At 47.4% G+C, this 144,179-nt stretch overlaps 3 protein-coding genes across 6 annotated transcripts; 2 read left to right on the top strand and 1 right to left on the bottom strand.

The window, feature by feature from the left end:
• Window positions 1-33,599: 33,599 nt before the first annotated feature.
• On the bottom strand, window positions 33,600-97,601 carry Lnx2 (ligand of numb-protein X 2). Of its 4 annotated transcripts, none has more exons than XM_032886402.1 (10): window positions 97,520-97,601; window positions 61,612-62,079; window positions 52,377-52,618; window positions 51,302-51,501; window positions 45,861-46,229; window positions 44,309-44,443; window positions 43,358-43,535; window positions 39,400-39,631; window positions 35,787-35,945; window positions 33,600-34,816 (listed from the first exon to the last, which is right to left on the bottom strand). In XM_032886402.1, the coding sequence occupies exons 2-10, from the start codon at window positions 62,019-62,021 to the stop codon at window positions 34,681-34,683; spliced, it is 2,061 nt and encodes a 686-aa protein (XP_032742293.1). In that variant the 5' UTR covers window positions 62,022-62,079; window positions 97,520-97,601; the 3' UTR covers window positions 33,600-34,680. The 4 variants fall into 4 exon arrangements, with proteins under 4 accessions (XP_032742293.1, XP_032742291.1, XP_032742292.1 ...); XM_032886400.1 differs by lacking the exon at window positions 97,520-97,601 and adding an exon at window positions 97,318-97,497; XM_032886401.1 differs by lacking the exon at window positions 97,520-97,601 and adding an exon at window positions 97,318-97,497 and having other exon boundaries at window positions 61,612-62,075.
• Window positions 97,602-98,462: 861 nt separating this feature from the next.
• LOC116885186 (DNA-directed RNA polymerases I and III subunit RPAC2) lies at window positions 98,463-99,999 on the top strand. The gene is made up of 2 exons (XM_032886403.1): window positions 98,463-98,605; window positions 99,443-99,999. The coding sequence occupies exons 1-2, from the start codon at window positions 98,580-98,582 to the stop codon at window positions 99,816-99,818; spliced, it is 402 nt and encodes a 133-aa protein (XP_032742294.1). The 5' UTR covers window positions 98,463-98,579; the 3' UTR covers window positions 99,819-99,999.
• On the top strand, window positions 98,505-131,269 carry LOC116885187 (protein POLR1D-like). Its single transcript, XM_032886405.1, has 3 exons — window positions 98,505-98,605; window positions 120,983-121,057; window positions 130,582-131,269. The coding sequence occupies exons 1-3, from the start codon at window positions 98,580-98,582 to the stop codon at window positions 130,850-130,852; spliced, it is 372 nt and encodes a 123-aa protein (XP_032742296.1). The 5' UTR covers window positions 98,505-98,579; the 3' UTR covers window positions 130,853-131,269.
• Window positions 131,270-144,179: the final 12,910 nt, after the last annotated feature.

Genomic DNA, 144,179 nt, shown 5'->3' with positions numbered 1-144,179 from the left:
ACAGTTTTCTGTTTCCTGCAGAGGACTTAAGTGGGCTCCAGAGTTTCTGTTGCTGGATCCACTTTTGGCTTAATCATGCTCTGTCATGCTTTCCTGTGGACTTTCGAGCGACTGTCAAGGCCTCTTGGGTAATTTGGGATCCCATTCCGATCTCCAATCCTTACCTTGTCACCTCTGCAGTCCTTGTGGCGATATGAGCTAACGTTTGAAGCTGCAGGGATCGGAACCTCGATGGTGGGTGGGGATTTAATTACTTGTCTCACTACCCCGACTTCCCAAGGATCCAGTGTGGGAGAGGACAGGGCAACATGCCACGTGAGCTTGGAAAGAGCATGCCAGTGTGCTTGGAAACATGAACCTCAGACACCATCGTGATGTGTAAAAGATTAAACTCATCTCCATCCTGCCTGATCAACAAGTATCTGTAGTTGTGGGTGTTGTTGGTGCCGGGGCTTGAACATAGGGTCTCGGGCCGCTGGAGTAAATAAATATTTTCTTTGAAACACCAAGGACTGAGGCTAGCAGGGAGGCACAGGGCGGGTCCATATCCAGTTCTCAGGCCGGACTCCGGAACTCCCTGGATTCCCTTCCTCCCCCACTGACAGAAACACACCTAAGCCCTTTGATCTGTTTGAGTCCCTTTTGTCATCCGCTTATTGAAAGGGATGTGAGAACCAAAGGGTTCTGGGAAAGAGAAGAGGAGACACAGTGTACAGCAGAGCACCCCGAAGGGATCTCAGGGTCCCTTCCAAATCTATCTCCTAACCGTCCAAGCCCAACATCCGGGACACTGGCGCTGCAGAGCTGGCTGTACACCGGGGCCCCTCTCATGCTTGAAGGATCCCTTGTCGCAGGGCCCAGCTGTCTGTACCTCACACAGAAGGAAAGCGACTCTGCAAGTTGTCTCAGTTCCTGCTGCGAAAGCTTATTCTCAGACCGTCATATCTCTTTGCAAATCACACAAAGGGCAAAGCTGGAGCGAATCTTACTGCAATAGGGTGGGGGGAGAAAAAAAGCACAAAAAAAAAAAAAAAATCCCGCCACCAACCCTTGGGCCTGGCGGTTTCAGCAATTAGCTCAATGTGCTAATGAGAGTCTTCAGGGGGAACGGCATTAATTAATGGGTGAATTTCACTTTAATAAATGTATAGGCAATTTTCTGAATGCAGATGGCGGAGTCCGCCCTGATGGCCGTACCTAGAGCCACTCAATACGGTAAGTGTTGGAGGAAAGTGGTTAATTTGTAAAACGCCTCATGATACTGATTAGAAAGGCAGCAAGTAATGCCTGCTTTCCCTCGTGCCAGAAAGCTCTAACATTCTCCACTTCCACAGCGGCCTGAGGCGTTCTGACCTTCCCCAGAACTGGGGACACCTCCCTTTTGGTAGGCTTCCTCTCTGAGTTTCTCATCCCAGGCCAGACCTTGACGCTCATCCGTCTCGTCTCACTGAAAAAGCAGAAATGGCTGCCACACAGGCCCCCACAAGCTCAAGGGTGCCCTCTGAAAGAAAATACTTCCAGAAAATGTAACACCCCAAAGTCATTGTTCACTCCAGGTAGGATTAGCTGAACCTTGGTAACAGATATTTCACAGGAGGAGCTAAGGGACAAAGGGAGTCTTCCCTGGGTCAGGCTTTCATTCCCAGCCCACAGGCAAGAGAGTAGACAGCTAAGTGAGCCCAGGGGCAGTGCCAGTTCCCAGGGTCTCCCACATTCTCCCTCGAGATCCATGAAGTGCCTGAGCAGACTCCCACTGTAAGTTGTAATTGTGACAGAATTCAACTGCTCTGGATCACAGCCTTTAAATATTACGGTAAGTCACAAATTGTTGCGACGATTAGCTTGGTAGTAAGATCCCGATTTATCACACTAGCTGGACCCAAAACAATCGGAAAACCCGAGCAAATAGGAATGGCCTGTCCTATGACTTGACGTTGTTCAAAGAGTCGCAACGGGGATGTCTCCGTGAGAGATGAGGACAAGATGGCCCGCATTCTGCTTCCTTCCCTGGGTATCTGCCACATGTGCGGCCCACCAGCGCGTGCATTGTAAATTAGTGTTGCCATTCCGAGGAATTGAGGGATTACAAACAGACCCACCCTCCTCTTCTGTGGGTGGCATCTCTAGAGGAGAGGAAGCCCCTCTCCCACAGCAACCTGTGAGGAGTAGAATCAAAGCGAATCAGATTTTGTGTATGGCAAATAGATTTGGGACCCAACACAAAAACCCAGTACGGCCATTTTAAGACTTAGAATGGAATTGTGAAATATTACATATCTTAGTCCCATTGAGAAAAGCCAGGCCTAGAGGGAGTAGGGGACTTGTTCAGTCAGGTGGGTGCCGGCAGAATGCAGCCCACACACAGCTCCTAACCTGCATGGGGAAGCACCAGCTTCAGTGTTCAGTCTGAATACCTGCTTTGGGTGCTGTTATCCCGCTGATGTGCTTTCGTGTGGGCCGTGAGCACTGATTCCCTGGGATCAGGCCTGGGAGAATTCTGCTGACGTAGCCTGTTTTCTGTCACTGTGGCAAAACGCCACTGCATGGCTCATATAGGAAAAGAAGCATGAGTATTACAGGAATGTGATTTGCTTGCGGTGCTGGAGACTCGGAAGTCCAACAGCCGGAGACCCGGAAATCCAACAGCTGGAGACCCGGAAGTCCAACAGCCTGGGGTACGCTTGCTCCCAGCATCTCTGAAAAGTGGGAGGGCCAAAGCATGTCCACAGAAGACAAAGAACACAAGGTCCACCTCTATCAAAAAGAGTGGAGAGGTAGCTAAGCTAAGCCCCAAAGAGCAAGAACTGCTCCCGTGATCCACACCTCCCACATTCCACAAGTTTTGATGAGGACAAACCACAGTGAAATCTCTGGCCTTTGGGGTGACTAGTGGGCTAAATGTAGATGATGGGCCAGACATCGATCACCATGTTAGGACCTGGGCAGCTCTCCCGGCTGCCACCGGCATGTCTTCCAGAGAAGCTCTTCCAACTCATGGTTCTCAACTCATGGCAAGGCAGGAAAATGCCAATCTACACGTTCTTTAACTTTGTAGATTTGTTCGTTTTTATTTTATGTCTATATTGTTAACTGTGTGGGTGTAGGTGCACCATGCATGTGCCGTGCCCACTGAGGGTAGAATAGGGCGTCGGCTCCCCTGGAACTGGAGTTATAGGTGGTTATAAGCCGCCACGTGGGTGATGGTATTGACCACAGCTACCTCTGCAAGGACACCCAGTGTTCTTAACCTCTGAGCCGTCCTTCCAGCCCCAAACTGGACACTCTTTAATAAATGAGCTAAGAAATGTGTGCTTCATCTCATTCCAAGAGTTGGTTGGGTGTAACCAGGGTTGGGAAAGGCTCTCTCAGAGCCCCATGAGCTAAAGGCTAGGACCAACCCATGGCGACTTGGGGCTGGGGATGGGACCTCTAAGAGTAGATTGTAGTTTGGGAAAGTTAGGTTTCTGTTTGCATGTCCATGAAGGGTATATCTGGATATAACCATTCCTGTGTGCAGCGTCCCAGAAATCAGAGGAGGCAGTGGATCCCCTGGAACTGAACTTACTAATGGCTGCGAGCCACCATGTGGGTGCTGGGAACCAAACTCGGATCCCCTGTGAGAGCAACGAGTGCTCTTAACCGCCGAGCCATCTCGCCAGTCCTTCTGTCTTCCTCTCTTTTCCACTTCCTGGCTCTTATATGAATATTTTTCCTTCTCCGGGCTCTACACCGCAATGTGCCTCTTTCCAAAGGCCCCAAACAAAAGGACCTACCAACCACGAATTGTTCACCTTTGAAACTGTGAGCCAGAATACAGATTCCCTCCTTATAAGACTCGGGCCTTTGTTACAATAGCAGAAACCCCACGAGCACAGGAATTTAGAAACTTCTGGCTAAGATTTACAGGAGGCCTTTGAAAGGCCAGGGCTCCATCTGGGGTCTGTCCAGAGGCGCCCACGGGAACCAAATGTGCTCCTTTTACCCTGATAGGAGACAGTAAATCTCATAGAGAACTGGTCTCAAATGCAGCAAGACCTATTCTGGAAAGTTCTGCTGACCACAGGAGAACTGGGGGATCATCTGTGGACCCATCATCAGGACGACACTCAAGAATACCAGGGAAGGGGAGGGATGGCTCTGGTCAAGGCAATGGTTCTCAACCTTCCTGATGCCGTGACCCTTTAATGATGGTTCCTCGTGTCATGGGGACCCCCCAACCATAAAATGATTTTCATTGATACTTCATAACTGTAATTTTGCTACTGTTATGAATCATAATGTAAATATCTATGTTTTCTTTCTTTTTTTTTTTTTTTTCTATTCTTTTTTTCGGAGCTGGGGACCGAATCCAGGGCCTTGTGCTTGCTAGGCAAGTGCTCTACCACTGAGCTAAATCCCCAACCCCAATATCTATGTTTTCTGATGGTCTTAGGAACCCCCTGTGGAAGGATCAGTAATCTCTAAAGGAGCTGTGAGTCATAGGACCACTGGGTTAAGGGAACTTGCTGCTCTTGCAGAGGACCTGGGTTCAATTCCTATTACCTGCATAGCAACTGGCAACCATCTGTGACTCCAGTTCCAGGGGACCTGACCCCCTCTTCTGACTATGCACACACGTGCAGACAAAACACTCATACATAAAAACTTAACCTTTTTAAAAAATACCTGGGAAGAGCCAGGCAGTGGTGACACACCCTTAATCCCAGCACTCAGGAGGCAGAGGCAAGTGGATCTCTGAGTTCGAGGCCAGCCTGGTCTACACAGTGAGTTCCAGGACAGCCAGGGCTATGCAGAGAAAACACGTCTAGAAAAAAATAAACAAACAAAAAATCAGGAAAGTTGTCCAAACCCCATTGGTGGCTCTAGGTGAGGTCTGTCAGGGATTTTTACCCTTTCGGTAATCCATTAATCGGTAATCCATTAATCTATTCTGTACACTTATAACTGAATACTCTTTTGTACCAGGAACTCACATTGTGAAGAAAGTAATAAAGAAGTTGATGTTTTTCCTGTCCCCTTGGTGTAGACTACACTCCAGTGTCAGAAGCCATCTTCCCATTACTGGAATAAAACACCTGCAACAATCAATTTACAAAGAGGAAAGTTTGGGGGCTGGAGAGATAGCTCATCAATTAAGAGAGCTTGCCGCTCAGTCATAAGGACCAGAGTTGGGATCCCAGCGCCCACACTGGGCAGCTCAAAACCTAGCATAAAGAGGTTCCCATGATGGTTGGGGATTTAGCTCAGCGGTAGAGCACTTGCCTATCGAGCGCAAGGCCCTGGGTTCGGTCCTCAGCTCCGGAAAAAAAAAAAAAAAAAAAAAAAAGAGGGTCCCATGATGACGCTCGCGCATGCATCCCCCCCCACACACACACTGAAAAATAATTGTTTTTAAGAGCAAAGTCTTATTTTAGCCTGTCAAGGACCTTTATCTCCATGGTGAATCTCTTACTCAGTCACAGGATCGCTCTTGCTGGGTCTACCAGCATAACAGTGCTCTGTCATGGCGGATCCTCGGCACTCACAGGGCAGCGCAGGGCAGGACAGGGCAGGGCAGGGCAGTCTAGCTAAAGGAAGGATCAGAAGTGATCTAGCTGCTGTCTTGTCCTGTCAGCCAAGTATGCGGGTGTGGCAAGCAGGTGACTAAACCCAAGTCTAGTTCCCTCAGTTCCAGTCTGAAACCATGTCTGTTCTACAGGACTCTACACGTCTCCAGGGAATCGATGCCCATGCACAGTGCCCGGCCATGCACGGTGTGTTAATTGCTAGCTTACCAGTTCGTGACTGGAAAGTATTTATTAAAGGCAAAATTGATTCATAAGACTCTAAGCCACAGAGGGCCCGGGTGGAAAGAGGGTAGCAGCAGTATTCCAAAGGTGAGGTCAGCTTAGGGATGAAGGTGATGCAGGTCAGTGGCTTGCGGCCACCAGAGTTGTGGCTCTTGAGCCGTGGCCCTGACAGCCGGGTAGACTCGGGTAGACTCTAAGGACTTGTCTTGCCCTTCTCAAGGCAGGAAGATTACAGAGGGCCAGCATCACAAAGAGATCAATCCCTGCTTGAAGCTATAACCCATTCTTCACCTTTAGGAGGAGCTCGGTGGAGGTCATCATCAACCTGACAGCCCCACTTTAAAGCCTGCGATTCAGAGGCAGGGGAAGGCCAGGTCTCTCTCTCTCTCTCTCTCTCTCTCTCTCTCTCTCTCTCTCTCTCTCTCTCTCAGCTTTCATTTCTCTGGAAACATAAGAAGTGAGGACATCGTCCCTGCGCATGCCCGTGGGAAGGTTTAAGTTCATGGTTAGGTTTTAAAACTGCAATTTGAGCCCATTAGAGAAAGACCGGGCGCCGGCACACTCAGGGAAAACAGTGCATTAGCCCGTTTCCTTCCCGTAAAGATCTGTAAAAGCCCGTGTGATTTTTGCAGAATGAGGTTGTCACAGTCGGTAATCGGCTAGCGCGGCCCTAGAAGCTTCGAAATCAACCAGAGAGGGTCAAAGAGTCTCTGGGAGTGGAAATAGTTTGTTTTGATGGTCTTAATGATCGGATGGGGATAACGCTCAACCCCATTTCATGGATGGGGAAGCTGAGGCTCGAGATTTGTAAAACTGGGTCAAGGCGAGGGGCAGGAGGTGATGGGGTCAGGATTCTGCCATCTTCAACTTGCTGGTGAAGAAATGTCCCCTGGGGAGCACAACACTGAGCCTTTCAGGCAGGTGCCCTGAATTCTAACACATCTCTGTGCCTGTTAGCGCCAGTGCCAGGCATGGGCTTGGTTATGGACTTAGGCTTCATTTTCTCTTGTAAGGAAACCTGCCTCACAGGGGAAGTGTGAAACACAAAATCCCCTTGTCCCAGTGCCTGCTGTCTGGTCTAACTCAAGACAGCCAAGAGTCTCTCAGCACAGCACACAGCTAGGCAACCATAAGGTTTGCGGAATAGCCTGGGAGACCCAGGCAGGCCTCTGACTCTGCAGGACACAATGGCAGTCGAGTGACTGCGGGATGTTTTTGCACAGTGTGGTGAGCTGAATCTTCCACACTGTCCCCTGCACTTTTCACCTGTGGGTCACTTGGCTTCCTCGTGGGGAGGCTGAGACAATAAAGTGGCCCACTCCTTGGGGAAGCTGAGGATAATTGGTTTCATCACTGGGAGAGCTTTGAGCTTTGAGACTAATGATGATCATGAATGTCTTCATTCAGCTGGCACGAGCGTCATCACTGTCCTGTCTCGTTGGCTCAGAAACCATGTGTTCAGGAACCACCAGCAACGAGTACAGTTACTAACTGGATGACACCCGTCAAAAAGGCACATGGCCAAGAAACTTAGAAACAGGATGGAGCCTGGGTTCTGAGTCTCCAAGTCCCCAAGCATCCTACTTGGGGAAGCAAAAGCATTATGTCTTCTGTGGGGACTTTGGCTCCAAGCAGGAAGGAACACAGTGGCTGAGACCTCAGAGTCAAGCAGGATCCCTTTGTGAATAGCTCAGGAGCCCTCCCCTTGGCTTCCCTCTCCTACGCCCTGGCCCCTGATTATGTGTCATTTACTCTTCAAATCAGGGAGATAGCACCCTAAACCAGTATGGGGGTTCCCCCAGAAAACTAAAACTAGAACCAGCATATGACCCCAATAGACTACTCATAGATCTACACCTGAAGAAATCCAAGTCCAACTATCAGAGACACCCGAGTACCCATATTTATTCACACCAGCCAAGATACGGAGCCAGCCTCGGAACCCATCAACAGGTCACTGTACAAAGAAAATGTACCATACACATGCAGTGAAGTCTTATTTTGACCATAAAGAAGAATGAAATGTCATTTGCAGGAAAATGGCTGAAACTGGGGGTTGGGGGTGTTAAGCCAGTTAAACTAACAGAAAGACAAAGATGGTTTCTCTTGTACGTAAAATATAGATCAAATACAATAAAGACATTCCCCAAGTTAGCTTCAGCTGTCACCTGGACTGGACACAGACCCTAGTTATCTGGGGGAGTTCAACTGGGGGACTCCCTCAGTCAGATTGCCCTGTGGGCATACCTGTGGGGGCATTTTCTTAATTGCTAATTGATTTAGGAGGGCCCAGTCCACTGTGGGCGGTGCCATCCCTAGGCAGGAGGGTCTGCGATAGGTAAGAAAGCAGGCAGAGAAAGCCAATAAGCAGAGTTCCTCCCTGGTTACTGTTTCAGTTCCTGCTTGAGTTCCTGGCCTGCCTTCCCTGGAGGATGGACTGTGACCTGAGAGTGGAATTAAATAAATCTTTTACTCCCCCTGTGGTTTTTATTTATTTATTTATTTATTTATTTATTTATTTATTTATTTATTTATTTATTTATTTATTTATGTCAGAGTCACAGAAAGCAAAGTAAAGTAGGACAGTCATGAAAGTATCCTTGGGAAGAAGAAAGAGATCAGCTAGCGGGAACAATGGCAAGAGTACTGGGAGTTGGAATATCATCAAAGAATAACGAAAAAAAAAAACCATCGTTTTGTACAGTAAGCTTATGTTAATAGAAGACAAGGAAGAGAAAGCCTATATCCCTGACTCTTGAAAGATACTTAGTTACCTTGCCCCAGTAGGAATGGCTGGAGTTATTCAGGGGCTAGTGTTTAGTGGCTGGCCCTTTAGGGCAGGGGAAAGATCCTGGGGACTGTGATGTGGGCATAAGCAACCGCCTCTTCAGGGTGCCTGTGAGGCAGGGGCATGCTTCTTCTTAGAAGAGCTCTGGTCTTGTAATTCCCGTTGTGAATGGACCTATTCTGAATGAGAATCAGCAGGTTTTTGAGCTGGAGTGGTACATAACACCCACGCACGCACGCAGGCACGCACGCATGCACGTATGCTGCGCACGCATGCGCCCCTCTACCTCTGTGGAGGAGTCTGGTAAAGGGATTCCTTGGTTCTTGGCTTCTCAGCCATCTACAGATGTGACTTTAGAGCTCATCTCTAAGGTCCCCTCGGCTGATGTATTTTAAGCCCCGGGAGATGATGTGATACAGTGGCTGCCACTCCAGGGTCTCACCTGATTCGGCTTTCAAGAGTCTCCCATGCATGCTATGCCCGTTTTTGTTCGCTTGTTTTTCCTCTTATTGGTAGCTCTGTCACGCTAACTCCTTGATCCTCTGGGATCTTTGGGGTTCTTATCTGTATGTTTCCTATGTCCTGAGAGTCACAGACTGAGAGCAAAGGTAGGTGAGATGAGCTCACATAGCCCAGACTGGAGGGCACTGTGGCCCTGGCAGCTGCACACCCCTGTGAGAGCGCTCGTGAGTCCCATCCCTTATATCAGAATGGCATCCGCAGCTCCAGGGTGGACTGTGTCGCTACACACATCGGCCACGCGTGCCAAAGAACTGTGATCCTGTGACCATCTTTGGTCACCAACCTCTCACCTGATAGCCAGGGACAATTCTTTCCCACTGATCTCTGATTTAGTAAAGTCGTGCTGTTGACAGTCCCTGAATGACCTCACAGTAATTTGGCCCCAAGGCAATGATTAGAGACTACAGACTGGCACAGCCCTGCTGCAGACCTGGGCTCTCCCTTAGCCAAACCCTAAGTGACTCAGCCTTGTCCCAGCTGGTCCCAGTCAGTCCTACCAGGTCTAACTCTCTTGGTAGGAATTCTTGGCATCTCTGGATGGCCCTGTTCCAGCCCACACTGCTGGTGCTAGGTCATCCTGATGTGACAGCTCCCTCCCTGGACGTAGGGTAAAGCAGGAGAGCTCACTGTGGAGTTTGTGAGCATCCCCAGATCCCGGGGAGAGGGGAGCGGGGGAGGGGGGATGCTGCGCAGGGCCCTTCACCTGTCTGGCTGATTATTCTGTTTGTATCTTTTTAAATGAAGACGACCCCCACCATTGTTCCCCCGCTCTGTTTACTCCCAGCCCCCTTTAGGAGAAGAAAGGTTGGAAACTACATCCTAATGGCCCAATTAGTCCTAATGCTTCTTGGTGTTGACTGTTTAGTCACCGCCATATTGTGTACAGAACTAATTGTGGGGAAAGCAAATGAACGGGCAGGAAACAAACAGACTACTAGAATATAATTACGTGGAGTGTCTGTCTTTAGTACCTGTGCGGTGGGTTTCATTATCGTCAACAGTCCCTAAGTTGCTCCAGAGAGTGGCATTTGTCATTTTCATAGAAACTTGATAATGACATTAATTTATCTTAATGGCCTGTTCTATTGTTATAAATAGTAAAATTAGCTTAAATTGTCTTGCTTTTGCTGGTTTTGGATGGTTGTAGAGGGCCCCACAGCAGCCGACGAGTAGATAATTTGGTGTGCTTGACAGATTTCCAATAATCCGCTATGTGGGAACACGAGTAATGCCAGGACCATTAATGTTCATTTTCCTCTAAATTCATTACTGCCCTTTTCGCTTTTATCTTTTTTAATGTCTGGGCCATTTTTCTATATTTCAAGTGGAGCCACAGAGCTATTCATTTTCAGCCAGCCTATTAACATTCTGCACATAGCGAGCGTCCCGGAGAAAAACAGGTCTTTATGGGGTGAGGAGCCTGCCGCTTCCATCCACCGGAGAAAAGCAGGCAAAATGGGGGCCTCGGAGTATCGGGGCCCGGGTGTAATTAAGTCAAATGTAATTTTAAAGAAATTTAAATGTTTTCATTTGCGGCAAAGGTAAAACACTCATGGGAGAGCCTAAGACCGTGCAGACGTGCTGCTGACAGTCTCGCCTCACGGCAGACTCCTGTCTCCTCGTCCATGGTGTTTGGTCGGGTTATTCAGTGTTCTCCATAAATCCAGGTCTAGTTAGTCTCTAAAGGCATGACGGTTAATTTTATTTCTGTAAGTGAACATGCTAGCATAGCGTCTCCAACTGGCAGGGTTAGTTCTCATTTAAAACAACAACAGCCCTTAGAAAATTAATATTTTCGCTTGGGGCTGCAAGCCTTTAGTTTTGCCACAGGTTCTGTTAGTCCACAAAAACCTTCAGCCTTCCAACGTTGTGTAAGGACATCTGCCCCAGATAAAAGGGCTACCAAGTAATAACGGGGGTGACAAGAGGCTTTTGCTTGGATAACGCACACACCCTTTGGCTTACGACCGTGAAAAAGCACAATATCTGTCACATGTGGACCGATGCCACACACAGCGAGTTTTTTTTGGCAGTTAGAGCAGGGTGACGTCGGAAGTTCAGGGGCTCAAACGTGCTGGATGCCCCCATCTTTCCCACGCCCACCCCTCCAACTCCCATCCCTGCCTACTCCCACCTCCAGTCTCCCCACCACCCCATTCCCACCCACCCCCACCCGAGTTAAAACATCCATAGAATGAAGGGGAATTGAGACACAGATATTTGGTTTTTAAAAAATAAGGCTTGCATAGCACAAGCTACATCCTATTTAAAAAAAATATGAACTCAGAAAGAAAGATAGAGCTGTGTCTGGTACATGCCTAGGATCTCAACACTGGAGAGGCTGAGGCAGGAGGATTATAAACTCGAGGCCACCCTTGGCTACATAAAGAGACCCTGTCAGGGGAGATAGAGAATCTTTTAGAAAAATAATGCTCGTTTCTGACAGCGAGCAAGATTCTCCCTCATGGTTCGCAAGCCTCTACTGTGCGCCTTGCTGGGTGGCCCTGCGAGCCGATGTCTTTTTTAAAAAGTAGACCGTAAACGCTGGCCAGACAAAAAAGTCTCTGGAGACCGATTCCACAGCGAAATAACCAAACAGTGTTTAAAGAACTTTTCCTTTGGATGAAACGAAATTATTTTCCCCCAGATTTTAAAAGCAGCGTGTTCAGTAATATCACCCAAATGTCCTCCCGAGTGTGTGAGCGCCGCTCTTCACGGCTCAGGAGGAAAGGATAATGTACTGATAATGTAATGTATCGGAGGGGCAATTCATAAAATATTTATCTTAAAGCAGAAAATGTGCCTGCCTCGTTCATTTATAAAATTATAGTGGAGGAGAATTAGGTGCCAGCCAAGTCCCTCTGTCTATGTGGCTGTTGTCACCCAGAGTGCATTAGTGTAGGCTGTGTACCTGCCGAGGAAGACGCAGCCTGTTGGGGGCACATAATGGACCGCAAAAGATAAATGGAATCAGGCCATGGAATAATTAGAGTGGTGCCCACTGGAGAGGCTCTAAGTAAAAGGCTCAGGGTCTCCATTAGAAACCTCCGCTTCTGTGGCTGGGGCTGGAAAGTTAGTACCAGCTGGGCAGCCGAGCAGGGGAAATCTCTTTGAGGTACCTTGGGAAGCAAGGTGGGTCGTGAAACAGAGGGACTTGAGCCCACCCGAGTCTCCACCAGTCAGGACAGACTCTGAGCACCTCCGGGTAGGAGAGATGCCATCTGACTGGAGTTCCGTCTTCAGGGTTGGGGATTCGGAGATGTCTTGGGAGAGGCTGTGCTGTGTCCCAGAGGCCCACGGCGCTATTTATGAAAGCGCTGTCAGCTGTCACGCCCTCAATATTCAGATGCCAGTCTCCTCTAAAAAGATCCTCAAAGACTCTCAGCTCTACCAATTCATTAGCATTCCTTAATGTAGACAATCTGACTAAAAAAAAAAAAAAATCAGTCTTGTCACGTGTCTGGTAATTTACACCCCACCCCCATCACCAGACCTCACCCTCTCTACCCTCCGTGGATGACTGTTCTTCTTTTTAAGATTTTATTTATTTTGTGTATATGAGTACACTGTCACTTCAGACACACCAGCAGAGGGCAGCAGATCCCATTACAGATGGTTGTGGGCCACCATGTGGTTGCTGGGAATTGAACTCATGACCTCTGGGAGAGCAGTCAGTGCTCTTAACCACTGAGCCATCTCTCCAGCCCAGATGCTTGTTCTTGTTGCCTCCCCTGTTGTACTAAACTTACTTCTGACTAGCCTGCCATGGATATTATGTCTTTCTGTTAGCTTCAGGATACACTAAGTTGGGGGCTGTGGCAATGGGAAGACCGGAGAGATGGCTTAGCTCTTAAGAGCACTTCTCGTTCCTGCAGAGAACAGGGACCAGTTCCCAGTACCCACACTGAGCTGCACAACCGCCTGTTACTCCAGCTTCAGAGGTTCTGACGCCCTCTTCTGGCCTCTGTGGGTACTGCACGCATGTGCTGCACATACATACCTGTCGGCAAAACACTCATTCGCATAAGACGAATACATGCTTAGTTGGACTGTGTGATGGTTCAGCATATAAAATACTTGCCACTGAGTCTGACGGGTTCAAGCCCCAGCCCGTGTGGCTGGGAGGAGAGAACAGATTCCCACAGTTTGTCCGGTAGCAACATTTCCTCAAATAAATGCAAAACAATATTGTAATGATATGCTCAGTTCTAACGGCTTAAAAATGATCTTTCAACCATTCTGTTGACATGAACTTCCTACTTTGACTTGGTGATTTCCAAAGATAACTGATTTTTTTCTTTTTCTTTTTGAGTGGCCAAAATTCTGCCCACATTCACCAGGGCAGGGATGCACTGTGGCTAGACTGTCATGGCCTCCCAGCCTGTCCCCTGCCTGTCTCCAGGGCCTCCATTAAATTCTGAGCTGTTCCTCCTCCTCCTTGCTTCCCTCTCAATGTTCCCACAGCATCTCTGTCCACCTCCCTTTACCCATTCCTCCTCTCTCCCCAGCATGTAGAATACATCCGCATCCCAGATACTCTCTGTGGCTTCACGCACAGCGTCACGCCTGCCACCACAGCCTACATACTGACTCTGAAGTTGACAGCGTTGGGCACACAGCTGTACCCTCACTGAGACCCTGCAAGTCTCTCACAGTCCTTGTCCCACGGACACCTAGGTTGTTGCTAGTTTCTGTTGTTTGGCTACTGTGAATAAAGATGACAGAAATTCTTCCTTTGCGAAGGATATGCACTTACTGTCTTGGGTATATACCTCAGATATACCTGGATCATACCACGCGTCTACAGCTTTACCTATCGCCATGTCTAAGTCGCTGCATGCGCTCGGTTGGTTTTTTTATTTTTATTTATTTATTTTTTTTTTATGTCTGTCCTTGTGCTGCTGGGACTAGCCTTTTATTTTTTTTAAATAATATTTTAAATTTATTCTTTGACAATTTCACATATGTGTACAATGTGTCCTGGTCATACCCACCCTCAAATCTCCTTGCCACTCCCTCCCCCAGACCCCTCAAACAACTCCTTTTGCTTTCATGACCTCTCTTTAAATAACCCGCTGAATTAGTGCTGTCAAGTGCACATGCGCATGGGAAGCCACTCTCCGGAGCACGAGAAGCACCCCCCAGCAGCCACACCCCTCCAGAAAACTTACTCCCCGGCCCCGCCCCGGTATCCATCAGTTGCCAATGGCTCCTCAGCTCTGGAGCTCCTCCCCCATCCATGCGACAGTGTTGACTGGCTCGATCTGGTGTAGGTCTTGTGCACCATAGGTGCAGTGAGCTCACGGGTGTCACAGTCATGTCATGTCCAGGAGACTTCATTCTTTCCGGTCTTCAAGCCCTTGTATTCCTTCTGCCTCCTGATCCTCAGTGTTCCTGGGGCCTTGAGGGGGGTTGAAATACGTGCATCATTTATGGCTCAGTGCAAAATTTTCAACACTTTGAGCACTTGTAAGTCTCCGCATTAACGTCTCTGATCAAAGCTGAGAGCAGCAGGAATCTGTAAATATTTAGAAGGCAGTTTGACAACTCCATTTAGCAAACCGACAGTGGTAAATTTCTCCTCTAGAACCTTTGACCTCTCCAGCTCTGGGCCTTTGATCGCATTACAGTACCTGGGATGAATTCCTTCCTGTGGGGCAGACCTCAAATCCAAACAGAGTGTCTGGTTACTCCACCATCCATCATCTTACCATTGCCCCCAGGAAGTAGGCAGAGCTTGCCTGCTAAGCCGGTACTGTAACATGCGGGGCTCACCACTGGGTAAATCCACTGGTGTCTCTCCACGGTCTGCACAGCCTCTTCCAGCACTGTGGAAACGAGGCAGAAGGGAGGGAAATTTCGGGTCACTTCTGGCTTGATTTCTTTAAGTCCTTCAACCGGAGTGTGTCTGACCATCTACCTACAGCGGCAGTCAAAGAACCCAGTGCTCCTGAATTATTATTTCTAGCAAAATTTAAAACTGTTAACAGCTTTTCAAATATCCCTTGTAATGCTGGATGTGGTGGTACACACCCCATAGTTCTAGTCACTCAGGAGGCTGAAGGCAGGAAAATCACGTGAGCTCAGGAGTTTGAGCATAGAGACTGTTCCCGAAAATTAGTTTTTTTTTTTTTTTTAAATTCTTTTTTTCGGAGCTGGGGACCGAACCCAGGGCCTTGCGCTTCCTAGGCAAGCACTCTACCACTGAGCCAAATCCCCAACCCCCGAAAATTAGTTTTAATGAATCGTTTGTCACTGATAATTTCTTACTATTATAAAAGCATTTGTATTTAAACAACTAAGCCAGGTTCTCTCTCTCTTTTTTACTTTTAGAAAGTTATTATTTTATGTATATGATGTTTTGCTTGCATGCACACGCACGCACACGTGCACACATACACTCACGCACCCATGCACACACACAAGCATGCACACACGCATGCAGTGCCTCTAGCGGTCAGTAGAGGGCGCTGGATCCCCTGGAACTGAAGTTACCTCAGGTTGTGAGTTGCCCTGTGGATGCTAGGAATGGAACCCAGGATCCTTCCCGGGAGCAGCATGTGCTCTCAACCACTGAGCCATCACCCGAGCCCACAAATTCTCTTCGTATAGAGTAAGAGGATCTTAGGAAGCAGAGGTGTGGCCTGGGGATGGTTACCCTGCCTTGTGTGGCTTTTGGCAGGTTCGAACAGGCTTCTGGTGCCTCCTTTTTTTCATGTATAAAACTGGAATGGCAATAGAACAGGCCTCAAAGAGTTGTTATTAGGATGAGATCATTGCTCATAAATAACTCTGTACAGAGTCAACGCTCACTAAACACCAGCACCACTGTCATCCAGGCTCTTCAAAGATATCTCACGGGACGTTAATTCTCCCTGGTGTCTTTTGTTGCTGTTACTAGCAGCACTCACACAATTTAGGAATCTGTGTTTTATCCCATTGGTTATTTTTTGCTGTCTTGAGCCATTAGCATACATTTTACTTTACTGCGTGTATGGGTGTTTTGCCTTCCTTTGTCTGTGCACCGTGGTGTGCGGTGGCCACAGAGGCCATAATAGGGCATCAGATCCCCTGGAGCTGGAGTTGCAGGTGGTTGTGAGCCGATGTAGGTGCTGGGAATCGAACCCAGGTCCTCGGCAAGAGCAGCTGGTGCTCTCGCTGCTGAGCCGTCTCTCCAGTCTGTTGTTCTATAATTGACTGGGAAGTTGAAGTCTTTGGTTCTGTTTTTCCTTTTCTTGACAGAATCTCATCCCAGCTTTGTCATTGCTGTCTTTAGATGGATTTTAAATATACTTCCTGTGGAGATTTTGGGTCTCGATGTCTATGTTACCATTTCAAATCTTCTTGCTCCCCCAAAGAGAGCCTCAAGCTCAGCTTTGAAATAACTCATTTCTCTCATTCCCAGTGGTGATGGTGCACGCCTTTAATCCCAACACTCGGAAGGCAGAGGCAGGCGGATCTCTGTGAGTTTGAGGCCAGCCTGGTCGACAGAGTGAGTTACAGGAAGCCAGGGCCACAGAGACAAACCCTGTCTAGGAAAACCAAAAAATAAATAAAACAAAAAAATAAATAAATAAAGAGGTAACTCATTTCTCTTATTATAACTTTATTATTTTCTGTGAGCAGATCTCGACGTTAATATACCACGTTAATTTCTAAATACCTTCCTTTGTGTCCTTGTGAGCAAAAATTTTCTCGTTTGCTGAAAGCGACGGCGTTCAGGTGTGTATGTCATAGCATGGAGCTTGAGAACCCACAGATTGTCTCCAGTGACTTTCTGTTTGTAACCTGGTGGGATGGCTCAGTGGGTTGAGGCAGACACTCGTGCCAAGCCCCACTGACCTGCGTGTGATCTCCTGGTCTCACGGGACGAACAGGAAGAACTGATTCCTGCACGTGGTACTCTGACTTCACATGTGCTGTGCCGTTGTGCTGCACATGCCCGCATACACACACCCCGAAACAAAAATACCTCAAAATGAGAGAGAGAGAGAGAGAGAGAGAGAGAGAGAGAGAGAGAGAGAGAGAGAGAGAGAGTTTATTCTATCTCACAGTTATGAAATCATTTCTGGTACTTATGGAAAAGGCATTTATCTTGTGCCAGAAAAAGAAGACAAGGCTAGAGTCTTACGTCCTCTTTGAAGATACAACCACCATTGTCTGAAGACACCCTGCAAAGGTCCTACCACCTCCCAATAACGCCATGTTGGGAATCAAGCTTCAGATCATCTATGGGACATCCAGAGCCAGACTGGAGCAATGGGAGACATGGACTCACCCAGCACAGAGAGGGGAAGGAAGCAGCAGCGTGGAGGTCATAGGAGGAAGGGAAATGAAGACTCATTCTTAGCAAGTATAGAGTGTCTTTTAGGAGAAATACGGTAACAGTGGTTGCACAGCTTGAGACCGGGGCCAGTATTCCTGAACTGTACCTTCCAAATGGTCAAGGAAGTAATTTAATGTTTTATATTTTTATCAGAATTAAACAGAACTGCAATAAAAAAAAAAAACATATAAGCTGGAATCGGTGTTCTGGCTGCCCTTACAGAGGACCCGGGTTCAAGTCCCAGTCCCCACAGCACGGCTTACAGGCTTACGATCACCAGCAACTGCAGTTCCAGGGGGATCTGACTCTCCCTTCCTGTCTCTTTGCATAGTGCACACATGTTGTGTTTATACATACATGCAGGCAAACACATGAAGGGTTGGGGGAGTGTGTTTCATTTACATGTCCTACAAGATGGGGCCCAGTCCAGTCAGTGATCAAGAGCCTGCTTATCAGTTGTATTCAGAATGGGCCTCTGGATGTGTGTATGCCAGGGGAAGCAAACGGATTCCACCCATGAGGACCTCCCTCCTCCACACCCTCACCACAGTACCACACGCCATGGGCAAACTGGTTCCATCCATGAGTTCAAAATAGACGAGGAGGATGACGTGATGAGGCCACACCTGGGTTTATTGTTTGACAGGCTGTGATCACGGCCGGTTCCCTGGTGTGTCTTCCGTGAGAAGACAGGAGACACAGTGTCACAGGAACTGTTTGGCTAATGGAGCCTGCACAGACTGCCCCCTCCCAACCCCCCAGAGCCAAAGGCTAAGGAAGAAGACAACATTTTTTGTTTTTTGTTTTTTGTTTTTTTTAGACACACAGCCAGGGCAGACACAGCCAGCTCCCTGAGGTGACCTGGCAACCCTGGTAGCCTGGAGGTGTCTAGAGCTAAGCAACTGGCCCCATCCACCTACTCACAGGGACTCCTGTATGTCTGGTAGTGGCTTTGGTGTCTGTTCCTTACAGAATCCATATGGTATTCAATCACCATCGTAACAATTTGCAAGGTGGGATGTTTAGCCATGAGATGGCATGGGCGGATGTGACTCCTGAAAGTCAAGTTTGACCCCTTTTGTTCTCTGGCCATTCTGCTCCGTCCGGAAGGGGACTGAGTACCCCCGCCCTTTGGGAGACAGCATATTCAGTGAGCCACCGTGAATGGAGAATGTCAGGCCTGAGGTCCTTGGTTTTGGACTCTCCGGCTTTCAGAACTGTTAGCTGATGCTTTGCCCTCTGCATTACAGCTTGTAGCACTTATCACAGGGCCACAGAGCCAATGGACACCCCCTTGTTCTCTCTTGACTCATGGAGACTTGACAAAAGATCCCATTTGTGGCCAGGGAAACTGAGGCCCAGAGTGTAGGGCTGGATCTGGCCCCACTATCTTTCTCAGCTCTGCCTGGTCCCTCCGGACAGTCTCCTCCCCACTCCCCTCAGAGGAGGTGTGACTACTTCCAGGACAAGACAGGGGCAGAGACAAGGTGTCTGGGAAAGGGGTGGCCACTCTCAGCGAGCATATAACAGTGCAGTATGGACACACACACACACACACACACACACACACACCACACACACACACACATACACACACACACACATACACACACACACACACACACACACACACACACACACACACACACACACACACACACACACACACACACACACACACACACACCACACACACACACACACACACACACACACACACACACCACACACACACACACACACACACACACACACACACACACCACACACACCACACACACACACACACACACACACACACACACACACACACACACACACACACACACACACACACACACACACACACACACACACACACACACACACACACACACACACACACACACACACACACACACACACACACCACACACACACACACACACACACCACACACACACACACCCCACACACACACCCCCACACACACCACACACAACCCACCCACACACACACACACACACACACACACACACACACACACACACACACACACACACACACACCCACACACACACACACACATACACACACACCACACACACACACATTACACACACACCACACACACACACACACATACACACACACATACACACACCTAGGAAAGAGCTACTTAGTGATTCTCAAGCTGAGAGAAACGGCCTGCCTAACCTCATAAAGTATGTTATCTGGTCTTTCAGCTTTTCCACCCAACTTTGAGCCGGTTTGAAATCAGAATTCACTCAGGATAACCCAAGAACACAGCTCTGCCCCAGGCCATCAAGGTCAGCTGACTGTTGGTTTTTAACCACCCTTTGACATCTGTGAATCTAATAATTCCATTCCATACTTTACAAAGTAATTTTTTGAGACAGGTGTTCACTGTGTATCCCTGGCTGTCCCAAAACATGCTAGTCAGACCAGGCTGGCCTTGAACTCAGAGATCTGCCTGCTTCTGCCTGCTTCTGCCTGCTGAGCGCTGGGATTAAGGTGTGTGACACCACAACCACCCTCCCTCCAACCCCGTTTTTACTTTATGTGCTTGTATATAAGCAAGTCACATGCATGCAGTGCCCACAGAGACCAGAAGAGGGCATCAGACTCCCTGAAACTGAAGTGACAGGTGGTTGTAAGCCGCCCCATGGGCACTGAGAACAGAACCCAGGCCCTATGAAAGAGCAGCCAGTGCTCTTGACCACCGAGCTGTCTCTCTAGTCCCCGGTTCATCCTTTTCAATCCCCGAAGGATGAGTTTTCAGGTAATTTCATGTCCAGCTCAGACAAGCCAAGGTCATCTGTACTGACAGGTCTGTGTTGTATCAAAGGCCACCTGCCCTGTGTTTACCACCTGTCACGAGTTCCTTCCGCCTTTATTGTTGTCTGTGGGACATTCCCCTCCCCCCTCTCAGCTCCTTCCTTTTATTTTGTCTTTCTTTTGAGACAGTGTCTTAGTTTGGGTTTCCATTGCTGTGAAGAGATACCATGACCAAAGCAACTCTTATAAAGGACAGCATTCAATTACAGGTTCAGAGGTTCAGTCTATTATCATCAAGGCGGGAGCATGGCAGCATCCAGGCAGACGCGGGGCTAAAAGTTCTCCATCTTGACCCAAGGGCAGCCAAGAGAAGACTGTCTTCCAGGCAGCCAGGAAGAGGCTCTCTTCCTCAATAGGTGGAGTCTAAGCCTAGGAGGAGACCTCTAAAGCCCACCCCCCAACAGTGACACATTTCCTCCAACCAGGCCACACTTCCTAACAGGACCCCTTCCTATGGGCCAAGCATGTTCAAACCACCATAGACAGCTTCTCACTCTGTAGCTCAGGATGGCTGTACCCGCAGAAGCCAGAAGAGTGTACCAGATCCCCCGGGGGACTGGAGTTACAGAGGTTGCCATGTGGATGTTGGGAACCCAGTGTGAGTCTTTGGAAGGGCAGTGAATCCCCTTAACCTGTAAGCCATCTCTCTAGACGCCCCCTCCCTGTCTAGTTTTGCAGGTAAAAGAACTTGGGGGTTTTGATGTGGAACACGCTGACGCTGTAGATCGCTTTTGATGGGGGCACTTAGCCTCATGGTAGAAGTAAGTTTCCGGGCTGGAGAGATGGCTCAGCGGTTAAGAGCACTGACTGCTCTTCCAGAGATCCTGAGTTCAATTCCCAGCAACCACATGGTGGCTCACAACCATCTGTAATGGGATCTGATGCCCTCTTCTGGTGTGTCTGAAGACAGCTACAGTTACTCACATATAATAAATAAATAAATCCTTAAAAAAAAAGGGGGGGGGGTTGGGGATTTAGCTCAGCGGTAGAGCGCTTGCCTAGAAAGCGCAAGGCCCTGGGTTAGGTCCCCAGCTCTGAAAAAAAAAAAGAAAAAAAGAAAAAAAAAAAGTAGGTTTCCAGTCGATGAACACGGCTGTTTGTTGATGTCTTCTCCTCGGCCGTTGGTACCCTTTGTAAGTTTCTGCAATCCACCTTTTGCTTCCTTTGGCCTCCGTGGTATTAAACAGCTGTGTTCGTCGTTTATGGTACGCACTGACTGAGGTGTGGTTATTCCTCTGTTAACTAGCTCCTTGTCGGCAGTGGAGGGACACACAGTCCACACGGACACATGGTGCAAGTTTGCACGAATTATTTTCCCATTCGAAACCCAGACTTTCACTCAGGTGGCTTTTCCAACCCATATTGTGCTGAAGTATCCCATTTGTCCCATTAGCTATTCACAGAGTCAACCGGGGAGACGTTTTATTCATTTCCACAGAGGGCTAAAACGTAATTCTTTCTCCGTAATTGCAGGCCCGTGGTCTAAAGAGCCCGTGAAAGCTTTTAATCTGGGGCTTTATTTAGAGGAGAATGATCAGAATTACATTGGGCATCTTTTGAAGGTGCATAATTATCAGAACCTCAATGACAAAGGCATTCAGGGAGGCCTCTACCATGGATGCTAAACTCACACACAAGCATCAGGCAAATTGCAGCCGTAGCTACTCAGAGAAGGAGAAATGGCAGGAGGAAAGGCCAGCGGTGTCTGTGCACCTTGATTCTCTGTTTGATTGCAGATCGGAGGTTCCTTGAACCGCACGGGACACAGCCCATGTCTTGGGGTTTGTATCACTGTGCTAAAGATCACAACCAAAAGCAACTGGGAGAGGAAAGGGTTTATTTGTTTTACTTGTCTCAGACACAGTCATTGCTGGGGGAAGTCAGGGCAGGAACTCAAGCAGGAAGCTGGAGGCAGGAATGGATGCAGAGGCCACAGAGGGGTGCTGCTTACTGACTTGTTCCTCCTGGTTTGCTTGCTCAGTCTGCTTTCTTTTTTTTTTTTTTTTTTTTTTTTTTTTTTTTTTTTTTTTTTTTTCGAGCTGGGGACCAACTCAGGGCCTTGCGCTTCCTAGGCAAGTGCTCTACCACTGAGCTAAATCCCCAACCCCCCCCCAGTCTGCTTTCTTATACCACTTATACTCCTGCCTGGGGGTGGTACCACCCCCAGTAGGGTGGCCCGTCCCACACCAGTCAAGAATCAAGCAAACATCCTATAGACTTGCCTACAGCTCAATCCAATGGGGTCATTTTCTCAGCTGAGATGTTTTTCTTCCCGGGTGACTCCAGCTGTGTCAGGTTGACAAAAGAAACAACCCGGACAGCCCATTCCCCTCTACGTGAATGCCTTTGTGCCCCCAGAGCTCTCACCTCTGACTCTTCACCTGGATCCTAGGGCTACAGATTAGAGGTAGAGTTAGGGGTGGTCGTTTGCTCTCCCAGAGGGTGCTGGAATGTGGTGGCAGTTAGTGAAGGTGTCCCCAGGTTAGATCTTGGCCACTGGCAATCCCCAGTGAACTCCTGGCTTCTGATCTCAGGGGAGAGGTGTGGGAGGGGAGAAACCAACCAGCTGCCCTTCTTGCTGTCGGCTCACAGGCTTGAAGCAGACAGCCAAGGCTGTTCCCTTAATTGTCAATTGGGGCCATAGCGGGCATGGGACGTGACTGCTCTGAGACCTGGAACTGGAGGTCCAGGGTCTGTCTTCTCTGTCAGACAGCAGAGGGCCAGAGGTGTTCAGACAGCAAAGCCAGTGCCCGTCTGAAGGAATATAGTCCTTCACTTATTCAGAAGGGGCACGGCAATTATGGGCGATGCAGCCGGTGTCCCCAGCTTCTCTTATACTCTGTGACAGATGGGGGCTAGTGTCAGGACTCAGAGTCCGCCAGCTTGGGTCTGGGGGACAGACAGGGCCTGGACAAGTATCCTGGTGTAGGTTTCCCTGGGGAGAGCCTGCTCTGAGGCACTGGAAATCCAGGTTGAAGCAACGTGAAAACCTCACCAATTCCAGAGAAGCTGTGGCAAAGAGACAATTCTGGAAGGCGGTGTTTAAAAACAACATGTTTCCTAGTCTGAGAGTAAAATACAGACCAAGCAGAAGGAAAGGGGCAGGTGAAGAGATGGAGGACAGACAGAAGGAAGATGGAGTCAGAGAGGAACCTGTGCTGCAGGTCGGTGAGGCAGCCTGGGCGAGCCTTGCTGTGGCCTTGTCATGGCTGTTTCGTGCATACACTGAGGCGGCGTGTGTGTGTGTGGTGTGTGTGTGTGTGTGGTCTCTGTGTGTGTGGTCTGTGTGTGTGTGGTCTGCGTGTGTGGTCTGTGTGTGTGTGGTCTGTGTGTGTGTGGTCTGTGTGTGTGGTCTGTGTGTGTGTGGTCTGTGTGTGTGGTCTCTGTGTGTGTGGTCTCTGTGTGTGTGTGGTCTGTGTGTGTGTGGTCTGTGTGTGTGTGTGGTCTGTGTGTGTGTGTGTGGTCTGTGTGTGTGTGTGTGTATGTGGTCTCTGTGTGTGTGTGTGTGTGTTGTATGTGAGGTGTGTGTGTGTATATCTGTGTGTGTGTTGTTTGTGTGTGTTGTTTGTGTGTGTTGTTTGTGTGTGTTGTGTGTATGTATGTGTGTTGTGTGTGTATATGTATATGTGTGTGTTGTGTATGTGTGTGTTGTATGTGTATGTGTGTGTACGTATATGTGTGTATGTGTTGTGTGTGTATGTATATGTGTGTATGTGTATGTGTGGTGTATGTGTGGTGTTTGTATGTGTGTGTATGTGTTGTGTGTATGTGTATGCATATGTATGTGTATGTGTGTGTGTTGTGTGTGTATGTATATGTGTATATGCATATGTGTTTATATGTGTGCTGTGTGTGTATGTATATGTGTGTATGTGTGGTGTGTGTATGTGTGTGTTTTGTATGTATATGTATGTGTGTGTATGTGTGTGTATGTGTGTATGTGTCTGGTGTGTGTGTATGTGTGTGTGTGTGTATAATCAGATGGCTCAGTTAATCAGTTAGGGCTGCTCTTCCAGCGGACCTGGGTTCAATTCCCAGCACCCACATGGCAGCTCACAACTGTCTGTAACTCCCGTTCCAGGGCATCTGCCATCTTCAAACATACATGCAGGCAACATACCAATGCAAATAACATAGAAAAGGAAGAAACAGGAAGGAGCTCCATCTGTAGATCAGGTGGAGAGGAAGGGACATCGAGCCTGTCATCAAGAAGCAGATTACAGCCTGGCACACCAGTTACTCTTTCCAGGGAGGGGCTGCTTCAGCTGCAGGGCCCTCTCTCCAGGGCACCATTTCAACCCTCCCGTAGCTGCCTAGGCAAGTCTAACGGTAACAAGATCGTGACAGATAGGAAGGCTGATTGGCAATCGGAAGGTTGGTACTGTGGCAGACTGTGACCAACCGGTTGACGGCAGACTCTCTGGCTGGGCCTCCCACAAAGTTGAATAAACGAGGATGCCCTGGAGTGGGGGCTGCAGAAAACCTTGGGTTGGATGCAGCAAAGGGCACAGGGTTTCACAGCGCTGGACGTTGCTGGGGCCCAAGCTCTGTAGCACTGCGCTAACTGCTCACTGGCACTTTGGGAGAGCGCAGTGAGGGGTGAGGGGCGAGGGGCACCGGCATGCCTGCATGTGATAATGCTTGGCACACACTCAGCTCTCATGCTAAAGAAGCCAAAGAAACCTTGCCCACATCGAACTTAAGCACTCAAAGCACGCTGATGTATGCTCAGGGAGTGCCCATGGATTTTAAAAATTTATATATATATATATATATATATATATATATATATATATATATATATTTATTTTCATTGTCTTCAAACCCACCAGGCGAGGACATCAGATCTCATTACAAATGGTTGTGAGTCACCACATGGTTGCTGGGAATTGAACTCAGGACCTCCGGAAGAGCAGTCAGTGCTCTTAACCACTGAGCCACCTCTTTAGTCCCCATTTAGATTTTAAAATGGGTGCTGGAGAGATGGCTCAGTGGTTAGGCACATCAGCTGCTCTTGCAGAGGACCACAGTTCAGTTTCCCAGCACACATGTGGGAGCTCACAGCTCCTGTAACTCCAGTTCCAAGGGACTTGGACACCCTTCCTCAGACCTACTCAGGCAACACGCATGCGTGAGCAGACATACATGCTGGTAAAACACTCATATATAAAAAACAAAATACATCTTTAAAATTAGATAGTAAAATGGAAAAATTTAAATTAAATAACCTGGGTAAAACAAATGGGTGAGGGTAGAGAGTGGTGATCAAGTCTCTAATCTCAGTACTTGAGAGGCAGGTGAAGCTCTATGAGTTCAAGGGTAACCTGGTCTACATAAGTGAGTCACAGGCCCATGATAGGCAGGACACAGTGAAACACTGAAGAAAAGAATAACAGCAAAAGGGGTTGGTTTAACACTATGAATCAAGAATGCTAAATTTGTTCAAAGATAGAGATGGAATATATCAAAAAGAGCCACGCATAAACACTATATTATATTCAAAACACTCAGTAGGAAAACTGAGTAGCTCAAGGCCAGCCTAGGCTACACATGTGGCATAGTCTCAAAAACAACAACAACAACAGCCACAACAACAACAACCCCCGCCCCCCCCAAACCCCAAGCCCACAAATCAGAACACAGATTAGATTCAGCACAGCTTACCAACTAGGGAAGTTTACTCGAAGTAACTCCCACCGAGATCAATAACATGACTTCCTGTGTCTAGGAGTACCACATCCCAGGATTCAACTAACCACGGACAGATAAAGAAAGTGAGTGTTTGGAACACACACAGACTCGTTCTTGGCCATGAGTTCCTAAACCGTCCAGCACAGCGACTGTCCCCACAGCACCTGTACCGTGTTGGTTGGTTCTAAGCAGCATGTAGACAGTCCAAGTCTTGTGAGGATGTGTGTAGGTCTAAGGCACATGTTCTGTCACCTCCTGTAAGGGACATATGCATCATGGGTTTCCGTATGCAGGAACGGGGGATTGAAGACAACCCCCTGAAGACACCAACTGACAATGATAAGCACTTTGCTCTCACTTCCCTTAGGGTAGTGTGGATCAGCAGGGCTCGTCTCCCACCATCTCTCTTGAAGGAAGTTGAAGGCAGCAATGTCCTCCTCACGGGGAGGGGGACAGAAGAGATGAGGGTAACTACTGCCCCTATTTAGGGTGTGCAATGTGAATGAAAGCAGCGGGAAGGGCAGAGTGGGAGTTCCCCTTGCCGTTCTTTCGTAGGCTGGTTTCGTGCAAGCGAGTCACGTGACTGAAATCCCCACGCTCCTTATAGATCAGGTGACAACAATCTCTATATGTACCTTTGTCAGGCTACTTTGAGATCAGGTGAGGCATCTGTGGAGAATATCATGCTTGTGGGCATGAAAGTCTTCAGGGTAGTGGCTATCGGTAGCCAAAATCTTGGCATCTCCGGGTTGGTCACCGGCTAACTGCACAAATTTATTTTGAGACAAGGCCTCAGCATGAAGCCTTGGCTGGTCTGAAACTCGCTATCTAGGGTGGTCTTGAATTCAGAGGTCTGCCTCTGCCTCCCTCCCCAGGGCTGAAAATAAAGTCACTACTCACTAGGACACCAGCTGCATTTCCAGAATGCGGTAGAAACGTCCTATTTGCCTGGGGATTAGGTGGGGGAATCAGAACTAAGAGCAGTCCTGTGTCTCCCGAGGAATGAATGCTGTCTCTCTCTGTGCATTCGACACCACCCCCTTTTTTACCTCACCCGAAAATACTTCTGTTACGATGCCACTGTTGTTTGTCACAGGAAAACGGCAAACCTGTCCCGACCTGTTCCTTTCCTCTCACTTTTCATTCTTTGTTGGAGAGTTTGAAGGCAGGTTCCACACATCACAAGGCTTTTCCCATTAAGGATTACCCCGGTCTGAGTGAGCGGCCTAAACATTTACCCTTTTAACACTTTGTCTCCTTGAGTGGCCCTGCTGTGGACGGAAACCAGAATTGTGTTCCTCAATTCTCATCCCAACTTCCCAGTTCATGGCACTCTTAAAGTGGGCATCAGGAGTCTCTCTCTCTCTCTCTCTCTCTCTCTCTCTCTCTCTCTCTCTCTCTCTCCTCCTTCTCTCCTCCCTCCTCTCTCTCTCTGTGTGTGTGTGTGTGTGTGTGTGTGTGTGTGTGTGTGTGTGTGTGTGTGTGTGTTACCAGCCATGGACAGCTCTCAGTAGTGCTGCTGACTGTCCAGGGACAGGTGTATACTTCCGGTGTCTCAGCTACTTGGGAGGCTGAGGCAGGAGAGCTTCAAGTTTGAGGTCTGCCTTGGTGTAGCCAGCACCTGAACTGCTTTTAGGCTCAACAGGATTGGACAGGTTAGGGTCAGATGAAGGAATTGGGACAAGGTGCCCCTGGAAGCCCGAGACAGTGTAAGTAGGAACCTGGTGATGGGAAAGTCCAGGGCGGGGTCTGGGGAATGTGAATCACTTGTGTGATTAAGGCTCATGAGAATCCTGACAATCAGGGTTCTGCTTAGGAACACAGACACACACTATAGAGAGTGAACAAAACATCAAGGCCAGAGGGATCCTGAAAGTGGTTTGAAGATGGGTGTGGTGGCTCAGACCCATAATCCCAGTTTGGAAGTGCTGAAGTTTGAAGACTGTTCTGCCAGCATGGGTACAGTGAACACATCTATTTCACACATAGACAAAAACAGACCGGGTACGATGGATGGCGTGCACCTTTAATACCAGCACTGTAGAGGCAGAGGCAGCAGAGGTCTGAGTTCAAGACCAGCATGTTCTGGGCCAGCCAGAAACAAAACTATTTTTTTCTCTTTTTTCTTTCTTTCTTTCCTGATCAGATAGGAAAGAAACAATTATACCTGGAAATTGATGGATTTAAAGGTCCCAGGACAGTGCCCAGTATATAAAGTAGATGGTATTAAGTTATTGAGGGGTTGGAGAGATGGCTCACATATTCTTGTAGAGGATCGAGGTTCAGTTCTCAGTACCACCTCAGGCAATTCACAGTTTGTAGCTCCAGGCCCAGGAGATCCAGGCTCTGTGGGCACTTGTATTCATATGCATATATATGTATATATATACATACATATATGTATGTATATATACATATATATATATAAATTTTTTTCTTTTTTTTCTTTTTTTCGGAGCTGGGGACCGAACCCAGGGCCTTGTGCTTGCTAGGTAAGCGCTCTACCACTGAGCTAAATCCCCAACCCCTATATATAAAATTTTAACAAAAAGAAAATAGTTTAAAAAAAGATGTTTTGGGGCTGGGGATTTAGCTCAGTGGTAGAGCACTTACCTAGGAAGCGCAAGGCCCTGGGTTCGGTCCCCAGCTCAAAAAAAAAGAACCAAAAAAAAAAAAAAAAAAAGATGTTTTGTGTCTTATCTTTGCCTAAATGAGACAGTGATCTCCCTACAATTTTATACTCTACCCAGAAAGAGGGGGATGGGGCAGATCATTATGGTAAAGCAATTACTTACAATTAGATATGTCCACCAGTGGGAAAGCCTAGGATAAAAGAGCGAGGTCACAGTCATGAAACACATTCGCTCGGAAGTTAATGAGATTCATGAAGCTCGGTGACCTGAGATTTTGACTAAATAGAGGATTGGATGTCACATCCTTCAGTATGACTTACCCAGTTTTCCTCAAGTCCCACCCACAGGGTCAGTGTGGCTGCCGTGAGCATGCCCACCGGCCACGGTGCCTACTTACCTCCATGTGGACGTCGTTTAGCTCGCAGCCACCACAAAGTCAGTACAGGACCCTGAGCTCTTGGACTGAAGGTCCTGAAGCCACTCAGGACTGCCTATCGGGGGCACAAGCCTATTGGGGGCACAAGCCTATCCAGCAACTCTGGTGTCATTTCTCTGGGAAATTAGCTCACAGCAAGCACACATTTTCATGGCCTTACATCACAATAAAAATTTGATGAGATGAGAACTTTTTATTTTAGCCAGGCATGGAGGCATAAGCTCAGAAGCTCAGGTAGTCAGGAGTCTGTGACGGGAGTCTGAGAAGTTTAAAGCCTGCCTGGACTATCGAAGTTCAAGACCAGCTTGGACAATTTGAGAAATGAAGAGTAAGCCTCCTTCCAGGGCTCAGGGATCACGACACAGGAGTGGTCAGTGAGCGTGGAGGGGCTGGTGTGAACTGCTGTAAAATCCATCTTCCAGGTAGGACGGGCGGGTTGAATCCATGAACTCACAGTGTTGGGGGCTATCTGTACGACATGGCGCCCACTAATATTCCATCACAAATAGGGGATGGGGCAGCCCCGCACCTCCCTGAGAAGTGACACTTGGGTTGCTGGGGTGGGAGTGGGGAGTCATTACTGCTCAGTGTGTGGCCGGCTGCAGGTAAGGTGAGCCTGCTCATGTAGACAATTTGCATACCGTCAACCCTAATTAAACACAATAGGGGACATTCACCCCTAAAACCACGAAAGAGGAGGAAGAGAGTTAAGGAATAATGGGGGCGGGTAATATAAAGACTAAGAATCGAGTTGGCAGTGTAGTTCGGTAGTAGGGCACTTGCTAACATGTGGGGTCCCAGTTTAATATTTACAGTAATGTAAAAAAAAAAAAAAGAACTATTCATAGCCACACCCATTCTCCCAATTTTGCCTTTGGACAATTGTCACTTCTGGTGGCCAGAGCCGAAGCCATCGATGCTTCTAACTTAAGCACTCTTGGTCAGTCTGAGTAGCAGAAAAGAAATGGGTTGTGGTTTGATTCTCTGAGTTAAGTGGCAATGTCTTGACCCAAGTCTGCAAACAAAACAAAACAAAAAAACAAAAAACAAACAAACAACAAACAAACAAACAAAAACAAACCAGCCTGTGGGAAACCTTGAGGAGGAGCTTTGAGCCGCAGCAGCTTCAGGCCGGAGGGAGCTAGGCTCTGCCACCACAGTGTTAGGTCTCCTGGCGCGGACCCTCCCTGCACGTGACTGACAGTTTTGCTTCTCTTTCGCCGGCACTTTGCAGCTATTAGGCAGTGCACAGAGACACACAACTTTACTTCTAAAGAGCTTCTCTGTTGCCATAGAAATTAATTGGTGGTGTAGTTAAATGGAACAGATTTACGCTACAAAGTGACAGAAGAGCTTTTAGGTAAGAACTCCCAAGGGCTGAAACCTTTCCTGCAGGCGGGCGGGGTGGGGCGTGGGGGAGGGAAACAGACTCAAGAGACAAGTTCGGTTATTGAATTCCCAAGTTCCCCACGCTGCTGTGGTCTGTACTGCCTGATCACCAAATCTGATCAAATGCAGGAAAAAAAGCTGATGTATAAAAATCACTCCCTGTGCAGGTCATACAGGGCAGGCTGACACAAGGCATTGACTGTAGGGGAAGGTACCATGTACCTTAAATATTCCACCTTTCATTTTTTTTTTTTTTTTTTTGAGACAGGGTTTCCCTGTCTATCCCTGGCTGTCCTAGAACTTGCCATGTAGACCAGTTTGGCATCAAACTCAGAGACAGCCTCCTGCATCTGCCTCCCATGTGCTGGGATTAAACACGTGTGCCACCACACATGGACACCTGCAATGTTTTAATATGGATATTGTGGGCTGGAGAGGTGGTTCTATGGTTAAGAGCATTTGTTGATCTTGCAGAGGAGTGAGTTCAATTCCCAGTACCCACGCTGGGCAGTTCGCAGGTGCCTGGGACTCTAACAGAGTCAGACAGCCTCTTCTTGACCCTTTGGGCGTCAGCATGCATTGCATATACACATATAGACACATACACAAAAACAGGGGGGTAAAAAAGCCCTTAAAAAACAAAATATCCGGGCTGGAGAGATGGCTCAGCGGCTAGGAGCACTGACTGCTCTTCCAGAGGTCCCGAGTTCAAATCCCAGCAACCACATGGTGGCTCACAGCCATCTGTAATGGGATCTGATGCCCTCTTCTGGTGTGTCTGAAGACAGCTACAGTGTACTTATTATATAATAAATAAATCTTTAAAAAAATCCATATTGCTTCAACTCTGAGATTTTCAAACCACAACCCAGATAAATCTAAACGGGACATTACTGACTGTAATGTAGGTACATGGCTTGAGGAAAGGGGACACTCTTGGAGGCTGAGATCCAGGGGTGCGAGCTTTCAAGTTTAACCACCCGTTTATCTGAGGAATTGTAGGGCAGCCTGCTGTAAAATGCAAAGGACTAGAAATCAGGTTCTGAAGTTTCCAGAAGTGGAAAGTAAAGGGTTAACAGCTGGAGCAGAGGGAGGATTTGGTCATTCATAAGCCAAGTCACACTGCACAGTACTCTAAGAAAACTAAACCCTCTAAATCAACTACTGTAGCTTGGGTAAGTGTCCTCCGAGGCTCATGCGCCCCTAGCTGCTTGGCGCCCTGCTTCTCCTGCTACTGTGAGGTAGCACATTGAGGAGTGGGGCATTGGGGGACCCTGATGCTGGGACTTTGGTCCTGTCTTTTTCCTGCTATCATCCTGATGTGAGGCAAGCAGCACCATGCCAGCATAATATATGCCACCTTAACACAGGCGGCAAAGTGACAGCCCAACATACCGCAGCCTGAAATCTGGGACTATGGGCCCAGATCACCCATTCCTCTTTGAAGGTGGGTGTCTTGTTTTATGATAACGAAAGGAAGCTGACGGACACCTGCCAATCCCTCCATCTGGTTCTCGGGGTAGCTAACGAATGTGCGTAGCCTGTCAAACTACTTGTTCCTCTGCTGGAGAAGGAAAACTTACATCAGTGACCCTCTACTCTCAGAACCTGGGCAACGTGGACGGTCACATTGTGGATCTGTCGCTGCAGGAGCTGTAAGAGTCCAGTGGCTTCCAGTGTGACTGAACATTTCAGAGTATGCATGGCTTCACCAGAAATGGGGAAAGCACAGAATGAAGACGCAGCAAAGTTCACTGTGACAGAACAAATGGAGGACAGACAGCACAACACCGTCAGTGTGAGGATGCCTGGCAGTCAGTCACCTTCCCCAGAGCACATGGCTAACCAGGAGAGGAAACAGAAGCCATGGGTCAGGACTGACTGACACGGAGAAGGCAGTGCCAAGGAAACACGAGGCGGGCTCCTGATATAATTACAATTCAATTCTCTGGAATGGTTCTAGGAAGCCACATTGGAAAAGGTAAGAGGGAAACGTGATAATATATCCTATGGAACCCAGTATAACCCAGTGCATCCCAGACACTGTCAGTGCAGCACACCGCGTGGCCGAGCTTCAGGGATTCAACAGCTGCACACTGGACAGCAAAGGGCCAGAGGCCCTGTGGATGGGGAACACGTAGGACAGCGTAGGCTCTATGGTGTACTCTGTCTGCAGGAGCAGGAGCACCACGGGGGCGTGTGGGTGGGGCTCGGGCACAGCAGGCAGTGGCTGTCAGTGCTTCTGGGAATAGGAGCACAGCTCTCAGATGAACGCCTGCATGGCTTCGCATAGGATGGCATTTCCCTCCCTCCCGAAAGGCCATCACAACACTAGTTAAACATATCCGAAAAATTCCGGAACAACGTAAACTGAGGGCTCAGAACAAATCAAAATATTCAACTGCAAGCCCTTCACTGAGTAGGGTGCAAATATCAGATGCAGGGAGAAATTCTATTATGGAGACCCTGAGATGGCTTGCCTGTCCTCTCAGAGATTTTCATGAGAAAATTAATATTGAAAGGAACCCTTTTTTTTTCCCAAAAAACATTCAGCAGACCACCAGGTTGGACATATTTTTATGTATAACAAAGTGGCAGTTAAGATATCCATTGGATGGCCACTCCCCAAAGAAAAGACAGGTTTTACAAAGTCTTTAAAAAAAGTAGCAAGGTTGGTTACAAAATTGTATCTGGGGGACAAGAGACACTGTTTCACGTCAATTGCACTTCAGGATCAAATTGCTTCATAGGCGATTGTCCCCTAGCAGCGCTACAGCTGGGGGCGTCCCTCCCTTGGTGGGCTGGCTGCATGGTGACTGTGGGGAGCCTGGGGCTGAACAAGCCGGCAGCAACCACCGTTGCCGTCTCTCACCTATCACACAGAGCTGTCTTAACATGAGTTTAACTGGAACAACCAGTGGCGTGGATACGAAGCCCAGCCACACTGGCTAAGGAAGTGGGCTCACCCAGTGCCGGTGCGGCGTACGATTATCAATGCGGTTCGTCTCCGAGCTCTGATTTTGAACGAGGTTTCTAACTGAAACTTTTCAAGTATAAATATTAACCAGGTAAAGATTCTCTCCCTCTTATTTTTTTTTTTTCTTTTTTTCGGGGCTGGGGACCGAACCCAGGACCTTGCGCTTCCTAGGCAAGCGCTTTACCACTGAGCCAAATCCCCAACCCCTCCCTCTTATTAACTCTTACTTTATGCCGTCTAAGGGTCAACTGTGTTGAATAAAGGACAAACATAGCTTTCAAAACATTAAAAAAGAAAAAGAAAGAAAAAGAAAGTTTAGTGGGCAACAGCTAAAATGACTAACATTTAATATCTACTATTTCAGATTAAAAACAAAACAAAAAAACCCCAAACAAACAGCTGTTTGGTCTCTTGTGGGAAACTAAGGGTTTCTAAAATACACAGGAACAAGAATCAAAGACTCCCTTTTAACTTAGCTGTGGTGCGTGCGTGTGTGTGTGTGTGTGTGTGTGTGTGTGTGTGTGTGTGTTGTGTTTTATGAAGTAATGCTTTTTAAATCACCTAGTTCAATTGCATAAATCACAAAAACATCTCCAGGCAAGATGGCTGATAGCTATAAACTCCAGAAATGACTTTTAGAAAAACATCTTGGAACTTGCCCTAAGTAACAGAACTGTCCTTTTGAACAGAATCTTCGTGCCTCTGGGCTGTCCGAGGCAACGCTGCTTTGCCACTTCCAGAAGTTACCTCCCAGGCCGCTCTGCCCCGTGAAAAGCATTATCCTTGACTCTCTACTATTTCAACCACAGTACATTATTTAAAAAGAAGTCTCGTTAGTGGTGTCAGACTTGTGTCTTCATTTGAGTAGTGAAGATTGCAGTAGAAACAAACCGAAAAGTCACTTTATAAACGGTATAAAAAATCTTGAAATGTTGGCACCAATGGGAAATGAGGAAAACCTAAGATGCCCCTTCGCAGCCCCTGTTGCCAGGGCGGGAAGCGCTGCAGGGAGCTGCTGACAGAGGAGCTGCAAATGTAACTCGGTTCATGACGGAGCCTCTGTAGGCGCAGGAGCCACTTTCATCCTGGGGACAGCCTTGCCAGCCACCGAGAGCATCTGAACTGAGTCCCTGGAGCTGGCGGGAGCTGATTTCCAGGCCAAGAGGAAACACAGGGTGATGTCGGTGCTTTGGCCCCGTGGCTGCAGCCCAGCAGAAGCGCCACACCGGAGGGGCTTCCTTCTAGAGCCTGCAGGAGGGATGGAGACTGGAGACCGACCGCTGTCTAGGTTCTACACTAGGCTGCCGGGCCAGCAGACGACCGTCAGAGTGACCTTGTTCCTCTGTTCTTTCAACATGGGGACCAGAGCAGAGTGACTCATGCCCACAGTCGACAGGCCATTTACAGCTACGATCATGTCTCCACACCTGAACGAAACACACGCAGGAGCAGAATTAGCGCCATTATCACGACGGCGTCACACAGTCCTGGGGGTTTAGCATCAAGCTCAGTCTGCTCTGGCTCACTGTCACCGGGCAGGGGTATTATCAACTGACAAATGTCTGGAGTCTCTTCTTTACCAATCAAAACTCACCTGAGTCAACCTTACCATAACTGGTGGGGACTTAAGGCCATGAAGAATAAGTTTGCTTGTGGGTACCAAGTCAAGGCTGGGGAGATGGCGCCACCACATGAGCGCTCGCTCTTTCAAGGGACCTGGGCCTGGTTCCCCCCGGTTCACAACTGTCTATAATTCCAGCTCCAGGGGGATCTGCCGCCTCCATGGGCACCTGCGCTCGTGTGCACCCCCCTCCCCCATTATAAACGCATACACAGCTCCCAGTGTGGTGCCTCTCGGCTCCAGGGTGAGGCACATCCACCCATTTGTTGAAACCTCACCACACGTGGGGCACTGCTATGGTTGCCCATTCATGGATCTCACATGAACACAAAGTGGGGCAGACATCGAGCTTTGGGAAAAACAAACTGGGTTCGTCTGGTGGCAGGGTCAGACCCGCACGAGCAGTACGGGGAATGCTCAGAGGTCACTGTCATTCTGAGCACACTCCTTTAGATGACTCAGGTTCAGAGCTGGTCTAGACAAACGCACTATAGCTCTAAGGGGTAGCAATGGTAAAAGAAATCGCTTCAGGGTCACTCAGGGATTAGCGGTTTTTCCTGTGATTAGGCTCTGTGGTCCACCCGTACATTTTCCAGTGCAGAAGAACTTAGCTTTGGAGTGTAGGTGGACACGTACAGTGAGCGCGGGAACGAGCATGGCCGTGTCGGCATAACAGTGTCTACACATCAGAGAGTAGGCACGAGAGCTGAACCCGCAGCTAGGTCACGCCTAGTATGACACACACGATCTACATCGTCAGTGAGAGCGAGACTTACTTTAATCTTCCATCGTAGTAAGCAGGCGTTCCTAAGACGATGGTTTTGATGAAGAAAGGCTGATTGGTGTGGTTCTCTTCATATCCGCCCACGATACTGAAGCCCCAGCTTCCCAAGTAGCTTCTTCGTAAGACTATATCATGACAGCTATGAAGGGCACTGTAGAAACAGCAGAGAGACCCAACATGGAGGAGGCTTCCCGCTCCGTTCATCTTTGTCACACACTCATGAAAAACAGGTTAGCTTACCTCCCTCTGACCACACGATTAGTGTGTGTGTGTGTGTGTGTGTCTATATTTGCATATGTATAGGGATCGGACCCGGGGTCCCACATGTGCTAGGCAGGCTGCCCTGTCTGTATTAGTCTGACAAGAAGTCTCCAGCACGGATGTACCTGAGACAGGCCAGCTTTCCTCGGCTTCCCCTAGGCTTCTCTTGCCAAGTGGAAATGAGGAGGAAAAGGGAGGGGACAGAAAGAGACCTGGATAGCAGCCCTTTCTGGAAGCACGCTATAGGGCGGTGCTTTAATTTATAAAAGGGGCTGATGCTGTCCCTCCCCCTGCACGCACAAGGACACGGCTTTACGGGAGACTCTAACAGAAGCTCGTCCTGGAGACACCAACAAAGGCATTGTTGTTCTCCAAGAGCACAGAGATGCTACAGGTAAAGCAATGTTTATGGTTTGGAGGATGCTAACCAGGGGGGTGGGGAACAAAATACACTTATATGTGCAGAGGTCTATGAATCTGGGAGTAGGCAGCAAGTAAGAGCTTAAAAATACACAATAATAAGGACTTTATTGCGAAGTGGAATCAGATATGCAGTGATTTTTCATCATCAGCCTGGGGGACAGGCCTCGGGGAAGACCCACCCCGAGTGTGGATACCACCATCCCAGGGTCCCACACTGAATAGAAAGCGACAAAGAGAAGGTGTGCTCAGTACCAGCAGACATCTCTGTGGCCTCGGGGTGCCAGTGAGCAGCGGCCTGGAGCTCCTCCATCAGAGCCCAGCGCTACCCTCTCTGTCACAATGGCCACAGCTTCAACGTGAAACAAACCTTCCTACCCCCCTCCTCCTCCCCACCTCCTCTTCTTCCTCCTCTTCCTCTTCCTCACGTTGCTTTGGTCAGATGCTTGTCACAACTGGGACTAATACAAAGGAGGCAAGGCTTTCTGGCTTCTAATCCGCTCCACATGCCCTCCTGACGGAGCTGGGCTTGTAAGGCAGCACGGTGCCAGAGCTCTTAGCTCATGGGCAGGAGCCTCAGGCAAGCGCTGAAGCCCCACCACCGGTCCAGGTTCTTAGGAACAGTACGGTCACCACCCTCATAGTTCCGTCCACTTTAGAGCAAGCAGGCCAGCATCTGCTGGAGCAGGGCAGTGCGGGGGAACTCACAACCCACACAACAGCCTTGGGTAAGCTACGACCGGAGTTTGGTTCTCAGAACCCACATTATAAAAGGTGGACGTGGGGCAACCTCCATCTATAATCACAGTGCTGGAGCACGGGGGAGGGGCAGCGGAGCTAGGCAGACCCCAAAAGGCCACTGGCTACCAGCCTAGCCAGATGGTTACACACATGCCCACACCCAAACACACAGATACATACACACACACACACACACACACACACACACACACACACACAGATACATACACACATACACAGAGATACATATAGACACACACACAGATACACACACACAAACACACACACACACACAGATACATATACACACACACAGATACATACAGACACATACACACAGAGACACATACACACACACAGATACACACACACAGACACACACATACACACACACATAAACAGACACACACAGAGACACACACACACAGATACATATAGACACACGCACACAGATACACACACACACACACACACACACACACACACACAGATACATACACACATACGACACACATCCTTTCTTGCTATGCCTGGTGTGCCATACAATGCTATGAACAACAGTGAGAACGTGCAGCCCCCAAACCAGGCTGGCACAAGGACAGCTGATGGCAGCAGCAGGACCCTGGGATTTTCCCAGCTCACTCCTCTGACTTATCCGCTGTCGGAAGCAGTGCACCGAGCCCCCATAGTTCAAGCAAATAGCTTCTACCCTCTTTTCTGTTGTTTGTTTTCTGAGACAGGGTCTCACTTGTAGCCCTGGCTATCCTGGAACTCATTATGTGGAGCAGGCTGGCCTCAAATTAACAGAGATCCATCTGCCTCTGCCTCTGGCTTCCATCCTCTACCAACCACCCTGGAATGAATCTGAGTACCCAGGGTCAGCTGAACAAGAGCCCAGACAGTAGCTCTGCAGCAGACAGTGACCATTTACATCTGTTTAAAAGAACCCACGTTTATTCTATGTGCATGGCTGTTTCCTACATGTGTGTGTATGTGCACCATCTATGTACAGTGCCAGTGCAGACCACAAGAGAGTGTTGGATCCTCTGAAACTGCAGACCATTGTGAGCGGCCACTGGGGTGCTGGGAACCACACCAGGGACCCTTGCAAGAGCAGCAAGCGTTCTGACCCACCGAGCCGGCTCTCCAGCCTGAGTTCCAGGTCTGATGCACACCGATAAACATGTCCCACAGGATAAGATCACCTTGCTGCCCTCAATCCCACTCCACAAGGTCCTGCCATGTCTGTGAGGCATCACTGCTAGGCGAAACCAACAACAGCTCACGGGAGGAAGGCAGAGAGCCGGGCTAGGCGCAAACAGACACGGTTCCCATGACCTTTGCTGTTCTTCATTGGTAGCTCCTCAGGCAGCGTACAGTATGCGAATGCTGCCCGAGAACGCTGCCCCACATGGGCAGATGACTCAGAAACTGCTGCATTTTTCTGGTTTATTTTTATTTAAGAACCAGCAGCTTCATACTTGGCTAATAGTCAAACATGCTTCACAAAGCTTTTTATAGATAATGAGAATCTAAATTACTTCAGACACAAATAAACACAGTAACACACTCTCCCTAGCTCAGCACCAGCACCAACCATCTGGAGAAAGGCAAGCACCCTGGGGTGCCAAGGGACGTTCCAATGCTTTCCTGGTCCCCAGCCGCCAGCCAGAGAGCATCTTGCTGGTCACTTCTCCTTTGTTCAATACACACTGAGTTCTAACGGCCTTTTTACAAAATGATGCTAAGTTCTTGGCTAGTCTGGACTACAGAATGAGACCCTGCCCCAGAAACCCCAAATCCTGCCTTTCTGAGGAAAGTTGGCTCAGTGGGTAAATGCCTCCTGCACAAGCCTGAGGGTCTGGGTCTGGATCCCCAGAGCCCAAACAGAAAAGCCAGGTGTGGTGTTGTGTGTCTACAATCTCAGCCTGAACAGTGTAATCTCTGCCCCCCTCAAAAAACAAAACAAAAACAACGAACAAAAACCCCCCTCCTTGATAGGAACTGTTCTTTTTACAAGATAACAAATGTTTTTAGTTTAGTTTTATCAAATCTACCTATTTTATAATTTGGTGCAGTTAATCTAATTAACGCCCTTTCTATGCACTGGGTGAGTTAACTGTGTAACTGATAAAGGTTCAAACAGGATCACTCTGTGAGACAACAAACGGAGCTCTCGGTACCTTGGCAGCCCGAGCCACATGACCCAGGACGGGGACCAGCTGGCGTCATACTCATTCTCACTGAAAGCACCTGGCTGCTCCTCGGTGGCCTGGGCTGCTTCCTCAGCAATCTGGACTTCCAGGGCTTTGAGGATGACGGCCGGAGACGCAGCGCTGGCTTTGAGCATGGCCACAGCCTCGCTGTGACTTAGATTGGTCAGGTCAATGCCGTTGATGTTCAGCAACACGTCACCTGTGCCGTTGGAAAGGCCAAAGAGTGAGTGACCGAGGTCCATGCACCACGTGACTCCCCGAGGCTCTTGCTTACTGATCGACGGGGCAGCTCAAGGGCTTGGATGGGATGGAAATGGGTTTTTACTTGTTTGTACTTTTCTGTACTACCAAGAACAGTTTATGGAAAACATTCTAAAACAGCTCAAAACTCACAATGTCACACTACAGAGGAACAAACTGGCTTAAAGCACCTTGGGAGGTCCCTAAGCCTAAATCAGTACCCGTGTACAGGGTGAGGATGACCGCGTCTCTCTTGAGCTTCAGAGAGCTCTACAGTTCTTTCTGAACACTGTTTGATCCTTTGCTCTTATAAACCACTTTTTAACAGATTCTATCTAATACTACACAATTTTATACATAGAAGCAGCCCGACTCAGGGCACACATGCCAGAACATGAGAGCAGTCACCCTCAGGCCACTTAGTGAAATGAAACACGATTTGGACATCTTCCCATGGTGGAAGGGGAAGAACATGTTTGTTGATCTCTCAAGTTAAATGAAATAAGATAAAATAAAACAATAAAAGAGACGCAGGCATTATTAAAGATACAAGAACAGTGGGTTGGTCTGACACTGCTACACATTCAGACATTAATAAATACTGGTTCCCAGGACATGGTGGCCCCCAGTGAGCAGATCCTCACCTACACCAAGTGACGCTATGTGAACCTCGCTCCCCGATTTGACTGGTCAATAAAAGGCTGTGATTGGGCAGTGGAGCGACGAGAAAGGTGGGACTTGAGGATGAGGGAGGGGTCTGAGGAGAGACCAAAGGGAGGAGGAGAAAGAGCACAAAGGTAGAAGAGGCCACCATGAGAGGAGATAGATGTGAGCACGTGGTCAGGAAAAACAGCAAGTAATGAGGGACATTATGGCTGGGAAACAGAACCACCAAACCTGCCCAGTCTACGCTATGGCTTCTAAGTCAACTGGCCAGACTGTGTCTTTGGTGCAGGCTAGCTGCCATGTTTCCGCCTCTTCCTTAGAGGGGCTAAGACAGACTAGAGACCTTCTGGCAGTGGCACTAGTGCTCCGACGGCTACGGAAAGCCTCCCCTTTATTCACCATTTAGCTTCCAGACTTCGTTTTGTTTCGGTTTTTCAAGACGGGGTTTCTCTGTGTAACCTTAGATGTCCTAGAACTCACTCTGTAGACCAGGCTAGCCTCGAACTCAAGGATCTGCCTGCCTCTGCCTCCTGAGTGCTGAGACTAAAGGCTGTGCACACCATCCCCTGGCTGACCTTTCAAATGGTTAAAGCAACAGGTTTTCATTTCTGAAAACTTGGGAGAGGCTACTCTAGCTGCTAAACTCCAGATGGGTGCCTCGCCCAGTTGTCATCACAGAGGCCTCCTCCAGCAGAGAAGGAACAGGGATAGAGACCCACAGCCAAACATTAGGTGGAGAGATAGCCCAAATTGGAGATGTCCATCAAGTCTCTCTCTCTTGGAGCTCAGGGAACCCTGAGGGAGAGGAAGAGTTGTACGAGCAGAGGGGTCGAGGACACCAGGAGAGCAAGGCTCACAGAATCAAGTAAGCGGGGCCCATATGGTAGAGGACGGTAGGTCCTCTGCACATATGTTATGGTTGTGAAGCTTGGTGTTGTGGGGCTCCTGACAGTGGGAGATGGGGTGTCTCTACTCTTTTACCTGCTCTTGGGACCCTTTTCCTCTGACTGGGTTGCCTCGCCCAGCCCTGATTTGGGGGTTTGTGTCTAGTCTTATTGTATCTTCTTATGTTGTGTTTGATTGATTTCCCTGGGAGTCCTGCTCTTTTCTGAAGGGAAATGGAGGCGTGGATCTGAGTGAGGTGGGGAGAGGGACTGGGAAGGATGGAAGAAGGGTTGGGATGCGCTGTATGAGAGAAGAGTAAAAAAAAAAAAAAAAAAATAAATAAATACCTCACATGTCATTTAAGTTACACATACATTACTATGTCAAGGGGGAAATAGTTACTTTTTTTTTATAGGCTCAGCAAAAAACAAATTCATCATTTTTATGATGCTCAGACAGCTGGACTTCTTCATGGATACAGAGAACACAGAACTTGGAGCTTGTCAAGCCGTGAATCTGGGTTTTTTGCGTCCTTGCACTTGTGACGTGAGTTAGGGATCAGGCATTTGGCTTACTTTTGCTGTTCTGTAGGTTTTGCTCAGTGACCACTGCAGTTTTGGGCACCGATGTGGGTCCCTGTTAGGCTTCATGGTTTACTCCAGCAGGGAGTTGGGGCAGGGCACCTGGGTGGGGGCGAGGGGGAGGCAGAGCGCACAGCTTGACGGTAGAGCGCAGCCAGCGAGAATGTATTGACCACATTAGCCTGATGCATGAACCACTGTTTATGAAGGAGTGGCTGTCACAAAAACAATTCTTTTGTGTGTAATCCTTGGGGAAAGGTGGGGTTTGGATTTTTTTGTGTAGCTCAATTTTTGAGAGCATTGCAAAAATAAACAAATGGCTGTGTATTAAAAAAAAAAACACAAAAAAACACTTGGAAGGCACCTCCCACATGCATGCACAACAACAAAACCCACGAAGAAACTGAACTGTCACCAAAGTCTATTACTGGTGAAGTAATTTAAGAAAAAATAGTAGCCTTGTCGAAATACACGCCCGGCTCTGTGGGTTTTAGTCTGCTGGCCACAGAGTCCCACCACTGTGCCCTAGAACATTTTAGAGAAGTCTGAGGGCATCCGAGCCCTGCCTCTGGTAACCAGTCACGGCGAGCCCTTTTCCATGCAACTTCCTTCTTGGGAGAAATGTCTATTTCTGTCCCTAAATTGAGTAACTTATGATTTTAACTGATTTGGAAAAGTCCTTTACAATTCCTTGGTATGCTGTGTACATGTACATAACTGAATGACTTGTAAACTTTTCCCTACTCTGTGGGTTCCCTAAGACAGTGCTGTCTAATTACAGCTCACGAGACTGCATGTGGGCTAAACTCATAGTGAGTTAGCTTTTGTGAGGCTCCTGGGAAAACACCTTTTCGGCTTCAACATTCCTCCATTTGACCTCATCAGCAGAGACTGCTACTCTAACATGGCAACAGTGCTCAGTTACTTCCTTTGTGCACATTAACAGGCGTGAGAGGGAATGGGAAATGTGAAGGAGTTAAGTCTCTGAAACCGGCTCTTCCTCTGACCTCCTCTCGAGTCCTCACACACTCTCCATGATATCTGCATGAGGTCCGAGGACAACTTTCAGAATCCTTGTCTTCGTCGTCGAGTTCTGGGGACAGAACTCGGGTCCGGCTCGGACGCTTTTACCTGCACAGCTGTCACACAGGCCCGGGACACTTTATAACCAATGCTGAACTTTAGTGACGCGGCCTTCAGCAGTGCCTGCATGGCTGGAGGCACAAGAGCCTCAGAGGCTCTTCTCCAAGACAAGAATAAGCCAACAGTCTGAGTAACTGCAGTCAGGGTTAATTCCTAACCTTACAGAAAAACACGGTTTTCTCTACAAGGACACGTTAAAAGATTTTTTTTTTTCTTTTTTTTCGGAGCTGGGGACCGAACCCAGGGCCTTGCGCTTGCTAGGCAAGCGCTCTACCACTGAGCTAAATCCCCAACCCCACGTTAAAAGATTTTTAAAAGTCATGTTTAACATGAAACACGGTAATTGCTCCTTAAAATTGTGACTGCACGTCTGAGATGGGACCTGGCAGAACTTCCAGACCCCATCTTACCTCTCTTGATCCTGCCGTCTCGAGCAAGGCAGCCGTGGGGTGGCACGCTGGTCACAAAGATGGGCAGCTCGCCACTCTTGCTCCCTCTGCCCCCAGCAACAGTCATCCCAAGGGACTCGTGCGGCTCCTTCTTTACAGTGATATGCTTCTCCTGACATGTGACACACCGGGTGAGGTCCTAGGTGAGAGGGAAGGGCTGGGGTAATTAATAACACGCGGCTGAGGAAGACAGGCAGACGAGGCGACCGTTCTGGGTGGTTATAAAGGGACTTCACGGCTTACCCCTAAGTGAGGACTGAAGCTCTTTGTTTTTGAGATAGAGTCTCACTGTGTGGTCCTGATTTACCTGGAACTCACTCTGGCTGGCCTTGAACTCACAGAGATCCGCCTACCTCTGTCTCCTGAGTGCTGGGATTGAAGGCGTGTGCCACCACTGCCCAGCCAATAGATGGGGATTTTAATACCATAAAAACACACACCATCCACGTGTCTGTCAGTGTTCACATAGCTAATTCTGTCACTGTGGGCACCATGCCTAACTACTAACCACGGACTTCATCCTGTTTTCATGGCGCATTTTAATCGTAAAACTCATGGTCACATTTGAACAGGCAACCCGGGAGAACTTGCTTACAAATAGCTCTAAGCACATGGATTACCCTGGAGGGTCACTTCTTGTCGATTACGGGACAGATGAAGCCTCCTTGACAAGAAACTACAGTGGCTGCTGAGGACCCCAAACACCCATGCTCAGCTTTCCAACAGAAGGACAGCGTGCATTTCAGGCTTAAAACAAAAAAACAGGTGAAACCCAAACAAACAAACAAAACCAAAAGCCCAACTTTACACTGTGTTATGATTGGCAGGCATACAAAAAGGCCCACGCTTACACCTGTCAGTGCAACAGTGGTCCTTGGAGGGCAGTAGGATTAGAGGAGAGAACCCCCTCACCTTGTGTGAGCTTGGTCGGCTGTGAGAGGGCGGCTGAGCATGGTTGCTGCTGTGTGCTCCGGTCTCACGGCTGCCGTTGCTGGGCTGGGCCTTCCCTGGTCTGGCAATTGTTAAGTTCACCCTCTCTCCGCTGGCCTGGAGAAGACAACTCATTACTACGGGCCACAGTGATGCTGTGGCTTACGGATCACTAGTGGAACCTATCTCCTTCCCTCTCACCAAGGCGGCTCTCTCTGAGGAACCCAAGGCTTGAGGCTCCTGCCTCAGGCCTGAGGATGTGTCATTGGGCAATGCCCGAGGACACTGATTTTCTGTGTACTTGTTACCTCCTGTGGCAGGAGGGCCACAGACAGTATTTTCAAACCTTTTACACTGAAACACACGTAACTTTAAGTGTTAAATTCTTTTGTATCAGTTTCTAGCAGCAGTCAGACTTAAATTATTTGAAGGCTGGTGGCTATTGTAGAAGCCTGGTGTCTGAGTGAAGGTTCATACATGTATTACACCTATGGTCACGCTGTCCTTGCTTTTGAAAGTACACGTGACCTATCCAATGCTTCCTTTCAGTCATCACCACAACCCCCAACTTTACTATTATTCCTATGGAAGATTTGACAGCCTGCTTTAAGGAGCTGTGAGAGGAAGTAGAACCCTTGCCTGTGACTAAAATTAACAACGTCAAGAAATTCTTTTAAGAGCTGGAAAGGGGGCTCAGCAGGTCAGAGTACTTGCAGCAATGCCTCATGACCTGAGTTCAATCTCTGGGGCCTCCATGGTGGAAGAAGAAAAGCAGCTGTCCTCTGATCTCCATGTGCACCACAGAAGGCACATACAGGCACAGGCGCACGCGCACACACACACAGACACACACATACATACACACACATACATACATACACACATACACACACGCGCGCGCGTGCACCCACGCATGCATGCACATACATGCAAAATTAAATTTAATATAAAAATTGTTTAATTTTCTGTTCCTCAATTGGAAAATAAAAGTGATAAGCAGCTTTGATACTGTACCATAAGTCACTCGTCGCGTCAGCAGCATCGCCAGGGTCTAAGAGGCAAATGTTGAGGTGACAGAACCCTGCTGTTTACAACCCAGAGCTTCGATTACTAGTCACGCTGTGGGGAGTGTCAAGTGGGTTCTGTCTGGGCTTCCTCACAATACACACTCATTGTGTTAATACCCAGAGCACCGAACTCCCCTTGGAAACTGCTTTGACGAGCTCATTGGCTGAAGTAAACCCTGGCTCTCTTGAAATGAGGTAAACCTGAGGTATTTACACTGCACAAACTGATGCTCTGACGTACATGGGAGCACAGGTTCCAGGAAAACAGTCAACAGCACCCTAAACAAACAGGAACGAACACCCACAGCTCTGTTTAGGGACGATATATATGACAGTATGGGGTTTGCAGACGACTTTTTTAGGTAACCACGTCTGACTTTTCCAGAGAAACATGGCTGGCCCTGGGTATGTGCCACTGAGGACAGACGTGGCTGTGTGACAACCCTGGCTCTGTACTGGGCACTTACCTGAATAATGTGGGCAGCGAGCTCTGGGGTCCCCTGCTTCAAGTCATGTCCATTGATGGCTAGCACCCGGTCATTGCTGCTGAGCCTGCCATCCTGTGCAGCCAACCCCCCTTCCAGGAGGTCAAGAATGAAAACGCCCGGCTCATCTGTCCTTCGGACCAGTTTAATGCCGAGCTGCTCTGCGGAGTCACGTTTGTGGAGCAGCACTTGGAAGACCTCGTCCCGCGTCGCACTGCCGTCGGCGTGGTTGTTTGCACGGCTGCCGAAGCGCCGCTCCCGAAGCACTGTCAGGTGCAGTGTGCTGCAGGGCTGGGAAAGGACAGCCCGGGCGTAATTATGGGACACGTTGCTGATATCACAGTTGTTGACCTGCAGTAAAAGGACCAACAAAACTCCTGTGACCAATGCATTGCAAAATTTTCTTTTCTTAACTTGTAGAAATGTCTAGATGGCATCTCCAAAGGAAACCGATATGGACGAAATGCTACAGAACCTGCAAGGAAAAGGCCTCTAAAGACTTTTACAGCAGAGAATTTAAAATGAACTACAGCAGTTAGGGACACAGACGTAGATGACCTTGGGGTGGGGTGTATGGAACGAGGCTCCTCAGGGTCCACTCTCCTTCCCAGGAGCAGCATGAGAGGGAGCAGGTGACAGCCCGGTGGCAGGGCAAGCCCATGTGGAGCACAGCTCTTGTGGCTCGAAGGCTCAAGGTCCTGGATTTCAAAGCTGCTTTGCCTAATGAAACACACTTACTTTAGACAAAATAAATCGTTTTATTTCTTTAAAAGTTGCACATTCGGAGTGACTTTTAAAGTATCTAATTACAATTCCACTCTAATTACCAGCATACACATATAACGCATATTTAATATGCTGGCTGAGATTCAGTATTCATGCACTCATTAGAATGTAAACCTTGATACAATCCCAGTGACTGATCTTTGAACGTGTAACATATCACTTAGGAAAATAGTCCTGCTTCAATTATCCACCTAGGAGAGGAGGATAATTTTCCTATTCATCACAATTAGAGTTCTCTGAATCCATCAGAGATAAAAACCAATGTTGTCAGAACACCGCTAATGGGAGAGCTCTGGGTTAGGAATGTGATCATCAGGAAGGCTCCACGCAAAAGGCCTCCCCCTTCTTACCTACCTCGGATGGACGGTGAGAGAGAGCTCTTTGAATCTGGGCTGTTTGCTTATTTTCTGAGTTTGACAGTTTTGAACAGTACTGCCTTGAATTTTGTTGATTTTGGTGTACAGATACCGTTTAAAATCCAGTCATCAAATCTGCAAGCATCGTACACGAGCTCACTACTCTCCCATGTTTATAATATGTGTGCAAGCAGCAGCCCAGACTCCGTAACACTGGACTGAGACCAGGACTCAAAGCCATGTTCCGGAAACCCGGGCCGACAGGACTCGTGGGCCCATCGTCAGTTTAGCCTGACAGTGCTGTGATCACATGGTCCGTCTTCTGATAGTCACAAGGGATCAAATTGCTGGGCCGAAACCCCACTCTGCTCTGTAGCCATGTGCAAGCGGGCCGCCTGCTTTCCCTGTGGGACAGGCCGGGGATACCCAACTATAAAAGACTCGTCCTCCAAGGACGCACGCATGGCTGTCAGTGAGGTTCAGGGAAGACAGGATGAAACAGACTGTTTCTTGATTTTGCACAAAGAGCAGAAACAGTGAGCGCTATTGTGCATTCTGACTAAATATGGTCTTTCTTTGTTAACCAACATGATGTAAGTCACCAATGTTTTCAAACCAAAAATACTTACCTTTAATGTGCTAAAGGCTGTATCTCTTTCAAGAATGTTGACATGATTTATAAAGAGTAGCATTTTCCCTCTAAATTGCTCAAAAGGCCGCATATGAATCTCTGGAGAGGGGCATTAAGCTGTGAGAGCACAGGTTCCCTTTGTAAAGATGCTACTGCACTGAATGTGTGTGTGTGCATGTGTGTGCATGCATGTGCACATGCCATGTGCGCATGCATGTGCGTATGCCGTGTGTGCATGCGTGTGGGCGCTTAATATGGAATCTCTAGTTACTCCCATTAACTGCATGCTTGCTAAGATAGAACCGCAGTGCTGCCACTAGTCTGTAATGAACCACCTTACTGCACAGAGATTTGCAAATTGGCACACTTTGTTAAGAGACAAAAGTATACACTTAAAAGTATTGCTTAAAAAAAAAAAGTATTGCTAGAAAGGTCAGATTTTGGGGGAGGGGCTGCAGTAAAGACCAAGGTGTCACGCTGTGTGGGAGGTGTGTACCTGGGAAACAAGGTTTAAGACTGTCTGTAAATACAGGGCAGGAGTTAGGGACCAGGAACACAGGCCAAGTGTCCTCAATGTGGGGCCAGCCTTGTGCAGCCAGAGAACACACTTAACATGACAGAAAAGACACAGGATGTGGAAACGGTAGATCAGAAGCCGAACTCCAAAAGTAATCTGAAGTTCAGTCTGTGTCAGCCACACTAGTGGCTCTGGAAGGGCGTGGAGACTAAAGAGAAAGACTAAAGAGAAAACAACATGTGGTCAAGCGGACAGACACCCCAGTGCTGCGGATCCCCAGTGAAAACCCCATCCCTGCTGCCCCGAAGCCTGGCCCCATCTGTTCCAGGTCTACAAATCCCCCCAGAGATAGCCAAATTCCTAGAGGCTGTGGATTTGTTTTGCTACGGGAGACGACTATTCTGAACAGGATGTCACAGCCAAGTTCACACTTCTGTTGCTCTCTGGACCAACAGAATCTCTTCTCTGTCATACTGTGACAAATCTGAGCCACAATCCAGACCACTGGGCACTGCTGCAGCCACTGGAGAAAGACTGCACACAGCTAAACTTCAGGAGAACTTCAGGTTGGTGGATGATGCACAGGAGTGTGGTCGAGAAACCAAGGGAATGGGATCAGGTGGGAAGATCGGCTGTACAATTTGCAGAGGAGAACATACCTACTGAAGCACAGCGTGAGAGCGTACAGATGTGAGCATACAGATGAGAGCATACAGATGTGAGTGTACAGATGTGAGCATACAGATGAGATCACACAGCATGAGAGCATACAGATGTGAGTGTACAGATGTGAGCATACAGATGAGATCACACAGCATGAGAGCATACAGATGAGAGCATACAGATGAGAGCATACAGATGAGAGCATACAGATGAGAGTGTACAGATGAGAGTACACAGCATGAGAGCATACAGATGAGAGCATACAGATGAGAGCATACAGATGAGAGTACACAGCATGAGAGCATACAGATGAGAGCATACAGATGTGAGTGTACAGATGTGAGCATACAGATGAGATCACACAGCATGAGAGCATACAGATGAGAGCATACAGATGAGAGCATACACAGCATGAGAGCATACAGATGAGAGCATACAGATGAGAGCATACAGATGTGAGTGTACAGATGAGATCACACAGCATGAGAGCATACAGATGAGAGCATACAGATGAGAGCATACAGATGAGAGCATACAGATGTGAGTGTACAGATGAGAGCATACAGATGAGATCACACAGCATGAGAGCATACAGATGAGAGCATACAGATGAGAGCATACAGATGAGAGCATACAGATGTGAGTGTACAGATGTGAGCATACAGATGAGATCACACAGCATGAGAGCATACAGATGAGAGCATACAGATGAGAGCATACAGATGAGAGTGTACAGATGAGAGTACACAGCATGAGAGCATACAGATGAGAGCATACAGATGAGAGCATACAGATGAGAGTACACAGCATGAGAGTACACAGCATGAGAGCATACAGATGAGAGCATACAGATGAGAGTGTACAGATGAGAGTACACAGCATGAGAGCATACAGATGAGAGCATACAGATGTGAGTGTACAGATGTGAGCATACAGATGAGAGCATACAGATGAGAGCATACAGATGAGAGTGTACAGATGAGAGTGTACAGATGAGAGCATACAGATGAGAGCATACAGATGAGAGTGTACAGATGAGAGTACACAGCATGAGAGCATACAGATGAGAGCACACAGATGTGAGCACACAGCGTGAGAGCGTAAGATGTGAGCACACAGATGAGATCACACAGACCAGAGCACAGCCTGAGAGCAGGCTGAGGAGAGAGGGCTGAGAGAGAGAAGGCAGGAAGGCTGGTTTGCTCAGCCTTCCATGGGAAGAGAAGTTCTGTGAGGGCAGGACAGACTTTCACTTTTAAAATGTATCCCTAGCAGCTAGGACGGTGCCTGGAGCACTGTAGGGAAGAACTCTGATTAGGAAGCGAGGCTGCAGTCGGGAGGTGGTGCATGCCTTTAATCCCAGAACTATGGAGGCGGAGGCAGGCTAATCTCTGAGCTTGAGTCCAGCCTGGTCTACTGAGTGAGTTCCAGGACAGCCAGGGCTACAGGGTTGTCATGAAAAACCAGGGTGAGGCTGTATGAGGTGCTTGGACCGTGGCTGCCATTGGCAATGAGGGTCACAGCAGCACCCCCTGGAAGTGAACGACCTGGAGTCCAGGGAGGAGTGTGCACTGAGTTAGGAAGGCAGTGGCGAAGGCCTAGACTGGAGAGATAGCAGGGAAAGGGAAAGGGGGAGGTGGGCGGGAGGCCTCGGAGGATCCCAGCAAAGGACAGAATGGGGTCAAGGGAGACGGTTCTTGTGCTTGAGCTTTGAGAAGTCAGTCTTCCTTTTGTTCGTGAATATTTTTCTCTTAGAAATTATCCCCCCCCCCTTTTTTTTTATAAATCACAGGGACTTGAATGGCCTGGGCAGTTTCCTATGAAACAGGACACTCACTGTCCCCATCCTTTCAGTAATGTCTTGTAATAATAGGAAAATATCTGGTCCTATGCTAGTGCTTTGGGGGACAGCTGTGTCTTCCTAAGGGAAGTAAGTGCTCTGGGGACCACGGAGAGCAGTGACTGAACACCCAGAGCTGGCTGCTGGCAGGGCATCAGAGAAGGAATGTATCCTCCGAGCTTGTTTATCTAGTCATCAAGGAACGGAGGGACCAGTCGGACGTGCAGGGAGGAGATGGACAAAACACTGGGTATGAAATAAAACCAATGGGAAAGAAGAGTCTGGCCTGGTCAACGGTAGCCCTGGACCAAGCCAGAAGTGTCCAGTGTCCAACACACCAGGGATCCCCCTCCAAGCGCCCAGTCATACGTAAGACTGGAATTAAAGTGAGAGAAGAAAATAACTGGGTATGGTGGCTCTCACCACTAACCCAGCCTTAGGAGGCAGAGGCAGGTTAACTGAGTTTCAGGATCTCTCTCTCTCTCTCTCTCTCTCTCTCTCTCTCTCTCTCTCTCTCTCTCTCTCTCTCTCTCATACACACACACACACACTTAAAAACAGTAAAACCAACTTTTCTATAATCCAGTTTCTACACCACCACACTTGTCTAGGTGGTAGTGGAGCTCTTACCTGAAGAATCTGGTCTCCGGCAAGGAGCCTTCCATCTCTGGCGATGGCCCCGTCCCGATAGACTTCCTGAATGACGATGTTGATCAGTGGCGTCTCGTTGCCACCCACGATGCTGATTCCTAACTGGATGTACGGGTTAGTGCGGTGGATCTCGATGGTGGTGATCTCTCCTTCTGGTAAACTAAGTGGCTGTTGTACGGCTGCCAAGTCAAGCGAGAGAGCAGTGTTTACCTCAGATTCCCCACACAGGGTCTCAGAGGTTAACAGTGACTGTGCTAATAAACAGGGTGAAAATTAGCCAAGGTTTCCTCTTCCACAGGCGATCAGGAACCATCAGTAGATAACCGCTATGTACTAAGCCAGTAGGGACCACAGACTAACAGACAGCCACCGTGCTCAAGCACAGGTTGTGCAAGGCTGTAGGAAAAAACCAAACCAAAACGCCGTGGTCTGGTGGATAACCCCAGAGGGCAGAGAAAAGGCCACAGCTGCACCGACTGGTAAGGGGTGAAAAGTGTCACAGATGTGTCAAGAAACATGAACACAGAGGGCGACTTACGGTCTCTTAGAGAAAACGAGTTCTAGAAGGAGGAGCAGCTGAGGCTCTGTGTGCTCCTAGTGGGTGTGCAGGTAGCAGGGGTGTGCGCTCGGATGCTGTATCCCCAGGCACACAGTAGCCAGCTGTCTGAGCCTTCACCTTTCAGGCTCAGGGCTTTTAACCTGGCTTCGTTTGCTTGTTTACTTCTCAATGCTACACGATTTACTGAACTAACACAGTGCTTAGTGTAGTGACTTTTGAGTTGTTCGTGTTGCATCTGTGGTTTTGCAACCATGGTTCTGATCACGCACTGAGAGTAGCGGGTCCCAGTGGTAAGGATGGGAGGACCGGCTTCCTCCAGTAAGACTCTCGCTTTATTTCTGGACTGCAGCCAGCTAGAGCTGCAGGGTGCAGCGGGAGTGGTGTGGTATGCAAACCGTACTCCAGTGCAACTGTCTTGGCAGGACACGAGTGCATGCTGGATGGGCAGGGGAGGAAAGGCCAGGGATAAACCAGGAAGAGGTGTGCGGCACGTACAGTCAGCTGCAGCGCTCTCCTCAAAGGCGGGGTTGTCCAGGCCGGGATCCTCGGTCCACACAGGAAGAGGTGCAGGTGTCGAGTTTCTCTCGCCAGGCACAGTGCCCAAGCAGTCCGTTTCTGGGGGTGAGGGGCCTGGAGGATCTATTACAGTGGATCCAGTTTCACCCTCAATCTGTGTATGAGCTTGACTAGTTTTCCTTCTCTCTAGATCAACTCTCCGGTGAGAGGCTCCAGGACACCTAGAAAGAGCGGCAGGTGGGTTTCAGACGAAGAGGCAAAGTTGAGTAGGGATGAGAGGGTGGGGGGTTAATCAGCAGCGTGTACCTGAACAAACACGAAGCAACCGCTTATGCACAAGGGAGCCCAAAGTACCCACAGTTCAGCACACGGTTCTGATCCTAATCTCTGTCCAAGCCAAGTTCTCCCTACCCTACCTGGCAGGCAATTCAGGAAAGACATGAAGACAACGACAGCCAAAAGCCACTACTCAGGTAGACACTAGTTGCCTGGAAGCATCCCAAGAGCCCTGTCTGCCGGTACTGAGAGAATGGGTGTGAAATCCAGACCGAACAGTGCTTTTCCCAGGCCAGGTGTCTCAGCCAGGGGGCAATCTGCAGGCTTCTTCATGGAATGTGCCACTGGGCCTCGCCACACTTGTGGGCAAGTACACGCTGGGAGCTTTACAACTCGCTGCAAGGCTCAGCCAGTCTGCCTTACGCTCAACACACGAGGCAAAATGTGCTTCCTTAGTCTGTCAAACGTGAATCTCGAGATGGACTACTGAGCTGAGTTGGAACTGCTGCCTCGCTGGTTAAGCAAATGGCAGGTTCGCTTACCTCAATGGCACGCTCAGACCAAAGCTCCCCTTGCTAGAGTAAACCAACGCTCTTCTTACCTATCACTGGCTGGACACAGCAACCAGGAACGTGCAGTGCAGTGTGAAGGAAGGGCCAGAGCCACGGCAGGCTACACGCTCAAGGTCACAGACTTGCATTCAACGACAGTAGTGAAAACTTCCAAAATTCTCACCGTCGCAAAGTACAGGACAGATCCAGTCTAGCTTGGGCCATAAAGCAGCACAGCTCCCCACAGAAACCAAGCTTACACACACACCCTCTGCTCCCCAGTTCCGAGAAGGATGACCAAGGGAGTGCCTCCCCCTCCTCTTCTCTCATCATTGCTTCCTGTGAGCTGCGATGGAGGGACACAGCTGAGTCTCCATTTTGCACCGCTGTGCGACACTCCAGAAACTGTTCCCATGAGTGTCTGGCAAATATTTTGGAAAATGTGATCAAGGAACACAAGGCCTTTAGGAGGAACATTTGAAAGTCACCTTGCGAAAAGGGAAGGAAGTGGAGGCCATGGAGTGATGCGACTGAAGACGGTTCAGATGCGAGTTCCACAAACCCAGCAACCCCCAGGGGACGGAATGTCAAGTCTACAGAATGGGGAAAAATTGTCACCAAAAACACAGCAGCCATATTTAGCATACATGAGTAACCACCAAGCTCTCAAATGAAGAGGAAAGACAGTTCTCACAGAGTGAACAGGCGGCCACTATTACTCAAAGTGTTGAGCAGCGTCCTTAGCCGTCCGGGACTCCTCCTCGCCCCAGCAGGCATGGCTGCCTTCCACCGAGAAAGCACACAAGTGGCAACAGGCATTGTAAGGGCGTAGGGAAAGGGAAATGTGTGCAGCCTCAGTCGGGGTCAGTGTTGGGGCTCCTCAAAAATCCAAAACAAGCCCGCAGAAACAAGTGACAGTCAGAACCTGGCCACGCCTCTCTAGGAACACACCTCTGGCAGACGAGACCATGTTTACTGCTGCATTATTTACAGTGGCTCTGAGGGGTTGGGGATTTAGCTCAGTGGTAGAGCGCTTGCCTAACAAGCACAAGGCCCTGGGTTCGGTCCCCAGCTCCGAAAAAAAGAAAAAGAAAAAAAAAAAAAAATACAGTGGCTCTGAGAGAACCACCCAGACATCCATCAACCACGAATAAAGAAAATGTATGTACACGTAATGAAACTTTCTTCAGCCAAGAAAACTGAAAACCATGGCACATGCAGGAGAAAAAATGGGTGGAGCTGATATCACACTGCAGAAAGACGACTACTGCACACTCTCATCCAATCCTGCCTGAGGACCAGGTCAGGAGAGGAAACAGAGGTACGAGAGGGCGGCCATCTTACGGGAGGGCAGGGAGGGAGGGCATGTATGGAATACGTGTGGTATGAAAGTATGGCTATTGGGTGGGAAGGCGTCCAACAAGATCAGGGTAGGGAGTCGGGGGAGGACAGTCCTACAGGAACATAAATGAGAACAAAATATTATAACACGCCAGTTACTTTGTTGTTTATGTACGCACATGTATGAAAATGCCATGGGAAACCCCTCACTATGCTCACTTAAAACAGTTTTCTATTCTATAAGCCAGGCGTGGCGGTGTGTACTGCCACACACCGTTAGTCACAGCACACAGAGGCAGAGGCAGGAGGACTCTGTCAGTTCAAGGCCAGCCCAGTTTACACAATGAGACCCTAATCTCAGAGAAAACATTTTTTAAAGGTTTAATTTCCGGAATACGCATCCATATTACACATAAGCATCCATGGAACATGGGTAACAGCTAGTTTCAATGCAGTACACACCTTAAATCCCAGTTCTCAGGAGGCAGAGGCCAGCCTGAGCTACATGAATAGAGTTAGCCGAACTAAGAGCCCTACAAGGTATACGACACCTATCCTTCTGCTACCGAATACATACAAGAATGAATTTAAAAATGGAAACTCTCAGCTTGGTAGAAAGGAAGAAGCAAGCTTGCTCACATTCCGGATGGGACATGCAAATCCTTAACAACAGGAAACCACCCACAGAACAGGAAAAGACTAAAATGGCGTCTCAGAAAAAACATGGGGGAAACAGCTTCAGGGGAGGAAGTCTATAGATAGAATGTTTGGGAACACCCGCACTTCAACAGGATGGCCATAGCGCAGTACACGGCAGGGCCACTGTGCATGTGAGTGGAAGACAGCAAAGTAATCAAGGCAGAGCAGAGGCCACACAGAAACAGCCAAGAGAGGCAACTGCTACAAGGGACAACAGTGAGACCTAGGGCTGCGGGTGTGGCCTGCAGCAGAGCTTGCACCTAGCATGCTGAGGTCCTAGTTCACTCCCAGGGACACAATCTTGCAAGATACAAGGACCATAAAGTGTCAGTCTACACTGAGTGATACCTGGTGTGCTCGCCTACGCTCCAAGCTCTCAGAGGACAGGGTTAAGGTAGAGAGGTAGGGGCTGAGGCCCAGGCCAGGGCACTAGTATTTCTGTCAACACTTGTGTCCCAGTGGGCTTTCTACTGCTGTGATAAACACTACAGCCAAAGCAGCCCGGGGAGGAGAGGTTTGTCTTAATTTTACACTCCCAGTCCACCACTAAGGAAGTCAGGGCAAGTACTTGAGATAGGCAGGAAACTAGATTTCAGGCAGGAACTGAAGCACAGGCTGCAGACGTCCTCTTCATGGCCTGCTCAGCCTGCCTTTTATACAATCCAGGACCCACCCACCCAGGGGTAACAATGCCCACATCAATCGCTGATCAAGAAAAGGCCCCCAAAGATTGCCTCCAGGGCAACCTGATTGGGGTGTTTCCTCAGCTGAGGATCCCTCTCTCCACAGCATCTTAGCTGTGTCAACTGATGAAAAGCCAACCGAATACAGAGTTTAAGTGGAAAACCTGGGTGTGTGAGGAGGAGGAGGAGGTGCTGCTAACGGGTTTCAGGCTCCATCTGGTTGTTGGAATGTTCTAGAATCTAGATGATACACAGCATTGAGACCCTGACTTTAAAGAGGTGAATTTCACAGGTGAAATGCAGAGCAAAGCTGATGAAAGGCCAAGGATGGAGTAGCTCAGTGTGGGCGCGAACAGGGGAAACTCATGACCACGGCCTATCCAGAGCCATCTCCTTTGCTTGGTACTCTGCTAGTCCCCGTGTGACAACCTTGGTGTGCACAAAGCTCCTGCATCCCCACAACTGTTCTATTAATACACGAGGGACACTTGAAACCGAGCTAAGCCAACATCACAAAGCAATGGAATTACAGGGGAAGAGTCCAAACACTCTCTGATCAGATTTCAAAGGCTCTTGGCATTTTCCTCAACAGCAGGACTGAGTTTATTTGTGTGGAATTCTTTTTAAGTCCTAAAAAAACAAATTGAATTTGTTCTACCAACAAGTACTTCAAAACACCACTATGGAGTATCAGGGCTCACCAGACCTAGGTGAGCATTAAAACAAAGGCTGAGGTGGGTGCGGTGCCCGCAGTCCCAGCTTAAGAGGTCCAGGCAGGAGCGTCAGTTCAACGCTAACCTAGCTGTACAGAGCTCAAGGCCAGCATGGTTATGGGAGACCTTCTTAACACACACACACACACACACACACACACACACACACACACACATACACACACACACATACATGCAACAACAAAACCAAACTGGGAATGGTGACGACACCTTTAGGAAGAGGCAAGTGAGTCTCTGAGTCTGGGGCCAGCCTGTCCTACAAAGGGAATTCCAGGCCAGTCAGGGCCATCCGTGTTCTCTGGAGACTGTCTACAAACAAGCAAGCAAGCAAATAAACAAACAAGCAAGCCAAACCAATGCTGGAGGAGCTAGCTTTAGAAGATGCTTGCCTTACAAGCAGGAAGCCCTGAGTTAAAACCTAGAACCCATGCTAAAACAAAGCCAGGCAGATCCCAGGCCCTGGCTGGCCAGTGAGAAGCCCTGCCTCAGACAAAGCAAACAAAGACCAGGTGGACAGAGCTTCAGCAACACCACACATGTCCTCTGGCTTTACATGCATGTGTGCACACAGACCAAAACACAGGGACCCCCAACCCTCCAAGATCCAGGCGTGGGAGAGGGTTATCCCCAGAGAACCACGCACAGCCCAGCTACTCAGAAGCGGAGGCAAGAGGATCGTTTGAGTTAGGGGTCTGAATCTGGCTCAGGTAACACAAACAACAGCAGACCCCCACGGACCTTTGGAAATGAAGCACTCAACAGTAACACAGACTCCAGCTTGTACTGCAGGGGCGTCCTGGTGCGCACAGGAAGCCAGCACAGAGGATTCAGAGCAGTAAGTAAAGCCGACAGACTACAAGTGCACGCACGGCCGAGACCACACTGGTCCAAGTGAAGCTCCGAGGCAGCAGAGGTCGGAACAATGCAGCCAGCCACAGGCTGGGAGCTGCAGGGGTCCACACCAACCCCTGATTACAAAGGAACTGAAGGGCTCTGGGAGCAGCAAAGAGCAAAAACACAAGTTTTCTTTTCCTGCTGGCTCTGCACCTGCTCCATGATCTCGGCTCTCTGAAGGAAATCGCGTGTAAAGTAACCTGTTTTATGCTTCGGGGACATTATTCCCTGCTGCTGGGCGCACAGGAGCCCTAGGAGACATGGTGCAGCAGAAGGCACTGTGCATTAGCAGCAGTACTGGTCATGCTGGTGGGAGGGCAAAGGGATGCTTGCTAAGCCCCGTGCTAGGAAACTGGAGCAGTAGGAGTGGCTTAGGAGCAAGGAAAATGATAAGGACATACAGCACAAACAGAAATGGATCTGACAGAGAGCAAGGCTACCTGAAGTCTCCCCTCCATAAAAGCGCCGAGAAGACTGGAGAAATCATCAGAACCAACTACTTCGGAATCCTGGAAACCAGCAAAAGGTGCCAGCAGTCTAGAAAGAGTGATTCATGGAAGGTGGGCTGGGGAGCTGGCTCCACGAGTAAAGCACTTAAGTCCTGCAAACCTGAGCTCGGACCCCAGAACCCACTTAGAAGCCTAGCGCTCACGGAGTACCTGTAATCCTAGACTGGGGGGCGGGGTTCACCGGAAGTGTGCAAACCAGCCAGCCAGCTGGGCCTCCACAGCAGGGGCAAAGAGACAGACACGAGCGAATAATCATTCTTGTTCTCAAAATTAAAACCAAACCAAACCAAACCCAGCCGGGGATATATAGCTCACTGGTAGAGTGCTAGCGTAGCAGATCAGGCCCTGGATTTAATTCACAGGATTTATAAACATAAAATAAAGCTAGACTGGGTGGTCCATGCCTGTAATTCCTACACTGAGGCAGGACTGGGGGTTCCACACCAGGCTGAGGCATACACACAGGAACCTGCCTCAGAAAGACTGACGTGATGCTCTAATAGACAGAAGGCATCATACATACCAATGTTGCTCTCAAGCAACATTTGCAAAACATGCAAACTTCTGTATCTGGAAAAATAAAACCAGGTTCTTGTTTAAAAAAAAAAAAAAAGACTGATGCTCAATGAGCTGACATACTGCAGCTCATAAACTGCCCAGGGCTGGACATGAAATAGTGTCAGGGGGAGGGCTGGAGAGGTGGCTCAGTGGTTAAGAGCACTGACTGCTCTTCCAGAGGTCCTGAGTTCAATTCCCAGCAACCACATGGTGGCTCACAACCATCCGTAATGAGATCTGGTGCCCTCTTCTGGTGTGTCTGAAGATAGCTATGTGTACTTACAGAAATAAAAATTAATAAAAAAACATTAAAAAAAAAAAAAAAGAGTCAGGGGGAGTGAGGCCCAGGCGCAGGACAAGAAGCTGCAACAGAAACTGACAGAAGGCAGCCCGATACTCGACAATCAGACAGTGGCAAACTTGTAAATTCAACAACTATGGAAAACCACTTCTCCGTGACTGAAGGCCAATCGGAGAGCACAGTCACAGGGAACCCCAGCGCCGAGGAGCACGGTGAGATGGGAAACTCACTGAGCGCCACAGCACAGAGAGGAGTCGGCAGGCTTAAGACGCAGGCGGCTCGAGATTATGGAGGCTGGGAGCTTCTTAGCTCAGCACTTGTTATCGCTTGGCTTGAAAGTTAGCTGAGGACACAGGCTGGAGAGACGAGCAAGGAGAAGGCAAATACCCAGCACAACTGCTTGGTCAGACATGTTTGGTAAGACACAAAAGAATCCTAACCTAATAATGGTTTTGAGGCACACAAGAAGCCTGGTATGGAGATGTCATGGTCGCACTTTGTGTGCTAATTCAAAAAGAAAATAAAAGATGCATTACAGAGAAAAAAGACAGGAAGGGAGGGAAGGAGGGAGGGAGGGAGTGAGGGTGGGAGGGAGGAAGGGAAGAAAGGAAGGGGCCCAAGCTATTACTCACACACAATTAGGCTGACTAAGGCTAGTACACTCAAGTCTCCGGAGGGTCCTTGGACTCTGCCCGCTGGTGACAGAGACACGGAATGTAAAGCCACGATCCCTGCTTTTGCAAAGGCACACACCCTACTTTCTCTTAGTCTCTGCTTTAGGCAACATAGCTTGGGTTCAAGCAGCTTCTCTGTGAATCTCCACATTTCAAGTCTTTTCCCTTTCCGTGTAAGGAGCCAAGCCCATGACCTTGTACATGCTAAGCAGGGCCTTACCCTCAGCTCTGTGTCAACAGAGGATGAGGTTCTCTCTCAGTCCCCAGCTGGGAGCCTCAGTTTCTCAGTTCTCAATTATTTCTAATGAATAAAGTGAGTCCTTTTATAACACTGTGACCTTAGCACTGAACACCCCCACACAGTCACTTGCATATGAGAGGCTGACTGCTCCCTACAGCAGAGCAGTGCACAGACTCCATGGCGGAGTAACCTGAGGTACACCACAAAGTGCAACATACGGTGACTTGCTCTAAATCCTCATGCACTGTGAGATGACAGGATTGGATTAGTCTGCGATAGCTCTGGGAGTTCATGCGCTGGTCTACGTTAGCCTATGCTGTATCTGAATCCAGTATGATGTGCAATGTTCTGTTGGCCAGAGGCATCACGACCACACAAGGTGCTTCAACTGATGCTTGGAAAGAAATACGTGTATTTCTGTCACTTTCTGTGAGTCTAAAGACATGAGTGTTCTGTGAGTGAGTGTTCTGTGAGTGAGTGTTCTGTGAGTGAGTGTTCTGTGAGGGAGTGTTCTGTGAGGGAGTGTTCTGTGAGGGAGTGTTCTGTGAGGGAGTGTTCTGTGAGGGAGTGTTCTGTGAGGGAGTGTTCTGTGAGGGAGTGTTCTGTGAGGGAGTGTTCTGTGAGGGAGTGTTCTGTGAGGGGAGTGTTCTGTGAGGGTGAGTGTTCTGTGAGGGAGTGTTCTGTGAGGGAGTGTTCTGTGAGGGGAGTGTTCTGTGAGGGAGTGTTCTGTGAGGGAGTGTTCTGTGAGGGAGTGTTCTGTGAGGGAGTGTTCTGTGAGGGAGTGTTCTGTGAGGGAGTGTTCTGTGAGGGAGTGTTCTGTGAGGGAGTGTTCTGTGAGGGAGTGTTCTGTGAGGGAGTGTATCTGTGTGCGCAAACACAGGTCGGAAGACAAGCTCCAGGAGTCAGTTCTCTCCTTCCACCCTGTGGTTTCTAGGGATCGAACTCAGGTTGTCTGACTCAGTGGTAAGTGTCTTTAGTCAATGAGCCCTGGGGCCAGTACAAATCACCCCTAAACATTTATGCCTCTAATTCCTAGTTCTTCTTCAGTCAGAATCTACAAGAGCCGAGAGTAACTGAAATGAGCCAACTCATTTCCACCCCTCCTGGCTAACAGAACCGCTGGTCTCCCGACTGTGAACTAGAGTTCTGGGGTATGTTTAACCCTTCACCACTCTTTGTGTTGTTTGTTTTGTTTGAAACTGGTTTTTACTATGAAGACCAGGGTGGCCTGGAACTCACAGATGTCTGCCTCCCAAAGGCCAGTGTAGCCCTGAGTGGTTTTCGCCATCCTTAGGTAATTGGACTGACTCCAGTGTAATTGGACTTCCTCATGAAAATAAACTAGACAAAAGAATATTTGCATTTAGTTTCCTCCCTCCCTCCCTCCTTCCCTCCTTCCTTCTTTCCTTCCTTCCTTCCTCTTTCCTTTGATGCCAAGCCCCCTTGCAGAAGGAATCTAATGTTATCACCTGTCACCCACCCGAGTTTAGGCTGCATGGTGAGGAGAATATTACTAAGCGGTCCTTGCTTATCGGGGCTCCTGTATTCATGCCTTGGAGGTATACCTTTATATATGAGCCAATCCGCCTTATTTATCGCACTCCTTAATTGATAGGTTCATGTATTTATTGTGCTCATCCCCTGCCTTAGCTATCTGTGCTGGGACGACAGGTACGAGGCACCATTCCTGGCCCAGGTGTCACAGCTGCTCTGTGATACGCTTCCTCGGTGCCTCTGTCACCCTTGTGCTTACCTGTTTTTAAGATGCGCCTCCAGGTCACAGCGCTGCATTACATCTTGGCACACGGAAGAAAATGGACACAGAACCAGTAATTTGTCCAGAAGCTTATGGACCAAGATGCTAGATTTCTTACACAACTTGAAATGAAGCCTCTTGCGGTCCAGCGGACAGAAGTCTTTCTCCTGCAGGAAGTTTCTGAGGCACTTGTGGCAGAACGTGTGTCCACAGGGCGTGTCGAGCGGCTGAAGCAGGGGCTGGAGGCAAATGTGGCAGACGAGGTCGTCGTCCACCTCCCCCTGGTAGTTGTACAAGTGGTTTTCTCTCGCCCAGTGCTGCTGGCCACACTCGAAGCACAGGGGATCTAGGGAGGAGGCCGAGGAGGCCTGCTCCACGGGCACCATCTCATCACTGGTTGTTCCCATGGTCAATCGGCCGTTCCCAGAGGCTCATGGGTCCAACACTTGCAGGGTGTGTGTCTGCCTAAAACCAAGTGCAAACAAAAGTAATCAAGATAGATAAAAAGCCAGACAAGTTTTCAATAAAAAAGTATATTAGAAACAAAATAGTAATAAAAATAATAAAAGAAACTTCCCAGTTGAGTGAGAAAGGTTCACTCTGCTGAGGTCCGGACGAAGACTTTGCGAGCCAAAGCAAAGGCACATTTATGACCAGAGGAACCGCCACACCAGGAAGGGCAGCCGACGTGCTCTACTGACTGCTGCGCCCTGCACCTCACTGCCCACAGGGACTCTCAAGGCTAATTAATCAATCATGTTGCCTTGCTCCACTGACTGGTATCCCTCTGCACATCCATGTCCACTGGGACTCTCAAGGCTAATCAATCCCCCAGGGCACCGACAGTGTGGCGCTCCTTATCGGCTCGCTTACAGCTCCTCACTCTGCTTGAGCTGAGCCCTCAATAAAGGCGGTGTCTCTTAATGCTGTCAAGGATAATTCTGTTTGTCAATTAAAAGAAGACTTTGGTCCACATTATGGGGAAAATACATTTCAAAACATGTATGGTTTGAAGTCTTTCCCTATACAAAATAAATGGAAAGACATATTCTACTGCACCTTAAAATAACGTCGCTGCAAACTCTGGAAACACTTCTTATGCCGAAGGAAAAAATGCTACAATTCAATTAAACATATGAAAGAGGCTATAAATAGGTTTGGCCCGTTAGCCCCACTTCTACTTGGTCTTACTACTTAGAGCAGCTAGTCGTGCGTGCCTTCACTAACGTGACCTGCAGGTGAGGCCCAGGGGATGCTCGCCTCCTGAAGGCCTTTGTCCTCGCTGCTAAGGCACTAAGGGTTAAGAACTGAACTCCAAAGGCAACAGCTTTCTGCCTCCCTTCTGCAGATACTGGCAGAGCCTCTGACGTTTGCTGGAGAGTGACGGGGCAGGAGAGGCAGAGAGGACAATTAGAGAGCCCATCATAAAAACTGCATGTGCTGGGCACTCTAAGACGTGAAGCCAAGATATAGGAATGCAGGAGAGAGAGAGAGAGAGAGAGAGAGAGAGAGAGAGAGAGAGAGAGAGAGAGAGAGAGAGAGAGAAACTGGCATGTGGCTGTGTTTGGCTTTGTGGTTGGGAATATTTTTTAAAAGGGGGGAGGGGGGAGCAATGCAAAACAAAAACTATAAAAACTGTACTGCTGAGTTGTGACAGGAAGCATCGGCCAGAGCAGGGATGCGGGTGTGGGATAAGGGCATCTCAGGAGAGAAGCACACCACACAGTCACACAGGCAGAGTGGCCACAGGGCAGAGCCAGGATACGGCAAACAGGCAAAACATCTCAGGTATGAAACGCACTTGGGAAATCTAAACTGAAAGCCCCTTCTCCAGAACAGAAAGGGCAGTGCCACATGGAGTCCCCGCTTCAACAGTAGGGGTTTCTCCAAACCACATGCCAGCATTTGCTATTAATTTATCTAGTGTGTGCATGAGTGTGTGTCTGTGTGTACATAAAAATCACAGGAGCTTGTGAGAGACTGTGTTCGTTAAGCAAGTAGACTCTGGGGATTGAAGTCGGATTTCCACGCTTGAAGACAGGCACCCTCACCTGCTGAACTATCTTGCTTGCCCCGTGACTGATATTTTATGTCGAGTATTCATTTTAAAAACATAAGAATTGGGCAGAGTGGCGCACACTCATAATCTCACCACTTGGGAGACTGAGTGAGGCAAGTTCAAGGCCAGCCTGGACTACAGAGGAAGACCATGTCCAAATACACCTACTTCAGCAAATACAAACAGATATCAATCCTAAGGGATTTGAAGAGAATGGCCATGATTGGGTGCAGGATTCCGGCAGGCCAGCTTGACCCAATGTCAGATAAACTGACAACAGTAGTAAAACAGTAGCACCTGTGACTGCCTCCCCTTAGTACGGACAGCAAATCCTCCCTGTGGTAGCTCCTGGGTCCTGGTCTTCTTCCTTTGAACATGGCAGTTGTTCTGTCAGTGTAGGATGCCCAAGACGAAGCAAAGCGCTAATTCAGAATTCATGCAGCCTCTTGTTTCCCGCCTCGTTTGCAAGAACTCTCATATCCTTTGCTCTCCTTTGATGTGACAGTGTTTATTCTAATTTTTCTTCTCCTCAGGAAAATATCTGGTAATGCTGGCCTCCCACATAATGACTAAGAAAACACTTATCTTAAGGCTATTATGTTTTAGCTGTTCCCCAAGTCTCTATCTTTAGTTCTTTATTTTCATTTTATGACAATCTTTTCATAAGGAAAATTAGCATAATAACAACTACATTATCTCCACCCACAAACATGTCTTTGCTGCCATAAAATAAATGCTCATTTGAACTTGCAGCACTAAACTAGGAGCACAGACCCAGAGTGGGCCTGGGGCGGTCAAGTCCTTGCTGGCCACTGACCAGACACAAGCCCTTCTGTGTCTGTCGGCTGGTGACAGTGGGCCTGTAGAAAGAACGGTGAGCATCATACATGCTCCAAAAGCATTAGCTATTAATACAACCAAACTACAGAGCCAGCCTGCCATTGGCTCAACGCTAACAACTTACAATTAGTGAGAGAAGAAAACCCGAGTTCTTCCCCACTTCCAAACGGTGAATGGTGAACTAAGTGGTTTGAGCAAGAGAAGGATTTCGTGGTGAGTTCTGTGCAGGAAGGCAGGCCAGGCCCCACTTCCCAATCCCCATTGCTTTCCCATCGGCCAGCCTACCAAGGTCTTTCCCTCCTCTTCTGCCAGAGTCCACACACTATGAGCTTTACACACGTCTCAGGGTTAAGCCATGTGTCTGAGTGGCCCCTAATGGCCCTAGCACCAGGAGCTTGGTCCCAGCATGATGGTGTTGGGGAGGTGCTTAACAGAAGTTTTTAGGTCACTGAGGATATACCTGGCAAGAACTGAATGCAAGCAGCTAAGAGCCTTTCTGCTCTTGTCGAGGACCCAGGTTCCATTCCCACCACCCACATGGCTCACAACCATCTGGAACCCCAAGGGCTCAGGCTGCCTCTTTTGGCCTCCGCAGGCACACATGGTGCACGTACTGAGCACTGGCAATGCCTGGTGCTACCAATTATGTCAAGTGGGAAACATCTGCCATCCCTTTGACTCACCAAGGCCAGATCTGGGCGTGCCCTCCCCTCTCATCTTCCTCAGCACACCGTCCTCTGTGGAGTCCCGTCTCTGGAACCCTGCTAACTCTCGGGTGACTCCTTCCCCATCAGCTCTTAAACCTCTTTACACACCCTCACTTTAACTACTTTTTTTTTTTTTTTTTTTTTTTTTTTTTTTTTTTTTTTGGAGTTTGGGGCCGACCCCAGGGCCTTGTGGTTCCTTGGTACTACTCTACCACTGAGCTAAAGCCCCAACCCCTAACTAATTCTATATGGTTCATTTGCTTATGTATCTCCCACCCTTTTTGTCTCCCTCTCACCTTGTTCCCATTTCTATTAGTCCCCTTCCCACATTCCTGTCTTTTGGCTTCATTTTGTGACCCACTGAGTTTAACCGGGGTCACCTGTGTTTGGATCTAGTCACTGGAGTCCGGGTGGTTCATCAGTGGGCACCAAAGACACTGGCTCCCCCAGAATCGCTCAGTAGCCAACAGGCAGTATGACCGACTGCGGACAGGCCCAGTCCTGTGCAGGCTCACTGCAGGAAGTCACGGCTGTCCTGGCTGTGTCCTGCAGGAGACAGCGTTTCACAGCCTCCTCCCCGCTCTTCTGTAATGTCCCTTGGGACTGCCACTCAACCATCACTTATTCTCGGCATCTTGAGCAGCCATGTTTTCTGTGTCCACTGGCTGTCCTTGCCAAGAGAAGCTTCTCCGATTAAGGGTGGGAGCAGCAGTTGTCTATGGCAGTAAACAGAACCATCTAGAAGGAGCCTGGTTTTGCTAAACAACAGCAGTGAGCTCCCCCATTTCCACTTCTTGGCACACACTATGCGCTAATAGCAATTTTCCAAGAGCTTCAAGTATGCGGCTATGTGTAAGCGCACAGGAGGAAACTATGCTTGTGCCTCCACAGAGCAATGAGCGCTGGAGCTGACCCTGCAATTTACAAACAAAGAACAAATGCTGCTCCTTTATCTCAAAGGCTAAGAAAAAGGCTCTTCCTGATGCCAACACCAAGCTCTCCTTACAGTTCACATGGCCGTCAGCTGGTTGTGAAACTGACCTCAAAATCCCTTCACCCACTCTAGAAGTTCAGCAGTATATGAGAAAACAATGAAAGACAAAAACTTCCCAACTACCACAGGACACAACGCCTACAGCCTGTGCGTCATCGCGGAGAGGCCAAACATTCTCGCTTTCCACAAATATCTACATGAGAATGTTGAAATGGCTCCGTGCGTGAGGACGGCAGCTGAAGGGACGGACCCCCAGACCCTGCAACAGCTAACCAGCCACGCAAGCTGACGCAGCTGCACCATGGAATACTGCTCGGCCACCGAAAGGAGTAGACACGGCCCACTGACTCTCAGAAGGGCCCATCTCTTTTGAAAAGAATAAAAACAGAACAGAGCACCATGTGGGATGAGCCCTGGCTGCTACAGGTCAGATCTTAGGTGTCTCGACAGGCCCATGTGGTGAAGTTCTGGCCTTCAGCGAGGAACTAATGGAAGATGGCAGGCAGGTCCTTCACAGGGTATGACCCGGAGGTGCCCTGCCCGCCTTCACCACAGAGGGAGCATTCTGCTCGCTCTGCCCTGGAGCTTCCACACCTCACCCAGAGTAACAGGCGGATAGAAGTGGAGCTCCAAAACTGAGTCAAAGTCATGAAGCAATTGTCTCCGGGATTGGGCAGCAACGATGAATTAAGCAATGACGGGGAGGCCTTGCTGGAACACGGTGCTACCCAGGGCCTCCTTCTGCCTGAGGAAGCACATGGATCCTTGGCTGTGTAAAAGCAGTTAACATGTTATATGGGAGCCTCACATAAATTCTACTCTTAATCAACCCCTCTTTCCTACCATACAATACCGAGAGCTAGGAAAGCATCAAGGCTAAGACTCCATGGTCCCACGTTTACGGTTTCTCACCTCTGTACTATTTCACTGCATCCAGCTCATCTACTGTCCCCTCTCAGCAATAGCACTTCAAGTACCTAAAAAGTAACTTTAGACTTATTTTTTTTTTTTTTTTTGGTTCTTTTTTTCGGAGCTGGGGACCGAACCCAGGGCCTTGCGCTTCCTAGGTAAGGGCTCTACCACTGAGCTAAATCCCCAGCCCCTTTAGACTTATTTTTAAGTGGCTTCTTGTCATTAGATGTATCCCGATTTAATAATCTACAAAATCAGTAAGATAGACAAACAAAATGCTAGACACTGTGAAATTACAACCCAGAACTGTATGGCAGCTGGGCCACGAGGTCACTCTGTAATGCACTCCTTCATTCGAGACACTCAAACATCCACTGTGTGATACTCTAGATAGCCTACCCTGGTGCCTTGGCTTCCTGTCTTTAACCAGCAGCTGTGCTTTAACTAGTATTGGTCATATATACATACGTACATACACACACACACACACACACACACACACACACACACACATACTCACTCCACAGCAACTCAAACAATTTTAATTTTATTTACTACCATCATTACTGTGTGTGTGCACAAGCACGTGTGGAAACACACACGCATGCATGCACTGTTCCACAGCACACGTGTGGAGGTCAGGAGCGTTCTGTTCTGGAACCAGTCTTTCCTTCCAGCTTTGGATAGGCACTGAACTCAAGTCATCAGGTTGACATCTGGGAGCCCCTGAGCCATCTTACCTGTCCACTCCACAGCAATTTCATTCAGAAGGGCTTATCGTATTATTTCTTTTAATAAAAGGATTGCATTTATTATTTTATGAATCTGAGTTTTTTGCCTGCATGTATACATGTGGAGCACACATATGCCTGGTGCTCAGAGGCTTTGGATCCCCCTGGAACTGGAGTTATGGATGGCTGTCAGCCACAATGAGTGTGCTGGGAACTGGATCTGCAGAAGTAGCAAGCGCTCTTAGTCACAGGACTATCTTTCCAGCTCAAATTTGAGATTGAAGTTCAAACTCTATAGTCTTCTGTACATTAGAGCCTGTCTTTAAAAAGCAGAAAACACACACACACACACAAATACACAGATACACACACACAAATACACAGATACACACACAGATATATATACAGATACACACACACATACACACAGATACACACACACATACACAGATACAGATACACACACACACACTGATACACACACATACATCCACAGACATACACAAATACAGATACACACATACACACAGACATACACACACACAGATACACACATACACACAGAAATACACAGATACACACACAGACACACAGACATACACATACACAGATACAGATACACACACAGACACACACAGATAAACACAAACACATATACACACACAGATACACACATTCACAGATACACACACACAGATACACACACAGATACACACACACACAAATACACACATACACACACAGACATATACAGATAACACACACATATACACACAGACATACACAGATATACACACACACAGATACGCACATACACACACAGAGACATACACAGATACACACACACACAGACATACACAGAGATATATACACATACACACACACAGACACACACACAGGTACACACACAGACATACACACAGATTACACACACACACACGCACGCACACACACACACACACACACACGCACACACACACACACACACGCACACACACACACACACACAGTCTCTGTGGTGGAAAGAATGCTACTGAGGAGAAGCCCACAGTACATGGCTCCTTCCCAGGGCATGCCTCACAGCCTGCTGAACAGTGGCATTCCTAACGTCTCAGACAAAGCCACAGACTCCCCAGTATCCCATTATATACAGTGGGGTGGGGGAAGGAATGGTGGTGTCCACTGCCTTGGTTTTACTGCTGTTGTCTGCTGAGGTGATATTCAGGTATTTAAATGCTGCTTTATGAGACACACAAAGGTAAGGGCGCAGATAAAAGAAATCCTTTAAAATTATCTTCAGATAACTGATAAATTATTTAAGGCTTTTCTTAATTTTTACTTCATATAATTTTGACTCAAAATCCCACAAGGTAGAAAAGGTCATCAAAAAAGTGCTGATTTGAGTTAGGGCCCTAGGTTTCAAAACTCAGCCCTGCCATACACCAGTCATCGATCCAAAGAGCCACTCAAACACCAGCAAATCTCGGCCCCTGCCTGTGACGCAGACATGGCGGCGTGGCGTGGGATCACCGTGGAGCGATGTTTCACTGCCATAGAGCCTCTCGGGGCTAAGGCAGCACTGGTGGCAGAGGGTGACCGAGTTCTGGGCAGCCGTGCTGTCCCACCAGACTGGTGACCAGGAGGCTCACACAGGCCTCTCCAGCCCCATCACACGTCACCTGTAAAGCAGCTGCCAATCTCGAGCTCTGAGTCACTCAGACACAACTCCATGGGTCTAGAAACATGCTTTCGGCACACACTCCTTTCGTTTTGGCCCAAAAAAGAGCACACATTTTTCTTTCCTGTTATCCACTGTCATGTCACTATAGAACTGATCTAAGTCCCGTCAGTATGACGGATGTCCTTTCTCTCTTGTGCCTTTTCTATGGTCACTAAACATCTGACCTCAAAATTCCCATTTCACAGCTAAGAGCCACATACTAAGGAGTGGCGGGGTACACAGCTGGACACTTCAGTATTTCCATCATGGCAGTAAGATGCTACCATGTAAACAAAAATAATTTTCTCGGCCATGCAGGAAAGCCAAGTGGTGAGTGCCTTTATACCAGTACTCGGGAGGCAGAGGCTGCTGGATCTCTTTTGAGGTCAAGGCCAGCCTGGTCCACAAAATGAGTTCCAGGGCAGCCAAACCTGCATAGTTAGACTCTATCTTGAAGACAAATTATCACTTAAATAACAGTATTATTATTTCTCCCCTACTTCCCACTTCGGGTGCTTTGTAGGAACCGCAGGCGGCTGCAACTATTTCAAAGGTGTCACAGGTGATAAGTAGCGGCATAAACAGATGGGCTTCCGTGACAGAATTCACCAGAGTCAACCTCCCATTTTCCACATTTTCTGTACCAAAGCTACAGAAGAGCCCACTCGCCCTCAGCACACACACAGTGGGATCGGCAGGACGCTGCCTCTCTGCTGCAGAGCCACACGAGGCAACACGTGAGGCGGAAGCAGCCTGTCAGATGGGCTCACGGGAGAGGGGCAGTATCTGTTATTAGAGTTGGGTTAAGACTTCATTACCCCCACTATAGACAGCACAGCGACTTGATGACACTGATACTAAAAGGACAGACGTATCTATTCAGTTTGTCCCCATTACAGCTTACTGTAGATGAGACTCTGAACAAACAGCTTTGGGCCAGACTTCAAAGGCATGATCGCCATGATCCTCAGGTCAGGGACCCTGCAGGCCTAGTGCTTACTCTGAATGACTTGCTTGTGTCACCAGAGGGCCTTCTGGTAAGTAAATGGAGCAGTTAGAGTCGCAGCTCTACAGCTGGGGAAGAGAATTCTCACTCTGTCACAGTTCGGCATCCATGCAGACATGCCACAGACACAACATCCTCCATGATTGGAAATAGAATGTTTGCTGTCGGACCAGAAATACAAAGTGGCTGGAAGCACCCAATCACATTAATTTCCCAATTTTCAGAACCCATTCAAATCTCCAGGTTTTATGTTAGCATTTCACAAATCACCACACCAATTTACTTTTTTGACAGCTCTACTAGGTAACTTTCATAAACAAAATATCTTCAAAGCAAAAATATTTGTCTGCACTCCCTCTCTCCTCTCTTCTTCCCACTCAGTTATGAGTCCCACAGATTTATTTGGTCTGTTTGTTGTGGCGGTGCACAGCAGCAGTGCCAGCATGGGAAGGCGCAGGGGAAGGATTGTAAGTTCAAGGCCAGTTAAAGCTGGAAAAGTAAGACCTGCTTCAAATGCCCCCTCTCCCAGCAAACCAGCCCAGCCTCTCCTGAGGCTTCTGGCTTAGTAGTGACAAAGGTTTAAGAAGGCATTTACATTTGGGTGAAGCACTGGTGCTAACATGTGTGGTGTCACTTTCTCAATGCCTCATGGCGCTCGCTTCACATATGTTCTTACCTCGGAACTGTATCCTCCAGCTTTGTGTTTTAGATGCTGTAAACTCGAGCCACACACGTCACACAAAAAGCAAGGGAGTCGGAATCCTAAAGGGCAAGCAGTTGTGGACATGGCAGTCAGGAAGGCACTGGGTTAAAATTCTTTCAACTTTAAAAACAAAACAAACAAACAAACAAACAAAAAAAAACAAGAAAACTGAGCACCTAGACAGTCGCCTGGGATTATTTTATGTGTGTGGGTGTTTTCCCCATGTGTCTATGCACTACATGCATTTGCTGTGTTGGCTCAGGCCAGGACATGGTAGTGGGTTCCCTGTCACGGATGTTGGAATGTCTGTGAGCTGCCATGGGAGTGCTGGCATGACCCTGGGTCCTTTGCAAAGGCAGCCAGTGCTTTGAGCTGTCTTTCCAGCTCACATATTTTTTTGAAAGGTAAAATTCACAGGTATGCATGCAAAAGTAACAGGAATTGGAACATTTTGGAAAAAACGTATTGCTCACAGGAACCGGAATTGTGCTTACAGTCTAGAGCAGTGGCCCTCAACTTTCTCGATGCTGGGATCCTTTAATATAGTGTTTCATGTGGTGGCGGCCCTCAACCGTAAATGTCTGCTGTTGCTTCATAACTGTAATTTTGTTACTGCTGTGAACAGTAATGTAAATATCCCAAAGGAGTTACAGGCACAGGCTGAGAGCTGCTGCTCTAGAGGGTATTTGTGTCACAGAAATTCTGGTTATTTGAGGTGGTTTGTTGTTTGGTTGGTTTTAGTTTTGCCTGTTTTGTTTTTAGTTTGTCCACAGGAAGTAACTGCACGGTGCTCACGAAAGAGTAGTAGGTAACTCAAGAACCAAAACAGTATGGTCTAAGTCAGCGGAGCTGAGGAGGAAAAGCAGGGGAAGGCGGATGTGGGAGACTCTTACATGCAGGCCTAACAGAATAGTGGGGGTGAAATGAAGATGGGGAGGGTAACCCTTAAGGAAGAATACTTTCACTTTCAGACTTGTCGAGACATAAACTTTCTTTACATGACCAGTAGAAGAAGCTGAAGAAAGTTGGCTGGGGGATGGGGCATTAACCAGGAGCTGTGCTAGGAGGCCCCTAAGACTATACAGAGACATATGCAATGAGGCTTTATATGAGGGGACAAGTACAGTTTGCTGCTGTGCCACCACAGGGCGGCAAAGGAGGTTAGAGGTTGTCACCTCTTATCTCTCATTTCCTCCCAGAGTCTGTGATTTCTACCTACCCCATACGGTGCAGTTTCTCACAGAACTGGCTCCTCTCCTGAGCCTCTCTTGAACTTACTCCAGGAGCTGTTGCTTTCACCATTAAAACTCTGTGTCAAGGTCACCAGTGAGTTCCATGTTGCTAAATCCATTGCTTAATTCCCAGTCCGAATCTTATTTGACTGGCCTTGTCTGCAAGATTTGACACAACTGATTACCTCCTTCTGCATGAAACCCAATGCTCCCACTTTCTCTCCAGTCGCTCTTCCTTGGCTTTCTCGTCACCTCTAAGGACTGCTCACTGGGAAACATCCCAACATGGGACGAAACGTCCTTACCTACTCTCCTGTCATGGACGTTGCCAGTCTGAATCGGATCCACTTGTTGATAAGCTGTCTGGCCAGCGTCTCACAGTGGTTGTGGGAACTTTAGCTTCCAACCCTGAGCACTGCCCTTAAACCTGCTCTTTCAAACTTCTCTGTTCTCTGCCACTCAATTTCTACCTTTCCAGCTGTGTAGGCCAAAAATCCTGGAGTCGCCCTCGACTCTTCTCCTGCCGTTGGCAACCCCATCATTCTCATCAGCAAACCGTGATGAAGTTGCCTTCGACGTGTGTTTGAAATCGAGTCGTTTCTCGTTGGTGCAGCTCTGTCCAGATGGCTCACTGGCCTCATCGCATGCTTCAGGAGCTCTCTCCACTTCTACCTTTACCCTTCACTTTCTATTCCACACAGAGATCTCAACCTTCAAGGTCGCAGTGAGGACTTTCTGGTTCCTGTTTTTATTGCATATGAAGATCTGCAGGCTGGAGAGATGGCTCAGCGGTTAAGAGCACTGACTGCTCTTCCAGAGTTCCTGAGTTCAAATCCCAGCAACCACATGGTGGCTCACAGCCATCTGTAATGGGATCCGATGCCCTTTTCTGGTGTGTACGAAGACAGCGACAGTGTACTTATGTATAATAAATAAATAAATCTTTAAAAAGAAAAAGATCTGCTTTTCCAACAAAGAATCATCAAGTGAGGAGAGGAGAGCAGTAGAAAGATTTTGCACGCCTGTCCACAGAGGAAAAGAAACAGAGGGAAACGAGGACAGGTCATGAAAACTATTCCTCTGACAATAGTTTTAAAATCCTTTAGCCTCCCTGTGACACAGCAGACATTCACTACCTTAGCTCACTATACAGCAACTATGGGATGTCCCCTTGAGTGCAGTGTCCCCTTGATGCCCGCTGGTGTAGGCCTCCTGGGGTGCACTACAGTGACATTTGCCTTACACAATAGTGAAGAACACATCCCATGCAGAGGACGATGAGGAGTGTGACACACAAAGCAGCCTGACCAGGGAGAACGCAGCGCCACCTCTACCTGTGCAGCCACCATGGGACTAGGTCCCTACCCTCCTGGGCAAGCTCTCAAAGCAGCGGACTTGGGGAGGTAACAGTTACTGACTGCTCACTGAGTGGCAGGCCTGATGAGCTGAGGTTACGGGTTTAACCCACATGATGACACCAAGTTGGGATCACTGTTGCCTTCTTCCTTACTGTTCAGATGAAGAAACGAAGAAACAGTAGGCAGCTCGCTAAGATCCCAAAGTTGTAGCTGATGAAAATGGGACTCAAATCAGGGAGTCTGATTTCAGTGATTACGAGACTCACGTGTACGTGCGCAGGCACACACACGTTATACAAATAACACACAGAGATTGCACGTGGTATGTTTTATACACACACATACGCACCATTGCATATACATACAAGAGTATATATTTTACATAAATAACTGGATGGCAGACCCCACAGACAAATTATTTCTTTTATACTGTTAGCATCTGGGTGACAAGTTTTCAGAAGAAATCACATAGTCCTATTTATACAAAAGTCACAATGCTAGAAGAAGATTGACATCACGTATTTAAATAATGCACTTTTAAGATGTGCATGCATGCTTTGCCTGCATGTATTTCTGTGTATCATGAGTACACATGGTATCCATTGAAGGCCAGAAAAAGAACACTATACAACACTGATGTTACAAATGGCTGCGTGCCACCATGTGGGTGCTGGAAATTAAATCTGAGTCCTCTGCAAGAGGACACAGTGCTCTTAGCCAGTGAGCTATCTCTCTAGCTCCTTTTACAACCACAAAATCCAACAGCTGTTTCTGCATTCAGATAGTAAAATCAAGCTGGATGAACTCGAAATTTGAGCATTTGATCAACTTCTCCAAAATCTTCTTAAAAGCATTCACTTGTATTTGCCTCAAGGTGGGAAGTTTTTCAGATACAAAGGGGTCTGCAAAGCAAGGTTTTAACCAGGCTTAGGGCTTTCTTCCTAGGCTTTGCACAAACAGACCTCAGTGAAGACCGAGTTTCCTTATGTAAGACAGAACAATCCTCTACGGCCACTGAGTTTTAATCACTCAGCATCTAGGCTCTCGCCTGGCTTTTTCAGGTTAGTGGCCCCAGGTTATACACATAAATGGTTACGAACCACTACCTGATCTCTCTTAGCACTCTCAAAGCAATCTGAATTTGCGTTTCTAACAAATGTTCAATTACATAAAGGTCAACTGACAACGTGTATTTACAGAGTGTTCACAAACAAACAGTGGTAAAAGGAAAAAAGAGAAGCCATAAAGTCATCAAACAGAAGCAGCCAGTGCTTGGATTTGGCGAGCCCGAGCCCGTCGCTTTCCAGCGAGCTATTTAATAGGTGGATGTCCTCTGCCTCCTGTTCGGCTATGACATGAACAGTCCCAGTCAAGGTCTGGGCCTGCCATAGTCTAAACTGCTGTCTCCTTTTTTTTTTTTTTTTTTTTCGGGGCTGGGGACCGAACCCAAGCGCTCTACCACTGAGCTAAATCCCCAACCCCTAAACTGCTGTCTCCTGACCGTGAAATCGGAGGTTCTACCATAAGCCAAAATGGTTCCTCTCGTAAGCTGTTCCTGTCGAAGCCTCAGAACTAGGTTGCAGCAGGGCTGGGAGAGTGTCCACCAGCCATGTAGACCCGAAAGGTGAGACGCTGCAGAGCCAAGAAGCAACCTGACCAGCGCGACTTGCAGTTTGGGTCAGAGAAGCTCCAGTGGGTGGCTGTTACTGCAGGGATGGCTGACTGAGCGGCGAACCCACTGACTGGAGAGTGAACTCACTGATTGGACGAAGCATGGTTCTAAACAGGACTCCCGCCCAAGCCTCCATGGCTCGGGGACACTACAGAAAGCAGTAAGAGCTGAGGAAGGGCTGAGTGAAGTGGAACACTATCCAGGCACGCTACGAGTGCCGTCCTCTGGAACGCACCATGGTTGCGATTACTTGACAAGCCTCACATAGTTGGGGCTCCCTCGATATTCCAGGAATATCACAAGTCCCTCTCCTCCCCTTTGAGGACACATGGGCAGTCAGTGGTTGACAGGAGACAGTAAGATATTTTCAGGGTCCCGGATATCAGTGCGGTGTTCATGTCCCTGTAAGTAATCCTGCAGTAGACTTAGGGACGCACGCACGCAGCCTTCATGAGCCCATTGGTGGCAAATAAGCAGAAGATATGCAAGTAGGAGGAAAACTGACTAGGAAAAGGACCAATCAGTGTGGGTAGGAGGGGACAAAGGAAGGGGCGTGAAATGTATCAAAATATGTTAAATATACACACAAAACATCATAACAAAACCAATTATATATAATTAACATAAGCCAATAAATGTAAAACAATGAAAATTATTTTGATAGAAAGTTTTCTCCACAAATTTAAGGGAGAAAGTGAGTATTAACACCTTTTTTTTTTTTTCAAACTAAAGTGCTATAATTTGGACTTCAAACCTAAGAAATATCTATCCAAACATTTTAACTTTCATGCATTTGGTTAATGGAAGGAAATATCATCTGAAGACTACGACAGAAATCCTGGCAATCTTTTGGGTACTGTTTCCATGGAAACATGAGGATAAAGAACACACAGCGCGGAATGTGTTCTTAAACCTGCTTTATCTTGTTTCTCCCTATCAGTTAGCTAGCGTGGTACGTGGCAGGTACAGGAACTAATGCCAGAACTTTCACAGCTCACTCAACCAATATTCGTTGATTATATGCTGCAGGCCAGGCACCAGCGAAGAGATAGGGTTACTCTGGCTAAACAAACAGTCCCTGCCCTCACAGACACTAGTCTGGTACAGAGACTTTAATTAGTCAGTGACACAACAGAGATAATGTGAGGCACGTACAATTTAAATTTTTCAGTAGCCACATTAAAGAGAAACAGATGGTAACCACTGCAGTATGTAACGATACTTTAATCTAATATATCCAAAAGTATCAGTTACTGTGTAATCGCCATGTAAAAAGAATACTGAACTATCAAAATTTCTTCATGATAGGATTCTGAAATCCAAATTTATTTAAAAATTTTATGGATTTGTTTATTTGTTTGATTAAGACAGGGTTTCACTGTGTAGTCCTGGCTGTCCTGGAACTCTCTTGGTAGACCAGGCTGGCCTCAAACTCACAGAGATCTACCTGCCTCTGCCTCCCGATGGGATTAAAGGTATGCGCCACCACTACCTGGCTAGATTTATTAATTTTTTTCTTATGTGTATTAATGTTTTCCCTGCATGTATGTATGTGCATCATGTGAGTACCTGTTGGATAACCTGAAATCGGGGTTATGGATGGTTGTGAGCCACCATATGGGTGCCTGGATGAACCTAGGTCCTCTCTAAGAGCAGCACATGCTCTCACCTGCTGAGCCCTCTCTCCAGCACCGCAGTATTCTGTTTATGTCACATTCCAATTGGTACTAGCTATAGTTCAAACAGTGGATGATCTATGGCTCTGCTACTGTCCTGGACAGAACAGAGAGACAGAGGTAGAGGCAGAGGCAGAGACAGAGATAGAGGCAGAGGCAGAAAAAGAGACAGACAGACAGACAGACTATGCATAGTAGGGAAAAGTTCCTTCTTTCAGTAAATTCAAACCTGACCACCGGACTAACCATTTAGAGGAGCTAAGCACACGGGCACAGAGGCAGAGGCACACTGTAGAGTTTTAGCAAGCGAGGGAGTCTTGAGCAATGCAGTGGATGGCAGACGGCCTGATGATTCAGTGTGTGACTCTCCCTCAGTCTCATATGCCAGAAGACTGAGTAAAACTGCCCAATGGGACAGGTGTGGCTGACTCAGACATCCCTGCCCTCCTCTGAGGCTGGTGTGTGTGGTCAGACTGTGTGGGGTGGCTGCTGCGGTAGTTCTGGGAGTGCAGAGCCCCTTCCACAACATTGCTAATACCCGGAGTCGTGGCTTCCTGACTGCAGGTGAAGACAACTTGAACCAATCTCAGTAGCAAGGAGCATGTGAACCTTTAGTGGGCTAGACCCTGGTTACTTCCAAAACAGGGCACCCTGTTAACTCTCCCAGAGGCGCAGAGGAGAGAAGGCTATAAAAATGGAAACTGAGGGCTGTGGCTGGAGGTGAGGGGATGGACAATGGGCACCAAAGCAAGCTCTATTTTCTCACTCCCAAGCACCACGCTAAATACCAGGCTTCACCATACTGGACCATTCTGGGCTTTTCTGTGGTGGTCCACTGCTCAAAATCATCAGAGAAGAATACAGACGTCCCAAATGCTGTTACACACAAACACATGCACACACACACACACACACACACACACACACACACACACACACACACACACACACAGACTTAATTTCATTTAAATGTTCTATCTTTCTTCTCCAACAACCCAGAACAGATGAAGAAAGGGCTAGAAGGTTAAAGTTACGCTAAAAGTGACTCAAATCCTGGCCAATCTGATCCCTCAGTCCATGTTCGTGGTACCTGAAATTGGGAAACTTCCCACAGTTCTCTTCCTTTTCCCTGTCAGTGAAGAAAGCCACCCTACAGCAGAAGGTGGTACAGCTGAGGAGAAGCCACACGATGTAGGCTATAGCAGAAGATCTTGTGATGAAAACTATGATCGGCTCAAGGAAAGGCACATGCTGAGAAGCGGAGCAACGCTGCCCCGTAATGCGCCTTCTCAGGTAGGTTGTAATTGAATAAAATTAGCAGGAGAGAGAAATTCTCAACAATTCTCAGACAGGCATAAGTTCACATGCTCAGGATAAACATCGGCAAGGCAAAGAGACACAAAACGTAGAAAAAACAAACCCTTCATGAGCAAATGGGCCCATTAATATTCCCAAACAGCCTATCCTGAGGAATTTCAACACACAGCAAGCTACCTTGATTTGAACCTTCAGAGAAGGTGACACAGGTTACCCAGGTGCCAGCTAAGGAGTCAGTGTCTAGTGTCTTGATGGGAGCTCTGAGACAGGCTACCCCAGGTTTTCCATGTGTCTACCCAGGGAGTTACCCACAACCATGCTGTCATTTAAGCTCCCTGCTATTCACAGCTTCCAAACCTTCTCCAGCAACCTAGAAGTCTCTGATGTCTTCTCCATAGTTGAATGTGGCCATTCTAAGGTACTGTGTAAGCACAAACACAGAATATTCTTTCTTTTGGGTAGTTCTTTTATTCAGCAAAGTTTTTTGAGTTATTTTTTCTTTTGGTCAGGATCTCACTATGTAGCCTTGGTTGGCCTAGAACTCATGACACAGACCAGGTTGAACCTGAACTCAAAGAGGCCTGGGACAAGCCACACACCCACCATGCCCACTCAGCAAATGTTTGAGATCCACCTATTTCTGACATGTGTTAATCAGCGTTCCCTCCAGCTGCTTGCGAGTTCCCCATGACAATACGCTCCTTATAGACACATGACCGGATTGTTTCCATTTTTAGTGATTAAGAACAAGAACTTCCATGAACCTATATTTTCCTTTCTTTTGGGTGAATACGTCAAAGTGGAAGGGCTGAGTCACAGGGCTTTGTCTCCTAAGCAGTTGTAAGACCTGTCCTCAGAGACTTACATTTCCAAGGTTAAGCTCATATTCTTAGCCAACATTGGATGCTGTCAGTCTTTTAAACTTTAGCCACTGTGTAAGCTGGCAGCAGACATTTTGATTACTTTTGAGTTGATAATTTTGTTAAGGCGGAACAGAATACAGTTATAAAGAACAAAGATAAGGCCTGCTAGAATATACAACAAAAAGAGAAATCATAATATTAAAACTTTTAAAAACTTAAGTACTTTAAAAATTGTGCCTGTTTGTTTTACGTTTGTCGATGTCTGCCCGTGTGTGTGTGTGTGTGTCTGCACCTGCTGAGTGCCTGGTGTCTGTACAGGCCGGAAGGGGGTGTCAGACACCCTGGAATTGGAGTTACAGATGGTTGTGAGCTGCCAGGTGAGTTCTGGGAAACGAACCTAGGTCCCCTAGGAAAGAGCCAGTGCTCTTAACCACCTTTCCAGCCCTATCAGAACTTTTAAGTACTTAAATATAAACTTTGTGGTATTTTTTAACTTAGGTGACTTCTAGTTAGCACCTCACTAAAAAATGACGTTGTCAGATGTTAGCACTGTCACTCGGGGAGCTAGCACCAGAACAACTTTCCTCTCTGCTTATCTCTCACTACTTACACCACCAACAATTTATGGCTTTCATTCATAACTCAAAGGCCTGTGACCGAAACTGAAAACCACCCATTGAGCAGGGCGCTGTCCTCAGTCTAAGAAATTTCATTCCTATTCTCTACACTATTAAGAACCTTCTCCGACATAGCCCTCTTAGAATTGAGGGTAATACTTTTAAAATACACTCTGGGGAAATAGGGTTAGGACTTGATGTCAACCTGAAAATTGAAAAGCACCTTGGTAGGACCACATACTCTGTGCAAGGCAGCAGAGTGTCCTAAGACTAAGAGCGAATCACTGCTGAAAGGCCGTGCTCAATATGGCCTTACCTAACCAATGTCATTACAGAACCCAGTGGGTGACCATCCAAATTAATAAAGTGCCATCTGCCCCATGACAAAGAAATAGAGACAGCAGCAGGTTATACAGACCAGGCCTCTCTTTTCACGCAGCTTCCCTATCACACGCCAGGGGCAGCTCTCCCCTCAGGGAGTGCATTTTACTTTTCTTCTACACAGAGACTAATACTGAGCAGTTGTAAGGAATGCCTGACGACTAGCCTGCTAGCACCACACCGCAGAATGACAAACTTTAATTTAGCAAGGAAAAAAAAAGGCTACTGCAATCACTGTACTCCCTCCACCTGAAAGCAGATACCCGACTGAACTTTAACAGAAACACTTTATTAGTGCCACCTCACAAGCAGCCGATTTGCCTTAGTGTTCTTTAAAAACAAACAGAACAACGACGACAGCCTCCGACACAGTTACTGCGAACTTCTGAGCCCCTTGCAACATAACTCGGCTGGTGAGCTGCACGGTGCAGGGCCACACAGTCCGACTGCCCACACCACACAGTCGGCAAGGCCAACTGCTTCCTTGTGTTGGGTCTCCCTTCCTCCACGCAACAGCTGAGTAGCAGTTTGACCGCAGGCCACAGGCGAAGGCTATGACAGGAAAGTTCCCAGCACGAGCTTAGGCAGCTTCTGGGAAGTGGCACACAGAAGGAAGCAGGCTGGCAAGGGCTCAGTGGAAGCCCTGACCTTATAAACAGCACACGAGTCTCACTCATCGTAACGTCACGGTACACGGTAAGAATGTTCCGTAATTAAGAACGGGAACAAGAACAGTCTATGAGCAGAGATAGGCTCTTCCTCCCCACTGCCTGTCTACAGTGGATTTACAACACACAAGCCCACCAAGCCTCTTTTGAAAAATCACCTATGGAGAGCCATTACCCAGTGTTCTATCGCTGGATTACTTCACGACAAAAAAGTGAAAATTTCTATTGCTTCACAAAGTAACTGAGAAGAAAGGGAAGAAGAGGAGGGAGAGGGAGGGAGGGAAGAGGGAGGGACGGAGGCCCTGACAGAAATGCTCATCTACGATGCTAGTGGGCAACCTCTCCTGGCACCAGCTCCCGTGCTGCCATTTTCTACCAAACCAGTGAGGGAAAGTCTAAAAACTCCATAGAAAACACAGTTCCACGCAGGTGTGCACCTCACTGAAGTGCTGCCAGCAGGGCCTGAAGAAACGGAAGTCAGCCCTGGCTGACAGCCTGGGCCACAGCCAATCAGCTTCTTCCCCGCTCACCCTCCCAGCACCACCTCAGGGTCAGGTGGTGAGCTGAAGCAGAGCACTAGGAAGGCTCCTAGTGCTCCCCTGACACAGATGAGGAGAGAACCCCCACTCTCTTGCTGTTTTTGTAAAACTTTTACTTCCTCCTCTTCCCTCTTTAAAAGAACATTATATATAAAATACATTTTAATACTATCAACTCAGTATTATTAAATTACATTAATATGATCAATGCATATTAGCACCAATATGATTCATAATAAAATATATTAATAATTTAATGTATTAACACACATATAAAATATAAAACACACACACACACACACACACACACACACACACACACACACACAGAGTGAGGTCCCAGGACAGCCAGAGTCCCTGCTGCCCTTCAACTTACTATGTAGCCAAGACTGGACTGAACACTGATCCTCCTGTCACCACTTTCTCAATGATGGCACTCCAGGCATGTGCCACCATGTCTAGTCCAGTCAGGCTACTGATTTGAACTAACTAACCACTCTGAGTTTCTTTTGGGAAATTCTTGTTTTGCTTAATCTGAAGCGCCACTTTTCTTCTTCTTCTTCTCCTTCTTCTCCTCCTCCTCCTCCTCCTCCTCTTCCTTCTTCTTCCTCTTCTTCTTCATCTTCTTCTCCTCCTCTTCCTCCTTCTTCTCTCCCCCCTCCTCCTTCTTCACTTCCCCCTCCTCTTCCTCCCCCCTTCTTCCTCCTCTTCCCTTCTCCTTCCTCTTTTCCTCTTCTTTTCTTCTTCCTCTTTCTTTTTTCTTTTTTGGTTTTCACTGTCTAGGCCTCGTTGTACTGGCACTCAGAGTGCTGGGATTAAAAGTGTGTACCACCACTGCCCGGGTGAAATCACCTTGTTCTGAGTTCAAGCAAACAAATGTAGACGCTCCACTTAGAGCCTACCTCTTCACCAGCTAGCAATGCCCTTTCCAGCCAGAAGGAAAGACAGTTAAGAGTCTATCAAAACCTTTCCTTCTCACGTAGCCCAGTGCCGCACAGAGGAAGATGGCTTGTGGTAAAGCAGCTCCAGTTTCTAAACATAGGCAGTCACTGTACCCTGTGCAAACAACCACAGACTGTCTCCCCTGCTTTCTCGGTCCCAATCCTCTGGTGCAAAGTACTGCCTGCCCTCACGGGGTGCCTCTGACAGCTGACCCAGGGTAATGTCAAGCCTCCAGCTGACCAACAGCAATGGAGAAATCATGGAAATGGTGACTATTATTATGATTAAGACCGGCAGTTAGAAAACATCCATCCATCCATCCATCCATCCATCCATCCATCCATCCATCCATCCATCCATGTATGTCTGTAGAACACTAGAGAGGCCCAAACCCTTTAGTGCAACACTTGTATATTTCTGAGATAATTCACTTCCCTCCAGGTCTAACACTATATTCTGACTGAGTTTGGTGGAAAGACCAAACTTCTAACATGAACAAAACAGACACAGTCAACAGTGCCACAACTCAAAGGTATCCCTTGTGCCCTTGACAGGCACCAATGCTCAGGAGAAATGTGCAGAGTTGGTGAGCCCTGCAAATCACGCCAAGACATTCTTCACTTAGTAAGCAGTAGTGCCAAACACGCATATTTTAAATTAGGCAGTTTGTACTATCCTATTCTCTAATAGTTTGGCTTTTTAGAAGAATTGAAAACATGGCCGAAGTAGGTACTTTCTCCAGTGACTGAATGCACTGTGTATATATAACGCCCCAATTTCTTCTGAGCTATATAGATGATTAAAATTCACTTTTGTGCTCTGCACTCCTCAGCCTCTTTCTGAGAGTCTCGCTGCACAGTTCAGGCTGGCCTTAGCTTTGACCTAGATAATCACTGTCGTACCTCAGCTCCCTGAGTTCTCAATGCTACAGTGCTGAGATTACAGGTGTGGACAACTGCCCTTGGCGTCAGCGCTGCCTTTACACAGAAGAAAGCATCTGTGTGCAGTGAGTGGCGTGCACCTATAATCCCAGCGCCTGGGAGGCTAAGGTAGAAGGATCTTAAGTGTGAGACTAGCTTGGGCTACATTGAGTCAAGTCACTATAGGTTATATGTATAGGAAGACCTTGCCTCAAAAGACCAAAAGAGAGCTGTGGATGTAACCCATGGTGCAACATGCCTAGATGCCCAAGACCACTCACTGGTCCTCCCCACGAGAAAAATTTCAAGTAATCATTGTTGTCTGTATCCATCTCTACATGGTTAACACCTACATGTAATAAAGAGATAAATGCTGTGTGTGTGTGTGTGTGTGTGTGTGTGTGTGTGTGTTTTAAAGTAATGTAATTTAGTTGCGATCTGTAAATTAAAAGGTTTCCAAGTGAAATTTCAATTGAATAAGCAATTTGAAACAAATGTTGAGCTAATTTAATTTAAATCAAGGTATAAGATAAAACGTTTAAAATATCTACGCATGGGCTGGAGGGATGGCTCAGCGGTTAACAGCACTGGTTGCTCTTCCAGAGGTCCTGAGTTCAATTCCCAGCAGCCACATGGTGGCTCACAACCAATCTGTAATGGGATCTGATGCCTTCTTCTGGTGTGTTTGAAGTCAGAACAGTATATTCACATGCATAAAATAAATAAATCTTTTTAAAAAATTCACACATATAGAGATGTATATACAAGATGCCACATAGCAAACAAACCTGCTAGGATATCAAAGACCCGGAACCCATGTGCACACAGCGCCTTCTCATGTAATACAATGTAGCAGGAACAAAAGAGTGTGCACTAAAAGAAATAAAACATAAACTGGCTGAACTAGGCCCTTACAAACATGGTTAAAATTAAAGATAAAGCAGATAAAGAAAATGTCCACATCAAAAAGAAAATTAAATGAGGCGATTCCACGGAGTCCTCATGATGTGCTGAGCCCCAGATCAGACAACTTTACCATTGCTTCATCTGCCTGCTTTAAAACGAGTATGTTAAACAAACCCAAATACGTAAAATAAACCTAAGTAAGCAAATATGTAAACAAACGTCACATTCACTGGCAAAGTTACTTCATACTTCAAACTGGGGCAAAATGCGGCCAGTTTGCTGCTAATGTAGGATCTTTTTACAGGAGACATATTTTTACTAGGTCCACTCGGAATCCAGTAAGCATCTGGAATCAGTGCATTTCTAACAGTCATTCAACACACAGCTCTAACCACATCAACGCCGTACGATGAAGCCTTGTTTTTCTCGTGTTTACTTCTGCCCCTGGGGAAATCTACTATCACCCCCTTTGTTTCTAAAACTGCACCAGGACGTCAGCTGATGAGTCATGGATCACACTCTAAATCCTTAGTACCAAAGAGGGCAGTGCACCAAAGTTTAACACATCAATCTTAAGACCATCCAAGTTACATTGCAGCTTTATGAAGTAACATAGATGGGCTTTAAGAAGGGAGAACCTTCGATGCAAACCGCAAATTCAAGGACTGACAACATCACTTCCCTTGTTTCCCCAGTAACCAGTAGGGTTTTGTTTTTCTTAATTCAGAAGAGAACAGAAAGTGAGTTGGAGATGCTGACAGACACAACTAAACAAACACCTATCTTCATGAGAAAGCTGAAGCTCTTCCAGAGTCGCCTTCCCAGATGCCTGGCTTCTCTTCATCCCTTCCTACGCTTGCTCTTCAACCACTTCTCCTTCGTGGGGAAACCTCCAGGACAGGGCGTGCAAAGGGGAGATAGTGTGGCTGGGGCTGGACGTGTGGCTCAGTGGCAGAATGCACAAGGCCTGCGCTGGCCTCCAGGGACTACTTTCTGTGGCAGAACTGTTTACAGGGTTCCCTGGTGAAAAGGACAAACAGCCAAAAGGAAACTCTGGCCACTAGAAATAGATGTGTAGATTGCCATCACAGTAGCAGGGAAAATACAATCCGATACATAGCTACCACAGGACTTGCACAATTATGAAATGTATTTCTACTTTACCCACAGTGTCTAAGCTTCATCTCAGTCCCCGCAAGGCCGCCTGCGCTGGTGTCATCATCTCCATTTGGAGTAGAAGAACTACCTACAGTCTGTTTGCCTCCTCCAGTAAGAGCTTCAGTCAGGCTCAAACCCCAGGGATGCGACTTGAGGCACGCCACGTGTGGGAGGCCAAAGTCACACTGAGGACCTTGATCGAAGGCACACTATGGAAGGGAAGCAGTTCACTTATGAGAATCACTTGACAGGTGGGCATGATGTTTAAAACTCCTCTGGTTTTGGAACTGAAGGGCTTTCTTCACTGTGAGGCTCTCACCCATCAACAAAGGGACATCTTTTTGCTACAAATGGGTTACCACAAAGAACCACAAGTGGTCAAAATGCAGAATCTGTGGCTGTGGAGTGGACATCTCCAGCACAGCCCTTACACCCAAGGCTCAGGGGACATCGCATAAAAGGGGGGCAGAAAGGCTCTAAGGACCAGAGGGCCAGGAGGGCTGCTGTGAAGTCCTCTGGCCATAAGAAGAAATCCAAAAACTCTCACCGGCCGTGGCTACCTGCACAAGACCTGCCAAGACCTCACCAGTCGACTTGCAGATCGATGATGGGTAAAAGAGTCACAAGGGCCACACCTCAGCCTGAATAGCCGCAGGCAGTCGCAGCAGCTGAGGAAGTCAGATGTTCTGTAAAGAGGAGCTCCTTGGTAGGTTGTCCATGTCTCAGAGGCCAACCTTATACCTGTGAACGGCACTAACTAGACTCAAATAGGTTACCACCGCCACCACCACCATCACCATCACCATCACTGCCACCACCACCACCATCATCATCACTACCACCCCCAAGATGTAGGCAATGAGCATACCGGAGGAGGGAAGGGTTCATCTAATGAAATTCTAAAAAAAAAAAAAAATTTTTTTTTCTGAGCTCAATCCCTAGAACCCACATGGCAGAACAAACAAACAAACAAAAAACAAAACAAAACAAAAAAAAGAATCAACTCCTACATGCTGTCCTGTGACTTTCACATGCATTCATTGCACATTCACATGTTTTAAAAAAAAAGAGTGCCCTCATCTGACTATCTGCATTCTTCATCATTTGTCAGAGGTATAACAAAATGCTTGAACCAGTCTGTCTTTATGAAGAAAAGAAGTTCGCCTAGTTCACAGTCACTGGAGAGTCAAGACCATGACAATAGTGAGATTGCTGGTGTTCTGGGGGCACTCCCCTCCCCCAACTCTGTGTCCCTCCCTCCCTCCCTTCCTTCCTCCTTCTCTCTTACTCCAGAAGACCAGAATTTCCCTCACAGAAAATGACAGGAACAGTCATGAGAGGCAAGACCAGCAGAGATGCTACTCAAGGGACAAGACTTACGCTTTTATGACAACTTGGTGTCTTAAAAAAAAATGCCCACTCCAGAGCAGAGGGGACAGCTAGTCTGCAAAGCCCTTGTCTTTCTAAGGACCTGAGTTTGACCCCCAGAACATCCACAACAGTGCTGGGAATGGTGGTATGCTCTTGGAATCCTGGTACTTCCGGAATAGACACAGGACTCCTGGGGGTAGCTGGCCAGCTAGTCTAACCTGCTGAACCTCAGGCCCACACATACCTTGACTCAAAGGAGGTCATTTCCAGAGAGCGACAACTGAGGCTGTCCTCTAGCCTCCACGCCTGGGTTCCCACACAAGTACGTACTCATGGATGTGAAAGAATACATGTGTGTACACATACTCACACACTGGGGGAGAGAAAGAGGAAGGGAGGGAGAGAAGGGTGTTACTCCAGAAGACCACCAATCCCTTCGAAAACTTTTCTCCAGTGTACCGCAAGCCTGCCCATTAGGCCTCATCTCTTAACACACACATAACACCATCTCTGTATTCTCCGAAATGCCACTCATAAGCTGTAGCCAGTAATTCCTACCTCATCAATTTTCTTTATTCCATCTTTCTAACCACTGAACACTAGATAAGAGAGGAAAAAGGCTAGGCAGGAAAAGAAAGAGATCCCTGAAGAAGGTCAGGGGTTAGAGAGGAGGCAACGCTACTGTTAGACTATTTCCTGCTGATTGGGGGCGTCCAGTTCCTTGGGGCAAGTTTGATTTTCGCCTTCAGGATATCTGATTTCTTCTTTGCACACGACTACTTAACCAACACCAACCCACCAACAACTCTTATATATAGACTCTCTGAGAAGTCCCCAGAATTCTAAATATCATACAATCACAGAAACTACCTGCAGCTGGCAAAATCACACCTTGCTAGAGCACAGGGCAAATCACAGTCAGCTGCTGTGGACAGTCTGCGGCAGCCCCATGTCCCACCCCTGCGATTAAAATGAAAACATATTCTTATAACACTCCTGTGTTAAAGAAACAAAAATTCTAGGGGCTGGAGAGATGGCTCAGTGGTTAGAGCACTGACTGCTCTTCCAGAGGTCCTGAGTTCAAATCCCAGCAACCACATGGAGGCTTAAAACCATCTGTAATGGGATCCGATGCCTTCTTCTGGTTTGTCTGAGGACAGTGACAGTGTGCTCATATACATAAAGTTAACAAAAAAAATCTTTAAAAAATAAAATAAAAACTCCAAAATTGTCACTATAATCAGCGAAAAATAAATAAAATAATTTTTCTATAAATAGTTTCTACACTGTGATGATGAATAATTATCAATGTGACAGGTTTAGAATAAGCTAGAAAAAGAACTTCTGGCATAATAACAGATGGATTAGCTAGTGTCTTACGCTTCTATTGCTGCGAGGTGACCATGACTGAGGAATTTATAAAAGAGAGCATTTAATTGGAAATGTGCTTACAGTTTCAGAGGGCGAGTCCATGATCATCATGGCAGGAAACACAGCAGACAGGAAGACAGGCATGGCGCTGGAGCAGTACCCGACGGTTCACATCTGATTCAACAGGTGGGGCGGTGGGGGTGGTGGGGCAAGATTGGGCCTGGAATGGAGTTTTGAAACCTAAGCCCGTCTCCAGTGGCACACCTCCCAGTCTGTCCCAAACAATTCCGCCAACCAGAAATGGAGCATTAGAACCTATGAGCCTATGTCGGCCATACTTAGTCAAACCACCAACCACATCTAGTTTAGCCTCTAGGCATGTCTGGGAGTCATGTCTAAATTAGGTTTATTGAGATGAGAAGACACACCCTAAATACAGGAGGCGCTGCATCCTGGGCCGAGACTGAAGGAAAAGACAGGGAAAAGGGATACACAGCAGCATTCAAGTCACTCTGCTTCCTGACTATGGATGAAGTGCGATCGCCACCTCATGCTCTTGCTGCTCTGACTCCCTTGTCCTGATGGCATATAGCCTAGAACTGTGACCCAAAGCACATACACCTGTTCTCCATTAAGTTGACACCTATTGTTTTCTGTAACAATGTATATTTGCAAGATAAACCCTGAAAGGTTTCTCATTATATTTCCTCAAAGGTAGAAAAGTCATTCAAGCGTGATACAATACCTGGAAAAAGGGTAAGCCAGTGTTTCAGAAAAATTATCTCTATCTTTAATAAAAACTGAGACCAGTCTGTTTAAGCATATTAACTATCTCATCTGCAACAGAAGCGCAAAGTCTACAGTTGGAGGAGTGACTGGAGTCAATGCATGCTTCACATGAGAACTGCTCGGCATGCTTCGAAATCTCCTAGACGGTGCTCATGGATGCAGAGGCTGACCAATCACATTACACACCCATAACAGGGACACGGGCACAGCACTGGCTCTCCCATAACTAGCTGTTTTATTCCAGCTTCTGTGAAAGCTAGACAACTGTTTCCATATAAGGAACGAAAAGGACACATGATCTATAAGACAGTATACAGGGATGCCTGGTTCTGGAGCCATGTCCTAGCCCAGTCCCTGCCACCAAGTACCCCCATCCTGAGTTAAAACCAGTCTACATATTTCAGAACTAACCCTACAGCTACAGTCTGAGAGATCTGGGACAATAATTTATTTGGACCTTAATCTTACATCATATATAAAAATAGAGTTAAAAGACTTCACTGTAAGACCTGACACAATACAACACCTGGGAGTGGGGGCGGGGGAGTGGGGGAAGCAGGGGAAAAGTCTCATGAAAAATACGATCTCAAAGGTACAAATAAGAGCTGGCCAGTGGGGCACACCAAGCTTCAAACCTTCTGCACATCAGGCAGTAGTGTGAAAAGGCAACTGTAGAATGAGAGCCAGTATTCGCAAACCAGCTCTGCCAAGGAGTTAATATCCCAAATGCATACAGAACTCCAAGTACTCCAAAGTGGATGAAGAACTGGAAAGCATTCTCCACGATGATATACAGTGTATGGCAAGATGTGCAGAGTCACTAATTGTCGCAGGAATGAGATCACGACAGAAAGGTGCTGCCGCATATCCATTAGGATGGCTATGACCCAACGGGACCGACGGCTGTGTGTGCTGCTGGGGGAGACTGCAGAGAGGGGGCAGTGTGCTACTGGTAGGGCTGTCGAATGGCACAGCCACTGTGGAAAGCAGGAGGACCTTCGAAATGTTACAACTAGAACTGGCACTACATCCATCAATTCCGTTTCTGGTGGAGGGCATTTGCATGCTTATGGTCACAGGAGCGTCACACAAAAACACCGAAGAGGTGGAAGAAGCCAGCATTCCATTGGCCCATCACACAGATGGCTGAACAAAATGTGGTATATTCCATATGGGAAATTTTTCTGTCATTAAAAAAAGGAAGGAATTTTTGTCACATGCTACGACACAAATGAACCCTGGGGTCGTGATGCTGGCAAACTCTGTTTGCGACATTTCCCATTTCCCAAATGAGATACCTAAAGTTGTCAGATGCACTGAAACAGAAAGGAGATGTGTCTGGGGGCTGGGTGGGTGGGGATAGAAAGTTGTTCATGGAAACAGTTTCTACTGGCAACGCAAAAAACTCTCGGTGGCGATCTGGCTCACAATATATTAAGCATGATGTACTTAAACACGCTTAGGAAAAACTGAAGCGCCACGAGAGTGTCCCATTTGCACTATTTGGAGGGATTCCTTTCAGTTAACCACTGCAAATGAAGCATCTGGATTGACACATGCTGTAAGTGCTAAATATTTCATCGGATTTCAAATGAGGGGCATAAAGTGACATGAACTCTCAGGGGTGGTTTGTGCTGGTGCATTAATGCATTTTGTGAGGCGCTGATACAAACTTCAACGTACAGAAATCTTTAAGAACCCGTGCTGCTGACAAAAGTAAAGGGGCCGGTGGAGCTGGCCGGTCTGCTGCATGATTAATATTAGACCATTTTTTACTGACTGCTGTGGGAGAGGAAGGAAGGAGCAGAATTAAACCATGAGGCTCTCCTGAAAGAGACTGAAAAGGATGGAGCTGAGGACCAGATCAGGCCTTCAGTAAACCTGAGGCTTCAGCAGGAAAGCAGGGAAGGGGGAGTCACAGAGGTCACTTCAGGGTCCTACCGGCGAGCCTGTGCATGACCTAGGGGCTGGGTTAAAGTCTGTCGATGGTGAAGGTTTGGAATAATGTATGACAAGACTAAAACCCTCACTAAGATTAGCCGGTCACATAAGGGCAGGCCCATCCACCTCCCTGGCCTGGCACTACCTCCAATTCCTCTAAGGAGGGTTTCTCTTTCTAAGGCCAAATCATCCACATAGCCTTCCAACTAAATTTACAAAAGGGAGATGTCAGGATAGGGGCTAGTTTTCCTCATCTATCGACAGATGCCGCCCTAGATGAGAAATATGTAAGCCTATTCTATCATTTCAAGTGCTTGTTTAAACCCACGTTTAAAAAGGAATATAAGAGGAAATGCATAATTTTAGTGTTTTTACCTTATCCGGTGTTATCGAAATGTTGCCAATTCAAGATATAATCAACATAAAAATTACTGAGGTTTTCATGGGTTTCGTATTTGACACTGTTGTATTTCTCCGCACAGAGCGTTCACATTTCAAAGCCCCACAGCCAAATATGGCTAGTCAGTACAGTACCCAGAAGACAGGCCTGCACCCTTTCAGAGTGCTTACTGGCTTGAACTGTGTGGTGGTGTGTCAGTGCTTAGAGGAATTCTGTCTCAGGGCCGTGTCAGAACACTTGGTAGACACAGAACAGACTAAGGGGAAAGAAGAGGCAGGAGGGTAAGCCGAGAGAATTCCCAGGACTGAGAAAAGGCAGTGCATGGGCAAAGATGAGCTGGAGAGAGGCTCGCTGACAGGATGGGTGTGTGTGTGTGTGTGTGTGTGTGTGTGTGTGTGTGTGTGTGTGTGTGTGTGTGTGTGTGACAGATGCTTAAGCCAGGGTTCCAGATCAGGCCTAGCAGACATTTTTACTGCCACAGGGAGGGGTGATGGGAAAGGAGCAGACACACTGGCCTAACATTCTCTCAGAGGAGGATGGGAGCTGCACTGGGAAGTGTGGGCCTTAGAAAGGCTGGTGGGTGATTATGGGCAGGATAGGAGTTCCTAATGTGGACAACATGGTACCAAATGAACATCAAACCACATGGGGCTGGAGGCCATGGTGGGGGGAGTGAAGAGCTGAGGAGCTGGAAGCGGGTGTGTGTGTGTGTGTGTGTGTGTGTGTGTGTGTGTGTGTGTGTGTGTGTGTGTTAGTCATCCTGCCGTCAATGATGGCCATCTCTCCACTGAAGGTCTGCTAAGATCTGAATTTCTCCACAGTGAGAAACCCTGCTGCTTGTGTTTTTCAGCTCAGGACCAATCATGGGGCATGTGCTTAGAGATCTGGTAGGCAGGATGGAGCTGAAAACTGAAGTTTAAACACTGAAGTCACACAGAGGGAAAACAGGGCAGTGCTCACGACACTTAAGGATGACTTCATCGAAAGGATCCCACATGATCGGATCCATGGTAACTTACGTGGTTTAACTGGTAAGGATTCTGATGAAGAATTAAATTTTAAATTTAATTGAAGCTTTGTGGCTAACATCTGATGGGGTGGATAAGTGTTTCTCAGATTTACTAATAGCCAACACAAAAATCTTTATTATAATGAAGTCCAACAGTAACCTGAGATTATGACCCTCAACCTTTGGTTGTAAACTTTTCACCACTTTAGGATACCATCCCCCTTTGATAGGGTCTGTCTCTAGGATGCCCTAGGGGGCTGGCCTAGAACTCGGCATTCTAGAACTCGGTTTCTACTTCTCATTTCTATCCAGACTGAAAAACTCCAAATTTCCACTCACAAGTTTTCTCCTGAGGAAATGGCCTGTTGATGTAACACTCTAAAATGCCTAGGCTACGGGGTTGGGGATTTAGCTCAGTGGTAGAGCACTTGCCTAGGAAGCGCAAGGCCCTGGGTTCGGTCCCCAGCTCCGAAAAAAAGAACCAAAAAAATAAATAAATAAATAAATAAAATAAAATGCCTAGGCTAGGGCAATAAAACTATCTAATACCTAGCCTTCTCTGGAAACATTTCTGTCTAGATTCCCAGTCATCCCCACAGAGATAGCAGAGGCTCTCCCTGGGAGCTTTCCCAGGAACCAGGAAGCTGTGGTCAGTAACCTATGACCAAGGTTATACCCTGTGTGTCATGCACTTACAACTGAACCATGACCCAGCGGTCGTCTCTACCTTTGGAGAACTTACCACACCCCACAGCCATGGCAGTGAACTGTGAAAAGAGAAAAATGACAGCATCTATCTCACATGGAAACAGCTGGCTCTTAACAACCATGGGTTCACCCAGGTATCTTCTTAAAGGCTTGCAAACACTGTAGGGCCTCTTGTCACAACACATTCTCTTTTGTTTTCCCTCTGACCAAACATATGCAGAAAGGCAGACCAAAGCTGGCGGATTCATTCCTTCATGTACACACACACACACACACACACACACACACACACTGGGGAATTTACAGTGAACAAAACAGATGGGACCTTTGCTCTAGCAAGCATACAATCTAAAAGATAGAAACTCTTAGGTTTTTTCCAAGTCACACAAACCGGGCTTGGAGGGAGGTGTCACTCTGCAGTAGAGAACTAAAAGTCCTCTGAAAAACACATTAAGCTAATAGCTCTCATCTTCTGGATCCAACCAGTCCAAAAATTTACCTGACCTCAGATCTTTCTACTGTTTCTGCTGCTAAGGGAAGCTTAAAGGAGATTTGTTTTGTGAAACTTCCTAGGCTCTTTAACAGTCAAGCTTAGACCTGGAGAACTCTACATTTTACAATCCTATGTGTGAGGTGTGTGTGTGTGTGTGTGTGTGTGTGTGAATTTTTTAGCTGGCACCACTTTTTAAGTTAACCTATCTTCTACTATCCTTCCTGCCTGTAGGAAGGCAGCTATGGAAAGAGCTGTAGTTCAGGAAGCAAGGGGGAAATGTTACACAGTTCTGCAGAGTAAGAAGGATTTGAGTTGGGGTTGCGGGGAAGTGGAGGAGAGTGGAAAGCAGAAGAAGAGAAAAAAATCAGAGCCAACTGGTGTAGGAACCACAGGCCTTTACAGCAAAATCAATGTGACAGGGTGTGGGTGGGCAGGCCAGGGTTTTGCTACATAGCTCTGACTGTCCTGAAATTTGAAATACAGACCAGGCTGGCCTTAAACTCTCAAGAGATCAGCCTGCCCCTGCTTCCCAAGCTGAGATAAAGTGTATGTTCCACACCGAGGCGGGGTTTTGTTGTTTTGTTTTTGTCATTTGGGGACAGGTTGTTTGTTTGTTTGTTTAGACAAGGTTTCCTGTGTATCCCTGGCTGTCATGGCTCTCACTCTGTAAACCATGATGGGCTCAAATTCAGGAGCTCTGACTGCCCCTGCCTCCCAAATGCTGGGATTGAAGCATGCCACTGCCACCCGGGCTGTTTTTGTCATTTTTAAAAGACAGGATTTCACTATGCACCCTCAGGCTGGCCTCAAACTCACGGCAGTCTTCTTTCGCCATAGTCTCCTGAATGAATGAGATGACAGTTGTGTGTCTCCACACCCGGCTCTGAAACGCACTTCCTACACCTGCTGTTCCACATGAACACCCCACCAGCACTGCTCTCTAGCACTCCACCTTCCCCTGTCCCCCAATCTCACAGTTTACCACGCACCCAAAAAGACTGACTATGCAAAAGCCCTTTCTTTCTCTCTTCTTCGAAGGCTTCTCTTGCGATGTGTAGCCAACATGCTGAGTTGACCCATGTGGCAGCTCACAGGACAGAGCCTGAGCCTGAGCCGGACTTCCTGTACGCTACCATCCCAGTTTTAAACTGCTCCTTCTCAAGCCTCCATCATTCATTGCACTACCTCACTAATACTGTTGCCATTAAAGGAACAACTAATATTTATTCAGCGCTTGGAATTCAGCGCCACAGACTGTGTCGAGGGTATTACATGCGTAATTTCACTTGATCCTTACACCTTACTAAACAGTACTATGACTATTTCCTGCCTGTTAGGGAATCAAAACCCAGATGGAATAGTAATTTGAAAGGCAAGTGGAGGGGGTTGGGGATTTAGCTCAGCAGTAGAGCACTTGCCTAGCAAGCGCAAGGCCCTGGGTTCGGTCCCCAGCTCCAAAAAAAAGAAAAAAAGAAAAAAAAAAGGCAAGTGGAAGAACCTGACTCCTCTTTTGCCTCCATAACCAGCTTAACCAGTCCATACCCACCCCCCATCCCCCCAAAAAAACCCAGGAATTACAGGGCATAGTGGCACAGGCCTTTAATCTCAGCACTCTTGGAGGCAGAGGCAGGTGCATCTCTGAGTTCAAGGCCAGCCTGGTCTACAGAGTGAGTTCCAGGACAGCCAGGGCTACACAGAGAAACCCTGTCTCTAAAACAAAAACAGAAAGCAGACAGGCAAATCAAGAAACCAAGGATCAACGTCGTTCACTGCTCCTACCTAGTCACTCTCTGAGGAGTCCATACCGCCCGAATGCCACACCAGCTTTCTTCACCGGCTGATGACAAGCTTTGGCTGAGCTTTTCCTGAGCCATAGCCATGACTGTTTTTATTTTTTCAGTTTTTCAAACCCACCAGGCTAAAATGCTAAAGAGCTAAGAGGGGGTAATAAAGCCCGGCAAACACAGAGACTTCACGGTAGCCCCATTCTGTTTCTCACTCTTGGGACCCCCACTGTCCCCCAGCTATCCCTATGGAATGCAAACCTCACCACAGCATCTTCCTGCTTGAAATGAACACCCCAGAATCACTGACTGGATGAAGTGTCCAAACGTCTTCATGTGCTACACAAAATCCTTTCTTTTTAGTATTTCAACAGTTATCTGAGAGTCCAGTTGTAGAACATACCATGAACCCTACCTAAGATGAACAAAAAAAACAGCCCCACCCCTATTACTTTAACCCCAAACACTGTGTTCTTCAGATTAACCATACGCACAGCAGATAATGTCACATTCTACAGCCATAAGCATTTAGGATGCTCCCAGAGAGAGCCTGTGCCAATTTGAAGATTGCCTAGGATTCCTCTGACACATTCTAGGCAGAAATGATTTGAAGTTCCCACATTACTTTGTTCAAATTACTTTCCGGTAGTGGACTAAGAAGTATACAGCCACTGAGCAACTTTGGGCAAGAAATGATCCCTTTCCTCAAAGTTGCCAAAGCGGTAGACACTGAGTAGCTAAATGTTTATACAATGAAAAGGCTCAAACTTGAAGATTAGAGGAAAAGAACACAGACTTAGTAGATGGACTAAATTAAAAGCAATGTGACTCTAGAGCTGTTCTGACTTGGCCTACATTTGACCCTTTGGGAAAACTCACATGGAATTTGGACAGGCTAAAATGGCAAAACCTTCTTAGCTCTGGCTCAACAATGATCTGCAGGCCAAATAGGACACTAGATTCCCCCAGGTTCCTTCTTTACCTGCCAAAGTCCTTTTTTCTGAAGGTGTGGGGGAGGGAGGGTGTCCAAATCTATCAAAGCAAACAGGATTGACCTACTGAGATCCAACTTCGTCTGTGCTGTGTCACTGTACAGGCTAGAGAAAAAGCAAATTGTGTCCTGGGAAGGAGGCCAATTTCTAAGTACTGTGACTACAAAGAATGTGACATTCTTAAAGTGAAGGCAGTTTGGATAAACTGGAGCTCACAGAATCCTCCAACTATCCTTGCCATTGGTTTCTGTGATTTTATTTTTAAAGAAAAATTGGCGGGGTGTGGGGCGCACGCCTCTCTAACCCAACAGCACTCAGGGAAGAGTTCCAGGCTGGCCAAGGCTACAGAGAAAAGAAAAATTGATTCGAAAAAGCCACGCGGAAGCGTCCTTAGGCTCTGGCAAACACACAATCTTAAATGCAAACGGAAATACTAGAACACTCCATTAAAAAAAAAAAAAAAAAAAAAAAAAAAAGCCCTTGTGTGAAACGTGGCAGAAAGCTTTCAAAAGCCAGCGATGTTTTTCCCCAAGAGGTGTTTTGTGCGCAAATGCTTCCAAATCGGGATTCATATTTTGGAAATTATACCCCCACGCTCCCAAACATGTCAAATCTGAAGAGAAAGGTGAGACTTCCCCTGCAACAGGCTGGGGCGGGGAGGAGGGTCTCTCTGCTCATCCCTTCCAGGGAACAAAACCAAAGGGCAGCTGGCTAGCGCCACTCTAGCTCCCGACAACGTGCAGACGCGAAGTGCAACAACTCGTCCTCAAACGTCCATGTCTTGAGAAGCGAGAGGCGCGCAGAACCGCACCGGGTCTCCTGGAAGCTGCACCCGCACCGGGCCGGGCCAGACACCACGCGGCCCCCAGCGGTTCCCCAGATGGTCCCCCCTACCCTGACGCCACACCCCGTCACCGCCCGCACCTGAGGCGAAGTAACTCACTGACGGAAAGCGGCGGGCTCCCCGCGGGCGCGCTGACGAGGACGCTACCCGGCTCCGCTCTGCCGGGACTCACCGCCGCCGATTTCCTGGCGAGAAGCAAAGTCCGGCGAAGACTTTACTTCTCAACCGCCCCTGCTGCCTTTCCCCTCGGGGGCGAGCGCAGAGGCCCAACCCGACACGCACCTGAGCCAATCAACGGCGGGCGAAGGCGGGACTAAGAGCGGGCTTGGAGCCGCTCGACCAATCAAGGAATTCTAGGGGCCGGGTCGGCCCTGCTCATCACTCCCGAGTTAGAGTGAGCGCGTTCCGCCCTCCGCCATCGCTCCCGGCCGGATTCTCCCCTCAGACACACAGAGAAGACGCTCGGGAAGTGTCTGCGTGCACCCCTGGAGCGCCGCGCCCGGCGTGGGACAGCTGAAGGGAGGGGAGGGTTGCGGGACCAGGCTGAGGGAGAACAGGTGGCGCGGGGCGGCTGACGTGTAGGTGTGCAGGGCGAGAGGACAGCTGGGTGGGGCGGGGACCCAGCCTGGCCAGGGTCAGGTGGGAGAAGAGAGGATGCACCTGAGAAGGGCGGTTCCTTGGGTTCAAAGGGAAAAGGAGCTGCAAGTCCACCGCGTGAGCTCCGGAGGAAGGAGGGCGGTGCTCCAAACTCTCACTTCTCTCCCAAAAGAAAGACAAACGCTGCCTTTGCACCTATTGGAGATGTACATTTGCACCCCTGGGAGAAAATAAAAAGCCCACAGTATCGTCAGGAAAGTCACCTCTGCACACTAGTCTCTCTGCTTTTTCAAGGTTGCAATATGCTGGGTGCCCCAGGAAAGGCCCATGAGGACTCCGGTCCCGGGAATAGCCAGCCATGGGGCAGTCCCGTTCCTCGAGACTCTAGAAAGTCAGAGATCCGACCCCGACGCTAAATAGCAGATGTCTCGGGGCAACAGGCGAGAAGCCTGTGATCTACGGTAGCACTCGGGGACAGAATGTGCACCGCAGCCGCCTGGCTTCCGCAGTTCCAGGTGAGCGGTCCAGCCCGAGCCTGGGCGTGGTCGGGGGCGGGTTCTGTTTTAGCCCCGCCCTTCATAGGGGGCCCTGCCGCGCCGCTGCGGCTCCGCCTCCCTCCTTCCGTCATCCGCTCCTTCCGTCGGTGGTTTCTTCCTTCCTGCCTTGTCCCGCACCTTTCGCGACATGGGGAAGAGCTTCCTTTTCGCCAGCGCCACCTGAGGATTTCCTGGAGCCGCTCCCCGCGATGGAGGACGATCAGGAGCTGGAGAGGTAAGGTTGGAGGCAAAGAGTGGAGTGGGGCGGCGGGTCGGGCCAGAGAAGCGGGTAGCGAAGGGGCACGCGGCCGACTGCGCCCGGCGTGGCGGCTAGGCCTGACCCCAGGCGCTGGGGAAGGGAGGAGAGAGAATAGAGCGGGCCGGGTTGGGAAGAGGGAGGAGCCGTGGGTTCATTTATAACAGAAAAGCCCAGAGGGACGCTAGCCATCCGGGATGGGAGAGAGGTTGGGAATCCAGCTGTAAGTCCCAAACTGCCACCACCCTCATTAGAACTGCCTCGTGTAAGGTCACGCACCGGGCCAGCCATCCCGAGTGGCGGTCCTGGCGTGTTAAGTTAGCTAAAGTTACTGCAACTCCGCTCTGTGCAGACTGCTCATAAATTCTCTCTGTCCGCCAAATTCTCCCTCCTATTAAACTTTTCACTTCCTTTCACTTAGTTTCCTTACCTCTTTCAAACGGAAGCTGTAACTAAGCCTGCCACCCTGATACCTTGTGGTTGCCATTTTTATGCTAAAGTAATCGTGTTTTTTATGCCTGTCAACTCCCTTTTCATCTTCAGCAGGGCCTACCCTATTATAACTCTGCCCCTTTCTTTGCTCTATCCGAAGATTTTTGCAAACAATTAACTTCGTGGGTTGTTTTTCTTTTGTTTTGTTTTTTTCTGAGGTGGTACCCACCCCCTTGCTGGAGTCAAATGAAGTAGGGAGAAACGAGTTAAATATTTATGGCTAGAAGTGTGGAGGCAGGAAAATGAGGCAGTGAATCTTTAAGAGTTAATCAGAAAACGATATTCCGTATGATCTCATTCTTACACAAAAAAATATGTGTGTAGAAAAATATCAGGATTGAAGACCTCAATGGCTGAAGGCGAGAGGAAGACAGCCCTGGAAATGGTCCAGGCAGCTGGAACAGATAGACAGTGTGTGACATTTGTACTACACGAGGAGGACCATACACTAGGAAATTGTCTGCGGTACATAATCATGAAGAACCCGGAAGTGGAATTTTGTGGTTACACTACGACCCATCCTTCAGAGAGCAAAATTAATTTGCGAATTCAGACACGGGGTGCACTTCCAGCTGTTGAGCCGTTTCAGAAAGGCCTGAATGAGCTCTTGAATGTCTGCCAGCATGTGCTTGTCAAGTTTGAGGCCAGCGTAAAGGACTATAAAGATAAAAAGGCAAGCAAAAACGAACCCACGCTCTAGTCCCTCGTGCAGGGTACAAGCAGGACCACCCTCAGGATGGTACAGAGCCCAGAACTAGAATTGGTGACTACAGCATGTTCTGTCCTATAGGAAAATGTGGCTCTAGCTATTGACCCATTACAGCTTTTGGAATCTCTGCAAGTCTGTTTGCCTAATAAATTCTCGCTTTTGTTTAAACTAGTTTGAGTGGTTTCTCTTCCTTGAACCTAGATGAACCCCCAAGGATGGTGTCACCCCTTAATTGAACCAACGCTATAAGTGAACAGACGTAATTGGGCCGAGTCAGAGGTTGTGATCACAGATCTTAAAAAGACTATTTCTATATGATCGAAATGCTGTGGGAAGGAGAGGTAAAGTAGAATGAGGTCCAGGACACTATGATTTAAAAGGCTGGAAAGAAGATTGGAAGAGGGACTTGAGGTGGTTTGTTTTTACATTTTCCTTGTATGTGCACACAAACATGCCATGGTACACGCATGGCAGTCTGTTCTCTCCTAACGCCATATTGGAGCCATTTGATTGTTGGGCTTCACAGCAAGCACCTGTACCCAGTAAGGCATCTCCGGGCTGGTTTTTTTTTTTTTTTTATTAATGCAAATGCTTCTTTGATATGATTAGTAGACTACCTTAAGGATGAAGATAATGTAAAGTACTCTCGGAGTTTTAATTTCGCAAGAGAATTTGAATTGGTATCAAGCTCCATCTTCGTAGCTTTTGTAGGATGTCAGTTTATTGCTTGAATTCCAGAACACTAATGAAATATGTAGTCACAACATGAGTAAACCAGTTTTTACTAGGTTTCGTGCAGGCCTGTTTGTGTGGATATGTATGTATGCACATGGAAGCCAGAAGTTAACCTTTAGTTTGGTTGGTTTTAGGGCACGTTCACCAGCTAGCCCCGGCTGACTTGGAATGCACTTGATAAACTTGCCCTTGCCCTAGTTTCTCACATATTGGGGTTAAAGGGGTTTGTCAGTTAGGCTAGGCTACCCCAGGAACCTACTTGTTATCTGTCTCCCGAGCATTGGTGTTGGAAGCTTAGCCACCCTGCCCAACTTTTATGTAAGCTCTGGAAATTAAAATCAGATCCTTAAAGTTTGTGGCAAGTGCTTCAGCAACCGAGTTGTCTCTCCAGCTCCAACTTTAATTATTGGAAAAACTGGAATTACCAGGTAACATTTTTAGTCTTTAGGTAGGAGCCCAGGGTTACATAGAAGAGATAACATTTGATAGAAAGTCAGGATTTGGAGGAAGAGAATTCTGTACAGAAGAAATGACATTTTGGGAAACTTAACAATATTAACAAAACCTTTCACATCCCAAGAGTCATCCGGTTTATCTCTTTAATCGTTTGTGTCTTGTAAGTATTCTACCCAGGCGTGACTTAATTCACTCTAAGTATCTGTCACTCCTGAGCCGAGTCACCTCTTGCTCTAGAGCTTTGGGATCTTTGGTGATGCTTGTCTTCAGTCAGAACTCCACTGTCTGCCAGGGATGATGGTGCATGCCTGTAATCTCAGCATACAAAAGATTCAAACAAACAAAAGATGCAAACAGGAGAATTACAAGTTAAAGATCCGACTGACTTGAATAACAAGAGCTTGCCTCAGAAAAACAGCACCAACATACATACATGCTTTTAATCCCAGCACTCTGGAGGCAGAGGCAGAGGCAGAGGCAGGCAGCTCTCTTAAGTTTGAGGCCAGCCTGGTCTTCAAAGTGAGATAGGAAGTCCAAGGCTACATAGAGAAACTCTGTCTCAAAAAGTCAAAAAAAAAAAAAAGGAACCTTTAGGTTATATTTGACCTCTTCTACCCTGCCAAGAGCCTATATTTCCTAGACTTGACCCACTTTTTAAAAAGATACTTTTGTACTCACTGAATGCCTGGATTGTACCAGGCCTTGAAAACAGATAACAGTGGAAACTTGTTTTTGTTTTTGGAAGAAGGGTTTCTCTGTAGTCCTGACTGTCCAGGAACTCACTCCAGACCAGGCTGCCTCCCACATGGTGGGATTAAAGGCATGAACTACCGCTGCCTGGCTTGGCAGTAGGAATTTTTTTAAATGGAGTTAAAAAAAACAAAGTTTTAAACAAATACGAGGCCAAATAGAGAACTTGAGAAGTGTCTGCTTTGAACACAGAAACCAGGGAAGGAGTTCCAGAGATCGTAGGAAAAGAAGAGGCTATGCAGAGTGGAGAGCAAATGCACACTTGGGGGGAAATGTGAGCTCCTGAAGCAGAAACTAAAGGTTGGAGAACTTAAAGATTTCCATGGTTTAGCATAGCAGATAAGGAGAAGGGCCCATCTTCTTGATTCAGTGAGGAAAAGAGCTGGAGTGCTGTGTTATTTCCATTACAGAGTGGGATGATGGGGCAAATTGTAGCAAAGCCAGACCGGAAGTGGCCCAAAATGCCGATAACACGGACAATAGGGAGAAGGGTGAAGTCCTAGGAACAGGATGTCAGATAGAGAACCAGATGTTTCCATCTCCTGTCTAGGTTCGAGGCCAATTACTAGGACAAGGAGCTTAGAAGTAACTGTTGTGTTGTGAGGGTTGCGGGCCCTGGGAGAGATACAAGCTGAAGGTAACCATGTGAGCCCTGATCATAAAGATGTAAGTCAACAGAGGCTGGAAAGTGATAAGGAAGGGGCTGGGAAGCAAGCCTCAGGCAACCTCAGTGTTAGGTAGAGTATATACCTGATGAGACAGTAAATTCTGCCGGAAGCCGAGCTGTGGAAGATGCTGAGTAAGTCAGCCCTATGACTGGGGAAGAAAAGGTCCTTTGAAATTAGCCCAGAGGCCACTAGGCCGTGGGTCGAATTCATCTGGGGTCTAAGGAGAGGACTCTGCTGAGGAATGACTTGGTTTGAGTTTTCCAAAGATAAAATAGACACGGCCCTTAGAGTGGTATGCTTAGTTGGCAGCAAGGATGATGACAGTTCAGTTAGGGCGGAGAAGAGTGAAGAAAACCAATCTCGAAGTAGGAAGAGTGGAAGGTGTAAGAAAGTCCAGTTAGAGAAAACAGTGTATCAACTGGTGACCACCACTGGATCTCACAGTTGGGTCGCAATAAAGGGTTGTCACTCATCCTGTGGCATGCAGTGTAAATCCGTCTAGGGTGGCCATAAACAGACTCAGATAGAAGTTCATATAGATGGCAGATGGGCTCAGGGAGAAAATAGGCTCATCAGGAGTGCCACATGTGTGGAAGGAACGGTGTGCAGTCTGTGGGAACTAGAGGGCTGAGAGAGCTCGGGGTGTTGGTGTGCCCTCTTAATACCTGCAGACAGAGGCAGGTAGAACTCTGAATCTGAGGACAGCCTAATGTATATAGTGAGTTCTGGGCCAAGGCTATGAAAGAAAGGGCAGAAGAATGGGGGTGACAGACTTGTACTTGAATCATACTTGCTTATATAAACTGAAAAAAATCCCCACTACCTCACTGGTGAGCTAATGATGTTGCGCTCAAACCACTGCAGTGTTAATGATTCAAGATCAGAAGTTCTGTTTGGCTGTAAAATCCTGTGTCCTCTAAAGAGCCAATCATTAAACGAGATGCCCATACACCAAAGGCTTTTAATATCTAATAATTCTGCATATCTGGCCTAGCACTTGCCACTTTCAAAGCACTTTACAGACTAGTTCTAAATTACATATAGCAGTAGCATCTAAGTGCCCTAATTAATTAGCATAATACAGGTTTGTGTGGTATCTCTGTAGAGAATAAAAAGTCTACATAAAAAGCTTATCCATTTAGTTGTGACCCAGAGCATCCTGCATTCCAAGAGATAGGAAAGAATATTGGATTCTTCAGCCCATGATTGACTACCTTCTTCTCAGTTCATTTATCAAGGTTATTGTCTCCAGCAGGGGGAAAAAAGAGTAAAATCAAGATATATTTTAAAAAATTTTAGTTGAAAAGAAATATTTTGAGGATGAGGTTTGAGGCCGGGATTTTATATAGCCCTAGCTGTGCTAGAACTCACTTTGTAGACCAGGCTGACCTCAAACTCACAGAGATCCACCTGCCTCTGCTGCCTAAGTGCTGGGATTAAAGGTGTGTGCCACCACACTCAGCTAATAAAATTATATATTTTTAAAAGATTATAGTCCTCCAGGTCTTTAGACAAAAGTGATTATTTTTGGTTTACTTCATTTCTAGATTCCAATGATCTTTGGAACATCCTTCAAATAGAGCCCCCAAGAGATGCTTCTGGATCCATAGTTTACTTTCAAAGACTTAAAACTCCAGATCTAGCCCTTTTTGATCAGATTCTTAATACTGTATCTTTTTGCTGCTTTAGATTTTATAAGATATTGTGATACAGTTGCTGTTTGGGTCCATTTATTTCAAGGATGGAATGCTTCTCACATCTAGCTGACACTGGACCTCACACTGTCTACACAGCAAGTAAGGCCTGATAGCACCGCCCTGAGAAATAGGGAGAAGGAGTCTTACAAGCCTTCTGTAGTTTGGGCAGGGCAAGTGAGTTGTACATAGGAGAAAGAAGACTGTTTTAATGTGTGGTGTTGCATAGGTAAGTGCGGGACCTAAAATGTAACAGATAAGGACTGGAGAGGTGGCTCAACTATCAAGAGCACTGACTGCTCTTCCAGAGGCCCTGAATTCAAATCCCAGCAACCACCACCATCTGTAATGGCATCTTATGCCCTCTTCAGTCACTCTGCTGTACAGTATGTGCAGATAAAGGGCTCATACACATAAAAATACATAAGCAAATCCTGAAAAAGAATACAAATGTAACAGGTAAGACAGAATTGAGGGACTCGCTGTTTTGTGCACTCCCACCTGCTCTTGGGATGCGAACCTAGGCAGAGGCCAGCCAGCGAGGCCAGTGTGATCTGCTTTCCAGGAACTCGGGGAACGTTGGTGGATTGTGAAAGAAGTATCAGTGTTCAGAGATGTATGGCTTCCTTCTTCCCAGTCTAAAGGAGGCATAGCTGGGCCTGGGCGCTCATGCCTAGTAGTACTAAGGAAGGAGAGTCTCAACTTCTTAGATAGCCGGGACTACAGCAAAAGATCAAAGCCCAGCCTGAACACCTCGGTGAGACCATGCTCAAGCCATAGGGGTGGCTTCACATGTAGCCTGTGGTACAGTCCTTGTCCTCGCCCTAGTGTGTGTAGGTCGAGCTTGATCCCCACCAGGAGGTATGGGGAGGGAGCAACAGTGAGCCTCCGGTCAGTACATTCCCATATCTGTGTGGAGGGAAGGTGAAGCCAGCAGTGAATTCAGACCATTTAATGAGCGGGTGTGGTAGACTAGCAACATGGATGCAGAACTGGAGGCTTGAGCATGGGATATAAGAAACTTCTAGAAAGAAAGTTAGATTCTGTATCATGGTAAAGATACAGAGAGAACACAAGCTTCTCTGGGGCCTATATCCATGTTCACTTACTCTGAGGCTTTTCAGCCACTCCCTCACAACCAAAAACCAGTAAGGCAAGATTTACCTCTCCCAGGGCCTGTCCTTCTAATAAGAGTTAAATGAGTCAACTGCTCTAAATCCATCTCCCTGTCCTTGAGAAGCTGAGGCAGGAAGATGGAGAGTTTGAGGCCAGCCTGGGTCACAAAGCAAGACCTTGCCTTCAAAATGTAAGAGAGTATTTTACTCATTTGTTAAATAACTTTTGAGCATAGGGATATAGCAGGAAACAAGTTGGTCTGCATGCAGTTTAGTTCACATGGCACAGGAAGGCAATAAATGAATGTTACAAATCAACATTAGCGATTAATGTGATTATGCTAATATCGTTAGGTATGTCGAACAAGCTGGTTGGTTTGTATATCTTCCTGAATGAAAATCGTAGAACAAACCCAAGCTCAGTAGCTCTGTGACTCCTTTAGTTCCAGGGAGCACTGTGAAGAGGTATGGTGGGCTCCCGGTCTGTTAAAGCCTTTAAGAAAGCCACTCTGGAATAGCATCCCTACTACTAGGGTACGCATCAAAAATAAGTGGATTGGTTTCTTCCCTCTTTAAGAAATTAGCCTGCGGGAACGTTCACAGCCTTCCTCGCACTTGGAAATGAGAAGAGAATGAAGGTCTGCAGCAGATGGGCACCTGGTACAGTGCCAGGTGTCTGGAATGTTGGCTGGAAGCCAGCGCCCAATCTAGGCCAGTGAGCATAAAACAGCATAAAATGGACCATATGTATTGCCTTTGTCAATAATTCCTGTTTCTTGTAAAGAATCTTTTCTACCTGCATAAAAAAAAAAAAAGTTCCAGTTTTAACAACCAGGTTGCCTAACCATTGAGCTTGGATTTCTTTCCCTTTTCAAGGGCAGAGAGTCTTCTCTGTGAGTCCTTTTTCAGTATTCTGTGAGGGCCAAGAGTGAGAGCTGAGGTGAGATGGCCTTGTGGCCCAAACACTTCCCCACCTGTGAATTTGGGTGAGTGACTAGGCTTTTCTGAACCTCTGGTTTCCTCATCGATAAACTAGGTGAATAATAACACTCACTTGGTAGGATTATTATAAAGAATAAGTGAATTAAAACAGCACAGTTCTCAGAGGACAAGTACTCTGAGATGTCATCTATTGGCCACTGGTCAAGCCAGTTAATGATGGTTAAACTAATGGCGTCTGCACACAGGCTGTGTCTTATTGTTTATGGGCATATCGGGGCTGGTTTCCATACTGTCCACTGTAACTGACTACCATTGGTCACTGGCCTGGTTAGTTTTGTGTCAACTTGATTCCAGCTATAGTCATCTTGCAGGAGAGACCCACAATTGAGAAAATACCTCCATTAGATCAGGCTATAGAGCATTTTCTTAGTTAGTGATGTGGGAGGGCCCATCTGTGGGTGGTGCTACTCCTGGCCTAGTGGCTCTGGGTGCTATGAGAAAGCTAGCTAGCTCGTTAATGGTGGCGCACACCTTTGGTCCTAGCACTCAGGAGATCGATCTCTGTGATTTTAAGGCCAGCCTGGTCTACATGGGTCCAAGACAGTCAGAGCTACCTCAGTGAGAAATTGTCTCAAAACAAAACAACAACCAAAAGACAAAAAAAGAAAAAGAAAAGGAAGCCGATGGAGCAAGTCCTGAGGAGCAAGCCAGTCCAGTAAGCAGCACTCCTCCATGGTTTCTGCTCCGGCTCCTGCCTCAGGTTCCTGCTGTGTTCTGTGGAAGTGTGGCTGAAAGAACCCTTTTCTCCCCAAGTTGCTTTTGGCCACGGTGTTTCATCACAGTGACAGAAACCCTAAGTAAGACAGTCATCTTTCATAGACAACTATCTCAGTGCTTTTGTCCCTTGTCCTGTTCTTGCCTAAGATTTTTTTTTTTTTTCTTTTTCGGAGCTGGGGACCGAACCCAGGGCCTTGCACTTGCTAGGCAAGCGCTCTACCACTGAGCTAAATCCCCAACCCCAAGATTTTTTTTTTAAAGAATTATTTATTTTAGTTATATGAGTACACTGTAGCTATCTTCAGACACACCAGAAGAGGGCATTGGGTCCCATTACAGATGTGGTTGCTGGGAATTGAACTCAGGACCTCTGGAAGAGCAGTCAGTGCTCTTTACCGCTGAGCCATCTCTCCAGCCCCCTTGCCTAAAATTCTCTTTCCTTACACTTTCATATGGTCTGCCCACTGCGAGGCAGTTTGCTCAGGAACATCACCCTTGACGGTGGTGTCGATTACTCATTTCCACGTAGCTAGTTACCTCAAAACCTAGGGACTGAAAGCAAAACACTTCTCAGTTTCTGTGGATGCAGGAATGTTGGCGGGGCTTAGCCAAGTGCTTCAGAGTCTGTCTCCAAGACTGCGGACTGCAGACTGCAGTTCTTGGGCTTGCATGGAGGAGGACCTGTTCCTGGGCTGATGTCAAGGGCTGCCCAGTAACCTTGGTCACCTTGGTTGCTTGTTTCCCCCAGAACAACTACCACACTAAAGCCATACTCTGTATTCCCTAATCTCAGAAGTGATACCTCACCAGTCCCTATGGTAAAGGTGACTCAGTCCAGGCCGCTTCCAGGATTACTCGAAACACTGGCAAGTGGAAACCACAGGACCACTTGGGAGGCCGCCTACTGCAGTCACCACAAAAAATAGCATCTTACATCCTTGCACTTTGATGGCCTTTCCTTATTCTGTTCCTTCATAGCTTCACTCACTAAGTTAGGATGGACTCGTTAGTTGTCTGTCTAACTCTGAGCTGTAGGGGCAAAGAGTTCCTGGTTTGCAGTGAAGGAATGAAAGTGCGTGTGATGAATGTCAGCTCTGACAGGGAGGAAACCTGCAAGACTGATCGTTCCTAACGGCTTGATTTTGAATACTCATCAGCCAGTGTGAACTCAGGATGTTGATGTATCATCACTGTGTGCAGGACGCGCTCAGAACACTAGGCACCCGTTCTTCTAACTCTTGATTGCAAGCTCCTTCCCCAAACCCTTCACTGCAGGTTCTCCCCACCCCACCCCACCCCCCACCCCCGTTCTATAGTACTTCCTGCCTTCAAACGTGTGTGTGTGTGTGTGTGTATACATATATGTATATATAGATATGTAACTGTATACATAATTTATATATTGGCTGCTTTCTCTCACCCAATCTCCCCACCCACACACAATCTAATATACACTATAGAATAAAACTCAGTGTAGAGATTTTTGTCTGAATGTTCACTGATGCCTTAGAACAGTGCCTGGCCCATAGTGAATGCTTGGTAAGATGAACTTTTTTTTTTTCTCCTTACTAAATATCTCAAGAGCTGAACTTGAATTTCAAAGGTTGGAATAACTATTGGGTCAGTTTGTAGCCACATGTCTATAGCTCCATAGTCTGTCACATGGACAATAAGAGATTGGCCTGTCCAGGAGTTCACTGAGGTAAAGAGCGGCCATGGTTAGACAAAGAATGTCAGGGAAGTAGCTGTGTAATGGGATCCAGGCAGATCTGATGGGCATGACCAGGTCGGTGAGTCCAGCCTGAGCAGAGGAGAATTGGTCAGCGTCTCTAGATTTGGGGAGTCAACCCAAGTGAGTACCCGCACATTAAAGAGAGCTGGCATGAAGACGCACTTGATTTGTGAACTGCGTTTTCTGCTTCATACACACACGATCTGGTCTCAGAGGTGGAGGCTCACAGATAGTAAATTATAATAAAATAAAAGAAGATGGCAAACTATGTAGGATTACACAAATGTTAGTTTGTCCTTGCGTTGTACTCTAGAATTTCAGAAATTCCATCCATTAAATAGTCTTGAACGTTATGAAAGACAAAACCAAGAACCCACTGGGGCATTTGTGATGGCCGTTTGTCTTACCGTCTGGACACGCTTGCTTTACAACAAGACGACAGACTCTTGCATCCCTCCCTTGCAGCCTCATGGACATTTAGTCAGTGGATGTCCATTTCCTTCTTAATTAGAAGTTTTCTTTATTATAATCAAATATATGCCCTCCACCCCCCCTTATGACCTCTAACATGTTCTCCCAACTTCATGTGGGTTTTTTGTTTTTGTTTTGTTTTTGATAATGCACTTAGTCTATTCAGTCTGTACTGCCCATGCATGGGTGTGGGGCCATCCACTGGAGCATGAGCGACCGACCCACCAGTTGGAACACCCTCAGAAAATTATCCTCCCTTCCCCGGTAGCTGTTGAGTGCCAGTGGCTCCACATTAAAGGTGAGGCCTGGAAAGCACCCACTCTTAACTCTGCCGAAATCCTGGCTGGCTTGAGTTTGCATGGATAACCACACCACTGTGAGTGCATGAACGGAATAGCCTTGTGTCCAGAAGCAGCATCTCTGCACGCCTCCCTGTCCTCTGGCTCGCACGTTCTCTCCGCCTCCTTTTTCAAGATATTCCCTGGCTCTGGCAGGGAGCCGGGGTGGTTGATGACAAAGACACGGCATTTCGGGCTGAGCACTCAGTCTCAGCGTTTTGATCAATTAATGTGTCTCTGCATTGACTTCTGCCCGCTACAAAGAAGGAGCTTTTCTGATTAAGGTTGAGTGCATCCCTGATATGTCGATATGAACACAAATATCTAGAAAGCAATTTGACAATGTTAAAATTTAGTGAACTAAAAATAGCAAGTTCTACTCTTGGGCCTCCCCAGGGTATGGGCTTTTGATGAAGATTATAGTACCAGACATGAAATTTCCTCAAATCCAATCAGAAAGTGAGCGTGACCCTCTAACAGGACTACAACGATTGCACCAATAGATACAACCAGCCTAGGCTCACAGCCTATATAGCTAGCACCTTTGACACTGAAAGCTCGGCAGCAGGAAGGAGATTTCTTGCTTGGTTTGAGATTGTTTTCCTAGCCCTGTAGCCAAATAGAGGCTTAGCTGTGGTTATTATGGAGGGTAGCCAAGGGCAATGGTTACAGCCTGTGTTGTCTTAGAGACTTCTGGGGCCTGCCCGCCTCACCAATAACTGGAAGGGGGTATCCCATGCCTTGCACTGCAATTTTCATTTAATAACCTGTGTCTTCTGAGAGCAGCATTGCATAAGTGTTGGTTTCTGACCAACTGGATCCCAGAATAAGTTATAATTGGAACTCAGAGTTCAAGGATCAGGCATCGCTGAGATTCCTCATTTAAAGACTTTCAGATCCTGGTTTGCCTGCTTGCTCTGGTCTGCATTCTTAAGCATAGATCTTGGAGCTAAGAATACTTAGCAGGATTTTTCTTCAAGAGTGATTAATCTGTGGACTTGGAGACGTGTTTCACTTAGCGCTGCATTCCGAAGATGAGGCATGGAGCGCAGCCATCATTTTCTTTGTCAGAGGAAAGGGCTTGGATTTATGTTGTGTATCAATTCTGTGATCTAAGCTTTCAGGCTTGATGTTACAATTTTATTCCTGTCTTCATGTGAAGATTATACTTTGTCCGTAAATGGATGGTGAAAATGGGGGCTTTAGAGACTTATGATTAGAAACCTTGATTGAAAACGGCTTGTCTTTAGGATTGCCAGCCTACGGGTGTGTCCCTGTCTGCTGCCCAGCCTTGAGGCAAGCAAGGCAGAAGGTTCCCTTCCTGTTGGCTTGTTCCAGTGGGTCGGCCTTGTGTGAGCTGTGTGCTTCCCGGCAAGCCAAGACTTGAGAGAGCCACCTCGGCTTCTTTCTAGCAGAAAGCAGATGGCCCACCACCACGTAGTTCTGACTGCAGAGTGAGACTGACTCAGAGGGAACCAGCGGAACCCTCCTTTCAGAGTTGATGGCTTCCCACCTAGAGGAAAGAAAACTGAGGCCTGTACAAGTTAAACTTAAGTCATTCGGGCTAGCAAGTCTTAACCATGCAGAGGTCAGTGGCTTAGAGATGGCTTCAGGACACGCGTAGGCTTTAACAGTAAGACTTGGTTTGTGAAAATACAGTTTTTCAGTCTTACTAAGCTTTATGGGCATCATCTTTAAATGAATTCATTTTAACTTTTTCACTTACATTTTTCCAAAACACCTCTTGAACAGCCTCAAAAATACGGGAATTATCTTTGTGGATGAGTAAAAATAAGAAAGTTGTGCAGACACAAGGTCAGAGCTTTGCCCCTTACTGTTAACCCAGGACATATCAGCACCACTACCCCAAAGCCTTAGTTACTCATCACTGAGGAAGGGGGAACAGCCAGGTCAAGGGTTCATCCGGGAGCCCGTGAAGTGACATGCTGTAATACTGTGTATGCGATGGGTATTAGAAAATATGTGCGTACTTTTATTAACAAATGTACAGCCATCAATACTCTATTGAAATTACAAAATGGTTGTTTTTAAAATCTTAAAATAGCACCTTTTTTATATTCAGGGCCCTATTGTTGCATTACTATATGTATAATTATATTTAATCCCCATAGAAGCTCTCAAGGCTGCGAGGAATGTCTCCACTTAACAGATTCCATAGTTCTGTAGTTGTCAATGCCACAGAGGCTGTCTAGCGGCCCAACTGAGACTCATTGTCTAATCAGTGTTATAGATCCTGTCTCCTCTTTTAGGTACTTCTGGTATATTCTCAGTTAAAACTGTGTGAGCCCTCACCTCGGAGAGTCGAGACGCGTGTTAAGGCCAGTTACTGACTAGTTCTACTCAGTATGGACTTTTTCAATAACAAGTTTTGCTGTGCAGCTTGTGTGTTTCAGAGTGCCCCGTAGTGGGAGTGAAACAACACTGAGGCAGCATTAATATGGGGCCTTGTGCTGTCCTCGGGGGTGATGACAATGTGCTGAACTGTCATAAGTTACGTTAGCCTTTTGAGTCTTCTCCCCAGAGGGCCTGGCAGCCCATTCTTGGTAGGGTCAGGAATACTGTTGGTAATTTGGGATTAAATAGCTCCCCTCCCCCAGTCAGATAATTATTTAGTCTTGGACAAGTTATCCTCTCTAAACCATAATCTCCTTGGCCTCATATGACACCTAAGCTAACTGACTTCTGATGGTGACATGTGAGTAACTTTCATCTTGCAGTTATAAAAATGTATAATAGTATATTTAATGGGGCTTTACCAAGCAGTTTAATTCATTTGGGGCTTTCTCATTCTAAATGATATTAGTCAGAGAGCTGTAAATACTTAGATTTGGGGCCTTGTTGAAACACGGTGTATGTAGGGACGAACACAGACAGTTGACACATGGCCTGGTTCCTGTGAGTCCTATTCCAGGTGAAGTGTAGCAGGGTGAGCGGGTCCCAGCACCTGCAGTGAAAAGGAGCTTCCCTGGTCAGTCTGTACAAGAGTGTGTGACTGGGGAGCCACAGTGCACTGCTGGACCATCCAGTGTGGTCTTTCACTTAGAAGAACCCGTGGTCTCCGCTGTGCACCTGTCCTGACTTTAATTCCACCCTAGACTCTCGGCTAGCACGGCTCCATCCTGTCCCACCACAGCTGCTGCTCTGTCTCAAGGGCGGGTTGTGTTTCAGTAGTAGAGGAGATGGCTCCGGGATGTACAGCTATTTAAAGCGTGGCATTGATGAAGGGCCAGGGGAAGATCGTGCTGAAGCGTCTTAAACCTTTAAAAACAGCGCCAGCTTAGTGTGTGCTGGGTTTTGGTTGTCGTTTCGCTGGCCTCTGATGCCCAAAACACTGAGTGCCTGGCCCTGGTGGTTTCTTCTGGTTAGCAGCTGGTGTGTGATGGGGAGAGCCATGAGGGCTAATGGAGTCTCTAACGGACTCTTCTGTCCTGGGCTTCTCCCCTTGAGCCGGTTCCTTCCTTCTATTTATCTCTGAATCCTGTCTGTTGTTTATATTTTTATTAAAAGAAAGGGTCTCACTGTGTAGCCCTGATAGGCCTAGAACTCATTATGTCAACCAGGCTGGCCTCAGACTTGGGGCTATAGGTGTGAGCCACCATACTAGCCCTGCCATTGAACTAAGTATACAGAACGTGTTTGTTTCTGAGCCCCGCAGCAACCCTCAGCTTTGAAGTAAATGTTTATAGCCCTTTACTTTCCAGTTATATAGCCTCGGCCACTTGTACAGTGAGCCACTTAAATTCAGTTCTTTGACCATCATCTTTAGAGGGCCACTGGGCTCCAAGTTAGGCCGTGTGTGGGGTGTGTGTGGGGTGTGTGTGTGTGTGTGTGTGTGTGTGTGTGTGTGTGTGTGTGTGTGTGTGTGTGTGTGTGTGTGTATGTGTGTGCGCGCGCGCGCGTGCGCGCACGCGTGCACCTGTGTGTAGCTTTTGGATTCTATTAACCTACTATATTACAGAAACAGAGTTCTCTCTCTAAGCCCTGGTGTGTGTGTTAATTGTGAAAGGGGATTTGGAGCCGCCTTGCCCTACTTAAGTTCATTCTACATGAGTTAATACCTGAATACAACTGGAAACTTGACACAGCAGAGCTTAAGGAGTCAAGAATTCGCTGACTCGTTCAGTAAATTATTTGCAGAGTACATGTTTGGGCTTAGTTCTTGGTGTGAAAACATTCATATATATGCTCTGCTCCGTTGACTGCTGCTGCTTTTGTAGAGGAGATTAACAATCCCTCAAAGGCCTGTTTGACACCTGAAGGGTGGAAGATAGACCTGTCCGGTGGCCTTGTCAATCCATGTGGCAGGTCAGAGCTCCCAGGCTCTGGTGTGGCCTACGTGCCCAGTTCCTGAGGCTCTTCACCAGCTCTGTCTGTCACTCAGATCTCTATAGCGTACCTACCGGCTCTTCTTCCTCTTCTCATGGTGTATTTATCGCTAGACTTGTTTTTAAAGATCAGTTTGTTATTGTGTTATGAGTGTTTGCCAGCAGATGTGTGAGTGTATCACGTGTGCTGGTTCCTGTGGAGCCCATGAGAGGGTGTTAGATCCCCGGTGACTGTAGTCACAGGTGGGTGTGAGCTGGTAACCAAACCCAGGTCCTCTGCAAAAGTAGCCAGTGCTCCTAACTGCTGAACCGTCTGTCTCTCCGGCCCCAACTTTTAAATGTTAGATGTACAGACGTTTTATATCTGAGTTAAAAATCACTCAGTTCAGTTAATGATAGGTATACTATTTATCTTAAAAACAGCAGACTCAAAGGACTAGTTTCTGCATGTGTTAAGACATGAAAACACTTTTAAGGAGCCTGTGGTTCGGGATCTTTCTCTTATCTTCCTTGTTTTCCATTCCTGGGCTTTTAGCTCTGGGTATAATTTATAATCATCTGATGAATTGTGGCTGAGATCTGTGGGGAGGACAGCTTGTTTTCCAGCCTGTGCCACAGCCTTGACATGCTGAGGAAAACAGCTCCGACGAGCTGACCGGACCTTCTGCTGACTGCCATCCTCGAGGCGAGAGCCAAGAGCTCTGCCTGCAGCGGGTTTAGGGCAGTCTGCAGGCCTCGGTGGAGAACAAAGCTCTTTTAGGAGAGTGATTTACAGACCCAGCTTTCCATGAGAGCGTTTTTCTTGTGTCTGTTATGTTTAGCAAAGGAATATGCCAAACTTCTGCCTGAGTTTAAGGGAGCCGTGGTAGCGAACTCAGAGAGACTCTTCATTGTGGTATACTTTTCTCCTGTTGAAACTGAGTGACTGCCTGATCAGAGTCTGCCTTTCAGTCGTTCGCATTTCCTATCCTCTGCTCAGCTCAGACAGCTGCCACATTAGCTGTTAGCTTTTGAGGGCAGGAGCGCTAGATATTAGCTCCGTTCCACACTCAATTTTTAGGCTATAAACGACCCCCCAACACTCACACACTTTTCTTTTTGTGGTCTGCACAATTTTGTCTGTCTTTTTCTTGAAAAGTAAGCAAATACTTTCAATGAGTAAAAAGACTTAATAATTATTTTGACCGTATTTCTCTATTTAGATATATTTTTCCCAACTAATATTTAATATTTTTCCCAACTAATATTTCTATATATATATTTCATCTTAACAGTTGGCCTATCAGATGGATTATATAATCAATGGACTTTTCTATTTTGAATTTACTATTTCCTAAGCAGTCCCATACTACCACCTCAGTTATTTTCAGTAAGAGATATTATATATATAAAATATATACACATACATACATGTATACACACATACATACATACATACATACACACACACACACATATGGCATGTTTAGTCAGATCTTATAATACGAAGTAAACATGAATGACTTTCTGTATGGTGATTTAGGAGTAAATACTTGTAAGAATGCTTCTGCTTTGAAAATGAGGTCAGCGTACATATGGCCGAGCAGGTGGCCTATAAACGGAACAGTGCTTCCTTTTAGAGCTGAGGTAGTAAAGAATCGCCCACACAAACTGTTAACCGAAGACGTCGAAGTCACTCTGTGGTAATAATCCCCTCTCAGCAGTCGCCTACACACGAGTAACTGCAGTGACTGCGAATACAGGTGTCAGGTCACACACAGACACGCACACACGCACCCCTTCACGTGGCTCCCTCTGTAGACTAAGCTCTAGAGGCTGTCCACACTTGCGGTAGAGCTATGATGAAAGGGTCAAGATCCTAGGTCCTAAAGTCAGCCGGCCTGGCTATATCCCAAGCACCATTACCTGTTTGTTATTGTGACTTTAGTGTGTTTGCAGCCTCCTGAGTTTCTTTTGCTTCCTTCTCTATGAGTCGGCACAGAGGAGCTGTAAGGGTTAGGCATAGGTATATGGTACTGTGTATAGGTATATAGGTACCGTGGTCACTATTTTGTATCCCATCCCAAATCATATATATTATGTCAGTATCCAAAGGAAATTGCCTGGAACAAAGTGGGTAGCCAGCCTCACAGATCCACTGTAGTGTCCGTATCATTGGGGCCCTGTACTTGATGTAGCTCATAACATAGGAAACACCACGACCATGTTTTGATCTGCATCCTTGAATGAGAAGAGCTTTGTATAAAGAAAACATTTCTGGCCCCACATAGTGTCACACGCCTTTGTTCCCAGTGCTCGGGAGGCAGAGGCAGATGGATCTTCATAAATTCAAGGCCATCCTAGTCTACCTAGTGAGTTCCAGAGTAGCCAGACCCACATAACAAGACCCTATCTCAGAGAAAAACAAAAGAGAAGAGGTGAGGAGAGGACTGGGTTTCCCAGCAGTGCCAGCCTTCTTTCTCTCGTCATTGTAGTTCATGGTTTTGGAGGTACACATGACTTAGTATACACTAAGGCTTGCATTTAGATGGTGCTTTGAGAGGTGGAGAAGCCTTTAGGAGATGGAGCTTAGTGCAAATTGGGGTGTGGTTCCCCTCACGCTGTGAAGGGACAATGGGACCCAAGTCCCTTCCTTTTCCTTTTCTAGGGATGCTTCCTCATCCCTGACCAGCTGTGCTTTACCACATGCTGTCACCATCTGTGCCACTTTCCGTGGCTCTAAGAGCAGCAGGACAGCTGTCACAGCAGATACAGTGTTGTAGTCAGCCAAGGTATCAGAGCTGCGTTAGGCTTCCGCACTGTCCAGTTAGCCTGCACGGATCCATTTCAGTCAGCTTCTCCAGGAAATGGTGTCTGAGGAGTGTCTGCATGGATGAATGAGGCTTCTGCTTGTGTACAGAGAAGCCAAAGCAAAGTGGGAGCTAGTTCAGGCCGATGGGTCTCTCCCTCCCTAGGGAAAGGGTGTTTTCTAGCTATGCATCTTTGCTGAGTCTTTTGGACAGCCCCAGAGGACCCAAACCCTCCATCATGGAAGGACGAACTCTACTTGGCCTCATTCTGCATCTGAAGCCATGACTGTAATTCCTACAGTCACTTGTGTTTTCCACTGCTTCATGGCCACCCTGCTCTGACAGGAGCTCAGATATGGCCGTTCCTCACCGCTGGCCCATGTTGTCCTGCAGGATCTGCTCTGCTGCTTTGCTCTCTGTTGGCTTCCTCTTCCCTGTCATCTGTTGTCTACTGTTCTGCTGCAAATACCATATCTTGATTTAATTAAACCAATATAAAGTAGCAGCTTACTGAGGACATTTATTTCTTATGCCATGCTTTAAAGCAGTGATTCTCAACCTGAGGTCAAATAACCCTTTCACAGGGGTCACCTAAGACCATCAAGATACAGATACTCACAGTATGGTTCCTAACGGTAGCAAAATTACATTAGGAAGTAGCAATGAAAATAATCGTATGGTTGGAGTCACCGCAACATGGGGAACTGTATTAAAGGGACGCAGCGTTAGGAAGGGTGAGAAGCACTGCTTTAAAGTCCGTCGAGCGCCATGGAGTGGTGTAGTCAAGCTAGTTAGCTTACACATCGCACTTCACCTGCTTTTTCCTTTCTGTGGTGAGAACTCTTGAGATCTTCAAGGATTCTGTGCCAGCTGTTAAGGGCGCCACGCTGCCCAGTCGCTTACTTGACCTCGTCCTCTGGGTGTCGTCCCCCAGACTCCCCTCCCTCCTTCCCTCCAACAGACCTGGTTAGCACCGCTCTGCTGCCGTTTCTCAACTTCACCTGTTGTAGCTTCCAGGCTAAGTAAGCACTTTAGGGTCCTTCCCATTCCTAGTCAGTGTCTGTCTGCGCCGTCACAGGTCGCAGTATTTCCATTGTTGTCTTCTTAAGGCTGAGAAGAATTCCAGGGCACACAGGTTTGTCCCTTTTGCACTGAGCAGCACAGGTTGAGTTCGTAACTATGCTCCTGTGAGAAATGCTGTAGTGAACACTGGGATAAGATACTTTCCAACGTAACCCTTTTTTCTTTGCTGTTGCTGTGACAAACCACTGTGACCAAAAGCAACTTAGCCAGAGTTTAGTTTGGCTTATAGCCCCAGAACAGTTTGAGCCAAATTAAATTTCTGCCATTTAACAACCTCGTGAGGCAGCTAAGACGATCACCATCACTCCAAAAAGCAGCCCTCCATCTGGTTGGCTTTTCTGTCGTCAGTTAAGCAGTACTTTTCTTTCTCTGTGGTCTGCATGGACATGAAATTAAAGGATTTCAGTAGCATTCCTTTCAAATCCATGGCATAAGTATTTTAAAAACCTACCCCTGACATACTGGCATACATGCCTGTTATCCCAACTCCAAGAGACAGGCAGAGCTCAGAGTCTGAGGCTAGCCTGCTCTCCATAACAAGTTCAGGCCATCTAGGGCTACAAAGTGAGCTCCTGATCCTCTCGACCTTTTCATGAGTGCACCACACACTGAGCTTTACATGGGTCTGTGCATGGGTCTTCCTTTGCAGTGTAACTGTGACAACAGCCTTTGTGGGGAGAGGCCTGGCTCATCTTGGAGGCTGTGGTATTTACCAACCAATGACTGCAGTTAGTGCAACCTGTTCCATGCCTCTTCCTGCTGTCATTTTTCACGGTTATGAGTTGGGATCTTATATACGTCCTTATAGCTGAGGTGACCTTCAACTCCTGGTCCTCCCCTCACCTTCTGAGGTTACAGGTGTGCACCACCACGGTCAGCTCAAAGCTCATTCCCTGAACTCCACCCATCCTTTCTCATGGCTTTAGACAGAGTGTCATTGTGTATCCCAGGCTGGCCTCACACTCCCTGGACTGGACCTTCCTCTGAATGCTGGGGCCCCAGGCACAGGTCACCATACCAGATACCCATCTTGTATCTATGAATAATTCTTTTCGCTTTGCAAACCACCCCAGTGTTCCAGTTGAGTTTCCCCTTGTTTTCCAAGCCTCTGCAGTGTACACTTTCTTCCTTGGATGGTGGCAGGTGCCCCACATAGTTGAATGTTTTGTTTTTTTTTTTTTAATTACGTTCAAATATCCTGAATTTCTTCATGTCTTAGTAAATCATGAAGAACCGGGACTGTGTCTTGTTTACAGATCCACAAGACCTTGTCACTAAACTACTCGTCCCTGCTGGCTCCTTAGAAGCTGTGGGCGGCCTTTGCAGGTGTCCTGTGGAATTCCAGTCATCTACTCCTGGCTCTGTGTTTATTTGAGACAGGACCTCTCTGTAGCCCTTGCAATGGTGAGGATCCTCCTGTCTGCTGTGGGGATTCCAGGTGTGAGCTACCACACCCGGCTTCCCTCACACTTTCCAGTCAGAATTTTCTCTGGGCTTCCAGCCCTTTCGGAAGATCTAGCCGACTGATTGCTTTCTTCTCCAAGTCCTACCCTGCCCTGTGGGAAGGAGGTCGGGTTGCTCTAGTCAGCTTCTCTTGCATTCTGCCCAGAAGGTTCTCACACGCGCTTGACAGAGTTATGGACTTGAGGAACAGTGATGTCCAATGCCTGTCAGAGGGCAGCAGTGGATGGTGCAGGGCCTGCCAGTTCCCTGAGAAGCCTGTTTTGTCACCAAGCCCTGCTTGTTAGAACACGTCCCAAATCGGAACCTGTTTTTCCATCCACCATGTGACATATCCAGTACCTTATAGTTAGTTGATCAAAGGTGACTTCTTAAGGACTTGGGAAGGCACAAGTGTCCTTGTGTCCCTCAGCTCTGGTGTCTGCAGGTCACCTGACTCAGTTCTGAGCCACTGTTTTGAGGTACAACTGCTCTGACTTTAGTCCTTGTAAATTCTTTTTCCTTTGTTCTTTATTATTTATTTACCTTTCATTCTCTCCTTTGTTTAGTTGCCTTAGATACTCCCTGCTGCGCGGATGGACATCATTTTAACTCAGATTGGGGGAGGGGCTGGTGAGAAAGGCTACCGACCTTGATCTGAGTGGGATCCCCGGAACTCATGTGAAGGAGAGAAGTAATTCATACAAGTTGCCTCCGGTCTTCCCATGCATGCTGGTGTACACACATGCAAATAAAGATTCATTTTGAAAGAGACACACAGACCCAGTTATCTCGAGCTAATTCTGTTGACTTTGGTGCTAGGTGACTCTGACAAGCATACAGCCACTCTGCAGAAAGCTGAGTCACCGTCATAGCAGACGTGGCTAATGAGTGCAGCATTGTGTCTGGGATTGGTTTTAAAATGGTTAATGTAGAACTCCCTTTTTAGACCAGGCTAGCCTTGAACTTACAGATCCATTGATCTCTGTCTTCTGAGTCCTGAGATTGAAGATGTGTCCCATCATGCCTGGCCATGAGTAGAGAAGAGAAGATCCCCTCACCAATGACGGGCAGAAACACTTACCATTGTTCGCTTAACTGACATCCCAGGCGTGTGTACTTTTTTGTTTTGGGTTTTCTGAGACACAACAGTCTCCCACCACACTTGGTTGGACTGTGGGGGGAGGTGGGGGGAGAACGAGAGTGCTGGGGTCCAACCTAACCCTGTACCTCATGCATCTCAGGCAGGCGACAGGCGCTCTGGTCTGAGCTGTGGCCTCAGCACTGCCATTTCTGTACTACTGTGAACATTTAAATGCGCACACACATACATCTGGCAATTCGTGTCTTTTGGTTATTTTTCAAATTAAGATGAAACAGAATTCTTATATTAAAGATATATAACTTAATAATTTATTTTCTTTTTTTTTCTTTTTCTTTTTTTCGGAGCTGGGGACTGAACCCAGGGCCTTGTGCTTGCTAGGCAAGTGCTCTACCACTGAGCTAAATCCCCAACCCCAATCTAACAAGTTATGTGAAAGGGATCCAAAGGCTGGCAACAGAGTCAGAGACAGTCCCTGCTCCTGCTGTTAGGGAACCCACAGGAAAACCAAGCTGCACATCTGTTGCACATGTGCAGAGGGCCTAGAGGACACTTCCTTTTCAAGATGGGACACAGTTCTGTGGTAGAGTCCTTGCCTAACATGTGAGGCCCTAGCCATTTAAAGACAATTGTCTAACCAAGGTTCTAGTCATGCAGTAGTGATGTCCAGAAGTCTGTGTGTGTCTGCGTCTCAGAAATCTTGTCTTTTCCCAACAGGAAAGCCATAGAAGAATTGTTAAAGGAGGCAAAGCGTGGGAAAACCCGGGCAGAGACAATGGGGCCGATGGGCTGGTAAGTTCCTGCGTAAGCTCCTTAAAGCTTAACGAACACTCTACAGGAGGGTCGCCATGGGTGTGATGCAGCCATAATTGCTGGCTGGAGATGACAGAATGTGAATAGAGGTTATCAAACCTTGGGAGCAGTGAAAATCACCCAGAGGCTGCTGTGAGGTAGGAATGTGGTGCACTGGGTTTTGAGGAGCCCCGGCAAAGCACAGTGGGCAGTGGGTATGTGTACACAGTGTGGGATGGAGTTCATCACTTATTTGGTTCACAAGATTTGAGATATGTCTGCCCCAATAGCAGTTATAGCTGCAATCATCGGTTTAGCCCGTAGATCCGACATTTACCGTGGAGTTTCTATACAAGCTAGAGTTTGTTCAAACTTGACAATAAGGGAGTAGGTGAGATGGGTCAGTGGGTGAAGGCTGCCTGACGACCTGACTTCAATCCCACGAACGCTCATGTCCTCTGCCCTCCACATACACACAAAATAAACGTAGCCTAATACTCTGAGCAGAGGAGAATTTGACCTACAACCCGACTGGTCCATCCAGCCTGCTCGTAGTCCCAGCAGGTACTAAGTCAGTAGCTAGACTGGAGCTTTCTCTACAACCAACCGTTCCCCAGTGGGACCCCAGGAGGACCACAAGGGTGACTGACAGTGAGGAAGAGTGGGCACTTGCAGTTCCAGTGTATCTTGTTTTAAGTTTTGTTTCTTTTCTCTCCTTTATAGAATTTTTTTTCTTTTTGAGGTTTCCATACATGTATACAGTGAAATAAGATCATATCTGCCTCCAATTTTCCCCCTCCAGCTCCCGGTTGTATCCCACCCACTGCCCCCCCTCCAAATGTGTGTAGGTGTGGGGCTATCCACCAGAGCATGGGAACCTAACACCCTCAGAAGAGAACGCCTCTCTCCTCCCAGTGGCTGTCCGCTTCCAGGAGCTGGTCACTAAGGCATGGTGCCAGAGGTCACCTACGTTAGGGTTTGACTGGCTTGCTTCCCTGAGGGTGACTAGCTGCATAGCTGCCTCCTGGTCATGAGTGTGACAGCCATGTCATGTCCAGGAGGCAGCATTTCATGGTACTCCCCTCCACTTCATACTTACTTTTAAATACACCTGTTTTTCTTATTTTATTTTACATGTGTGGCTGTTTTGCCTACTTGTATGTCTGTGCACTGGAGTTACAGGTGGTTGTGTGGGAGCTGGGAATAGAACTCCAGTTCTCTGTGGAAGCAGCAGGTGCTCTTAACTACTGAACCCTCTCCAGCCCTTCGTTTTATTTGTGAGATGGGGTCTCTTGTGTCTTAGGTTGCCCTCAAGCTCCCTGCACAGCCAAGAATGACTGAATTTTTTTAATTTTATGTGTGTGTGCATGCGCACATGGATGTGTGTGCATGCACTGGTGCCCTCCAAGCAAAAAGGGCATTGCATCCCTGCAGGCATAGCCTGCTGTAAGCTGCCTGCCTGGTGTGGGTGCTGTGAGTCAATCATGGTCTCTTTTCCAAGAGCAGTGTTCACTCTCCCCCCCCCCTCCCCGGAGCTGGGGACCGAACCCAGGGCCTTGCGCTTACTAGGCAAGTGCTCTACCACTGAGCTAAATCCCCAACCCCACAGTGTTTGCTCTTAACCCCTGAGCTCTCTCTCTACTGCTTTGACCTTAAAATTCTGATCCTCCTGCCTCTGCCTCCCAGGTGCTAACATTACAGGCTCTGACCCTGGCCAGGCAAGCACTCTGTCAGCTGAGCTCCATTCCCATCCTTGGTTTGTACATTTGGATTCTAAACCATGCACACAGTTTTCTTAAATTATAAAGCTAAATTAAATCAAATGAAGAAAAAGTTTCAAACTTCTAAAAATCAAGCAAAATAAAGCAAATAGACCCAAATAAACCATCGCCTGGGGTCTCTTGGCCCAGGGGCACACAGAAAGGATGTATTTCAAGTAATCTAAAATCTGACTCTATTTCTAGGACACCAAAAAAGAAAAGAAAGAAAGCAAAAAGCGAAGCCCTGTCTCCCTCATTGTGGTGCTGACGATAGTGCTGAGATTAAACTCACGGCTGCCATGGCTTCTGAGTCTGTCGGAGGAAGGGACGGTACTGCCATGTTCCCGGCCTGATCTTACAGAGTAGGACAGTCCACACTGCACACCAGGATGTCCAGTATAAGACAACAAAGTCAGAAGGAAAATCCTCATCTCATCCTAAATTTGAACTGGGAATGTCCATGGAAGCCGGGCTGCACTTCCTTTTTCCAGATAACACCTTTTCTTTTAAGTCGTAAGACACAGAAAAGCCTGTCAGAAATACTGACTGCCTGGCCTTCAGCAGTAAGGCCCGGGGCCAGCCTGAGGCAAAGTACTTTCTCGCTGGGAGGCAGGTCCTTTGAGGGGCCATTGCTTGCACACCTGAAGCAGTGCTCAGAATAAGCCAGACTGCAGGGTTAGAGACCTTACTCCGGCAAGATAGCCTTCATTTCTCATACCAAGATTCCCAGAATGCCTTCAGGCCTTAATGGTTTGCTAGAACTTTCAATGTTGCTAGAATCTGTTACACTCATGGTTATAGGTCATTACAGGAAAGGGATACAGACTGAAATAAGGCAGGATAAGAGCAGGAGACCTGGGAAGGTTCAAAACCCGAAGCCTCTCCCCCTCTTCCCTAAGGAGTCAGAACACACTGCCTCCCGGACAACAGAGGGCTGATGCCAGCCCAGGAGGGGCCCACGAATCTTCATGTGCAAAGCTTTACTGTGGCTCCATTGTGTAGGTGTGGTTGACTGATTCATTACATGGTTGACTGATTGTTTACATGGTTGACTGATTTGATTACATGGTTGATTTTTTTTTTTTTTTAAGTTTCCAGGTTGACCCATATCACATGACCTAAAGCTCTCACCTTACATCAACATAGTTGATCTCTCTTGTGTAGCCAGCCCTCCTTGAGGACTGGAAGGTGTGGCCAGCTCCACCCTCAACAAAGACATTTCTGTCACGTATGATGTAGATTACTTTCCAGAGGCCGAGAGCAAAGATGAGCCCTCCCTTTAGGTCAAGCCAAACTCTTACTCCACAGGAACAAAACTCAGTAAGATCTAGAAAAGCTTGTCATGCCAGAAAGAAAGAAACTGTCAAAGACTTAACAGCAGGTTGGAAAGTCTCTGGAACCAATCTGAAGTCAAAGATAGAATAATTTGATTTAAAAAAAAAAAAAGAAAGAAATTATGATTGGACTGGCTGGTTTTATATCAGCCTGACATACACTAGCATTGTCCTTGAGGAGGGCGCCTCAACTAGGAAAATGCCTCTATAAAACTGGAATGTAGGCAAGCCTGCAGGGCATTTTCTTAGTTAGTGATTGATGGGGGAGGGCCCAGCCCTGGGTCCTATAAGAAAGCAAGCCAAGCAAGCCATGGGGAGCAAGCCAGTGAGCAGCACCCCTCCATGGCCTCTGCATCAGCTCCTGCCCTGTGTGAGTTTCTGACCTGACTTCTTCCAATGATGGAAGTGTAAGCCAAATAAACCCTTTTCTCTGCAACTTACTTTTGCTCACGGTGTTCCATCTGCACTAGAAACCCAACGAAGACAGGTTGTGAGAAATACCACACTACAAACCCTAGTGGTCCCTCTGGAGTGCCAGACCCAAATCACTGATCACATAATGTGCATGGAGAGGTTCAAATACATCTCAGCACTGCCAAATAACTGACAAAATCACGTTCATGAAAGAGCTGCACCAGGCACGGTGGTGGCTCAGATCTGTGAGCTCGGCACATGAGAGACTGAAGCAGGCAGGACAGTAAATTCCAGACCAGCTGAGCAAAATAGCAACTCCCAGGTGGACCCTGGGGACATTAGAAGATGTCTTCAAGACAGCAAACAAGCTGAGTGCAGAGCGCCAGACGGAACTCCCAGCATCTCCTCCTCCCTCAGAAGCATTAGCCCAGCAGTTGTATGACAGGGGTGTGATGAAACAGAGAACCGTGTTCAGTGGTTTGGTTTGGTTTGGTTTGGTTTGGTTTTCTACGGGACTGGAGGCTGAGCCCAGGGCTCGTGCAGTTCTGAGCAAGCGCTCCTAAGCCATATCCTTAGCCCCGAACTGTGTAAGGCAAACAATCCGGCTTAAGAAGAGTTTACTAATGTAACTAAAGGACTAGCGAGTAAACAGATACTCAGACTAGACTAGAAAATGCTCACTAACAGTACAACCACTTCCGCTGGGAATGCGTGAAAATGTGAAAAGATTGGCTGACCGAGTAAAGCCGTGGAACAACCAGAAATGTAAAGTCATACAACTCCTTCGAAAGCATGTGGCAGTGTCTCGTAAACATACACTTACCACACCGGATCTTCAAGCAGATTACCAGAGAGAGTTAGAAATTGAAATCTAAGGAGAGCTTCGCACAGTGGTGTTCGTTGCAGCTTTGTTTATAAAAGCTCCAGAAAGGATGGCCGTGGTAAACTGCCTGGATGAATCCCAGTGGCTTTATGAGAATCCGGACACAAACGTGACAGTGTATGGTTCCACTTATTTGGCATTGGGACATAACAGACATCAGCTGGAACCTAGGGGTTAGAGAAGGGCTCTGAGAATGTTCTGTATCTTGACTGTGATAGAATCTGATTCTTGTATTGGTCGAAGCCCAGAAAACCAGTCATTTTAGTAAACCTGGGAACTAGAGAGATGAATCAGTGGTTAGGAGTCCTGGCTTTTTTTTCCAAAACTGGGTTTGCAGCACCCACATGGTGGCTCACAACCACCCGAAATGCCAGTTGGGGAGTGGGGGGGCTGGCACCCTCTGCTGGTCTCTGGAGGCCTGTACATGGTAGATATACTCTGATGCAAGCAAACACTCATGCATATGAAATAAATCTTTTCAAAAGAGATAAACTTATGTACATTTTATGCAAATTATGCCATAGTAAAACCTGCATTCAAAGAGGGAGACTGGGGACATAGCTCGGTGCTATGCACTTGCCTTTGCCTAGCACATACAAAGTTCTGTTTGATTTCCCAAGGCAATAGAAACATTTATTCGCTCCAGTCTTTGACTGTGGCTGTGTGAAGACCATCAGTGGCTGCTGAGTCTGTCTGTGGCCCCGCCCACGGTGAGCTGGGCCCTCCCACATCACCAGTCAGTCGAGAAAATGTCCTACAGACTTGCCCACAGGCTGGTCCTATGGAGGTATTTTTCAATTGCAGTTCCCTTTGAGATGGCTCTAGCTGTGTCAGGTTGGGGAAAAGACACTTCCTGCTGAATGTTGGTTAGTGACAAACCCAACATGTTAGTGATTGTTTATGGCACTGGGAATAAAGCCTGTGTGTGGCCTCACTCAGTGCTAGTCCTTCAGAGCCACAGACAGACACAGCCTCCTCACTTGGAGAGTCTTCACAAAAAGATGCAGCAATGACAAAACACACACACACACACACACACACACACACAAACAGAGAGGGGGGAGTGGGGAGAAGACATTGTGGTTAAGGCACTGAGCCAGGGTCTGGTCAGTCTCTAATTAGAACTGCTCCAGAGGGCAGAGGGGCATTTTAAATGACACCGAAGGTTGCAGTTCTAGCATCCAAGGTGTGGATTTTTACAGATCATGAAATGCAGTGCTTTAACAAGTGAATTACAAGGAGAAAAGAAGGCTCCTGTGAATGATGGACTTGCGGCACATCAAGTAAGATGTTCGGTTAGGGTCCTTACCTAATGTAACTGTGAGGGGCTGGAGAGATGGCTCAGTGGTTAGAGCACTTGCCACTCTTCACAGGACCTGGGTTCAGCTCCCAGCACTGCATGGCAGCTCACCCACAGTCATCCCTAGCCCCAGATCAGGGATCTGACGCCCACCTCTGGCCTCTCAGGCACCAGGCACACACGTGGTACACAGACATGCATGCAGACAGAGTGCTCATACACAGGAAGATAGAGAAATCTTTAAAACTTTAAAAGTAAAATAACTGTGAAAAAGACGTGTAAGAGCTGGGGGCCGGCTCAGGGGCACAGGCACTTGCCTTGCAAGCATGAGGACCTGGGTTCAAGTCCCAGAACCCATGCAAAACATGCTGGGTTTGACAGTGGGGGCTTGTGATCCTAGGGCTGGGGAGGTGGTAATGGGACTTTGCTGGCCAGCCAGCTTAGCCTAACTGGGGAAGGGCAGGTCAGTGAGAGGCCTTGTCTGAAAAATGACAACTAAGGTTGTCCTCTGGCCTCGGTATGCACGGACACACATTTGAACTCTCCAGACAGACAGACAGACAGACACACACACACACACACACACACACACACACACACTTACTTTATTTTCAGACGTGAGGGAGTGAGGGAACGGCTTGGTGGCTGAGAGTGTGTACTGCTTTTGCCAAGGAGCCAAGATTGACTCCAGCTCCAAGGAATCTGACCCCTATCCTGGCTTCTACGAGCACTGCACTCCCTCACACGCACAGATGCGCCTGCCCATAATTAAAAACGGAATAAATGTTTTTAAAGTATGTGAAGCAAACCAGATATTTGAAGACAGTAAGGAAATTCAGGGTTTTTTTCCCCTCATGGTAACAGTCTCACTGTTTTAAATTATTTTTATTACTGTGTGGGCACAGGCCACATGTGAGGTCAGAGGTCAGCTCTGGTCAGTTGGTTCTCTGCTTCCGCCTTTACCTGAGTTCGGGATCCGGGTGTCCGTCTTTTGTTTGTTTTGGCTTTCAAGACAGGGTTTCTCTGTGTAGCCCTGGCTGTCTTGAAACTCACTCTGTAGACCAGACTGGCCTTGAACTCACAAGAGATCCACCTGCCTCTGCCTCCCACACGTTGCGACTTTATCTACACATTGGGACCTGTCCGTCAGAGTTCAACTTCTGCCATTCAGGAAAGAGCTATTGATGTTATTTCCCACTGTTGTGATGTTTGGAGTGGGAGCTGGGCTTTGGTACTCTAAACACACACCCAAGTGATGCTAAAGGTGCACACGCATTTGAAAAACACACCAGTCCTAGTTCATTGAAAAGAATTGTAACTACTCTCTAGGCAGATTCTAAAGTGGCCTGGCACTAAGGCCAGGGGCAGACACCACACCTGTACTCAGTAGCCTGGGCAGCCATGCAGGCTCTGCCTTGCCTGGAGAGTGACCTCTGTGCACAGCCCTTAAAGGAACAGAGAGCTGGTTGCTCACGCATAAACCATGGTTTGTTTTCCTAAGTGTATAGAAAGGTTTATTTATAAGTAGTGGTCTTAAGTTTTTAAAATAGAATGTGAGTGGGATTGTGAAATTTGGGGTGGTCTATAAGAAAGATCATAGACCCTTGAGCAGGAGGCCGACAGGCTGCTGAACTAGAGGAAGTATGAGTGGGACCATTTTTATTTTCTAAAGAAAGGGACCATTTGGTGCTGGGCACTGCCTTGGGAATGTTTCAGCAAACGCAGTTCTGAGGCTTTTGTTGGGGGCCTTGGAAGTGAACTCTTGGCCCAGATGGCCTACGTCAGTGGGCATAAAGGAATTTATAAGCATACATTGGGCTTGCCTGGCTTCCTTGTCTGCAAAGCCATCTTTGCTCTGCCCACATTCCCTGCAGCCCACTTCTCTCTCTGCTGTGATGCCTAAGGGAAAGAAGCAACAGTCGAGGGTCCGTGGAGCAGCAGCTTGTGGGTTCTTGATGGGTTGGTTTACAGTAGGTGTCGGGTGCATTCCGGAGGGGGTCAGGTCGTCTGCAGGCAGAGAGGAGAGGCCTACCTCATCTCGGCTACTCTCTGCCACCAGCTTTTCACTCTCAGAGCCTCCCACCCACACGCAGCGACATCCCCAGCAGGTCCAGTATCAGAAAGGAGATCGCTTCTCCAGTCCTGGAGACGGGCGGTTTTCTGCTCCATGCAGACTTGCTGCTTGCCAGTGGGTAGTTCCTGCAGCCAGGCACAAGAAAGAGTTAAAGAGACTTGTTTTTTTGGCCTTTGGCTTTTTTACGCTCTGGTGGATAGACAAACAGGAGGTGATCTCAGTTGAGCGGGGAGGCTGGGAGGACTGTACATTTGTCATAGATAAGCCCTTTGCCATATTTCAGAACCACAGAAATCCAGTCTCTCTCTTGTGCTTTAAAATTATGGGGCCTAGAGAAGTTTGCTGAGACCCCACCCCACCTCCAGCCGAGGGACTGAAGCATCGTGGGCCCCTGTGCCAAGCTCTTCTCTTTTTGCCTGATAGCACTCTGCAGCACAGTGCTTCCTGGTCCTGCTGGCCATGTCCCTCTCCTGTCCGTACTGAAGGTAAATTGGAGTCCTGAGTGGACTGCTGTGCGGTCACAGTCTGTACAAGTGGTCCATGTGCTGCAGCCCTGGGGCCTTCAGTCCGCACAGCAACCCTTTGTATGCCCACCTGCTTCTGTCCCCTCATAGCAGACATCGCCTACTGAGAGCCTGGCTTATCTTTGTTGCACAGGCCTAGTATAATGTCCCGCATACAGAAGGTTTTAAGAATAGTAAATGCTTTTACATATGCATTTGACACAGGCATACATTCATCCAGTGTTTCACATTCCTTTTCGGGACAGTGTTGGAGACGTGGTAAGCCATGGGAGTCTGTAAGTAATGAAGGAGTGTCATTTCTCAGATGGCCACACGCTGAGGCATTTGATTGCCAGATTGTAATGCACTAACTACCACGGGTGATTATGGTAGCTGTGGCGGTATTAAACAACGACATGAGTTGTGGTCAACTATGGCTTCGAGATAAATGTCACCTCACTACATGGAGGACCTGCCTCTGCCCCAGACCTTCCATTCATTTTAGACTCGTAGTCTCCATACTTATAGCCTCTGTAGTGCAAAGGGTGTATGTGGAGCAGAAGATGGCGTGCCATTGCTGGTGCGGGGTGGCTTTGTCTGCAGCACAGGGGCAGCGAGCTGCATTGCGTGCCTCTTGCTCTATGACCAAGCACCCTCTTGTCTGCTCTAAAGATAACTGGGAATCAGCACTCACCAGGGCCTGTCTGTCATGCTGTACTCACCTGAGTCCGTCAGTGCTTCTTTGCTCCAACATTGTCCATGCCGTGACTGTCCTGTGTCCCTGAGTGGCCAGTCATCCCTCACTGTATGTGCCTCTGCTCATCTGCTGGAAGGAACCTTAGCTATAAGTGCACTGACGCACTTCTGCCTGCAGTTGCTTCCCTGCTTGCTGGTAGCTAGACACTTAGACTGTGGTGAGTTTTCGCCAAATCCACCATTGCCGGGCTGTGGTGTGACTGCTGTGGGGACTGTAGAGTCTGATGAGGTAGCATTGTAACATTCAGGCACAGGGCCATTGCGCCACCTTTCCAGGGCCTTGGCTGACCTGGTACTTGAATTGACCTGGTACCCCACGCTGGTCTCAAAATCATGGCAGTCCTCCTGCTCCAGCACTGTATGGCAAGGAAAGCTGGACAAACTCAGGAACTGGTTCTGTGGGGCCTGAATTCTTTTGTGCTGATCTGGCTCGTGGGCCAGACGGGGAGGGAATTTACCTCTTGCATTTATGATGTCTTCTTCCCTCTTCATGTCCACAGGATGAAGTGTCCTCTCGCTGGTACAAATAAAAGATTCCTTATTAACACAATTAAGAACACATTGCCCTCCCATAAAGAGCAAGACCACGAACAAAAAGAGGGCAGTAAGGAGCCTGGCAAAAGCCAAGACCAGAAGGAAACAAGTGGGAAGAAACACAGAAGCCACTCCTACAAGCGCAGCCTTCACTCAGCCCGGGGCTCGGTGGGCTGCTCTCCTCCAAGGAAGCGGGCCTCCCGGGACAAGTGTGACCCAAGGCCCAGCCGGCGATGAGATGGCTGCAGGGCCAGCCCAGCCCGTACTGCACCTGCCACTGGGCGCAGCGGCAAGGAGGCCGGGAGGTGGCGGGCTCTGACACCGAGAGTGACTTCCTCAGTGGGGCCTTTGTTTTACGGTGTCTCTTGGTACTGTGTTGTTGTTCTTGTTGCTCTTGTTAACAGGAAAAGAAAAACTTACTAAAGCAAATCGTAACTACCTTATCCTGAAGGCATCGTGGTGAGAGCAAGCTGATTCCGCATTGCCCTGCACATCCATGTTGTCTTTATCTACCTTACCTGAAGTTCGTTTCAAACAAGGAGTTTTAGAATTTGAGATTTTGAGCTTGTTAGAAACTCCTAGTTTTTTGATGTACTGCACTTTTGTGGTCATTTCCCAGAATTTCTCAAAAAATAAATAAAATATTTAAAAACACTATGGTTTCCTCTTTTGGGTACCAGATGCTAAGCTCACAGTCTGAGGGACTCCGCCATGCTGCCAGTCAGCGCTCACTCAGAGAAGCAGGCACAAGGGCAAGTATAGGCTAATACTGTGCCCCATTCCACTGCTCCCCAGACTCTCGGCTATGGATGTGTGCCATAGCTAAAGCTGTGTGGAACTTACCGAGAACAACACTTGCTTCCTCTTGAACCTTCTGGCACCCTCCCCCAAGTTCCGGCCTTCCATATTAGTGAACGTCTAGTTCATGGCTGCAGATTCTTCTCATTTTCATTTAAAGACAACAACAAAACCAAAAACGTTTGCTCCAGGGAGATGACTCAGTGGGTAAGGTTGCTTGCCACAAAGCCAGTCACTTGAGTTCAATCCCTAGAACCTATCCAGAAGGAGACAGCCGACTCCTACAGGGTGGCCTCTGACCTCCATGTGCACGCGCGCACACACACGTGCACACAAATAACACTCTGACTTCTATGTGCATGCACATATACACACTAAAGGAATAGAAAGGTAATTTTTAAAAAAATATTAAAATTCAAAAATGTCAACTTAGCAAATTCTAATGTAATGACTCAAATATGTGCATCTCAAAAATATAACCAAAAGATGTAACAATAATATCTGAATCGTGTTAAATGGGGATTAATGGCAGATGAGACATGTATTGAGATGACAGTAATAGACACTGTTCGGCATAAACAAATAATTAGACTGAAAGACTGAGGACCAATGCACATTCAAAAGGCCAAGTAGACTCATAGCTGGTGTCTATAAAGACAGGAAGAAGTCAAGAAGAATATTTGCAGAAATACTGACAAAAGTTTTCCAAATATCATAAAACCTAAGCCAAATTGATGGCACTTCGGAAAGTGAGGCAGGATTGCTGTGAGTTCAAGACCAGCCTAAGCTACACAGTGAGTTCGAGACCCACCCTGGGCTGTAAGTGAAGCCCTGTCTCAAAACAAAGCAAATAAAACTCATTAAGTGCACAAACCAGAAATCTCAACAAACTCTAGGAAACCCAAAGACACGAAGAAAACCACAGCAGGACGTGTGATGGGTGACCTCGATTGTCAGCTGGAGAGATTAAAAGGTGCTCCAGACCGCTTGTGTATACCTGGGAGGGGGCTCCCAGGGACGGTTGATTACTGCGGGCAGCCCACCATCAATGTGGACTGTACCATCCCACAGCTAGGAGGACAAGGCAGGAAAGGAGGAAGCACAAAAGCCACAGAAAGGCATTCCCATTTGTTCTCAGATGGTCCGTCTCTCCATGTCCTCCTGAAGTTCTTCTGTTTGAATATCACATCCAAGAATCCGCCTCAGGGGTTGGGGATTTAGCTCAGCAGTAGAGCGCTTGCCTAGCAAGCACAAGGCCCTGGGTTCGGTCCCCAGCTCCGAAAAAAAAAAAAAAAAAAAAGAATCCTCAGTCTCTGAGGAGGCTCTGAGCTTGGGCTTCCCAATGCTGTCGGAACTGTGAGACTATGGAGGCTCCTGGAGGTTGCCTATGTGTGTTTTGTGTTTCTGAGCCTTTTGGAGGCTGATATCTGATCAAAGGCGGCTGGTGTCAAGTGGGTGCATGCACGGTGGACGTATTCATCAGGCTGGCTTGTTAAGGTGATGGCCTGAGAAGCATCTGAGAGGTTATGGATGCTTGACTACTGGCTATGTACGCGGGCGGGGAGGGGGTATAAAAGAGTTAACTAAGAGGCAAAGACTCTCCCTGAACGCCCCCGACCCCCACCCTCCACAGGCTAGGAACCTGGAGAGAATAAAAGTGGGCAAAGGAGGGAGCTCTGGGTACAGGCACCCATGAGGTAAACCCTGACCCCACCTCACCCTCCTTCACCATAATGGAGTGAACGCTACACCTGATCCAGACAATCCTTTCGCCCTTACAAGGGCTTGCTCAATCCTCCCACCACCGTGCTAAAAAAAAAGTCTGGTTAACCTGATAGCTAAAACCCAGACCACTTTAAATTATTGGTGAAGAGACATGAAAAACAGCAGAGGAAAACAACACTACACGCAGGAAGGCAGAATGACGAACAGTGTCATGTCTGCCTGTGGTGGCTCATACAAGAGACCCCGGGACTTGGGAGACTGCAGCAGGAAGATAAACCATGAGATTGAGGTCAGGCGGAGACCCATAGTAAGTTCCAGGCCAGCCTGGTTACAGAGCGAGGCCATGTCTTAAGCAAACACAAAATGTCATCGGTACAAGCGAAACCAAAAGACAGTGAGAAGAGACCACCGAAATACAGGAAGAAAATTGCAGTTGTCAGCACAGAATGCGGCACCCCAGAAGGACTTTTAAAGCAAAATGGCTTTGCTAATGCCCTCTTGTTCAGTTCTCAGCTTCCTTCCCGGCCAATGCACACAAAAGGTTTCACAGCCCAAGGGTCGGCTCCAAGCTGCAGCTGCCACAAGCCTGAACCCCTCGTGACTTGTGAGGGAAAGTACTGAGGAGAACCACAGAGAGGCACTGTAGTCTTGGGATTTTTTTTTCTTTTTTATATGCTTTTTTTTAAAGGTCCTTTTTGTTACAAAAGTTATACATTTTTTATTATTCCTAAAAGACAAATAAAAAAAGACGAATGTATAAATCATCCTCTTTCTTCATATGATTTTCAAAAGGCAAATTCTTAGTATTTTTTTTATTTTACACGGGGTCTCATATAGTCCAGACTGGCCTCAAAGTCTAGTTAAAGATGACCTTGGATTTGTAACCCTCCTGCCGCCACTTCCTGGGTGACGGGATTCTGGACGCACACCACCACACCTGGTTTATGCAATGCTGAGTCAACCCCGGGGCTTTATGCATCTGCATGCCTGAGCGGCTGAGCTACACTGCCCTGCAGAAGATGCTGGAGGTCTGGCCAAGCGCCGCAGTTCAAGAAAACGTAGAGTGATTTAAACTCTTGATCTGAAGTGCACGTGCTTTTCTACACAGAAGACACTGTGGCATCTTCCAGGACTACCGACTAAGAACTAAGTAGCTACCAGAATTTTAAGGAATTTACTGTGAGAGCCAGGTGGGGTGGTACACTCCCTCCATCCCAACACTCGGGAGGCAGGCGGATCTCTGTTAGTTCAAGGCCAGCCCATGGTGTAAACAGTGAGTTCCTGGACAGCCAGAATTCCAGAGAGAGACCCTGGTGGGTGGAGGAGAGTTTAGGTTACCTGTGGGTCCGGGGAGATGGCTTAGAGGCTGACAGCACTGGCTGCTTTTCTCAGCCGGCCTGAATGAATTCTCAGCACTCAGGCAGCTCGCAACTGCCTGTAACCCGAGCTTCGAGCTTCGGGGAGAATTCGATGCCTTCTCGTGGTGTCTAGAGGCACTGCTCACGTGATGCACACGTAGCCCAGAAGGCACACTACAAGCCTTCCCATCACACCCACGCACGCACGCACGCACATCCTACCCACGGGCACACGCAAACACATGCACATCACACTTGTGTGCACACACAAAGTAATGGTAAATTAACATGGAAAGGTAAGGCAGCAATATTCTGCCTCCCGACAGGAGTTTTACAGTAAATCTCCTCCCCTAAGAAAGTGCGAATTAGGGGCTGGAGAGATGGCTCCGCAGGTAAGAACACTGGCTGTTCTTCCAGAGGACCTGGGTTCAGTTCCCAACACCCACATGGCGGCTCACAACCATCTGTAACTCCAGTTCCAGGGGATCTGACACCTTCTGTGGGCTCCGCAGGCACCACACATGACACAAACACTCATACAAAGAAAATAATTCTCAAAAATATTTTAAGAGTAAATTATATTAAATTCTCAACAAGGATTTTCTTTTTCACAGTATTTATTTTCATATATGAGTACACTGTCGCTGTCTTCAGACATCAGAAGAAGGCATCAGATCTCATTACAGATGGGATACACACACACACACACACACACACACACACATACACAGACACACACACACAGAGCTGTTAAGCAAGGGAGTTAACTTTGGGGGCAAACATCATTTCTACCTTCCAAATATCCTTTTCCTCTGTTTCAGCTAAAGTCTTAGAAAACTGAACAGAACCAGAAGGATTTTTGTCTGTCATTTTAACTCTGCAATACGTGTTCACAGCCTTGAGCTGAGAGCCTGCTGAGGGGTCCCAGTTTTGAGGGATGGAGTGTTGGGAGGGGCCGGGAAACTAAACTTACCCAGGGCCACAGGTAGATATTACGTACTTTATGTAGACCAGCTCTGTAGGAAGATGCCAGCAGGTACCCGGGCACGCATGGGCATAGGCACACTCAGACACGCGTGCGTGCCCACAGACACACACACACAGGTCATAAGGAGGTCACACAGGCCTACAGACAGACAGACACAGGTGGCAAAGGCTTCTGAACTCAAGGCCATACTTAGACAAAAGCCACACGAAAGTGGCATTCTGTCAGAATAATTACATCACTGTTTACCTTGACGTTTCCCTGGACATCCCCCTTCAGCGATTATTAACTGACTCGTGGTCTCTCGACGTGCAGAGTCAACCACACTTCAGCTGACTCATCCTCTATCTTCGCCATGTTATCTAAACAGTGTGGCCTGTGTGTACCTCTGCTTTTCACACATGTCCACTGATGCGTCTGCCATCTTCCCTTCTCATACTATAATCCCAAGCTGTGCATCCTCAAGAATTTACCTGCTTAGCTAATGGTGCAGGTTACAACATTTGTCATCCAAACTCTACCTACCTTTAGCTGAGACTGTTAGGCAGGTATGTCCAATAAATTGTATGCCCTTACCCCATCCAGTCCCCTCAGGTGGGAGCCAACCTTTACCCGCATGCTGGCACCAGTGAGTTCCTCACCACCCTTGCCTGGTTCATAGGAGATGGTCTCACAGCCAGCGGGAGAGGCAAGTTGTTTCAGTGCATGGCTAAGTGTTCTGTTGGGCAAGCACCAGGATGAGACGGCCTTCCTCAGCCAAGGGGATCGGGCCTTTTAAAGTGTGTACTGTGTTCCTTCCCCAACCCTCAGCCAGTTGTCAGGTCTGAGCTCTGAAGCCAGGGAAGGGGAATCAGGAGGGACTGGGAACTTAAAAGATGCAGGCAGCCCCAGGTAGATTCAGGATACATTGTTCTATCTGGGGTGGGTTCAGGGAGCCCCAGGTAGATTCAGTATACATCGTTCTGTCTGGGAAGGATACTAGTAGCCCTAGATATATTTAGGATATATTGTTCTGTCTTGGGGGGTACAGGAAGCCCTAGGTAGATTCAGGATACATTGATCTGTCTTGGGGGATGTTCTTTATTGGTCTCAAAGGCATATTTATATGGAATCACACAAAAGTGGCAATTTACCAGAAATAGCTACATAGTGAATCACATTCTAGTCATATTTATGGCTAATCCCCTGGCTCCATGGATATCTGGTGGCTGCCACTTTAGCTGACTTATTGTGGAAATCCACACTGGGCCCACATTGTCCAAGCCTCTCTATGGCCCTTACAACCTTTCATTCCCAACACCAATCCACACAATCCTGTAGCTACTGCTGCTATTGCAAGCCAGGCAGGCCCTGGTATCAGTCAGCAAAAACATTGCAAGCCTTCACTTTGCAAAGCAGGTTTAAATAAAAATCAAGTGGGGCCAGGTAGCGATGGTGCACACCTTTAATCCCAGCACTCAGGAGGCAGAGGCGGGAAGTTCTCTGTGAGTTCAAGGCCAGCCTAATCTACAGAGCTGGTTTCAGAAGAGTCAGGACTACACAGAGAGCCCCTCCCGCCCCCATCATGAAAAGCAAATACAATAGAGTAAAATAAAATAAAATATAAAATAAAAGCATAAAAATAAAAGTCAATGGGAGAATGTGTGTTAGTCAGATTGTATTATTTCAACAACCCCCCCCCCAAGGCAGCCAACTTTATAAATATAGCTCACAGTTTGGCTGAGAGCCTCTCCCTCTCCAATCTCCCTCCTCTCCCACAGCCGCCCACCCTCAACCCCTGAAAAAGTGCCAGCCAACTTCCTACCTGTAGGCTTAGACTTTTCAAAACCTACTTTAATATAGGCTCTCAAATGCTTGGACCCAAAGGTAGGGGAGAAAAGACGGTAAATAGGACAAGGGGCTATGGACCTTTTTAGAGTCGTTCTTTCCGGCAATTCTAGTCTCCAATTCTGATTTGTCAGAATATCAGCAGTCCAGTTCAGAAGTGTCACCAAACACAAATCAGCAACAGTGACATGATCCAGTAGAAACTATCAGACCTCCTCCAAATGGGCCCAAGTTAGGGGGAGCGACCAGAACCAGCCAGAATCACATGACACAACCAGAACTATCCACCCTGCTTTTCAATAACCAACCTTTAACAAAAGTGCCAAGATTCGTCCATCTTAATCCTTTATGGCAATGTCACATCCCCATGACCTCCCACTAGACTCTTAAAGGTCCCACTTCCTTCCCATACATAACAGCACTGTGAAGAAGGAAGAAAGCAGGTTGGCTGGGGACCTCAGGATCCAAGGAGCAACATTCTCCCCCTCCTCCCTTTGATTTCGAGTCATTGTATCACTGGCTTGGAAATGAAGCAACCAGAGATCATGAAACACCAGTGGCTCGTTACACAGTGGAGAAGCGCATCCTTCTGGCCTGGGGCTTGCTTCTTTGTTTCAGATCTGAAGTCTTCCTGACTATACCTGACCCAGAGCAATTCTGGCTACAGAGGCACTGACTGTCCCCCAGTAATCACCAGCTCTCACAGCACTGCGAAAAACTTATTCCCAGTCACCACAGAGCTTATGCTTCCAGAAGGGAATGGTTACCGATGTACAGTGGCAAGCTGCAACGACACTGTTCAGAGAAATGCTTTCAGGAAAGGACATGTAAGCTATTGATTACTTCGAAAATATCTTCAGAGTTATTGGCAAGTTTATGACTCTTATGCAGATGAGAGACACTTCTCACTTCTCCAACAAGTGACTCTTAAAGGTGTCAGAAGATGGTCAGTGACTATCTCTTAATAAACATTGCCACTCGGTTGTTTTTAAGAGTTGTTTATTGTTGTTGTTGTTATTTATTATTTGTCTTTTTTTTTTTTTTTGAGACAGGGTTTCTTTGTGTCCTGCCTTGGCCACCCTGAAACTCCCTCTGTAGACCAGGCTGGCCTTGAACTCATAGAAATCAACCTGCCCCTGCCTCCAGGTACTGGGATGAAAGGTGTGCACCACTACCAACCAGCAAGATTTATTTTTACTTATGTGTTTACCTGCACATATGTATGCACATCATATGCATGCAGTGCCGTAGGAAGCCAGAAGAGGGCGTCGGATCCCCTGAAGCTGGAGTTTCGGGCAGTTGTGAGCTACTATGTGGGGGCTGGGAATGAAACCCAAGTCCTGCTCTGTATGGTCATCCAGTTCGCTCTCGCGCTCTCTCTCTCTCTCTCTCTCTCTCTCTCTCTCTCTCTCTCTCTCTCTCTCAACTGAACAAAAACTAGAGTTAGAAAAAAAAAAAAGTCAACCCACAAAACACTGATTTAAATCTCAAAGTATTTTTTATTCATTTAAGCCCCCCTTCCCCTCTTGAGAAATCCACTTGAGAAAGCCCATTTGACAGTGAATATTATTACAGTTCGTAGGGCACAACACTGAGGCAAAGCGTCCCCCTGCTCTTTTGAAAAATCAATCTGGGTTATTTACAATGAACTTAAAAACCATGAACCCTAATGAAAAAGCTTGACAGATTTGATGTATGGCAGACTAAAGTTTAAGGCAACAACAACTTTTTTGGCTACGGAAGGAAAACATGCGTCCAGCCCCTCACAACACATCTCAGGGGGCGCGGCAAACCAAATGGAGCTGCCTTGTGGTTATAAAATCTCTACAGAAAACTGGCTGACAAAAGAGATGTAAATGTTTTCCATCTAAGGGATAATGTAGTGTAGCAGGAGGGGGCTGCGTCTCTCTCAACAAACAGAAGCAGAGCGGGCTGGCTCTCTCTCAATCTCTCTCTCTCTCTCTCTCTCTCTCTCTCTCTCTCTCTCTGTGAGTGTGTGGTGTGTGTGTGTGTGTGTGTGTGTGTGTGTGTGTGTGTGAGAACTGGTTGGCTCTCTCTCAATCTCTCTCTCTCTCTCTCTCTCTCTCTCTCTCTCTCTGTGTGTGTGCGTGTGTGTGTGTGTGTGTGTGTGAGTGTGTCCCCACTGGTATTTTACTTACTACATTCGTTTTGGGTAGCCCTTAATGATTACGCTCATTTTGAACAATCATGAAACGCATAAGATCCAGGACGTCCTTGGAGAAGAGTCTGGATCCTGGCCTTGGACAGACAGATGTTTCCAACACCAGACTTGTGGTACTTGCATCCCAGCTCCTTGTTGGCCAGTACCTCCACACTGGTGCTCTGCAGAGTCACAAGCAGGGTCTTCAACCACGTGTTTACTCTGACCACAGACCCTTGATTTAAAAGAAAGGCCCCCCACCCAAAGGAAACTCATGCACTCTTCCCGTGTCAAATGATTGTGTCAGGACATTTGGGCCTAAGTCCCTGGAGCTTTGAAATGGTCCCCCAAATTTACTTTTCCCTCTTATTTATTTCTATCTGAAATCCGGTTTTACAACAATGATCCAAATGACTTCACTGCCTGGTCGACTCAATAATGGCTGGTATAGATAGGAGAGACTAGACGGCCACCCCAGTGCAACCCTCCCGCTTAATACATGAGAAAGGTCAAGAGCTTAGGTGGAATTGTATCCAGAGCACAACTGGCTGCTTCTCAAACACTCTGGGCAAAACAGCAGCATAGACTTGTAGCCTGCACTCTTTAGCTGTGGTTTTCTTCAGCAGCGTTTGTGCCTGCTACTGTGCTGGTTTGTCTTATTAAAGTTCTAGAAACAAACACAGCACCTTACACGTGCCAATGACGCAATCTATCTCGGGGTCACCCCTCTAGGAATAGTTGAAACTGTTTCTCCCCATGAAATAAAGGGGAAAAGTTAAGGGGTTGGGGATTTAGCTCAGTGGTAGAGCGCTTGCCTAGGAAGCGCAAGGCCCTGGGTTCGGTCCCCAGCTCCAAAAAAAAAGAACAAAAAAAAAAAAGGGGGGAAAAGTCACAATTACAAATCATTATAGTTGGGGTTGGGGATTTAGCTCAGTGGTAGAGCGCTTGCCTAGCAAGCGCAAGGCCCTGGGTTTGGTCCCCAGCTCTGAAAAAAAGAAAAAAAAAAATCATTACAGTTATACATTATAATAAATTACCATAACTTACAATTATACAATATAAATATATGATATAGCCTATATAAAGATATAATTACAATATATCATATGTTATATATTTATATAATATATAATTTTACATGATTTAATGATCTCAAGCTAATTAATATTAAGTCAGTGACTTTGCAGTATAAATGCAAAATGATTATTTAATTGGGAGAAACTCTGAAATTTGAGTTTTATTCCTGGTATAATTCCTTGGACTCTTCGGCTAAGTTTTTTCTCTGTGATAAAATTGTTCTTCGGCTTGTTTTAATATTTAATTTTCCTCTTCATTTTTATTTGGTGGGTGTGGGTATTTTGCCTGCATGAATCTCTGTGCACCACGTGTGTGCAGGCTGCTCTCAGGGCCAGAAGGTGGTCTCACATCTCCTGGGATTGGGGCCAGACAGGTGTGAGTCACCACATGGGTGCCTCGACTCCAACCCAGATCCTCTCGAGCAACGTCCAGTGCTTTTAACCATTGAGCCATCTCTCCAGACCCCTTAATATGTAGACTATGGAAAGAATACAGACGTAGGTCCCTCTGAATTAGATTTGACTCTCAATCCACATGGTTGTTCCTGGACAATTATGAGTCCTCTTAGTCCTGAGCTAGGACAGTTAATCACACCACCGTTGGGCTATTGGGGGTCTGCAAGTACAAAAGACATAAATTCTTTTTTTTTTTTTTCTTTTCTTTTTTTTCGGGGCTGGGGATCGAACCCAGGACCTTGCGCTTCCTAGGCAAGCGCTCTACCACTGAGCCAAATCCCCAACCCCAAGACATAAATTCTTAAAGTAAGGATCATTAGCATCGTATGTCGAAGGGGAACATAGATTCGAAAAGACACTAAACTTGTCACTTAAAAAAATATACTTATATATTTATGTATTTTTTAATTAAGATAGAATCTCGCTGTATTGTAGCTGTCCCAGAGATCCCTACACGTACCAAGCTGGCCTTGAACACACAGAGCTCTGTCTGCTAGGAGTAATGGTCTGAGCCACCACGACCGCCACAACATTATATTTTAAGGAAAGAGTTGTTTGGAGGCTGAGGAGATGGCTCAGAGGTTAAGAGCTCTGTGTATTCTTCCAGAGGACCTGGGTTCAATTCCTAGCACCTACATGGCAGCTGACAACTGTCTGTAACTCCAAGATCTGACATCCTCACACAGACTTACATGCAGAGTAAACACCAATGCACATAAAATAAATATCTTAAAAAAAAAACAAAACAACACATGCAAACAAACAAAAAGGACAAAGAAACAAAAATTGGACAAAAAAGTTGTTTTTATTTTGTCTACTGGATGCCTGTGCGTGTGTATGTGCAATGCCTGTATGCAGTTCACACAGGTACCAGAAGAGGGCACCAGATCCCCCTGGAACTGGAGTTACAGTGAGTTGTGAGCCGCCGTGGTCTCCTGCAAGAGCAATAAGTGGTCTTTACTACTGAGCAGCCGCCTCTCTGGCCCCCAAAATTAAACTTTAAAATGTTTTATTTTTTGATACCTCTTTGGAAAATGTTCACGTATGGAAAGAATGCTGGGTGGTGGTGGCATGTGCCTTTAATCCTGGTGCTGGTGGGGGCCATGTGCCTTTAATCCTGGTGCTGGGGGGCAGGGTAGGTGGGGGCAGACCCAGGCACATCTCTAGGAGTTTGAGGCCAGCCTGAACCGCAGAGTGAGTACTGTCACAGCTGGGACTATACAGAGAAGCCCTGTCTTGAAGGAGGAGCGGGGGAGAAGAAGAGGGGGAAAGGGAAGAGGAGGAAGGAAGAATAAGAAGAAAAGAAGAAGAGAAAGAAAGAAAGAAAGAAAGAAAGAAAGAAAGAGCCACAAGGAGTGCTCAGAAAGGGAGGGAGGAAAATCACAAGTTTCAAGCGGCCGCCCATAAATAAAAAATAAATAAATAAGGTTGTTATGGTAGAGGGCTACACCACTTTGGCTCCCGTGCAGGCGCCCGTCCTAGAGCTATCTTGCCTCCACAGATGAAAGACACACACATCAGCTCACTTTTTTTTTCTTTTTTCTTTTTTATTTATTTATTTATTTATTTATTTATTTATTTATTTATTTATTTAACTTGAGTATTTATTATTTACATTTTGAATGTTATTCCCTTTCCCGGTTTCCGGGCAAACATCCCCCTAATCCCTATCAGCTCACTTTTTAACCTGCCTTCCTGGTTCCGGTTCCAGTTCCGGTTCTGTGGCTGGGCTCTTTTAGCCTCCTGCAGCTCTAAATCTGCCCTCAGTTTAGTTGCCTGGTTACCTTCTGTGAAGCCCATTGGTCTTGCTGCTGGGGATGCTTTCCTCTCTACCTGCCCTCTCCTTTCTCCTAGCCTGTGGGAATCTGGAAATCCCGCCTCTTTCTTTCCGCCCAGCCATTGGCTGCTGGCATCTTTATTGATAGATTAAGAACCAATAAAGTCTTACCAAGTTGCCCAGTGAATTTGTTTGTGGCGGTTCTACCTCAGCCTTTTTAGTGGTTGGGGTAACAGATTGGAGCCACCATGCCTGGCTTTGATAAAACCTCTCACAAGACCCAAGAAACACTTTTGTTGTTAAAAATGTAGAGGTACTAGGACGGGGCCCCTTGGAGGGGACATTGAAGCTTACATTTGTCTGCGTACCTGGTTTTGTCTATATACTTAATGATATTCTTTGTTTTTTAAAAAAAAATCAACAATTCTGGCTAGAGAGGCGGCTCAGTGGTTAAAAGCACTTGCTTCACTTCCAGAGGGCGTGAGTTCAGCACCCACCACCCACAGTAGGCAGCTCATGACTATCTGTAACTCTAGCCCCATGCCTTCCAACACCCTCTCTGGCCCTTCAGATGTCACATACGCGTATGCATAAATAAAAAATATTAGAAATCAACAATTTATCTGAGTGCATTTAGCATCCTATGAATAAATTGAACCCAAGGGGGTCTTGGAAACCCCGATTTATAGTCAGGTGGTCGGAAACAGAGATAAAATCCTCGGGGCTGCCACTGGCATCTACGGTGGGGAACAGTGTTGCAGGACTGTATGGAAACCCATGTTGTCTCTAGGAAGAAGGCTCAGAACTGAACTCATCGGAGGACCCCTATTCACATACCTGATGTGAGATGTACACGCGTACACCCACATGCCTTGTGTGAGATGTGCACACACACATACCTGGTGCGACATGCACACGTGCGTGCACACACACACTCGCACACCTGGTTGAGATGTGCACATACATACACACATGCCTTGCGTGGGATGCAAGTGTGCATGTGCGCACATGCACACACACACACACACACACACACACACACACACACACACACTCCTAGTGTGACAGTGACTTCACTCAGGCTGATCTTCCTTGTCAATTACATTCAGCTTTGTATGGAAAGACTGGATAGCTATCCTAGCTTTACTAGTGCAAACTCACTGCCAGGGGTCATGATCCTGAAGTCAGTCTCATAAAAGGAGTGTGTGTGTGTGTGTGTGTGTGTGAGAGAGAGAGAGAGAGAGAGAGAGAGAGAGAGAGAGAGACAGAGAGACAGAGAGACAGAGACAAAGACAGATACAGAAACAGAGAATAGAGAAAGAGAGACAGAGACAGACAAAGACAGATACAGAAACAGAGAATAGAGAAAGAGAGACAGAGACAGACAAAGACAGATACAGA

This window comes from Rattus rattus, chromosome 16, assembly GCF_011064425.1.
Source record: "Rattus rattus isolate New Zealand chromosome 16, Rrattus_CSIRO_v1, whole genome shotgun sequence".
NCBI lineage: Eukaryota > Metazoa > Chordata > Mammalia > Rodentia > Muridae > Rattus > Rattus rattus.
The sequence above is the reverse complement of the archived record's forward strand: the minus strand, read 5'-3'. Positions and strand labels throughout refer to the sequence as shown.

Coding starts and splice junctions, on each gene's coding strand:
- LOC116885186 (XM_032886403.1), top strand. CDS start 98,580: ATGGAGGACGATCAGGAGCTGGAGAG. Junction 98,606..99,442: donor GACGATCAGGAGCTGGAGAG/GTAAGGTTGGAG, acceptor ATATGTGTGTAG/AAAAATATCAGGATTGAAGA.
- LOC116885187 (XM_032886405.1), top strand. CDS start 98,580: ATGGAGGACGATCAGGAGCTGGAGAG. Junction 98,606..120,982: donor GACGATCAGGAGCTGGAGAG/GTAAGGTTGGAG, acceptor TTTTCCCAACAG/GAAAGCCATAGAAGAATTGT. Junction 121,058..130,581: donor ACAATGGGGCCGATGGGCTG/GTAAGTTCCTGC, acceptor TCATGTCCACAG/GATGAAGTGTCCTCTCGCTG.
- Lnx2 (XM_032886402.1), bottom strand. CDS start 62,021: ATGGGAACAACCAGTGATGAGATGGTGCCCGTGGAGCAGGCCTCCTCG. Junction 44,444..45,860: donor TCGCTGCCCACATTATTCAG/GTAAGTGCCCAG, acceptor TGTCTTCTCCAG/GCCAGCGGAGAGAGGGTGAA. Junction 43,536..44,308: donor GCCGACCAAGCTCACACAAG/GTGAGGGGGTTC, acceptor CCTCTCACCTAG/GACCTCACCCGGTGTGTCAC.